Source organism: Salvelinus namaycush, chromosome 1 (assembly GCF_016432855.1).
Source record: "Salvelinus namaycush isolate Seneca chromosome 1, SaNama_1.0, whole genome shotgun sequence".
NCBI classification, from domain to species: Eukaryota; Metazoa; Chordata; class Actinopteri; order Salmoniformes; family Salmonidae; genus Salvelinus; species Salvelinus namaycush.
Genome location: NC_052307.1, coordinates 29,228,268 through 29,372,446, shown reverse-complemented (window position 1 = coordinate 29,372,446; position 144,179 = coordinate 29,228,268). Strand labels below are relative to the sequence as shown.

Here is a 144,179-nt window from a genome sequence, read left to right as displayed (position 1 = left end):
GTATAACGCGATCTGGGCATTTGAACAACCTCATAAATACACCTATTTGACTTTTGCATGTCAAAACCCGAATGACTGCTGCCGCACATGCTGCCACTGTTTTGAACAGATTAGATTCTACTATTTAGAATGAGCAGCCAGCTCACCAACAAACGAGTGCACAAAGGAAAACGGAACAAACATGCAGATACAATAATTGAAAACACATTATCTAACTGGGGATAGCTAGCTAACATAATGTCACAAATCATGATGACCTAGCCAGCTAACTTTCATTCTGAAATAACTTCATATGTCCAAGTTAGTCAGATATTAGTTTAGAAAGACTTGAAATTGGCATGTGAGCTAACTAGCTAGCAAGCTACCAGATAGCTATAGCTAGCTAGCTGCTTATCAAAGGTAGATAACTGGTTCTAAAATTTTGCAAACTATTTCTCAATGTTTCTCAAAATTACTGTAGCTGGCTAATTAATTGATCATGCTTTGTGATACACCCGGTTTTATGCTGTTTTAGTCCACACAATATGTTTCCCTGTCACCTACAGTAGAACCTGATAAACAACATGGGGGGACACAATATAATTGGCCAGCCACTGTCATGCTTTTCTGTCCTACCAGATCCACAATGAGAAGGTTCCAGCTATTGTATCCCTCTGTCTTTCGACTCTTGTTGGATGTAGCTGTCTGGTTTATCTAGATGTCTGGTTTATCAAGGCTAGCATGACTGTTATGATTATTCATTTACAAGTAAATTACAATTATCTTTTTGCTTTAGCGCCATCTGTACCTGATAGGGCAGATCTAGTCTCGCGTGCGGAAGGAAGTAAACCATCTGGCACGAGAGACTCATTTGGAGGGAGACTAGAGCAGACCCAAAAGTTCTGACTGAAAGCACATTTGAGCATCCCAGGATGGTCCATTTACTTTGTAGTGCTATAATTTATGCTATGAAATCCTGCGATTTCATTGGGGCAGTTCCCACTCAGAGCAAATAGCTGGCAAAACAATCCAAGTAATGTTCTCACGGCCTATGGGCCCCGGAGGCGGAGCTGCTGCAGCCAGTCACTGAAAAGCAGAATAGTAAGTAACTGAACAGCTTGTATTGAACAATATAGTTTTGAAAGAGGAAAAAGGGCACATTTACTGCACTTTTATGAGCATTTAAAACGTAATCCATCAATTATATAATATATTTTTTTTAAATATATTTGTACTTTTTTTTTACCAATCACAAGTGCGGCGCCACCCCTAAGGCCCTAATGGAGCAGGCCGCCACTGGTCTAGTGCTGTATATAGTCCATACAGTCTGCAGTATAGATCCATGTATGTGTTAAACAACCCTAATCCTGCAGGTTTAGAGGGTCAGAGGCTGTTCAAGTGGTGGACAGAGATCCATCCTAATTTCCCATCTGTTTGCAGCATGGAGCTCTGTGAGGAGGCACAGTGACCAGCCTGCATGTCTCCAGTGCGGCACTCCATGAGGAGGCCCAGTGACCAGCCTGCATGTCTCCAGTACGGCGCTCCATGAGGAGGCCCAGTGACCAGCCTGCATGTCTCCAGTGTGGCGCACAATGAGGAGGCCCAGTGACCAGCCTGCATGTCTCCAGTACGGCGCTCCATGAGGAGGCCCAGTGACCAGCCTGGATGTCTCCAGTGCGGTGCTTCATGAGGAGGCCCAGTGACCAGCCTGCATGTCTCCAGTGCGGCGCTTCATGAAGAGGCCCAGTGACCAGCCTGCATGTCTCCAGTACGGCGCTCCACGAGGAGACCCAGTGACCAGCCTGCGTGTCTCCAGTACGGCGCTCCAGGAGGAGGCCCAGTGACCAGCCTGCATGTCTCCAGTACAGCGCTCCACGAGGAGACCCAGTGACCAGCTTGCGTGTCTCCAGTACGGCGCTCCATGAGGAGGCCCAGTGACCAGCCTGCGTGTCTCCAGTACGGCGCTCCATGAGGAGGCCCAGTGACCAGCCTGCGTGTCTCCAGTACGGCGCTCCATGAGGAGGCCCAGTGACCAGCCTGCGTGTCTCCAGTACGGCGCTCCATGAGGAGGCCCAGTGACCAGCCTGCGTGTCTCCAGTACGGCGCTCCATGAGCAGGCCCAGTGACTAGCCTGCGTGTCTCCAGTACGGCGCTCCATGAGGAGGCCCAGTGACCAGGCTGCGTGTCTCCAGTACGGCGCTCCATGAGGAGGCCCAGTGACCAGGCTGCGTGTCTCCAGTACGGCGTTCCATGAGGAGGCCCAGTGACCAGCCTGCGTGTCTCCAGTACGGCGCTCCATGAGGAGGCCCAGTGACCAGCCTGCGTGTCTCCAGTACGGCGCTCCATGAGGAGACCCAGTGACCAGCCTGCGTGTCTCCAGTACGGCGCTCCACGAGGAGGCCCAGTGACCAGCCTGCGTGTCTCCAGTACGGCGCTCCACGAGGAGGCCCAGTGACCAGCCTGCGTGTCTCCAGTACGGCGCTCCACGAGGAGACCCAGTGACCAGCTTGCGTGTCTCCAGTACGGCGCTCCATGAGGAGGCCCAGTGACCAGCCTGCGTGTCTCCAGTACGGCGCTCCATGAGGAGGCCCAGTGACCAGCCTGCGTGTCTCCAGTACGGCGCTCCATGAGGAGGCCCAGTGACCAGCCTGCGTGTCTCCAGTACGGCGCTCCATGAGGAGGCCCAGTGACCAGCCTGCGTGTCTCCAGTACGGCGCTCCATGAGCAGGCCCAGTGACTAGCCTGCGTGTCTCCAGTACGGCGCTCCATGAGGAGGCCCAGTGACCAGGCTGCGTGTCTCCAGTACGGCGCTCCATGAGGAGGCCCAGTGACCAGGCTGCGTGTCTCCAGTACGGCGCTCCATGAGGAGGCCCAGTGACCAGGCTGCGTGTCTCCAGTACGGCGCTCCATGAGGAGGCCCCCTGCTGCACAAAAAGACAAACCACCTCTAATAGAGTCATGCTCTGTTCACCAGCCCAGAAACTCAAACAAACTACTATTAGACCCTAGAAACGTCCCTCTCATAAACACATGAATAGGCACAGACAGACAGACAGACAGACAGACAGACAGACAGACAGACAGACAGACAGACAGACAGACAGACAGACAGACAGACAGACAGACAGACAGACAGACAGACAGACAGACAGACAGACAGACAGACAGACAGACAGACAGACAGACAGACAGACAGACAGACAGACACACACACACACACACACACACACACACACACACACACACACACACACACACACACACATATATATATATGAAAGCGAGGAAAGGGGAGTGGAGACGCACCCCCCAGTGAGTAGTTGGAGGGTTGGGGGTCGACGTGGAGCCAGTGTCCAGTCTCATTACAGACAGGGGAGTTGAGAGGCATGCTAATCCACCCATCCCCCTCCACCCATACACCCATGCACACACATACACACAACCGTCTTTCACCATCTAGAAAATCAGCAAGTGCGACTTCAAATTTTTTGTATTTAATTATATTATTTTTATATTATAACGTCTCATGTCAATCAACTTTAAAAGTCTAAAAGCAACTGCAGATGAGACTGTAACGTCCAGGCCTCAGGGCCTACTTCAGCAGCCAGGCAGCACATGCAGCCAGCAGGCTCCTTCCCCAGCATTCCCCCAGTGTTCCCTGGAGGTTTGTTGTTACCCATGTTTCATGATGTTGGCAAACAGCCCAACAAGACCCCTGTAGAGACACTAACACACAACAAAAACATCAATAAACAAACAAACGCATAAACACACCCCTACACACATCCCCCAATGCACACACACACCTTTCCTATTTACCATCCCATTGTTGGCTATATTTTCCCCTACTCCCCCCTCCCCTCCCCAAACATACACACATATACACTCCATGCGTCCCTCAAATATGGTTTCTCATCACTAATCGATGAGCCCGAAGAGCATCATTACCATAAACACAGACTTCCTCTCAGGGACATACACGCTTTGTTTGGGCTGTCCTGTTGACCTTTAATAATGGATATCCAAATGTTTATCACCTCTGCTCAGTGGGGGAGAGAGAAGGAGAGAGGGAAGCATCTTTTAGGAAGATCCACTTTGGTTTTTTAACATTTGTTTTGGGGCTTTTTTTGTTAGTTACTGCAGATTTAGGCTTTGTGTTCGTGCATCCATCAAAGTAGCTGGAGTTGAGATGTGTGATGAGGTGGAGAGGGACAAGCTTTGATTGGGAAAAAGGGAAGGAAGGATTTATCTAATTGAATTTATTTTTGAGACCTTCAAACCTTCTTAAAATGAATAAGAGTTCTGGCCAAATTAAGAGAGGAGGTAAAGTCATTATTATTCCTTATTTGCCATTATAGTTAAGATCCAATGATGGTTATTGGCAAGAGTGGAGATGGGCTCAATCTGAAGGATCAGGACGGGGGAGCTAGGAGGGCATCAAGAACTTCCCTGAAGTATGTGTGGTGCCTCCACTCATCTCACTTCGGTCTCTTGGTGGACCCACTCTCCACAAGTAGAGCCCCACCAGCCACTATACTTTAATTTAATTCACAAGGTATTACAAACTGACCACAGTATTTAAGTGGCAGCCTTTCTCCAATGTATTTACAATGACATCATCCACAGACTTTGGTATATTAGGGAAGGAGTGGGAGCTTAAAAGCCCTAAAAGGGCATTGCGCCCTAAAGTACAAAGAAGTACTTGTATTTTGTTTTATGTGTGTTCTCTGTTAAATGTTTGCTTAGCCTACATGTTCACACGTTTTATAAATGTAATGTATACAATAACTATGTATTCATACTTTAACTCTTTAACTCCGCCCTCATATGACATGTCTGATAAAATGTTTTATCTGGTTTTTCAATGACAGACGAAACAGACAAGGTTTGATTCTAGACCTTGATTCTTTACAAGTAAAGGCCAACAAAATCCAACTTATTATATGGAATGTGCACAGATGTGGTTTTCCTGCAAGAGCTACACTTCAAACAATGAGAAATGTAATACTTAAAGAGGAGCTTGGTTGGAGGGGCCTTTGCAGCCACCTACTGTAGTAACAGAAGATGTTTAGGCATCCTGATAAATAAGAATACACCCTTTTCCCTTATATCCCAGCACATGGACCAAGGCCATTTTCAAATTTTGAATTGTACCTTACAAGGGGGAAAAAATGCAATTGATTTAATGGTATATCCCCCATGGGCAAATCTGGTGTTTTTAGATAGAATTGAAGCTATATTAGATCAGACCCACACTGGAACCATTAGTTTAGCAGGTGACCTAAATCAAGCATTCAGCAAGTTAGACAGAGCAATAAAAAAGGGAAATTCAAGAAGCCTCCAAAGAGGCTGACCAATTTCATCAATATACAATATTTTACAGGACACCTGGAGATTATTATTCCCAACTACAAAAGGCTACTCCTTTTTTTTCAAAGTAAGAAAAGCTATTCAAGCACGAACCACCGCATTTAACCATGGAAAGAGGTCTGGAAATATGGCTGAATATGAACAGTGTAGTTACTCCCTCCGCAAGGCAATCATACAAGTAAAATGCCGGTACAGGGACAAAGTGGAGTCGCAATTCAACGGCTCAAACACGAGACGTATGTGGCAGGGTCTACACGAAATCACGGATTACAAAAAGAAAACCAGGCACGTCACGGACACCGACGTCACGTTTCCAGACAAACTAAACACCTTCTTTGCCCGCTTTGAGGATAATACAGTGCCACTGTCAAGGCCCACTAACAAGGACTGCACCCCCCCTCCTTCTCTGTGGCCGAAGTGAGTAAAACATTTAAACGTGTTAACCCTTGCAAGGCTGCTGGCCCAGACGGCATCCCTAGCCGCGTCCACAGCACATGCGCAGACCAGCTTGCTGTTGTATTTGCGGACATATTCAACCGCTCCCTATCCCATTCTGCTGTCCCCACATGCTTCAAGATGGCCACCATTGTTCCTGTACCTAAGAAGGCAAAGATAACTGAACTAAATGACTACCGCCGCGTAGCCAGTGATGCCAACTTAGCAATTTTGCTAGATTTAGCAACTTTTCAGACTACCCTGGCAACTTTTTTTTCAAACAGCACCCAGCAACAAATGTAGTTACTTTTAGAAATGTATTTGGAACTTTTAGCAACTTTTGAAAAGTGACTCAAACGCTAAAATGCACGCATTTTCCCTCTAAATTACACAAACCGATTTTCTCTGTCACACACTCAGTCACAACACACGTGCCTGGCTGCAAAAGTGCATTGTGAGTGACGTCAGCAGCAGGCGCTCAGCTCGTGCACAGGCAGCAGCAGGCCAGAAGCAATTTCAGCAAATTGCAAATCATTGTTGGCTGAGCTGCCTGTGCACGAGCTAAGCGTCTGCTGCTGACATCACTCACAATGCATTTTTGCAGCCATTCACGATAACTAACTACCAATACACTGCTTAAAACTATAATTGTTCAGAATGTGTAGGTTTACTAGATAAAAAGAAAATAAATAAAATGTAATTGTTCAATAATGGGTAATGTGTAATTGTTCAATAATGAAATGTGTTGTGTTTAAAAATAAAAATACCTGATCATATAAAATGCGTTGTGTTTATATTAATTTTACAAATAAAAATGTGATAAACAAACAAATCTAAACTAACAAATATCAAATCATAATTTTTGCCGAGATAGCCAGTCAATTTGAGTAACGTTATTGTGTATTCTACGTAATGATGCAGTTTTATGTTATTACGCAATGATATCACAACGTCATTTAGCAACTTTTAGCACCAAATCGACCTGCCTCTAGCAAATCCCCCCTGAAAATTAGTTGGCAACACTGCGCGTAGCACTCAATTCTGTCATCATGAAGTGCTTTGAGAGATTAGTCAAGGATCATATCACCTCCATCTTACCGGCCACCCTAGACCCACTTCAGTTTGCATACCACCCCAACAGGTCCACAGACGATGCAATCGCCATCACACTGCACACTGCCCTATCCCATCTGAACAAGAGGAATATCTATGTAAGAATGCTGTTCATTGACTACAGCTCAGCATTCAACACCACAGTACCCTCCAAGCTCATCATCACGCTGGAGGCCCTGGGTCTCAACCCCGCCCTGTGCAATTGGGTCCTGTACTTTCTGACGGGCAGTCCCCAGGTGTTGAAGGTAGGAAACAACATCCCCACTTCGCTGACCCTCAACCACAAGGGTGCGTGCTCAGCCCCCTCCTGTACTCCCTGTTCACCCACGACTGCGTGGCCATCAAATGAAATCATATCAAGTGTATTTATAAAGCCCTTCTTACATCAGCTGATGTCACAAAGTGCTGTACAGAAACCCAGCCTAAAACCCCAAACAGCAAGCAATACAGGTGTAGAAGCACGGTGGCTCGGAAAAACTCCCTAGAAAGGCCAGAACCTAGGAAGAACCTAGAGAGGAACAAGGCTATGAGGGGTGGTCAGTCCTCTTCTGGCTGTGCCGGGTGGAGATTATAACAGAACATGGCCAAGATGTTCAAATGTTCATAGATGACCAGCAGGGTCAAATAATAATAATCACAGTGGTTGTCGAGGGTGCAACAAGTCAGCACCTCAGGAGTAAATGTCAGTTGGCTTTTCATAGCCGATCATTCAGAGCATCTCTACTGCTCCTGCTGTCTCTAGAGAGTTGAAAACAGCAGGTCTGGGACAGGTAGAATGCCTGTGAATGCCTCAAACTCAATCATCAAGTTTACAGACGACACAACAGTAGTGGGCTTGATTACCAACAACGGCGAGACAGCCTACAGGGAGGAGGTGAGGGCCCTCGGAGTGTGGTGTCAGGAAAACAACCTCTCATTCAACGTCAACAAAACAAAGGAGATGATTGTGGACTTCAAGCAACAGCAGAGGGAGCACCCCCCTATCCACATCGAAGGGACAGCAGTGGAGAAGGTGGAAAGTTTAAAGTTCCTCACCGTACACATCACAGACAAACTGAAATGGTCCACCCACACAGGCAGTGTGGTGAAGAAGCCGCAACAGCGCCTCTTCAACCTCAGGCGGCTTAAGAAATTTGGCTTGTCACCCAAAACCATGACAAACTTCTACAGATGCATAATCGAGAGCATCCTGTCGGGCTGTATCACAGCCTGGTACGGCAACTACACCACCTTCAACCGCATGGCTCTCCAGAGGGTTGTGTGGTCTGCACAACGCATCACCGGGGGCAAACTACCTGCCCTCCATGACACCTAGAGTGCCTGATGTCACAGGAATGCCAAAAAGATCATCAAGGACAACAACCACCCGAGCCCCTGCCTGTTCACACCGCTACCATCTAGAAGGAAAGGTCAGTACAGGTGCATCAAAGCTGGGACCGAGAGACTGAAAAACAGCTTCTCTCTCAAGGCCATCAGACTGTTAAACAGCCATCACTAACTCAGAGAGTCTGCTGCCTACATTGAGACCCAATCACTGGCCACTTTATTAAATTGATCACTAGTCACTTTCAACAATGCCACTTCAAATAATGCCAGTTTAATAGTGTTTACATATCTTGCATTACTCATATCATATGTATATACTGTATTTTATACCATCTATTGCCCCTTGCCTATGGCGCTCGAACATCGCTCATCCATATATTTATATGTACATATTCTCATTAGGTGGCTTTTACTTGCAAAATATATTGAAATGCACTAAAGACGAACAAAGGGTACAAATTGAAGATTTGCATGTTCATCCCCAGAATCTTTTCACTTGTCTGTTTTCAAAAGATGGAGCTAAGGACATGAACAACTTCATAGTACAGAACACTATAACAACATGGAAGGAAATGAACCGCATTCTACAATAACCAATATCACTCCCTAAAAACACACCGCTATGGAACAATCCTTGGATAGCTTTACAGAAATCACAGATAAATTGGCCCACATGGTAAACTAAAGGCATAGAAACCGTAAACTACATGGTAATAGGAAATACTATATATATATATATATAAATAAATATTTCCATGACACAATTAAAAAGCACTTTTGGACTGACCAATGTAGACATTTTCAAATATATTGTAACGGCGTTCCTCCTCCTCTTCATCCGAAGAGGAGGAGCAGGGATTGAACCAAACTGCAGCGTTGTGAAATGACATGATATTTATTCAAACAAGACGAAAAACGAACTATACTTGATAATAAACAAAATAACAAAACGAATGTAGACAAACCTGAACATACGAACTTACAAAAACACGAAGAACGCACAACAGGGAAAATGACTACATAAACCGATGAACGAACGAAACAGTCCCGTATGGTGCAACAAACACTGACACAGGAAACAACCACCCACAACAAACAGTGTGAAAACACCTACCTTAATATGACTCTCAATCAGAGGAAATGAAAACCACCTGCCTCTAATTGAGAGCCATATCAGGTCACCCTTTAAACCAACATAGAAACAGAAAACATAGACTGCCCACCCAAACTCACGTCCTGACCAACTAACACATACAAAACTAACAGAAAACAGGTCAGGAACGTGACATATATGCAATTTAAAACTTTTATATCACAAAATTTCTACCTGAAAACTTTTGGACATCAGAGCGATGTTGGAATCCTATTTGAGTCAGAAAAAGATAGTCATATGATAGGTAAAATATACAAAACCTTGCAGAGAGCCTATCCAACTGACAATCTCTTGAAAAAAATATTATATATTGGAACAAAGACTTAAAAATAACTGAAATTACAGTTAACAAAAATATACCCTTAATCTAGTATAAACGAATGTATAGAATTTATTATACAATAGACAAAATTCACAAATTCTACAGCACAGCTTCAGAGTCACATCACGTGTAGAACTAACAATGAGTCAATAATTCCTGCTTTCTGGGAGTGCTATAAAGTCCAAAAGTTATGGGCAGTTAGAAAGCTGGCTGTCAGAAGTTGGATAATGTAAATCTACTTTTAATCCGTCTATCTGCATATTTCAAGACATGTCATATGGGGGTACAGTGAGATACCCAATGAGTCGGACAATATTATTTTTGTCACTTGTATTGAAGAAGCTATTACTTAAATACTGGAAGTCAAACAATACTCCAATGTTAAGTGAATGGAAGAATCACATTCTTTATTATTTCAATATAATATGTAAAAAATCTGGCTACAGACAGAAACAACATAAAACAATTTGAAGTCATATTGGCCACAGTCTTACAAGCATTAGAAACAACATTGGTTGTGGCTACTGTGGGAACATGTGGGTCTGAGCAAGTGTGATGTCTTTAATGTTTGTGGAAATGTATGTATGTAAATGTTAAGTTGTCTATTGTTTTTGACCATGTATTGTTAAAAAAATTATAATAAGTTAAATAAAAAAAAAAAAAATTTAAAGGGATGTGTGATGTGTGTCTCTGAAGTGTGTGTATATTCATGGCTGGAGGTTGATGTGTGTGTGCTGGTGTCTGCCCCTCCTCTCCTCTCCCAAGGGACAGCAGAGTGACAGAGGGAGACCCAGGGATGGATGGAGCAGAAAACGACAAACAATCACAGATGATCAGCCTGAGAGTCAGGAGGATGCCTTCAAATATTAATCAGCTGTTAAAAGGTCTGGTGGCGTTTACATGGGTGTGAGGTCCCCATCTCCTCAACCTCACACTGTCATCCCCGACAACACACTTTTATTTTAATAGCATCGCTACATTAGCATTAACAACTTTGTATGTATCATGTGTGTGTGTCCCCGTATGAGTGTGTGTGGCATCTCCATGCATGAGTGGCCTGTGTGTGTGTATTTCATCAAAAATACATACAGCTGCGTCTCCCTACTCCCTCCATCGCTATATTGTTATTTTTTCCCTCCAATGGCTCTAGGTCACGGCAGTGTGTGTGTGTGTGTGTGTGTGTGTGTGTGTGTGTGTGTGTGTGTGTGTGTGTGTGTGTGTGTGTGTGTGTGTGTGTGTGTGTGTGTGTGTGTGTGTGTGTGTGTCACGTTTGCATTTGTAGATGCATTTTCCTGGTCCTGCTGCTCTCCTCTCGTCTGTCTCACCATCTTCAACACAATATGATCAGTAGAGTTACAGTCAACTGGTAGGCATAACATCATACTGTATTTCCATTAGCTACATTAGATGATTGTTAATAACAGTCCCATCTGTCTCCTGTTATGTTGTAATGTAGTCTAACAAAGGTGACGACTGAGCTGTTTACTGTCTGCAGTCTGAAGATGACAATGCTCTCTGGATCACAGGTAGCAACTAGTCAGTGAAGATCAGTTATAGTCACTAAAAAAGACTGGATGTATTAGCGGTGGCACAGTCCACAGCGAAATGTGTGATATCAGGTGTGAGACAGCTTGAAATCACGAGATTACACTTCTCTCGCTTTGTCAGCAGCCGTTGGTCAGATGGGGAAAATGCACACGCACACACACGCACACACACGCACGTCTGTGGCTATCTGAAAAGATTCTGTGTAGTGAGAAATAAACTCAGCAAAAAAGAAACGTCCCTTTTTCAGGACCCTGTCTTTCAAAGATAATTCGTAAAAATCCAAATAACTTCACAGATCTTCATTATAAAGGGTTTAAACACTGTTTCCCATGCTTGTTCAATGAACCATAAACAATTAATGTACATGGACCTGTGGCACGGTCATTAAGACACTAACAGCTTACAGACGGTAGGCAATTAAGGTCACAGTTATGAAAACTTAGGACACTAAAGAGGCCTTTCTACTGACTCTGAAAAACACCAAAAGAAAGATGCCCAGGGTCCCTGCTCATCTGCGTGAACGTGCCTTAGGCATGCTGCAAGGACGCATGAGGACTGCAGATGTGGCCAGGGCAATAAATTGCAATGTCCGTACTGTGAGACGGCTAAGACAGTGCTACAGGGAGACAGGACGGACAGCTGATCGTCCTCGCAGTGGCAGACCACGTGTAACAACACCTGCACAGGATCAGTACATCCGAACATCACACATGCGGGACAGGTACAGGATGGCAACAACAACTGCCCGAATTACACCAGGAACGCACAATCCCTCCATCAGTGCTCAGACTGTCCGCAATAGGCTGAGAGAGGCTGGACTGAGGGCTTGTAGGCCTATTGTAAGGCAGGTCCTCACCAGACATCACCGGCAACAACGTCGCCTATGGGCACAAACCCACCATTGCTGGTCCAGACAGGACTAGCAAAAAGTACTCTTCACTGACAAGTGGCGGTTTTGTATCACCAGGGGTAATGGTCGAATTTGCGTTTATCGTCAAAGGAATGAGCGTTACAGCGAAGCCTGTACTCTGGAGCGGGATCGATTTGGAAGTGGAGGGTCCATCATGGTCTGGGGCGGTGTGTCACAGCATCATCGAACTGAGCTTGTTGTCATTGTCATCCTGACATAACCCTCCAGCATGACAATGCCACCAGCCATACTGCTCGTTCTGTGCATAATTTCCTGCAAGACAGGAATGTCAGTGTTCTGCCATGGCCAGCGAAGAGCCCGGATCTCAATCTCATTGAGCACGTCTGGGACCTGTTGGATCCGAGGGTGAGGGCTAGGGCCATTCCCCCCAGAAATGTCCGGGAACTTGCAGGTGCCTTGGTGGAAGAGTGGGGTAACATCTCACAGCCAGAACTGACAAATCTGGTGCAGTCCATGAGGAGGAGATGCACTGCAGTACTTTATGCAGCTGGTGGCCACACCAGATACTGACTGTTACTTTTGATTTTGACCCCCCTTTGTTCAGGGACACATTATCCCATTTCTGTTAGTCACATGTCTGTATAACTTGTTCAGTGTATGTCTCAGTTGTTGAATCTTGTCATGTTCATACAAGTATTTACACATATTAAGTTTGCTGAAAATAAACGCAGTTGACAGTGAGAGGACGTTTCATTTTCTGCTGAGTTTATATAGGCTAAATATAGACCTTATAGATATGCAGGTAGGCTATAAATAGAAGTAGAGAGAGAGACAGAGATACAGAATGGAAAAGAGACCACATGCCTTATCAGACACACACACACACACACACACACACACACACACACACACACACACACACACACACACACACACACACACACACACACACACACACACACACACACACACACACACACACACACACACACACACAGACACTGTAGTGGAGCTTCTATGTCAGTAGTTTGCCATTGGGGGCAACAGAGGCTTTGTCCATGTATTGCCATAGAGACAGGATAGTACAGCAGGGTAGAGGGCAGTCCGAAGGGAACGTTTCTCAAGTTTCTAACTGCTGATCAGAAACTCCCTGGAGACAGCAGATAAAATTGCCTTGGATCAAGAAAATTGCCTGTGTGGGACAAAGATCTGATGAGTGGAGCCACACAGATGATTGAGAAACAGACATAGATCGGAGAGGTGGATCAACAGCTCCAGATAATAATCATAGCAATCATAAAAACAAAGTGACAAAAATGTGACTATCGGAGTTAACATACTGTATGTACCTGGGATAGTGTGTTTCACAGGAGTTTAAGATGGAGAGTTTGCGAAGGCGGAGAGATAAGGAGGAGAAACTGAAGGAGTCTCTGCTCAAATTTGACAAATTCCTCATATTGGGTGGCTAACACACACACAGACACTGGAAAAACCATCATAGTCACATGTGCCATCTTGCAGGAGAACGAGGCAAAGCGAGGCCATGTTGAGAAGAAGTCGGAACGAGAGAGGGATGCTGTGTGTCAGAAAGAGGGAGGGAGAGACAAGAGTGCGCTCCTGGAGGCTTGCAAACTGAGGCTGCAGTGCATGGTGGAGAAGATTGCCCTCTACTGGACCTTCCTGGAACAGGTCCTCAGACTGATCAAGGTACCCAAAACTGGCACTCACTACGGCTTGTTCATAAGTGCCAATTTGAAGTTTGAAGTTTCTGGGAAAGTTACAGAAAATGACCTGAAAAGTTATAATGGCTAAACCTCTACAATTCACCCCTCCTGAGAAATGTGTTTATCTATTAAACTTTTTGGTCTCTGGATATGCCGCTAACATTCTTAACTTAAAAAAAACGTCCATATTTCTTGTGGGATCAGCGCACTTGCATTCTCTTGGAAATGTGGGCTGATTAATCTAACAGCTCATGTTTGTTGCAAATGGAATTTCCACATCCTGGTTCAACCCAAATCCCAGCTTCAACCACAACCCTAACCCTAACTTCATGTCCACATCCCGGTTCAAACCTAATCCTCAACCATAACCCTAAACCTAGCTTCATGTTCAAATGTATAATGTGTGCATGTGTACAGTTGAAGGCGGAAGTTTACGTACATCTTAGCCAAATACATTTAAACTCAGTTTTTCACAATTCCTGACATTTAATCCTAGTAAAAAGTCCCTGTCTTAGTTCAGTTAGGATCACCACTTTATTTTAAGAATGTGAAATGTCAAAATAATAGTAGAGAGAATTATTTATTTCAGCTTTGATTTCTTTCATCACATTCCCAGTGGATCAGAAGTTTACATACACTCAATTAGTATTTGGTAGCATTGCCTTTAAATTGTTTAACTTGGGTCAAACATTTCGGGTAGCCTTCCACAAGCTTCCCACAGTAAGTTGGGTGAATTTTGGACCATTCCTCCTGACAAAGCTGATGTAACTGAGTGAGGTTTGGAGGCCTCCTTGCTCGCACATGCTTTTTCAGTTCTGCCTACAAATTTTCTATGGGATTGAGGTCAGGGCTTTGTGATGGCCACACCTTGACTTTGTTGTCCTTAAGCCATTTTGCCACAACTTTGGAAGTCTGCTTGGGGTCATTGTCCGTTTGGAAGACCCATTTGTGACCAAGCTTTAACTTCCAGACTGATGTCTTGAGATGTTGCTTCAATACACCCACATAATTTTCTTTCCTCATGATACCCATCTATTCTGTGAAGTGCACCAGTCCCTCCTGCAGCAAAGCACCCCCACAAAATGATGCTGCCACCCCCGTGCTTCACGGTTGGGATGGTGTTCTTCGGCTTGCAAGCATAACGATGGTCATTATGGCCAAACAGTTCTAGTTTTGTTTCATCAGACCAGAAGACATTTCTCCAAAAAGTACGATCTATGTTCCCATGTGCAGTTGCCAACTGCAGTCTGGCTTTTTTATGGCTGTTTTGGAGCAGTGGCTTCTTCCAGGTTATGTCGATATAGGACACGTTTTACTGTGGATAGAAATACTTTGGTACCTGTTTCCTCCAGCATCTTCACAAGGTCCTTTGCTGTTGTTCTGGGATTGATTTACACTTTTCGCACCAAAGTACGTTCATCTCTAGGAGACAGAACACGTCTCCTTCCTGAGCGGTATGATGACTGCGTGGTCCCATGGTGTTTATACTTGCGTACTATTGTTTGTACAGATGAACATGGTACCTTCAGGCATTTGGAAATTGCTCCCAAGGATGAACCAGACTTGTGGAGGTCTACAATTTTATTTCTGAGGTCTTAGCTGATTTCTTTTGATTTTCCCATGATGTCAAGCAAAGAGGCACTGAGTTTGAAGGTAGGCCTTGAAATACATCCACAGGTACACCTCCAATTGACTCAAATGATGTCAATTAGCCTATCAGAAGCTTCTAAAGCCATGACATAATTTTCTGGAATTTTCCAAGCTGTTTAAAGGCACAGTCAACTTATTGTATGTAAACTTCAGACCCACTGGAATTGGGATACAGTGAATGATAAGTGAAATGATCTGTCTGTAAAAAAATGACTTGTAGATGTCCTAACCGACTTGCCAAAACGATAGTTTGTTTAACTTCTTTGGTATAGGGGGCAGCATTTTCACTTTTGGATGAATTTCGTGCCCATAGTGAACTGCCTCCTACTCTGTCCCACATGCTAATATATGCATATTAATATTACTATTGGATGGAAAACACTCTGAAGTTTCTAAAACTGTTTGAATGATGTCTGTGAGTATAACAGAACTCATATGGCAGGCAAAAACCTGAGAAAAAATCCAAACAGGAAGTGAAAATTCTGAGAGTGGTCGTTGTTAAAGTCATCGCCTATTCAATTCCCTGTAATATATGGATCTGTTTGCACTTCATACGCCTTCCACTAGATGTCAACAGTCAGTAGAACGTGGAATGAAGCTTATGCTTTGTTGTGGGACCGGATGGGAGGGGAATGAGTCAGTGGTCTGGCAGATTGCCAGTCACGCGCTTTCCTCATTATATCGTCCTGCGTTCCATTACTTATAGAGACTGAAAAGAATTCTCCGGTTGGAACCTTATTGGATATAAATGATAACAACATCCTGAAGATTGAATCTCTACTAAGTTTGACCAGTTTATTCGACCTGGAATATAACTTTTTGAAGTTTTCGTCCAACGTTTGCCTGCATCTGAGCGAGCGTTTGGACACGTGCACTACACATGCTAGCAAAATTAGCTAATTGGACATAAGTAATGGACATTATCGAACAAAACAACGATTTATTGTGGAACTAGGATTCCTGGCACTGCATTCTGATGAAGATAATCAAAGGTAAGGGAATATTTCTGATGTAATTTCGTATTTCTGTTGACTCCAACATGGCGGAGAAATGTTGTTACTATCTGAGCGCCGTCTCAGATTATTGCATGGTGTGCTTTTTACGTAAAGTATTTTTTTTAAATCTGACACAGCGGTTGCATTAGGAACAAGTGTATCTTTAATTATATGTAAAACATGTATCTTTCATCAAAGTTTATGATGAGTATTTCTGTTATTTGACGTGGCTCTCTGTAATTACTCCGGATATTTTGGAGGCATTTCTGAACATGGCGCCAATGTAAACCGAGATTTGTGGATATCAATATGCACATTATCGAACAAAACATAAATTTATTGTGTAACATGATGTCATATGAGTGTCATCTGATGAAGATGTTCAAAGGTTAGTGATTAATTTTATCTCTATTTCTGGTTTTTGTTACTACTATCTTTTGCTGGGAAAATGGCTGTGTTTTTCTGTGGCTATGTACTGAGCTAACATAATTGTTTGGTGTGCTTTCCCCGTAAATCCTTTTTGAAATCAGACATGTTGGCTGGATTAACAACATGTGTAGCTTTAATTTGGTGTCTTTGATGTGTGATGTCATGAAAGATTGATTTTTATAGTAATACATTTGGATTTGGCGCGCTACATTTTTTCTGGATTTTGGCCAAGTGGGACGCTACTGTCCCACTTATCCTAGAGAGGTCCACAAGACATTTGTGGAGTGGTTGAAAAATAAGTTTTAATGACTCCAACCTAAGTGTATGTAAACTTCCGACTTCAACTGTATATTTAGTATGAAGAGATATGGCTGCTGCTGGGGAGGTTTGCCACCCTGCTATCTACCAGAGAGCAATTGCAGCAGAGGGAAAGAAGCGAGGTGCAGGGTCAGGCTGACGGCCAACCGGGGCACAACAGAGATACACAGACCAGCAGAGCTGCGGTATTCTGCAGAAGAATAACCTGTTGTCTCAGCTACAGACAGAGCTGGACCAGATGCGCGTCAACACTCTCAGATGGGTACCAGACCTGATCACACACTCACACACCTTTAGATGGGTCCCAGATTTACCATATAGTACAGTCCATGTGTCTATTTCCAGACTATAAACCGTTTTTGGGGGGGGCGGGGGGGTTCAGGTGAACACATGGTACCACATCCAAACCAAAGCAACGAAGGAGACACTTCTATTGGGCCAAACCAAAGTGGTAACCTTTAATCTTTACCACATGATGGGTGGGACCGCAGGGTAGGAAGAGGGAGTAGCCATCGATGACACAGTGACACAGCTGGAGAAAATTTGTGATGTCACAGCTGGAGAAGCTCAGTGATGTCATAGCTGGAGAAGGTCAGTGATGTCACAGTGATGTTACAGATAGAGAAGGTTAGTGATGACAGCTGAAGGTCAGCTATTGCCGTGTTAACTTGCTAGTCTGAACTAGGAAACTCTGGCATTTCCGACTTGCTAACTGGTTGCAGTGCCGCTGTCAACGAATCAGCAAGTCGGAAATTTTTGAGTTTCCTAGCATATGAACATGGCATATGTCACGGTGATGTCAGAGCTGGAGAAGGTTAGTGATGTCACGTTGATGTTACAGTTAGAGAAGGTTAGTGATGTCACGTTGATGTTACAGTTAGAGAAGGTTAGTGATGTCACAGTGTTGTAGAGTAGAGGGCAAAATAATTTGCTTACAGTAAAATCCGAATGTATTTTGCTCTCCAGACCCAGCTCTTCATTCAGGATCAGTCTGCCATAGTTAACAACCTCAAACAGAGCCCTTCTCAGCTTCCTACTAAAGCCAGTTTACCATGTGTAGGATGATCAAGTGGACAGACAGAGGATACTGCAGGGATTATTGTTGGGGGTTGGCATTCCATATCTTGTGCTGTTTCCACACAGATACTAATGTGATGATCATCACTGTGCAGCAAACATGCCATGATGACAATAATACTTCTGCAATTAGTCCACATTTGAGATTTTTGGTTCCAACCGCTGTGTCTTTGTGAGACGGATGATCTCCGTATTTGTGGTTCCACTAAGCATGGAGGAGGAGGTATCATGGTGTGGGGGTGCTTTGCTGGTGACACTGTCTGTGATTTATTTAGAATTCAAGGCACACTTAACCAGCATTGCTACCACAGCATTCTGCACCGATACACCATCCCATCTGGTTTGTGCTTAATGGGACTATCATTTGTTTTTCAACAGGACAAGGACCCAACACACCTCCAGGCTGTGTAAGGGCTATTTGACCAAGAAGGAGAGTAATGGTATGCTGCATCAGATGACCTTGCCTCCACAATCACCCGACCTCAACCCAATTGAGATGGTTTGGGATGAGACTGTTGGTTTGGGATGAGACTTCAAGACTGTTGGAAAAGCATTCCAGGTGAAGCTGGTTGAGAGAATGCCAAGAGTGTGCAAAGACAAGGGTGGCTACTTTGAAGAATCTAAAATCTAAAATATATTTTGATTTGTTAAATATTTTTTGCTTACTACATGATTGCATATGTGCTATTTCATAGTGTTGATGTCTTCACTATTATTCTACAATGTAGAAAATAGTAAATATAAAGACAAAATCCTTGAATGAGTAGGTGTGTCCACACTTTTGACCGGTACTGTATATACGGTGCATTCTGAAAGTATTCAGAACCCTTGACTTTTTCCACATTTTGTTACGTTACAGCCTTATTCTAAAATTGATCAAAATAAAATAAAATAGCATTCCTATTACAGCCATTAAACTCTGTAAGTGGTGAAATCCCTGGGCGGTTTCTTTCCTCTCCGGCAACTGAGTTAGGAAGGACGCCTGTATCTTTGTAGTGACTGGGGGTATTGATACACTATCCAAAGTGTAATTAATAACTTCACTTCACAATACCTGCTTTTTTTTGTTTTTTAACATCTACCAATAGGTGCTCTTTGCAAGGCATTGGAAAACCTCCCTGGTCTTTGTAGTTGAATCTGTGTTTGAAATTCCCTGCTCGACTGAGGGACCTTACAGATAATTGTATGTGTGGGGTACAGAGATGAGGCAGTCATTCAAAAATCATGTTAAACACTATTATTGCACCCAGAGTGAGTCCATGCAACGTATTATGTTGTTAAGTACATTTTTACTTCTGAACGTATTTAGGCTTGCCATGACAAATGGGTTGAGTACTCATTGACTCAAGACATTTCAACTTTTCATTTTAAATGTATGTAAAAATTCAGAAAAACGAATTCCATTTTCACATTATGGGGTATTGTTTGTAGGCCAGTGACAAAACATCTCAATTTAATCCATTTTAAATGCAGGCTGTAACACGACAAAATGTGGAAAAAGTCAAGAGGAAGTTAATACTGTACATATGAAGTGGGTAAAACAGTATGCAAACATAATTAAAGTGACCAGTGTTCAATGACTATGTACATATAGGGCAGCAGTCTCTAAGATGCAGGGTAGAGTACCAGGTGGTAGCCGGCTAGTAACAGTGACTAAGTTCAGGGCAGGGTACTGGGCGGAGGCTGGCTAGTGGTGACTATTTAACAGTCTGTTGGCTGTTAAATATTCTGCCCTGTCTGTCGGGTGAGTATTATTGGTTGGTACTGTATGTGCCATTAGGTTCCACTCTGTGTTTAGGCTATTGTAACAGCATGTGTGGTAGTCTTTCATATGTGTAGTAGTTTGTTGCGTCGTATTGCTTAGTTTATCATTTGTGTCGACTTTGAATTCAATCTAAGCCACAGATTGTTAACTTCCTCCATGTTGTACTTGACCTTTATAGACGCGGACCTGAAGACATTCAAGCAGCACTCTGAGAGCAAGCATCCCAAGTCTCCAATGATCCCAGTACTGGTTGATGTGCAGGCCTAAGTGACCACACACACTCAAATTGACCTACAGCTTGGTTAATATTCTTTCATTATTCACACACAGTAGACATATTGTAAACCACCATGTTGTCAACAAAATGCTGTCCTCAATGCTTAAATTGTATTGTGTATGGCTCAATTTGTGAAAATGCTGTGATCAAATCAAATCAAAATCAAATCAAATTTATTTATATAGCCGTTCGTACATCAGCTGATATCTCAAAGTGCTGTACAGAAACCCAGCCTAAAACCCCAAACAGCAAGCAATGCAGGTGTAGAAGCACGGTGGCTAGGAAAAACTCCCTAGAAAGGCCAGAACCTAGGAAGAAACCTAGAGAGGAACCAGGCTATGAGGGGTGGCCAGTCCTCTTCTGGCTGTGCCGGGTGGAGATTATAACAGAACATGGCCAAGATGTTCAAATGTTCATAAATGACCAGCATGGTCAAATAATAATAATCACAGTAGTTGTCGAGGGTGCAGCACCCCAGGAGTAAATGTCAGTTGGCTTTTCATAGCCGATCATTAAGAGTATCTCTACCGCTCCTGCGGTCTCTAGAGAGTTGAAAACAGCAGGTCTGGGACAGGTAGCACGTCCGGTGAACAGGTCCGGGTTCCATAGCCGCAGGCAGAACAGTTGAAACTGGAGCAGCAGCACGGCCAGGTGGACTGGGGACAGCAAGGAGTCATCATGTCAGGTCGTCCTGAGGCATGGTCCTAGGGCACAGGTCCTCCGAGAGAGAGAAAGAAAGAGAGAAAGAGAGAATTAGATAGAGCATTCTTAAATTCACACAGGACACCGGATAAGACAGAAGTACTCCAGATATAACAGACTGACCCTAGCCCCCCGACACATAAACTAATGCAGCATAAATACTGGAGGCTGAGACAGGAGGGGTCAGGAGACACTGTGGCCCCATCCGATGATACCCCCGGACAGGGCCAAACAGGAAGGATATAACCCCACCCACTTTGCCAAGGCACAGCCCCCACACCACTAGAGGGATATCTTCAACCACCAACTTACCATCCTGCGACAAGGCCGAGTATAGCCCACAAAGATCTCCGCCACGGCACAACCCAAGGGGGGGCGCCAACCCAGACAGGAAGATCACGTCAGTGACTCAACCCACTCAAGTGACGCACCCCTCCTAGGGACGGCATGAAAGAGCACCAGTAAGCCAGTGACTCAGCCCCTGTAATTGGGTTAGAGGCAGATAATCCCAGTGGAGAGAGGGGAACCGGCCAGGCAGAGACAGCAAGGGCGGTTCGTTGCTCCAGAGCCTTTCCGTTCACCTTCACACTCCTGGGCCAGACTACACTCAATCATAGGACCTACTGAAGAGATGAGTCTTCAATAAAGACTTAAAGGTTGAGACCGAGTCTGCGTCTCTCACATGGGTAGGCAGACCATTCCATACAATTCACGATGAGTGAATAAAATCACTCATCGTCTTTAAGGTTGTGATTCACAAACACACGATGACCACGATTTGAATCCTGCAACTGAGACGGAATGACGTCGAGGGACACACACTGAGACCCCGAGTATGACTGGACATGGGCCGGATATTTTGGACAACGACCTAAAAGGGGTGTAGAAGCACGGTTTTGACCGTTTCTGCCTGCCCTGACCCTGAGGCTGCCTGCCGTCCTGAACCTTTGCCCCACCTATCTGAATTACTGACCTCTGCCTACCCTGACCCTGACTGCCGTCCTGTACCTTTGCCCCAACTATCTGGATTACTGACCCCTGCCTGCCCTTGACCTGTCTTTTGCCTGCCACTGTTGGATTAATAAACTGTGGTTAATTCGATGTTATGAGTACCTGGTCATGCCGTTTGGACTCACCAACGCTCCCGCTGTCTTCCAGGCCCTGGTCAACGATCTTGCCCGGGACATGTTGAATCGTTTTGTTTTTGTCTATCTTGATGACATCCTGATTTTCTCCCGTTCTGCCCAAGAACATGTTCTCCATGTTCGACAAGTCCTTCAGCGCCTCCTGGAGAATCAGTTGTTTGTAAAAGCGGAGAAGTGCAAGTTCCACCGCTCCACTGTCTATTTTCTGGTAAACATCATCACTGAAGGGAATGTTCAGATGGATCCGGAAAAAGTGAGAGCGTTGGTGGATTGGCTCCAACCCATGTCTAGGGTGCAGCTACAACGGTTTCTGGGGTTTGCTCATTTTTACCGCAGTTTCATTCGGGGCTACAGCAACCTGGCGGCTCCCCTCTCTGCGCTCACCTCTCCCAAGGTACTGTTCACATGGTCCCCAGCAGCGGACAAGGCTTTTGTGGATCTGGAGCAACGATTCACTACTGCCCCCATCCTCATCCATCCGGATCCAACCCATCAGTTTCTGGTGGAGGTTGACGCTTCCGACATGGGAGTAGGGGCCATCATTCATCCTTGTGCCTTCATGTCCCACAACACCCTACCCCTTATTCCACACTATGCCTTTTATGCCCCATGGTACCTCACCCTCGGCAGTGATGGAAAAAGTACTCAATTGTCATACTTGAGTAAAAGTTAAGATACCTTAATAGAAAAGTAAAAGTGAAAGTCACCCAGTAAAAAAATACCTGAGTAAAAGTCTAAAAGTATTTGGTTTTAAATATATTTAAATATCAAAAGTAAATGGAATTGTTAAAATGTACTTAAGTATCAAAAGTATAAACCATTTCAAATTACTTATATTAAGCAAACCAGACGGCACAATTTTTTGGGGACGGATAGCCAGGGGCACACTCCAACACTCCAACGCATAATTTACAAACGAAGCATTTGTGTTTCGTGAGTCCGACAGGTCAGAGGCAGTAGGGATGACCAGGGATGTTCTCTTGATAAGTGTGTGAATTGGATGATTTTCCTGTCAAAATGTAATAAACTTTTGGGTGTCAGGGAAAATGTATGGAGTAAAACGTACATTATTTTGTATTTAGGAATGTAGTGAAGTAAAAGTAAAAGTTGGCAAAAATATAATTTGTAAAGTAAAGTACAGATACCCCAAAACACTACTTAAGTAGTATTTTAAAGTATTTTTACTTAAGTACTCTACACCACTGAACCTCGGACACTTTGGAACTCTCCATCTTATCTCTATCACCCATTTTCCCTATGCTACTTCCTTCACTTGTTCTTCTCCCAATTTGATCAAATGTGGACTCAGTAACACATTTAAAGTGTTGTGGTGTCCTGTTTTAAAAAAAAGAATTAACCTGTGTAATGCTGACCTGCTTATTCTGGTAATTAGTCTGAATGCAGTGTTAAATGTCCTTCTCACAATTGACAGCAGCAACATGGATGTACATGTATCTGTGTTTAGGCATGGCTTCCTTGTTTTGAGTCCTATGTGTGTTTAGTGTGTTGACCTAGTATTTTATATTAAACCTACTTTACACATCCAGTTGTTTCTCCATTTGTAACTCACATATCAAAAATCTAAATATGCTGTTTTACATTGTGTTATTTGTGCTGGTCTAATTCCTAAAATGGAAAAGCAGAAGTTCTCTATTTCTGTTTCCACTTTGTTCTGTTTCAGCCAGAAGGCGAGGAGAACAACAACATTGACTAAAGTTACATTTTCACAGTGCAGGATCTACTGCATGCATAGAGAACACCTACAAAACGTTTTAGATAAGGGGCAGGGGCTAGGTGTCTCCCACCTTGCGGAGCACAGTCTCTCGCTGGCGGTTCTCAGCAATCAGGGCCTGGTTTCCCAAAAGCATCTTAAGGCTAAATTCATCCTTAGAACCTTCATAGGAGCAACGTTATATCTCCAAGCTGTTTCCCAAAACCATTGTTATTAACCTTGCACTTGAAAACGCTTGTAATCTAGTGGCTTCCTCAGACAACTCGTAGAACAGCTTATAGACGACTAAACATAGAATTACATGATTTATCCGTCTCTCTGTGACCGCCCATAACATCAGAATGAAGTTGACTACAAATCCAAAGTTGCCAATGTCTTTGCAATTGATACAAACAAGTGACATATAAAAAGTCGCTTTGAATGAAAACCAAGATGACTGCATTAAAATATAAACAGTAAGCTATAGGCCTATGTCAAACATTAAAATACATTTCATGCTCAATCAATGGACTTCTACTTTGCTACTTCTAGGCTACTGTTTGTAATTTTGTAAGGAGCCTAAAACTCACTCACTCTAAGCATGCCCCAGCATCATCACATACAGCAACTCATTTGCATAATATTGTGTGACAGGCTGAGAGACATTCGAATGTGTAAACACATTACATTATCCCCTTCTTAGACTGAAACACACCCTGTGTTTAATAACATGGATACATTTGTTTTTACAATTACTCATGGAATCTGTACAGTAACCATATACATTCAGAATGCATTGACAATACATTCATTACAGAATTCACAACACATTAAGTGTGTGCCCTCAGGCCCATACTCCACTACCACATATCTACAACACAAAATCCATGTGTTAGTGTGTGTATAGTGCGTATGTTATCATGAGTGTATATGCATGTGTCTGTGCCTATGTTTGTGTTGCTTCACAGTCCCCGCTGTTCCATAAGGTGTACCAAAGACTGTGGGCTCTCCTTCAACGTGACCGACGTGAGTAACATTTTTTTACGTGTTAACCGTCGCAAAGCTGCTGGCCCAGACGGCATCCCTAGCCGCGTCCTCAGAGCATACGCAGACCAGCTGGCTGGTGGGTTTACGGACATATTCAATCAATCCCGATCCCAGTCTGCTGTCTCCACATGCTTCAAGATGGCCACCATTGATCCTGTTCCCGAAAGCTAAGGTAACTGAACTAAATGACTATCGCCCCGTAGCACTCACTACTGTCATCATGAAGTGCTTTGAGAGACTAGTCAAGGATCATATCACCTCCACCTGACACCCTAGACCCACTTCAATTTGCTTACCACCCCAATAGGTCCTGAGACGATGCAATCGCCACCACACTGCACACTGCCCTATCCCATCTGGACAAGAGGAATACCTATGTAAGAATGCTGTTCATTGACTACAGCTCAGCATTCAACACCACAGTACCCTCCAAACTCATCATTAAGCTTGAGATCCTGGGTCTTGATGCCGCCCTGTGCAACTGGGTCCTGGACTTTCTGACGGGCCACAGACAAACTGAAATGGTCCACCCACACAGACAGCGTGGTGAAGAAGGCGCAACAGCGCCTCTTCAACCTCAGGAGGCTGAAGAAACTTGGCTTGTCACCTAAAACAATCACAAACTTCTACAGTTGCACAACCGAGAGCATCCTGTCGGGCTGTATCACCGTCAGGTATGGCAACTGCACCGCCCACAACCGCAAGGCTCTCCAGAGGGTGGTGCGGTCTGCACAGCACATCACCGGGGGCAAACTACCTGCTCTCCAGGACACCTACAGCACCCGATGTCACAGGAAAGCCAAAAAGATCATCAAGGACAACAACTACCCGAGCCACTGCCTGTTCACCCCGCTATCATCCAGAAGGCAGGAGGTCAGTACAGGTGCATCAAAACTGGGACCGAGAGACTGAAAAACAGCTTCTATCTCAAGGCTATCAGACTGTTAAACAGCCATCACTAACATAGACAGGCTGCTGCCAACATACAGACTCAAATCACTGGCCACTTTAATTAATGGATTTAATAATGGTATCACTAGCCACTTTAAATAATGCTACTTTAATAATGTTTACTTATCCTACGTTACTCATCTCATATGTGTATAGTGTATTTTATACCATTTATTGCATCTTGCCTATGCCACACAGCCATCGCACATCTGGACATATTCTTATTCCATCCCCTTACATTGTGTGTATAAGGTAGTCGTTGTTAATTTGTTAGATTACTTGTTAGATATTACTGCACTGTCGGAACTAGAAGCACAAGCATTTCGCTACACTCACATTAACATCTGCTAACCATGTGTATGTGACAAATAAAATTTGATTTGATTTGTATTTTTATCTGTTTTTTAAATCTGATTCTACTGCTTGCATCAGATACCTGATGTGGAATAGAGTTCCATGTAGTCATGGCTCTATGTAGTACTGTGCACCTCCCATAGTCTGTTCTGGACTTAGGGTTTGTGAAGAGACCTCTGGTAGCATGTCTTGTGGGGTATGCATGGGTGTCTGAGCTGTGTGCTAGTTGTTTAAACAGACAGCTCGGTGCTTTCAACATGTCAATACCTCTCATAAATACAAGTAGTGATCAAGTCAATATTTCCTCTACTTTGAGACAGGAGAGATATTATTAATGTTTGCTCTCTGTGTACATCCAAGGGCCAGTCGTGCTGCACTGTTCTGAGTCAGTTCTGAGTCAACACGACTGGACAGTAGTCCAGGTGCGACAAAACTAGAGCCTGTAGGACCTGCCTTGTTGATAGTGCTGTTCAGAAGGTAGAGCATCACTTTTTTGGGGACAGACTTCTCCCCATCTTAGCTACAGTTGTATCAATGTTTTGACCATGACAGTTTACAATTCAGGGTTACTTCCAAGCAGTTTGTCATCTCAACTTGCTCAATTTCCACATTATTTATTACAAGATTTAGTTGAGGTTAAGGGTTTAATGAATGATTTGTCTCAAATACAATGCTTTTAGTTTTTGAGATATTTAGGACTAACTTATTCATTGCCACCCATTCTGAAACTAATTGCACACTTTGTAGTGTGTAGTGTCTTTGCTTTCCTGTAATTCTAGCTGCCTTATCTGATCAAGCTCTGTAGCAATGCTAATTGCCTCTTCCAACGTTTTTGGCACTGCCTTGCACAGGTGCATATGAAGATCACTGTACCCAATGTATGTAATTAAAGGGTCTCATGCAGCGAAACACGTGTGCTCTCGTTGTCAGCCTTTGAAGCTAGCCTGCTTAAGTAAAATCATGTTCAAAGTCACGAATACACTCACGCACATTACGTTTTCTGTCATGAGAAAATGCATGATTCCAGTCAGAATGCTCCAGTGGCTTAAAATGCTGCTGCAAAGCCACTACACGCTGTTGTAATCGTTCTTGGTATCCTGAAGTACTGCAAAATCGCTGCACGTTTCCCCTCAGCAAAATCATAAGAAAGATGCAGAGAGCCAGCCATTCACTTGCACTGCTAACTCAAAGTGTTCAAACCAAGCAGTCAATTCGCCTTCTTTCCCCTCAAAAGATTCTGGCATGAACCCTAGCTGTCAGTCGGTGGTTGTTGATTGCTGTTCTCGGGTTGTTCGACTTCTCCCTCCATTTTCTCACGCAGCTAGCCAGCCAATGTTAGCCAAGCTAGCGAGTTGTTGTTAGCTATATACAGTAGTTGACATGCCACCAATTTGTAACCAGCCTGTAAGGCCATCAAAACTCACACATAGTTTGTTAACTAGCGTAAACAGTCGAGGACGATGATTTCTAATGAAATAATCAAGTTGTTGTTTATTTGGATGAACACAGTGCACCTCAGCACGAACCCGACGCACACAGGTGCCTCTCAAAACTTACTAACTCTCAACATGCCCCAGCATCATCACGTACAGCAACTCATTTGCATAACATTATGTGCTGAGAGACATTCAAATGTGTACACACATTACAATATTTCATGATGTGTAGCCTAACATGCATTTTTATTTGGGCAAGCATTTGAATAAGCCGCCTCAATATTTGAAGCCGTATGTGGTAATATCTCTCTAGGAGCTGATCCCATCATCAGTATTTGGAAATAATTTGTATGTTGAAGAAAGATTTGAATGGAGAAAGTTGATCAGGACACGCAGGTTGAAATATCAAAATGAAATCTGAACCAACTATATTAATTTGGGGAAAAATGAAAAATTCATGGCCATTTAGCTAGCTAGCTTGCTGTTGCTAGCTAATATAAACATTCGGTTGCTATTTTCCCTGAAATGCACAAGGTCTTTTTTTCTTGATCTTTTAAGAATTTTGACCTATTTTTTGTCACACAAAATCGTGTGTTCTCTACTCTGACAATTAATCCACAGATAAAAGGGGAAACCTAGTCAGTTTCTAGTAATCTCTTCTCCTTCAGTCTTCTTCTTCTTCTTCTTCTTCTTCGTCTTCTTCTGTGGACTTAATATGGCGGTTCGCAACCAACTTTAAGGTGCATTACCACCACCAACTGGCCTGGAGTGTGGATCTCAGTTTATCTTTCAATCACCCACGTGGGTATATGCTCCTAAAAACCAAGGAGGAGATGGGAGAGACAGGACTTGCAGCTCAAGTGTCAAAAATAGAACCAAGCACTATTTTACTGCCTGGCTATGCAGACGCTTGTTGAGCAGTTTGAATGAAATGATTGAATAACATGTATGTGTACATTTATTTTGCAACACTCGCGCATGTATCGCGATTGGTGTGGTCAGTATGTAAGTTCCATCTCTATCAGGAAACCGGGCCCAGGTTGTTAAACTGAACTCTCAGCTTATTGGCTTCCTGCTGCATGCGGGCCCGCCCCCGCTCTGAGGTCTTGGCGTCTTATCCGCCCTGCTTGTCGGCATTGGTGCCATGTTCACGATTTTCCTGCCAAATTGGGTTACTTGAAAACGATGTCGCAGGTGAAAATGTATTGGTCGCGGGTTTTGGGGCTATTTCTAAGTTGTACCGCGGCCGCAATGGCATTTCTCTTAAATATGTATTTCACTGCCTGACTGTGGCTGAGTGAGTGAGTAGTGGGGAAGGCTGGAGGTGTGTGTGTGTGTGTGTGTGTGTGTGTGTGTGTGTGTGTGTGTGTGTGTGTGTGTGTGTGTGTGTGTGTGTGTGTGTGTGTGTGTGTGTGTGTGTGTGTGTGTGTGTGTGTGTGTGTGTGTGTGTGTGTTGAGAGAGTGCTACAGTTATTGGCTGAGTCAGGTGAGTGTGAGGAGAGCGAACAGTACAGCGAACAGAACGTGCACACGTTGTGACAACTTTTTACCAGTTGTAGGTAGGCTATTTAGATTGTCATTATGGAGACACCTATTTCCAAACCATTTTCCATAAAAACATATTATTAATACTCTAGAAGTGATGCACATCAAGAAATAATGGAGACAAAGCACTGGAAAATAACTTGGGGCGCAGTAGAGCGCAATACCCTTCTAACGTGACTAGCCCCGATCCTCCTCGTCCCTCTTTTTCCCCTGCACCGCTACAAAGTTTCTCCCTGCAGGCTGTCACTGAGTCCGAGGTGCTAAAGAAGCTCCTTAAACTTGACCCCCAAAAAACAGCTCAGTCAGATGCTTTAGAGAAGAGCCTTTCTTCTTTAAGGTTGCGGCCCCTATCACCGCAAAGCCTATCTCTGACCTTTTAAACCTGTCTCTCCTCTCTGGGGGAGGTTCCCATTGCTTGGAAGGCAGCAACGGTGCATCCTTTATTTAAAGGGGGAGATCAAGCTGATCCTAACTGTTATAGACCAATTTCTATTTTGCCCTGTTTATCAAAAGTGTTTTGAAAAACTTGTCAATAATCAACTGACTTGCTTTCTTGATGTCTATAGTATTCTCTCTGGTATGCAATCTGGTTTCCGGCTCAGGTTATGGATGTGTCACTGCAACCTTAAAGGTCCTAAATATGTCACCATTGCTCTTGATTCTAAGCAATGTTGTGCTGCTATTTCTTTTGACTTGGCCAAAGCTTTTGATACGGTAGTGTCACGATGTTCGTCTGAGGAAGAAGGAGTAGACCAAAGCACAGCGTGGTACGTGTTCAGGATGTTTATTAATAACCTGAACACTGAAACATAAAACAAAAGTGGAACAAAACGCAACAGTTCTGTCAGGTACTCACACAAAACAGAAAACAACTACCCACAAAACCAACATGGATAATGGCAACCTAAATAGGCTCCCCAATCAGAGAAAACGAGAAACAGCTGTCTCTGATTGGGAACCAATTCAGGCCACCACAAATCTACATACCCCTAGACCATACAAAATCCCCATAGATAAACAAAAACCCTAGACAAGACAAAAACTCCTAGACAATATAAAAACTAAACAAACCACCCTTGTCACACCCTGACCTAACCAAAAAATAAAGAAAACAAATATAACTAAAGTCAGGGCGTGACAGGTAGACAATTCCATTCTTGTGGGCAGTCTAAGGAGTCTTTGAGGGGTCTTTGACCTGGTTTGCTTACTACCTCTCAAAGAGTAAAATGTATATAGTCAGAACATCTGCTGTCTCAGCCACTGCCTGTTACCAAGGGAGTACCCCAAGGCTCAATCCTAGGCCCCACACTCTTCTCAATTTACATCAACAACATAGCTCAAGCAGTAGGAAGCTCTCTCATGCATTTACATGCAGATGATACAGTCTTATACTTAGCTGACCCTTCCCCGGATTTTGTGTTAAACACTCTAAAACAAAGCTTTCTTAGTGTCCAACAAGCTTTCTCTGCCCTTAACCTTGTACTGAACACCTCCAAAACAAAGGTCATGTGGTTTGGTAAGAAGAATGCCCCTCTCCCCTATGGTGTGATGCCCCTCTTCCCCACCGGTGTGATTACTACCTCTGAGAGTTTAGAGCTTGATGAAGTCACCTCATACAAGTACTTGGGAGTATGGCTAGACAGTACACTGTCCTTCTCTCAGCATATATCAAAGCTGCAGGTTAAAGTTAAATCTAGACTTGGTTTCCTCTATTATAATAGCTCCTCTTTCACCACAGCTACAAAACTAACCCTGATTTAGATGACCATCCTACCCATGGTAGATTACGAATACGTAATTTATAGATCGGCAGGTAAGGTTGCTCTCGAGCGTCTAGATGTTACTTACCATTCGGCCATCAGATTTGCCACCAATGCTCCTTATAGGACACATCACTGCACTCTATACTGTAAACTGGGGATCTCTGTATACCCATCGCAAGACCCACTGGTTGATGCTTATTTATAAAACCCTCTTAGGCCTCACTCCCCCCTATCTGAGATATTTACTGCAGCCCTCATCCTCCACATACAACACCCGCTCGGCCAGTCACATTCTGTTAAAGGTCCCCACAGAACACCCATTCCTTGGTCGCTCGTCTTTTCAGTTCGCTGCAGCTAACGACTGGAACGAGCTGCAAAAAACACTCAAACTGGACAGTTTTATCTCAATCTCTTCATTCAAAGACTCATGGACACTCTTACTGACAGTTGTGGCTGCTTTGCGTGATATATTGTTGTCTCTACCTTTTTGCCCTTTGTGCTGTTGTCTGTGCCCAATAATGTTTTACCATATTTTGTGCTGCTACCGTGTTGTGCTGCTGCCATGTTGTGTTGCTACCATGTTGTTGTCATGTTGTATTGCTACCATGCTGTGTTGTCATGTGTTGCTGCCATGCTATGTTGTTGTCTTATGTCTCTCTTTATGTAGTGTTGTGGTGTCTCTCTTGTCGTGATATGTGTTTTGTTCAATATTTTATTTTATTTTTAATCCCAGCCCCCGACCCTTTTGCCTTTTGGTTGGCGGTCATTGTAAATAAGAATTTGTCCTTAACTGACTTAGTTAAGTAAATAAAAAATTACATAAATCCGCTTGGAGGTGGTTTAAACTGCATTCTAATGTTGATTGCTAAAAGAAAACGGTATCAAGCAAAGTGCTTTACGCATGCTCATTTCTTGGGTCTCGGGGGCTGCCCAAGTGGAAATTTGAAATGGACATTATGGAACTCCCTCGTGTGGTAGTTTTTATGGGGAAAAGTCCTCAATGAAACTGACATTAGGCTAAATGTGCAAAATTATACATTTGCCTCTGTTGGCCATCAATTAGCCTATTAATGTATATGCCATTGTAGGCCAACATTTGATACAATAAATATGTTGAAATTACGATATCAGTGGAGTCATTGCAAATCAATTTGTGCCACTTGTGTAGCCTATCTGGAGATAGGCAAACCAATTTAATAAATAGCATATAACTTCAGTTTATTGTTGTCGTTACCTTGTGTTATTGTGAACGCATTAGATTGACCGTAACAGTAGTCAGATTAGGCTACAGGTAAAACAAATGCAATAAAATAAACACTGGCTGTTGTTGACAAGCATATTCAGTTGTTACACATAGGATTCATATTTAATTTAGTGATTGAAATTATGACCCCATCCTCTGTAGCTTATTCCAGCAGGCTTTTGGGGAAACAAGCACTTCTTATTGCGAAATCGCCTCGCTATTCATGTTGAATAAATTACTATGTTAATTTTAACTAAGCAAACTGCTAAACCTTGCCTACATCTTGTCTAGGCTACTGTAGACGATCTGAAATTAGATGTAGGCCTACCAGGGTCTTTAGGCTACCTCCCTTTATCTAAGAAATCTATGGCAAAATGTAACTCTAATCATAAACCCTGTAGCCTATGCCTATAGAAATGACAAGTTAATCTCGCAAATGGGCCATTTATACCGGTTTGTAGTCTTAACATCTGGCATGTAACAGGACGATTGCTAGAAAATAGGATAACATTTGTTTTTATGTTCATCCAATTGTTTCTTGCTCAGAGATTTCGAGATCCTCTGTCCAACTTCACTCAAACTCTTCTGTCGGATATATCTTTAGTTATGCACATGCGCAAAGGGGATTTATTTACAATTATAAACCTGGTTCGAGCCCTGAATGCTGATTGGCTGAAAGCCGTGGTATATCAGACCATATATGTTACGTACGCCTCTAGGAAGAGGGAACGCAACACCCTGCTACAACTCAACTCCCCGTGGAGTGAAAGAGGTATGGGACTGTAGGTACGATTAAGGATAGTAGTGGGTAGGTAGTTAAGGTAGGAGAGGGGGCTTTGACATTTATTGTCTTTGCTTTGGTTCTGTTCAGCCCCTTTTCCCCAAATTTACCGTGTGACGGAATAAATTCCTAGTAAACGGTAAATTCTCTGCCTTTTGTCATCCTTACTCGCACCTACAGTCCCATACCTCTTTCACTCCATGGGGAGTTGAGTTGTAGCAGGGTGTTGCGTTCCCTCTTCCTAGAGGCGTACGTAACATAATGGGGGCTCATCCGGGATTCCATTAAACCCACCGGACCCTGCTGCTCTGAGCTCTCTGTGGTTAGTGATTGAGGTGTGATGGTAGGTTGTAAGTTTGGGTGACTTGTTTAGTTTGTGTGTTCAGTAGACTGCAGTGTACAAAATGGCTGCCACAGCCAAATTTATTGAAGCGCCCTCTGTTGATCGGTTGGTGAGGTTGCGGAAAGTAGACCTTTTAGCTATAGCTGACAATTATGGTCTCTTCGTCCCTGAGAAAGCCCTTAAGGCTGAGCTTTTGGTGCAAGTCAGGGAGGGTTTACTGAGGAAACAAATTCTCTCGTTGAAAGATGACGAGAAGGAGGCTTCAGGAGAGGAGACGGGTAGACTTTCCGATGCCAAGTAGGAGGACAGGGCGGAGGAAGGGTTTGCTCGTACCCCATTTACATTGCCCCGATTTGACCTTTCATCTTCTGCTTCGGGTTCAGACAGGACCGCTAGGCTAAAGGTGAGGCTGGCCCGTTTAGAAATGAAGCAAAAAGATAAAGAGAGACAGATGAAGTTTGATCTTGAAATTAGGAAAATGGAAATCGACAAGGAGGTTAGGATCCGACAACTGGAGCTAGACGCTGGCTCCAATGCGACTCCACAACCTGCTCATCATCAAGCCCACTTCGATGCGAGTAAAAATATAGCTTTAGTCCCTCCATTCCGGGAGTCGGAAGTTGATTCCTATTTCTCTGCGTTTGAGCGGGTGGCCGCTGCGCTGCATTGGCCACTCGAGGTTTGGCCGCTCCTGTTACAATGTAAATTGTCTGGGAAAGCCCAGGAAGTAGTAGCTGCTCTCTCCCTGGAAGACAGTTGACACCATGATACAGTTAAAACTACCGTGTTGCGGGCTTATGAGTTGGTGCCTGAAGCTTATAGGCAGTGCTTCAGGAACCACAAAAAACCCTCTCACCTTACATTTGTTGAGTTTGCTAGGGACAAAGAGTCTCTGTTTAATCGCTGGTGTTCAGCCAGCGAAGCTACCACCTTTGCTGATATTCGGGAGTTGATGCTGTTGGAGGATTTTAAAAGCAACCTCCCTGATAGAATTGTAGTTCATTTAAATGAATAGAAAGTGGCGACATTGGCCCAGGCAGCAGTGTTGGCAGATGAGTACGCTTTGACACACAAGACTGTCTTTAGTGCGCCTCGTTTTGAAGGCCGAACGATTAAGTCATCAGTGCCTCGTTCAGGTCGCTTTTCCTCTGACAACCCTAAGCCTTTTCATGAAATCCGTGAATGTTTTTACTGTCATCAAAAGAGTCACGTGATTGCGGACTGCCCGGTTTTGAAAAATAAACCAAAACAGTCCCTGTCACCGTCCCCTAAAATGAAAAGTGTGGGTTTAGTCAAGTCTTTGGTTCCGTTTGGACCGAGTTATTGATTCAGCATTTGAGAAACCGGATCCTGTCTATGCTCCGTTTATCTCTGCCAGTTGTGTTTCCTTAACTGGAGAATAAGCGGATCAAAAGCCCATTCAAATCTTACGAGACAGCGGGAAGGCGCAGTCAGTAATTGTTACTGATGCTTTACCCTGGTCTCCTGAAATGTATTGTGGCTCGCATGTCATATTACAGGGGATAGAGACAAAACAGTACCTGTACCATTACACTGGGTTCACTTAGTGTCAGACTTGGTATCAGGACGTTTCCGTGTTGGTGTAGTGTCTACACTGCCAGTAAAAGGAGTCACATTGCTACTAGGGAATGATATCGCTGGTGGTAACGTCACTCCTGTGTTAGAGGTAGTAGACAACCCAGAAATCAAAACTACAGATGAGAAATTGGTTCAAGCATTTCCCCATGTTTTTCCTGCTTGTGTGTTAACGAGGGCACAATCTCGCAAGCTTGGAGATGTGGTGGATTTGTCTAGTTCCATTTTTGAGAATGTTGAGGTAGAAGACAATGCACCGAGTATTCCTTCTGCAAGGCTGACAGTTTTTACCCCTGTAAAAACTAAGGCAGGGGAAAGCGAAATTGCGACCCAATTACATGACATTCTTTTGTCTGTCACCCCCGAGAAGGTGATTGAATGTCAAAAAAGGAGACACCAGTCTTCGCAAGTGTTTCGCTTCGGTAATTTCCATTGAGGAAGCTAAAACTAGAGAGACCGCCTACTTTATGGAAGCAGGAGTTTTGATGCGTAAATGGGCAGCTCATGACACCGTTAGTGACTGGAGTGAAGTGTGTCAAGTGGTTGTTCCTACACCATTCCGACAGCAGGTGCTGTCACTCGTCCATGACCAGGCGTGGTCCAGACATTTGGGGATCACAAAGACTTATAACTGAGTCCTTCAACAATTTTTCTGGCCAGGTCTGAAGTCGGACGTGGTCCAATTTTGTAAAACATGTCATGTATGTTAACTCACTGGGAAAGTGAATCAAACAGTTCCTCGAGCACCGCTCTGCCCGATTCCTGTGGTGGGGGAACCGTTTGAAAGAGTGATAATCGATTGTGTAGGTTCGTTGCCGAAAACCAGGTCAGGTAACCAGTTCTTACTTACAATAATGTGCAGTGCTACTTGATACCCAGAGGCTATTCCTCTCCGTACTATAACGGCTAAGACTGTGGTGAAGGCACTAGTGAAGTCTTCTCTACGTTTGGACTCCCTAAAGTAATCCAAACTGATCAGGGATCCAACTTTATGTCAACTGTTCTCAAATGTGTTAAAGACGCTGTGTATTTCCCATCAGGTCTCCAGTCCGTATCATCCAGAGAGTCAAGGGGCTCTCGAACGCTGGTATCAGACGCTGAAGGTGATGCTACGCAAATATTGCATGGATACCAGTACCGATTGGGATGAGGGGGTGCCCTTTGTTCTATTTGCTATTAGGGAAACAATACAAGAGTCCTTAGGGTTCAGCCCTGCTGACCTTGTGTTTGGACACACCCCACGGGGTCCGCTAAAAGTTTTGAAGGAGCATATCTTATCTCCTACACCCAGTAGCGCCCCTAAAAATGTGTTGGATTATGGCAGTAAGATGCGGGAGAGACTGCACGCCGCATGTGTGTTAGCCCAAAAGTCTCTCTCCTCGTCTCAAAAACGCATGAAGTTTCATTATGACAAAAAGGCTGTTGGCTGTTCCTTTGCACCAGGGGATCAAGTTTTAGTTTTGTTGACAATCCCTGGCTCATCTCTGTCGGCACGTTTTTCTAGTCCATATCTTGTGGAAAAGAAACTCAGTGACACCAATTATGTGATAAAGACCCCAGATTGAAGGCGTTCTTCCCGTGTGTGTCATGTTAACATGCTAAAAGCATATTATGTGCGTGATTCTCCCAACAGTTCCTCAGGTAAGCCGGGCCAGCCCGCCGTCTCCAGTGTGGCTGCGGTGGTGCTAAAGCCTGGCTGGGACCTAGAGGAGGATAAGGAGGACGGGTTGGAGGTACGCCATACGTTACAGCAGTGTGAACGCTTATGTAATTCAGAGATGCTGAAAAAGTTATCCTCTCAAATGGAACATTTGGACTAATGATCTTATCCTATTGATAAATACTTTTCTCAATGTGTTTCAGGACGTTCCAAGTCGCACGTCCATCTTGGAACATGACGTGGATGTGGGGAACGCTGCTCCTATACGTCAGCATCCGTACCGGGTTAATGCAAAGAAAAGGGAGGTAATGAAAAGTGAGGTAGCTTATCTATTACAGAATGACATGGCAAAACCCAGTAACAGCTCCTGGAGTTCTCCGTGTATTCTTGTTTCTAAGCCTGATGGTAAGTCCCGCTTATTTACAGACTATCGTCGCGTAAATGCCGTTACAAAGTCTGATTCTTTTCCTCTACGTCGCTTAGATGACTGCATTGATAGAATTGGCTCTGCTGCTTACGTTAGTAAGTTAGATTTGCTAAAAGGTTATTGGCAGGTGCCTCTGACCTCTCGAGCTTCGGACATCTCGGCTTTCGTTATGCCAGATAACTTCGTACAATACACTGTGATGCTCTTTGGAATGTGTAATGCACCTGCTACTTTTCAGCGTCTATTTAACATTAACATAACATTAATTTGTCTACTTGGTCTGATCATCCTGCCACCTTGAAAAGTGTGTTTCAGCGGTTGGAGAATGCTTCTTTAACCCTCAATTTGGCCAAGTGTGAGTTTGGGAAGGCTACTGTGACTTACTTAGGGAAACAAGTGGGATGAGGTCAAGTGCGCCCAGTAACTGGTAAAGTGGAAGCAATTGTTGCTTTTCCTGCTCCCACGACTCACCACCAGTTGCGCAGATTCCTGGGGATGGTAGGGTACTATCGTACATTCTGTAAGAATTTCTCGACGGTAGTAGCTCCCCTTACATCTCTACTTAGTCTCAAGGTATCATTTAAGTGGTCCCATGACTGTAACTATGCTTTTGAGTCTGCTAAAACGCTACTTTGTAGTGCCCCAGTGCTTGCCGCCCCCAACTTTGACAAACCTTATAAGTTGGAGGTAGACGCTAGTATAGTAGGGGTGGGTGCAGTTCTCTTGCAGGAAGATGAAGAGGGAGTGGATCGGCTCGTCAGTTTCTTCTCCCGTAAGTTCAACTCGTGTCAGTCAAGGTACTCCACTATTGAACAAGAGACGCTGGCTTTATTGCTAGCCTTACAGTTCTTTGAAGTATATGTGGGCTCCAGTGCCTTGTCTATACTGGTCTTCACGGACCATAATCCTTTAGTGTTTTTGAAGCAAAAGTACAATCAGAACCGCTGCCTTATGCGGTGGGCTCTGATTGTACAAGGATACAATGTACAGATAAAGTATGTGAAGGGTCGGGGCCTCCCGGGTGGCGCAGTGGTCTAGGGCACTGCATCGCAGCGCTAGCTGCGCCACCAGAGACTCTGGGTTCGTGCCCAGGCTCTGTCGCAGCCGGCCGCGACCGGGCTTACATGTGTTATATATATATATACTGTATGTTACAGGAGAAGGTCAATTTGGGAAATATATACGTTCCCCGTAACACATTTGAAACAGGAAAGGAGCCGGCATATATTACAAGTTAAATCAGTTGACAGACAGTGAGCTGGTATGGGCCGACGCACAATTGGCCTAGCGTCGTCCGGGTTAGGGAGGGTTTGGCCGGTAGGGATATCCTTGTCTCATCTCGCACCAGCGACTCCTGTGGCGGGCCGGGCGCAGTGCGCGCTAACCAAGGGAGCCAGGTGCACGGTGTTTCCTCCGACACATTGGTGCGGCTGGCTTCCGGGTTGGAGGCGCGCTGTGTTAAGAAGCAGTGCGGCTTGGTTGGGTTGTGTTTCCGAGGACGCATGGCTTTCGACCTTCGTCTCTCCCGAGCCCGTACGGGAGTTGTAGCGATGAGACAAGATAGTAATTACTAGCAATTGGATACCACGAAAATTGGGGAGAAAAGGGGGTAAAATTAAAAAAATAAAAATGTTTTAAAAGTATGTGAAGGGTTCGGCGAATGTGGTTGCCAACGCTCTATCACGGGCTTAGTAACTGGGGATGCGTTAGGTTTTGTTATTGCAAACTGTATGTTTACATGTTTTGTGGTGGGCGTGTTACGTTCCCCAGTTTTTGTGTTGTGGTTTGTTTGTATGTGTGTGTTTAAGGATGGCTTCCCGGATTCCTCTAAGCAGCTGATTGGTCGGCCCCATTGATGATTGGAGCTGACCCCGCCCTCTCGTCAGGAACAGCTGTCTTCAATTACCAACTCCTTCTGAAGCTATATAAGCCAGTGTTCTGTTGATCAGGAGAGAGATGATGAGTGTGTCCTGTGTTGATTGTTGCTAGGGAGCTGATTGGTGTGTCCTGTGTGGGTTGTTTCTCAGATAGAGCTAAGGGTTATATCCTGGGTTGGTTGTTTCTCAGATAAAGCTCAGGGTTATATCCTAGGTTGGTTGTTTCTCAGACAGAGCTGAGGGTTATATCCTGGGTTGGTTGTTTCTCAGATAGAGCTGAGGGTTATATCCTGGGTTGGTTGTTTCTCAGATAGAGCTGATGGTTATGTCCTGTATTTTGGTTAGTGTTGCTGAGAGGGAGCTGATGGTGATGTCCTGTGTTGGTTGTTGCTCAGACAGGTTTTTGTTAGGTATTTATGTAACTGCTGATCTGAGGAGTGTGTGTGCCAATACGATGCAGTGTCTTTGATTCTTGAAATTGATTACTTACGTTTTGTATTCTGTTTCATTTGTTCCCAGGGGGGAAGGGGAAGGCACCTTGGGAGTGCTTAGGCAAGAGGCCTGCAGGCAAATATATACCTGTAGTATATACTCTGTCTATGCACACTAGGTAAGACCTGGGCGGACCATCCCCTGTATTTTGGTTAGTACGCCAGGTGGTGCAAGTTAGGTAAGTAGTGGGTAGGTAGTTAAGGTAGGAGAGGGGGCTTTGACATTTACTTTCTTTGCTTTGGTTCCGTTCAGCCCATTTTCCCCAAATTTACCGTGTGACGGAATAAATTCCTAGTAAACGGTAACTTCTCTGCCTTTTGTCATTCTTACTCGCACCTACAGTCCCATACCTCTTTCACTCCACGGGGAGTTGAGTTGTAGCAGGGTGTTGCGTTCCCTCTTCCTAGAGGCGTACGTAACAATATACCATGGATATGACAAAACATTACTTTTTACTGTTTTAATTACGTTGGTAACCAGTTTATAATAGCAATAAGGCACCCTGGGGGTTTGTGGTATATGGCCACTATACCACGGCTAAAGGCTGTATCCAGGCACTCCGCTTTGCGTCGTTCTTAACAGCCCTTAGCCGTGGTATATTGGCCATATACCATACCCCCTTGTGCCTTATTACTTAATCATAGCAGTCAAGCAGGTTAAATCGACATCCATCGATGGAAAATGACCTGGCGAGTTTATAAGGGCAAATGATCTTTTCGCTTGAAACATTCAAATTCCTTTATTACGTCATGTCATAGCTTACAATAATTATTTTGAGGAAAACCGAATTTTGCTTTAACGGTCGTTACACGTTACTATGATATTCATTTAAGTCATTTAGCAGATATTCCTTAATTGGCTCGATAACCTTATGGAAAAGGGGTTTATTGTATAGATATGGCAACTCCTCTCTTGCTGTGAAAAGAAGTGGGCTAGTTTTTAGGCTTTTTGGGCGGTTTTGAGTGGTCATTGGGCTTGAAATTTTAGCTTAACCTGGCACCCCTGCTTGCCGGTTTCCTGCTGTGTTTGCAAACACAAAGTCCTCAGATCTTCTCCATCTGGTGCAGAGTATCAGGTATGAAGGGAAGACCCAGATGCAGACCACGTCGAATAAACAATAGTTTAATATTCCTTCCAACAGGGGCAGTCAATACAGGTCAAGGCAGGCAGGGGTCTGTAAACCAGAGGTGGGGCAACGGTACAGGGCAGCAGGCAGGCTCAAGGTAAGGCAGAGGTCGGTAATCCAGAGGGGGGCAAAGGTACAGGTCAGCAGGCAGGCTCAGGGTCAGGCAGACGGGCTCGGAGTCAGGACAGGCAAGGGTCAAAACCAGGAGGGCGAGAAAAGAGACTGGAAAAAGCAGGCGCTGAGACACAAACCACTGGTTGACTTGAACAAACTGGCAACAGAACACAGGTATAAATACACAGGGGATAATGGGTGACACCTGGAGGGGGGTGGGGACAATCAAAGACAGGAGATACAGATCAGGGTGTGACAGAGCTCTTCAACTTCCTGATCACCTCATTTTTCTTAGATCTGAGAGAGCAGAGGGTAGGGGCGTGGGGAGAGAGTAGAAGGGTGAGAGAGAGCAGAGAAAAAAAAGGTGAAGTTTTGGATAACTGATCTAGAATTATCATGGGTTAAACATTTCAAGGACTAAACTATGGTGTAATAACAACAGTAGTATAATGATAACTGTAACGATTCTCGTCTGGTGAAGGAGAAGAGGACCAAAATGCAGCGTGGTAAGTGTTCGTCATATTTTAATTTAAAACTGAACACTACACAAAATAACAACGATGAGAAAACGAAACAGTTCTGCAAGGTGAACAGACACTACACAGAAAATAAACACCCACACCCAAAATGGGGAAAACAGGCTACCTAAGTATGATTCTCAATCAGAGACAATGATCGACAGCTGCCTCTGATTGAGAACCATACCAGGCCAAACACAGAAATACAATAACATAGAAAAAAGAACATAGACTGCCCACCCCAACTCACGCCCTGACCAAACTAACACAAAGACATAAAAAAGGAACTAAGGTCAGAACGTGACAATAACTGTATATATCGGCACCTTTGCATCTCTGTCTTCGATGGCGGCAACGACTTCCGTCTCCAGTGTTGCAACCAGCTACATGTTGGTGTCATGGCGAGGCGACACCTGCATGTAGCGTGTTCTTTCACTTTTCTCAGCCGGGCTGGTGATCAGTTTCTCTAACAATACCCCCTGCAACTCCAGCAGCCTCAATGCCAGCCCCTCACTAATCCTTTTTGGATTCAGGCTGTAAAACTACAACATTTGGAATAAGTCAAATGGTATGAATACTTACTGAAGGGACAAGGTTTTACAACACAGTTACTAAGAGGTGTGTGTGTGTGGGTGGTAAATAAGGGTCATGATCATGTTATTTAGGCTCATTAGATAGTTGTATTACATGACAAATTAAAAGGAAAATGCCACACACTGCTGCTCATGCTCCCAGGTGATTTTATTATAACAACATTTCAACCCTTAGGTTTTCATCAGGCATCCATACCCCAGGTGGGGGTGAAAGGTTCTATAAATGGGGGGTACTCAGTGACATCACTTCCTGAAACAGGAGATAAAAAAATAAAACAGGTTCACAATATCATCATTAAATGTGTGTATATATATATATATATATACAGTTGAAGTCGGAAGTTTAAATACACTTACATGCTGACCAGACCGGACACGTCGCGTGCACGAGCGTCGCAAAATAAATTTAGAAAACCATGTTATTCAATTATTGCACCCACACTGCTCGCGCGCGTCTACGACGCTAAAATAGAACTCATTCCTATTTCTGACGCAGATCGCGCTGCAAGTCCTGCCTCTCCCATCTCCTCATTGGTTTATAGAAGCAGGTACCCACGTGCCATCTCCTCATTGGTTTATAGAAGCAGGTACCCACGTGCCATCTCCTCATTGGTTATACCCACGTGGGTGATAGAATAACGAACTGTTTTGCCGGTAGTCGTGGTAATACAATGAAAGTTTACATGCGATCACCATATAATTTAAACGATGAAAAAGCCTGGAAGGAGGAGAGATGACTAGAAACGATTCGGTTGGCCGTTTTATGTGTGGATTAATTGTCGGAGTAGAGATCCTTGTGCATTTCAGGTAAAATAACAACTCAATGTTTATATCCCAGGACAAATTAGCTAGCAACAGCAAGATAGCTAAATAGGACAAATTAACGTTAGCTAGCAAGTGCAAGCTAACTAGCTAAATTACCATACATGTTTAATGCTTTTTGACCTGTCCCCAAATGAATGTCATTGGTTCAGAGTTTGTTTTGATATTTTAACCTGCGTGTCATGATCGCGTTTGGTGTGGGGGGGCAAAATACATTTATGCACGATGGCGCACGCGCGCAGCCGGTTTGGGCAAGGTGTTAGGTTAGAAACATTAAAACTAGTTTTTCAACCACTCCACAAATTTCTTGTTAACAAACTATCGTTTTGGCAAGTCGGTTAGGACATCTACTTTGTGCATGACACAAGTCATTTTTCCAACAACTGTTTACAGACAGATTATTTCACTTATAATTCAATGTATCACAATTCCAGTGGGCCAGAAGTTTACATACACAAAGATGACTGTGCCTTTAAACAGCTTGGAAAATTCCAGAAAATGATGTCATGGCTTTAGAAGCTTCCGATTGACTCAAATGATGTCAATTAGCCTATTGGAGGTGTACCTGTGGATGTATTTCAAGGCCTACCTTCAAACTCAGTGCCTCTTTGCTTGACATCATGGGAAAATCAAAAAAAAATCAGCCAAGACCTCAGAAAAAAATTGTAGACCTCCACAAGTCTGGTTCATCCTTGGGAGCAATTTACAAACGCCTGAAGGTACCATGTTCATCTGTACAAACAATAGTATGCAAGTATAAACACCATGGGACCAAGCAGCCGTCATACCGCTCAGGAAGGAGACGCATTCTGTCTCCTAGAGATGAACGTACCTTGGTGCGAAAGTGCAAATCAATCCCAGAACAACAGCAAAGGACCTTGTGAAGATGCTGGAGGAAACATGTACAAAAGTATCTATATCCACAGTAAAACGAGTCCTATTTCGACATAACCTGAAAGGCTGCTCAGCAAGGAAGAAGCCACTGCTCCAAAACAGCCATAAAAAAAACAGACTACGGTTTGCAACTGCACATGGGGACAAAGATTGTACTTTTTGGAGAATTGTCCTCTGGTCTGATGAAACAAAAATAGAACTGTTTGGCCATAATGACCATCGTTATGTTTGGAAGAAAAAGGGGGAGCCCTGCAAGCCGAAGAACACCACAAAGCCCTGACCTCAATCTTATAGAAAATTTGTGGTCAGAACTGAAAAGCATGTGCAATCAAGGAGGCCTACAAACCTGACTCAGTTACACCAGCTCTGTCAGGAGGAATGGGCCAAAATTTACCCAACTTATTGTGGGAAGCTTGTGGAAGGCTACCTGAAACGTTTGACCCAAGTTAAACAATTTAAAGGCAATGCTACCAAATACTAATTGAGTGTAAACTTCAATTAGGAAGTTTACATACACCTTAGCCAAATACATTTAAACTCAGTTTTTCACAATTCCTGACATTTAATCCTAGTAAAAATGCCCTGTCTTAGGTCAGTTAGGATCACCACTTTATTTTAAGAATGTGAAATGTCAGAATAATAGTAGAGAACGATTTATTTCAGCTTTTATTTCTTTCATCACATTCCCAGTGGGTCAGAAGTTTACATACACTCAATTAGTATTTGGTGGCTCTGCCTTTCAGGTTATGTCGATATAGGACTCGTTTTACTGTGGATATAGATACTTTTGTACCTGTTATCTCTAGCATCTCCACAAGGTCCTTTGCTGTTGTTCTGGGATTGATTTGCACTTTCGCACCAAGGTACGTTCATCTCTAGGAGACAGAACACGTCTCCTTCCTGAGCGGTATGGCGGCTGCGTGGTCCCATGGTGTTTATACTTGCGTGTTTGTACAGATGAACGCGGTACCTTCAGGCGTTTGAACCAGACTTGTGGAGGTCTACAATCTTGGCTGATTTCTTTAGATTTTCTCATGATGTCAATTAAAGAGGCACTGAGTTTGACGATAGGCCTTGAAATACATCCACAGGTACACCTCCAATTGACTCAAATTATGTCAATTAGCCTATAAAAAGCTTCTAAAGCCATGACATCATTTTCTGGAATTTTCCAAGCTGTTTAAAGGCACAGTCAACTTAGTGTATTTAAACTTCTGACCCACTGGAATTGTGATACAGTGAATTATAAGTGAAATAATCTGTTTGTAAACAGTTGTTGGAAAAATTACTTGTGTCATGCACAAAGTAAATGTCCTAACCGACTTGCCAAAATGATAGTTTGTTAACAAGAAATTTGTGGTGATTGAAAAACGTTTTAATGACTCCAACCTAACTGTATGTAAACTTCCGACTTCAACTGTATATATATATACACTGCTCAAAAAAATAAAGGGAACACTTAAACAACACAAAGTCAATCACACTTCTGTGAAATCAAACTGTCCACTTAGGAAGCAACACTGTTTGACAATAAATTTCACATGCTGTTGTGCAAATGGAATAGACAAAAGGTGGAAATTATAGGCAATTAGCAAGACACCCCCAATAAAGGAGTGGTTCTGCAGGCGGTGACCACAGACCACTTCTCAGTTCCTATGCTTCCTGGCTGATGTTTTGGTCACTTTTGGCTGGCGGTGCTTTCACTCTAGTGGTAGCATGAGACGGAGTCTACATCCCACACAAGTGGCTCAGGTAGTGCAGCTCATCCAGGATGGCACATCAATGCGAGCTGTGGCAAGAAGGTTTGCTGTGTCTGTCAGCGTAGTGTCCAGAGCATGGAGGCGCTACCAGGAGACAGGCCAGTACATCAGGAGATGTGGAGGAGGCCGTAGGAGGGCAACAACCCAGCAGCAGGACCGCTACCTCCGCCTTTGTGCAAGGAGGAGCACTGCCAGAGCCCTGCAAAATGACCTCCAGCAGGCCACAAATGTGCATGTGTCAGCATATGGTCTCACAAGGGGTCTGAGGATCTCATATCGGTACCTAATCGCAGTCAGGCTACCTCTGGCGAGCACATGGGGGGCTGTGCGGCCCCCAAAGAAATGCCACCCCACACCATGACTGACCCACCGCCAAATCGGTCATGCTGGAGGATGTTGCAGGCAGCAGAACGTTCTCCACGGCGTCTCCAGACTCTGTCATGTCTGTCACGTGCTCAGTGTGAACCTGCTTTCATCTGTGAAGAGCACAGGGCACCAGTGGCGAATTTGCCAATCTTGGTGTTCTCTGGCAAATGCCAAACGTCCTGCACGGTGTTGGGCTGTAAGCACAACCCCCACCTGTGGACGTCGGGCCCTCATACCACCCTCATGGAGTCTGTTTCTGACTGTTTGAGCAGACACATGCACATTTGTGGCCTGCTGGAGGTCATTTTGCAGGGCTCTGGCAGTGCGCCTCCTTGCACAAAGGCGGAGGTAGCGGTCCTGCTGCTGGGTTGTTGCCCTCCTACGGCCTCCTCCACGTCTCCTGATGTACTGGCCTGTCTCCTGGTAGCGCCTCCATGCTCTGGACACTACGCTGACAGACACAGCAAACCTTCTTGCCACAGCTCGCATTGATGTGCCATCCTGGATGAGCTGCACTACCTGAGCCACTTGTGTGGGTTGTAGACTCCGTCTCATGCTACCACTAGAGTGAAAGCACCGCCAGCATTCAAAAGTGACCAAAACATCAGCCAGGAAGCATAGGAACTGAGAAGTGGTCTGTGGTCACCACCTGCAGAACCACTCCTTTATTGGGGGTGTCTTGCTAATTGCCTATAATTTCCACCTTTTGTCTATTCCATTTGCACAACAGCATGTGAAATTTATTGTCAATCAGTGTTGCTTCCTAAGTGGACAGTTTGATTTCACAGAAGTGTGATTTACTTGGAGTTACATTGTGTTGTTTAAGTGTTCCCTTTATTTTTTTGAGCAGTGTATATATATTCAATTAGGGTTTAAAAAAACATTATTATTAAAGTCAGGCTTATGGCAGCCAGTCTGATGGATAAACTTTAGAATTTCAAGCCACAACTCTTATTTTGAAAAACAAGGACTGCTGGTCGTCAGTGGCGTTGTAGTAAAATGTAAAGTGAATCGTACAGCCTACTGTGCAAGCTAGAGTACCACAGTATGAGTCATAATACCCATAAAACATAGCGGTCAAACACGGAAATGGTTCCAATCATTTTTCCTTACATTTTCCCATAGAGGATTTTAGAAACACTTCAAATAAGGGCTGTGTTTCATGTAGGTTTACCCTGGCATGATGTTTTGATAACTGTGTAAATCTCTCAAGGACAAGGTGAATTTTATCAATATAATTGCCTGTATTTACCCCCAAAAAATGAAATTTGGTAAATGTATTTAAATTGACAATTCTTTGAAATGACTTTTGCAAGTTTTAAATTGACACAATACCTGTTAGCAAAGTTGTAACTATAGATGACATGCAGGAGCTTGCAGGGATTTGTAGTCTTACATGATGTCTACTTTGACGCTAATTAGCATTTTCGAATAGGAGAGCTGAATATATTGATAAAAGTCACCTTGTTCGAGAGAGATTTACATGGTAATCAAAACGTCCCGCCAGGGTAAGCCTTCACGAAACACAGCCCTTATTTTAAGGGTTTCTAAAACGATTGGAACCATTTCCCCGTTTGACCGCTAGGTTTTATGGGTATTATGACACTTTTACCGTGGGGCTCTATTTGGATGGAGATACCGTTATTTGAAAATATCTCATATTTATTTCGACTTTGGAAACAAACCTTAGTTGATGGTGGTAGCAACAAAATGCTTATGAGTCATGGTTTACAAAACTCTTCACTTTACTCCTCTCAGTCTTTCCGCTAGCAAATATTTTTGTAGGCAGTTGATGCTGATGAACTGGACATCGATTAGTTAGAATAGCATAGTTTACTGGTCAATGACAGATGTCAACTCGGGATAAATCAAGCAGCAGTATCTAGCCATTTGACTAATAGACGACTGTTAATGAAGATAAGCTCGTGTATCGGGTGCTTTTCGAGCACTCTTAGTTTAGTGGAGTCACCTGGAAAGTTAGCTAGTTATCCAGGTAGCAAGAGGTAGCTAACGTTATCTAGCTAGCAAGATGCGTCGTTATGCTAGCTGGAGATGATAGCTAGCTATGTCGTGTATGTTTTGACCATAGCATTAGCCAGTAGCTAAGGGCTATACTAGCTAGCAGGAATTATCAGCTAATAACGCTAGCTAGATAGTTGGGGGGGTACTGCGTTGCTTTTTCCTGTGGATTTCATCTTGCCAGTCCGGGAGAATGGAGGGTACCGATGACGACGTGCCCCTCATCCTGACCTGGGATGATGCTACCAGCGGTCTGTTGAGCGAGGAGACAGAGAGGGGGGACGAGAGTAAGTTTTTGTTGACATCCACATTTTACTGCGTAGCTAGCTGACCCAGCTAGCAAACGTTAGATATCAAAGGTGGCTGCAGCCCGTGACAAATCTAATTGCATTTAGAACAGCATATTCATAATGGCTATCGTCATTTTTAGGATTTGTCTTTTGTAATCTGTTAGAACTTTTCTTGTCTCATAATAATGATCATTAGCTTACTTGCTAGGCGCTCAGCTTCAGTCTTCTAATTCTATTATATTATTTATAATGTTCAGCATAGATTGGGCAGCAGAGTTTTGGATTAGTAACTGAAAGGTTGCTAGATCGAATCCCCGAGCTGACAAGGTTACAATCTGTCGTTCTGCCTCTGTCAAGGCAGTTAACCCACTGTTCCTAGGCCGTCATTGTAAATAAGAATTTGTTCTTAACTGACTTGCCTAGTTAAATATTTTTTTTAAATCAGATTATACGGAACAACTATGAACTGTTCAGACCCTTATTGTTTTGGTGACCTGTCCTGTTTGGGGGTTGTTGGTTGATGATCAAATCAAATTTGTATTAGTCACATGCGCCGAATACAACAGGTGTAGTAGACCTTACAGTGAAATGCTTATTTACGAGCCCCTAACCAACAATGCCGTTTTTAAAAAACGGACAAGAAATAAAAGTAACAAGTACATAAAGAACAGCAGTAAAATAACAATAGCGAGACTATATACAGGGGGGTACCAGTACAGAGTAATGTAGGTAGAGTTATTATAGTGACTATGCATAGATGATGACAACAGAGAGTAGCAGCTGTGTAAAAGAGGGGGGCAATGCAAATAGTCTGGGTAGCCATTTGATTAGATGTTCAGGAGTCTTATGGCTTGGGGGTAGAAGCTGTTTAGAAGCCTCTTGGACTTAGACTTGGCGCTCCGGTACTGCTTGCCGTGCGGTAGCAGAGAGAACAGTCTATGATTAGGGTGGCTGGAGTCTTCGACAATTTTTAGGGCCTTCCTCTGACACCGCCTGGTATAGAGGTCCTGGATGGCAGGAAGCTTGGCCCCAGTGATGTACTGGGCCGTTCGCACTACCCTCTGTAGTGCCTTGTGGTTGGAGGCCGAGCAGTTGCCCTACCAGGCAGTGATGCAACCAGTCAGGATGTCTTTATCACGGAATAAGATAAATGGTTGAGTTTGATGTAATTTGAAATCTTACAAACAAGGTTGTCAAACTAATAATATATTTTCTTATTTTTATTTTTTTTTACCTTTAACGTCTTTTATCTAAATGGGTAAACTCAGATTTTTTTCGTGTTCATATATGTTGGACTATAGATCCTATTTTACATAATCAAAGCTGTTTGTGTTGTGCCAACAATCGGTGAGACACGGCATGCTATTGAACACAGGGTGGGTGTCTTGTTTTTGCTGATGAATGTACTAAAGTTTTAACGTTCAAATGGTACCATAAAGATGGTTAGAGGTCCATGCATCAGAGAATGTTGGGAATATCCATTGTTTTAAATTGAATAGTGAATCTTCCATCGGAAACCTATTGAAATCATAGTGTGTTCTGAGTTCACAAGTACTACAGTTGCCATGGCACCCTAGTAGCAGCCTAAGCAGAGACCCCCTGTAAATATGAACCTATTTAATTATTTGTAAGTCTTTTTAATAGTGTGTTTTTTTTATCAGCTGTTTTGTTTTTGACTGGCAGGTCAACTCTTTTTGGCTTGGCTTATTATAATTTTTTCTAATGATGCATCTGGAGACCAGCTTTTTTTTGTTTCACCTGGTTGCTGGTTCCTGATCTTTTGAAAACATCAATTGAAGAGTCAAATGAAGCTTGAGAGGAATGGGAGATGCAGTTCTGAAGCAAAGGGGTTGTAGTGAGGATGACTAGCTTGTACTCTGAACTGTGTGTGGTGAGCTTTCTGCCTCCCTTAGCTGCTGATTATTCACTCAAGTGGGTGCCATGCATTGTAAAGGAAGAGAAGTCCAGTAGCTACACAACTCAGGCTGGTTCCCAGAGTAGCCCTCTACAAGATCAACACCAGACTCCATCTTCATCAACCATCTACCTGAGCTAGGCTACTCACGATGATGTATTGGTTGACCTAACTATACAGTAGCTACACTACTCATGATTATGTATTGGTTGACCTAACAATTTTTTTACCTTTATTTAACTAGGCAAGTCAGTTAAGAACAAATTCTTATTTACAATGATGGCCTAGGAACAGTGGGTTAACTGCCTTGTTCAGGGGCAGAACAACAGATTTTTACCTTGTCAGCTCGGGGATTTGATCTAGCAACCTTTGGTTTCTAGTCCAATGCTCTAACCACTAGGCTACCTGTCGCTACTATACAGTAGCTAGGCTACTCATGATGATGCTTGTTTTTTTTGTGCTTTTGAATCGCTTTGAGATTGTTATGAAAAGCACGATAGAAATGTCATATATTTTTATTATAGAAATGCAGTGCATTCGGAAAGTATTCAGACCCCTTCCCTTTTTCCAAATTAAGTTACGTTATAGCATTATTCTAAAATGGATTAAATAAAAATAAAAATGTCCTCATCAATCGACACACAATACCCCATAATGACAAAGCGAAAACAGGTTTTTAGAAATGTTTGCAAATGTATTAAAAATAAAAAACAGAAACCTTATTTACGTAAGTATTTATATCCTTTGCTATGAGACTCGAAATTTAGCTCAGCTGCATTCTGTTTCCATTGATTATCCTTGAGATGTTTCTACAACTTGATTGGTGTCCACCTGTGGTAAATTCAATTGATTGGACCTGATTTGGAAAGGCACACACCTGTCTATATAAGGTCCCACAGTTGACAGTGCATGTCAGAGAAGGAATTGTCCATAGAGTGCCGAGACAGGGTTGTGTCAAGGCATAGATCTGGGGAAGGGTACCAAAACATTTCTGAAGCATTGAAAGTCCCCAAGAACACAGTGTCCTCCATCATTTATAAATGGTAGTAGTTTGGAACCGCCAAGATGGGAGAACCTTGCAGAAGGACAACCATCTTTGCAACACTCCACCAATCAGGCCTTTATGGTAGAGGGGCCAGATGGAAGCCACTCCTCAGTAAAAGGCACATGACAGCCCACTTGGAGTTTGCCAAAAGGCACCTTAAGGACTCTCAGACCATGACAAACAAGATTTTCTGGTCTGATAAAACTAAGATTGAACTCTTTGGCCTGAATGCCAAGCGTCACATCTGTAGGAAACCTGGCACCATCCATCCCTACGGTGAAGCGTGGTGGCAGCATCATGCTGTGGGGCTGTTTTTCAGTGGCAGGGACTGAGAGACTAGTCAGGATTGAGGAAAAGATTAACGGACCAGTGTACAGAGAGATCCTTGATGAAAACCTGCTCCAGAGCACTCAGAACCTCAGACTGGGGTGAAGGTTCACCTTCCAACAGTACAATGACCCTAAGCACACTGCCAAGACAATGCAGGAGTTGCTTCGGGACAAGTCTCCGAATGTCCTCGAGTGGCCCAGCCAGAGCCCGGACTTGAACCCGATCGAACATCTCTGGAGAGACCTGAAAAATAGCTGTGCAGCAACGCTCCCCATCCAACCTGACCGATCCAACAAAATGTGGAAAAAGTCAAGGGGTCTGAATACTTTCCGAATGCACTGTATAGGTAATAGAATAGGCATTCCCATTCAAGTTGTCATTCGACGGTGGGTGGACCGATCGGCCATCTTTCTAGTAGTAAATGGAAGTTAAAATTTCAATTCATTTTCAATGGTGTACCAGCTAAATTGCAGTGGTCTGAAGGGATGGCAGGTAGCCCAGCAGTTAAAAGCATTGGGCCAGTAACCGAAAGGTCGCTGGTTTGAATCCCCAAGCCGACTATGTGAAAAATCTGTCTGTGCCCTTGAGCAAGGCACTTAACCCTAATTGCTCCTGTAAGTTGCTCTGGATCAGAGTGTCTGCTAAATTACTCAAATGTAAATGGAATAGGTCCATTTTAGGAATTCTGTTTCTATGATTGAATTGACACCCACCCTGTATTTAAGAATATGCTGTGTCTCAACCGATAAGGGCACAACACAAACACCTCAGATGATCTAACGTGAAAATAAGAACAATCTGAGTTTACGTGTTTTTAGGGAATTGGCATTAAAATGGCTATAAAATAAAAACATTTTGAAGAAATTATCAAATTGTTTGACAACCCTGTTTGTAAGCTTTCAAATGATATCAAACTCAACCGTTTATCTTTTTCAGTGATGAAGACATGGATGTCTCATGTTAGGGTGGGGTATGCAAAATGGGTGTACTTTGAGCAAAATCTCTTTCTGACCACTATTACCATGGTCCTAACATGTATGAAAGGATTAATTCATATATAAAGGTGTGCAGTCAGAAAGTGATTGAAATCATATGGAACGACCATGAACCAAAGAGTACAGAAGCAAATGCATCTACTTGAACAGCGACTGTAAATTATTTGAAGATAAAATAACATAACCCCTTCTAGGACACTCACCAGAGAGGCAGCTCCTCTGCAAGCTGAGGTTAGGTTTTGGCTGACGGCGGTACAGTTTGAGGGTACGGTAGTTTGGGAGGTTCTGCTGATTGTCATCAGAGCAGATAAACGCAGCGCTGGCTTGCTCCTCTGTCGCTTTAAATTAGAAGAGAGAGGTGTCCCCCTGACCCAGAGATCGTGTTTGTGTGTGTCTCCACTTCAGTAATCCTGTAGCCTTTGTACCTCACACACACACACACACACACACTGCAGACTGCCTCTCACATACACACTGGAAATGGCAGCATCAGCAGAGGCAGATACCTCTGTGTGTGCCCCCCCCGCCCCGCGCTGCCCCCCCACCCGCAGCGCACGCAGGGCAGTGTGTGTGTGTGTGTCTCTCTCTCTAGGGCCCCCCGGGCCTCTCTGGTTCTGTGTGTGTGTGTGTGTGTGTGTGTGTGTGTGTGTGTGTGTGTGTGTGTGTGTGTGTGTGTGTGTGTGTGTGTGTGTGTGTGTGTGTGTGTGTGTGTGTGTGTGTGTGTGTGTGTGAGCTCCTCTGGAAGTGGACAGGAAAAGGACTGGTGTTTTTCCAGGATATCTGGAGCGGGAGGAGGGCTGACTACCCTGGGGCCTGGGAGGAGAAGATTGTTCCACATGCAGTAGAGAGCAGGACACAGCAAAAGGAGGCCTGCTCTAAAACACACAGCCTTGAGCAGACCGTCACTCAGGCTCCGGCTCACGACAGGACATGATCCAGCTGCTGGCTTTGTTCTTGTGATTTAGCATAGTTGGAGAAGCCACTGTGGAGGAAAGAGAGGATTTCTGTAGTATTTTCCTCTTAGCCCAGAGGACTCACCAGGACTGCCCTGTGTGTGTTTGTATGGGCCTGTGGAACCACAGGCAGGCACGGGGCCTGACCTCAGTGCGTTGTTGACGGGAGCTCTGAATGTTTTATTGTTCTGAAAAACAAACGAGTGGCTGGGACTTTACCCACAGACACAGTGCTATTAGGACAACAGCAGATACTAGGCCACTTCATTATCACCACGTAGCCAGAGGCCTGAGAGAACAGGAGCCTCACCAGGATTATTATCACTCAACTGGAGTTTGATCCCTACACAGCAGCAGACTGAGCTCAGAACACGCTACTGTCACAGTACCTGAATAGGCTTCGGTGTGCAGGATCCGACTGGCTGACAGCTGGCTGGCATAATATCGATGACTCCTGCCTACTTGGCACTCAGATCCAGTGATCACAGATGTCTCCTCCTCTATTTAGGAATTACAGACAGACATCTACTACACATCAACTAAGGATTTTACTGCTTGGTTTTATGAGGATTTTTTTTTAAATACGTTTTTAGATCTGTCTTTTTTTAGAGTCAATGGTTAGCTGGTTGTATATTATCTTTAGTAAGCATGACTTAAAGTTGGATTCAAATATGGGTTGGGTTGATTTGAAGGATTATTTATATCGTTGTTTCAGAGACTGAAGTCATATTGTAAGTACTTAGGGTAAGTTTAAGACGGTAGTTTAGATTTTCCTCAGCCTGCTAAGGCTCCAGACAGCCAAACCAGACATCGCACGGATCTAATCAGGACCTTCATCATTCTCTCACCATCAGGAGGAGACACCACTTCCTGTCTATAACTTGAAGGACACTCCTCAGTCGAACATCAGTGAAGAGCGGCGTTGTCGGTTATAAAAACTGAGCCATGTGCACAGAGAGCAGAACTGAGTTCAAAGGTGAAACTGCGCTGAGCGGAGAGAGGGAGGAGCCCAGAGAGGGAGAGAGGAAGGGAAAACGAGGTTAAGAGAAGCGAAAGAGGGTAAGAGAAGTTGTAACTCCAGAGAGTGTGACTGTGCATTCTGGACTCCCCAGTCTCCCAGGCTGAGGTAGGTTGCTGACAGAGGCTGTGGGATCCTACCCTAGCCCTTTGACTGAAGAGAGACACTCTGGATGGTTCATCTGTCCACCAGCTGTCATCGGACGCTCCAGCAACATTTGTTTTTCATTTAATGTTTTGTTTGTTCCTGGGACAGAGGACATACCTGTCTCTAAGAACACAGGGTGAACCACCTGCTCTGCGTGTGTCTGGAACTCTGAGCTGTGGTGAACCTCTGTCTGTGGATCCCTGTGGGGGATCTGTTTTTACATTGTCTCTCTGACGTGTGTCCATGTGCAGTGGAATGTTAGCCCGTGCGTGTCCCTGGAGGCGCGAGGACGCTGGACCTGTGAACTGTGAATGACACACACACTGCTTTAGTGGACCACGTCCCCACACCCAAACACACACTCAAACTCCTGGACCACTGGTAGCTAGCAGAGCCATGGAGTGTTCGGCTGTGCAGACGGAGACTCCTGGTATCCATGACAACAGTGTAGAGTTGACCCTGGAGGAGAGTCCGGTCCTCATCTCCTCATTCTGCACCGAGCTACAGCTAGATAGCGTGGGTATGTGTGGGTATGTGTGGGTGTGTTGTGTGTGTGTGTGTGCTTGCATGTAGGATATGTTGTGAACATGCAGGATACAGTGCTGTTGAAGCCGTCCCACCAGTTTGTCTACTCTAGTGTGTATTAGCTCCGTAATAGTATAGGACACGACTAAATATATCTGTCAGGTTTTGGAGGCTCTTTAATTATTTTGTATTAACGAATGAATAATGTTGTGGTTGTTTCTTCTGTGTAGATGGAGGAGGGGGGTATGACATAGTGAATAACCAGGTGATACCAACACCGGGGCCACCACCAAACTACAGATCACACAATGCCTCACTTCAACAAAGCTGGGAGATTAACTACCAGGAAGCAGCCATCTATCTACAGGTACACACACACACACACACACACAGCCATTTTGGCATGTTGGCTAGCTAGACTATATTACTGTCTGCTTGGTATTTACTTTGGAAGTTAGATGGTAATGATTAGCTACATTGTAATGTTATGAGTAGTAAGCTGACTGTAAGAAAGTCTAGCTATGGTGGGACACATCAGCATCTTGTGACAGGTAGCTCATGTGAGTTTGTGTGCTAAACCTTTTGTGTACTGTTGTGTCTATGACTACCATTAAATGTGAAGACTGTTATTTTATTAAATCAATTCTCTGTGTAATTATTATTATGTGATTAAACTAATCAGGTCAACTTTAATTAACTAGGAAGTCGGGGCACCATGGGAAAATGTTTATAGAGTCTCTATTTCCCAAATCCACTCTTCAGATATTTTCATATCTTATCAAAACAGTCGCTTATTAATGAATTATTATTACCTCATCAGTTCTCATTACTGAACGTCGCAAACCCTTGGATATCTGCACGAACCCTAGCCTAAATGATGAATCAGTGATATACAAATTGGCTTAATTATTTATTTACTAACTAACTAAACAATTACAGAAATATATAACAAACAAACAGTAGATATTTGGGTTACTACATGATACAAAGAAAAAGTCCCTAGCGGACGAAGCCAATATGACAGCTTGGTAGACAAAGGGGTGAGGACTGAGAAAGAGCGGGAAAGACAAAATGGATTCACTCCACACAGTTGATAATTATATTAATTGAAATGCTAATCCTTTGCACATGAACGGCCGCTCATTCGAGAATAATTGCAATGTATATATTTACACCCATATGTTGTTGTTGTTGTCTTCTCTGTTGGAATCGCCGGTCCGTCTGCTGGAGAGTCAGTTCATCAGAGAGTCTGGTTAACTTCCCCAGAAGTCACAATGTCCTTTGTGGTTGTAGCTTTCTCTGCGGCTCTGGATAGTTTCTGTTGTAATGGATACGTCAGGCCTACAGATGGTCGTTGCATAGTAAAGATGCTTCCGCGGTTGTCGGTATTCTCGTACTAGACTTACGTAATTTCCAGCTGCAGACTAGTAATTATACGTCTAGGATTTGCTCTTATTCTGTAGTGATTGATAGTCTCGGAGCTTAACCATTTCCAGCCGTGTAGCCAAAACTACAGCTGTATGGTCTCCGTGGCCTATAGCCTTGTAGTTCTTAACCATTTCAACATGTAGCGTCAGCTCCATATTTTCTGGTCATATGTACATTTCGTCAGGAGTGGGTTTTATAAACTTCTGAGAAAGAGGCAGTCCATGACGCTGACGTAATGTCTATGCTCACGTGGGCGTGGCCATTGATTTAGTTAACTTTATATGAAAACCCATGTTTTCTCATTTAGAAGGTTAACATCACATTACATCTCTTCACAAATAGTTTCATGTTTAATCACATACGTTTCACAATATTTAGATGTAAACCTGATAGCTGGGAAATGTACACTAAGAGATACAGTTATGTGTGTTTCCTGTCTTCATGAGATCACCAAATGAAACACACTTGTCATGACTCTCTTTTAAGTGTCCACGGACCACTCCCACATTCTCTCAAATATAAATATTGTTTAATTATTCAAACTTTCGATGTCCAAGTGTCTTTCTGTGTTCCACAGTTTACATATCAATCTCGAACACTACAGAGCATAGGGGCAGCGTATTTTATGACCGACCATAAAACAGCCAACTTCCCGCTCTCCCCCTCTACGAGAGAGTGCACGCTGTAGAGCGGACCCACTGTAACCTGATTCTTCAGATGGTCACAGGAGAGTTATGACAGTACATTTTATTTGTAGCTATAGGTATAGCTCAGGTGAATGGTAGAGAGCTGTAGAACAAATGTATCATTTTCACACTTGTATTATTAAACAAAATTCAGATGCAAGTGTGTGTGTGTGTGTGTGGTCGGTCCATAGGAAGGAGAGAACAATGATAAGTTCTTCACACATCCTCGGAATCCAAAGGCGCTGGCAGCATACTTGTTTGCTCACAACCACCTGTTCTACATGATGGAGCTGCTAACAGGACTCCTACTGATGGTGCTCTCTCTCTCTGAGGCTCCCGCTGTACCATCACTACGCCTGGATGTTTATGTACGTACACACTGCCACTGCCACACACACTGCCACACACACTGCTACTGGTCCACACCACTCTGGAATTGCTGGGTTAGGGTTAGAGGTCAGAGGTTAGGGGTGAAAGGCTAAAGGATGTGTTCTGTCTCTGTAGGTCCATGCCACTCTGGAGTTATTGGCTCTGGTTATGGTGGCGTTTGAACTCTGCATGAAGCTGCGCTGGCTCGGCTTCCACACATTTATCAGACACAAGAGGACCATGGTGAAGGTACATACTAGAGGTTGACCGATTAATCGGAATGGCCGATTAATTAGGGCCCATTTCAAGTTTTCATAACAATCAGTAATCTGTATTTTTGGACACCTTTATTTAACTAGGCAAGTCAGTTAAGAACACATTCTTATTTTCAATGACGGCCTAGGAACGGTGGGTTAACTGCCTTGTTCAGGGGCAGAATGACAGATTTTTACCTTGTCAGCTCGGGGATTCGTTTTTGTAACCTTCCGTTTACTAGCCCAACGCTCTAACCACCTGCCTTACATTACACTCCACGAGGAGCCTGCATGGCAGGCTGACTACCTGTTACACGAGGGCAGCAAGAAGCCAAGTTAAGTTGCTAGCTAGCAATAAACTTATCTTATAAAAAACAATCAATCTTAACATAATCACTAGTTAACTACACATGGTTGATGATATTACTAGTTTATCTAGCGTGTCCTGCGTTGCATATAATCGATGCGGTGCCTGTTAATTTCTCATCGAATCACAGCCTACTTCGTCAAATGGGTGATGATTTAACAAGCGCATTCGCGAAAAAAGCACTGTCATTGCACCAACGTGTACCTAACCATAAACATCAATGCCTTTCTTTAAAATCAATACACAAGTATATATTTTTAAACCTGCATATTTAGTTAATATTGCCTGCTAACATGAATTTCTTATAACTAGGGAAATTGTGTCACTTCTCCTGCGTTCCAGAATTTTACATAATTATGACATAACATAGAAGGTTGTACAATGTAACAGCAATATTTAGACTTAAAGATGCCATCCGTTAGATAAAATACGGAACGGTTCCGTATTTCACTGAAAGAATAAACGTTTTGTTTTCGAAATGATAGTTTCCGGATTTGACCATATTAATAACCTAAGGCTCGTATTTCTGTGTGTTATTATGTTATAATTAAGTCTATGATTTGATATTTGATAGAGCAGTCTGACTGAGCGATGGTAGGCAGCAGCAGGCTCGTAAGCATTCATTCAAACAGCACTTTTGTGCGTTTGCCAGCAGCTCTTCGCTGTGCTTCAAGCATTGAGCTGTTTATGACTTCAAGCCTATCAACTCCCGAGATTAGGCTGGTGTAACCGATGTGAAATGGCTAGCTAGTTAGCAGGGTGCGCGCTAATAGCGTTTCAAACGTCACTCGCTCTAAGACTTGGAGTAGTTGTTCCCCTTGCTTTGGTGGAGCGATGGGTAACGATGCTTCGAGGGTGGCTGTTGTTGATGTGTTCCTGGTTCGAGCCCAGGTAGGGGCGAGGAGAGGGACGGAAGCTATACTGTTACACTGGCAATACGAAAGTGCCTATAAGAACATCCAATAGTCAAAGGTATATGAAATACAAATGGTATAGAGAGAAATAGTCCTATAATTCCTATAATAACCACAACCTAAAACTTCTTACCTGGGAATATTGAAGACTCATGTTAAAAGGAACCACCAGCTTTCATATGTTCTCATGTTCTGAGCAAGGAACTTAAACGTTAGCTTTTTTACATGGCACATATTGCACTTTTACTTTCTTCTCCAACACTTTGCTTTTGCATTATTTAAACCAAATTGAACATGTTTCATTATTTATTTGAGGCTAAATTGATTTTGTTGATGTATTATATTAAGTTAAAATAAGTGTTCATTCAGTATTGTTGTAATTGTCATTATTACAAATACATTTAAAAAATCGGCCGATTAATCTGTATCGGCTTTTTTGGTCCTCCAATAATCAGTATCGGTATCGGCGTTGAAAAATCATAATCGGTCGACCTCTAGTACATACACACAACTGTATAGGAGCATCCCAAGCAGTGCATATAGATTGCAAACAAGAGTGGACCCTATATACTCACGAGAGTGACACAGTATTGCCTGTCAGATGGTTTACAAACAGTTATAGTTTCACCATTTCATCTGACTGACAGCTGGTCTCTCCTGTGTGTAGACGTGTGTGTTGCTGCTCCAGTTTGTGGAGGCCATAGTGGTTCTGATCCGGCAGACGTCACACTTGCGTGTGACCAGAGCTCTCAGACCCATTTTCCTGGTGGACTGCAGATACTGTGGTGCCGTGCGCAGGTACACACACACACACACACACACACACACACACACACACACACACACACACACACACACACACACCGCAGATACATCACATACACACCTTTACCTGTATTACCTCGCACTGCTTTGTTGTTTCCAAAGTGTGAATAACTGTTGTTGTCACCCTCTTGTCCAATCAGAAACCTGCGTCAAATCTTCCAGTCCCTTCCCCCTTTTATAGATATCCTGCTGCTGCTGCTCTTCTTCATGGTCATCTTCGCCATCCTGGGTGAGACACACAAACACACACATCTTGGCTGTTCATCGAAGTTGATAATGACATTGATCCTAAATGACAATCCTCGAAGAGCCTCCAAAAACAGTGAAAATTCTATGATCTTACAAACAACTGTACCTTGAAATCTAAAACAAAATCTAAATTAAATTATGTTCTATTATGCCTGTCTGAGTATGGATCTGTTCTCTCTCTACAGGCTTCTGTCTGTTCTCGCCTAACACTTCTGATCCAGTAAGTGAAACAGTTTGACTGACATTTTCAGTATGTTGTGCCTCTGTAGACTGCTAGTTGTGGTGCTAACTGGAGGGGACTGTCTCATACTGTTTTGTCTGGCTTTTCTCTTCTCAGTACTTCAACACTCTGGAGAACAGCATCGTTAGTCTGTTTGTGCTACTGACCACCGCAAAGTAAGACTTGCTCATCTACCACACACCGTAACTCCTACTTTATACACCTGTGTCTCTAATAGTCTGAAATGTTTCATGCTCTGTCACTGTTGTGATTGTAATGCTCTCTCAAGACAGCATAGTGACTGTTGTGATTGTAATGCTCTCTCAAGACAGCATAGTGACTGTTGTGATTGTAATACTCTCTCAAGGAAGCATCGTGACTGTTGTGATTGTAATACTCTCTCAAGGAAGCATCGTGACTGTTGTGATTGTAATACTCTCTCAAGGAAGCATAGTGACTGTTGTGATTGTAATACTCTCTGTAATACTCTCTCAAGGAAGCATAGTGACTGTTGTGATTGTAATACTCTCTCAAGACAGCATCAGTGGTGGAAAAAGTACCCAGGTGTCATATTTGAGTAAATGTTAAGATACCTTAAAAGAAAATGAGTCACCCAGTAAAATACTACTTGAGTAAAAGTCTAAAAGTATTTGGTTTGAAATAAACTTCATATATAGTATCAAAAATAAGAGTATAAATACATTTTCAAATTCCTTATTCCTCTTATTTTTTTAAGGGTTGGCCAGGGGCACACTCCAACACTCAGACATAATTTACAAACGAAGCATGTGTGCTTGTCTTTTTCTTGTTGTCAAATCCCTGCCAAAAGTCAGGTGACCTAAGCGCTTCCAAATATGGAGTTGCCGGTTTGCCATATCTGTCATGTTTGCGCATATCTCTCCTATGTGCAAATCTTTATGGCAGTCATTTTACTTAAGGCCCTTGGAAAATACCTGCATATCTGTAGTTATAAAAAATGTTTAATGCAATATATCGATTTACAAATACAAATCAAAAGGTGTTTGTTTGTGGATAGTGAATTGCATTTGTGGATTGGTGATTTACATTTGTGGATTGGTGATTTGTGAATACATTTGGCATGATATTGATCCCATAAAGGAGCTCTCTCCTTCAGAGTGAATGGGAGTCTATTGGGCGCTAGCTCAAAAACCCAACATTAGCATGAATTTCGTCAACAAAAAGTAAAACATTGCAAATATTTTCCGAGATGTGAGATAATTAATTTTCTATCTGTAGTATCTTATAGCTTTGGAATCGTGACATTACGTACTTTTTAGGAAAATAGCCACGTTTCTCAACATATAAACTAACTTTGAGAAGGGATTGCGTGACGATGAGCTTAGCAACCGCGTGGCACAGCATGACAACGTGAGTGCGATTGGTCGACAGTCTGCTGGTTGGGGCGTTAAACGTTCCTTTAGCCATTAGATTCCTATCTTCTTTCTATAATATCTCTGGCAACGGCATCATGCAATGCACCCTGGACTAATGAGGCAGACAATTAGGAAAAATGTGCTAGACCCTCCATTAAATTACACATTTCTCGAGGTAGGAATATCACAAAAATATGATCAATGGCTCATTCGAGAAAAGACATCCGAGTTATGACATCAGTCAGTATTGAAATCTGACATGTATGATAGACGTTTTTACAATCTAAAAGTCGTATTCCTATTAACTTCCAGTGTCGTGGGAGCGACTTTATCACAGTGCTACGACATACCAGCCAGATTTCTGCCTGCTTGAACGCCAATAGCTCAGATACTCATGAAAACGTGAAATGACCCAGGGAATCGATAGAACATCACTCAAAATGGGTGAACCTTTCCTTTAAGTACTGTAAAGGGTTGCGTCAATTCAAATCTGGTATCAGGATAAAATGTGATTCAGAGTCACCGAATATACGAATATATAGTATTTTTATTAAACTCAAGCGATAAATGGTAAATGCAATTTTCGTATATACGGGTTCACTGTAACACCTCGCAGGGTAGAACAGAGAACTAACAGGATGTAAGTAAACAGCTGTTCTTATACTGTGATAGACGTAGTTCCAACCCGTCTGTTGGCCTATCACAGTAGAGGCTGAGCGTGGTTTAAACTTGCTCAGCCTATCGCAGGCGCTCAGGCTGGTCCCAGCCCCCTAGCGCTCCAGATGTCCGAGTCTGTTGCTGTGTAGATTACGCTCCCACACCTTAGAGACTGAGGTCAGACAGTTCTGTAACATTGTTTGAGCTATTTGCACCTGCATAGAAAGCATACTGTTCCCGCTCAAGGTTAACCACAGCTTCTCAGCACACTATCTGGGGCAAAATGATACTTCCAGCACACACACACAGGCACACATGCACAAAGCAGATACAGCATACAATATTCAATCACAAATGATGTGGTGGCGGGCTATAGTGCATAAAACACAGATCCTCACAGTACTTTACACCACTGAACAGCATAGTGCTTGTTGAGATTGTATTACTCTCAAGACAGTATAGTACCTAATGAGATTGCTGGTGTCCTGTTTCCTCTAGCTTCCCAGACGTGATGATGCCAGCATACTCTAGGAACCGCTGGTCCTGTGTCTTCTTCATCGTCTACCTTTCCATTGAACTCTATTTCATCATGAACCTGGTACACATACACACACACACATGCTGTTGTTTCCTCCCTGTGTACCCTGTGGCCATGGTTTGATAGTGTGTTTGTGTTGCAGCTTCTGGCAGTGGTGTTCGATACGTTTAACGGTGTTGAGAAGATGAAGTTTAAATCTCTGATGCTCCACAAACGCTCGGCTATCGACCATGCCTTCCAACTGCTGGTCAGCAGACAGGTACACATACACACACCCAGGTAGTGTCGGTAAGCTGTTGTAACTTATGTGTAACTGTTGCATTTCGTGCGTGTGTGTTTGCTCCTTAGAGGCCAATGGGTGTGTCTCTGAAGCAGTTTGATGGTCTAATGCGTTTCTACAGACCCCGTATGTCTGCCAGAGACCGCTTCCTCACATACAAGGCCCTAAACACTGCAGGAGCACCCATGCTCAGGTAACACACACACATACTGTATGAGCACACACATACTATAAGTGTTTTTTTTTTTAAAGAGGTGTGTGTGATGTTCTGTTGCAGCCTAGATGACTTCTATAAATTCTATGAAGTAATTGGCCTCAAATGGAAGGTAAGCCTAACACACACACACAAATACACAGTTCGCATATGTCTCTGTGTGGATTTGCCTAAATCTATTCTCCCCTATTTATTTGGACAGTGAAGCAAACCTTTTTACATTTGGCTTTATACTCCAGCATTTTGGATTTGAGATCAAATGTTTCATATGAATTTCTCCTTTTATTCTGGGGTATTTTCATACATACACTACATGACCAAAGGTACGTGGACACCTGCTCGTCGAACATCTCATTCCAAAATCATTGGCATTAATATGGAGTTGGTCCCCCCTTTTCTGCTATAACAGCCTCCACTCTTCTGGGAAGGCTTTCCACTAGATGTTGGAACATTGCTGCGGGGACTTTCGTCCATTCAGACACAAGGGCATTAGTGAGGTCGGGCACTGATTTTGGGTGATTTTGCATGGCTCGCAGTCGGTGTTCCAATTCATCCTAAAGGTGTTCGATGGGGTTGAGGTCAGGGCTCTGTGCAGGCCAGTCAAGTTCTTCCACATCGATCTCGACAAACCATTTCTGTATGGAGCTCGCTTTGTGCATGGGGGCATTGTTATGCTGAAACAGGAAAGGGCCTTCCCCAAACTGTTGCCACAAAGATGGAAGCATAGAATCGTTTAGAATGTCATTGTATGGTGCACCGTTAAGATTTCCCTTCACTGGAATTAACGGGCCTAGCCCGAACCATGAAAAACAGCCCCAGACCATTATTCCTCCACCAAACTTTATAGTTGGCACTATACATTGGTGCAGGTAGCGTTCTCCTGGCATCTGCCAAAAACCCAGATTTGTCAGTTTGACTGCCAGATGGTGAAGCGTGATTCATCACTCCAGAGAGCGCGTTTCCACTGCTCCAGAGCTTTACATTGCGCATGGTGACGCTTTGCATTGCGCATGGTGATCTTAGGCTTGTGCGCGGCTACTCGGCCATGGAAACCCATTTCATGAAGCTCCAGACGAACAGTTCTTGTGCTGAGATTGCTTCCAGAGGCAGTTCCAGAGGCAGTTGCAACCAACGACAGATGATTTTTACGCCCTTCAGCACTCGGTGGTCCCGTTCTGTGAGCTTGTGTGGCCTACCACTTCGCTGCTGAGCCGTTGTTGCTCCTAAACGATTCCACTTCACAATACCAGCACTTACCATTTACCGGGGCAGCACTAGGAGGGCCGAAATTTGATGAACTGACTTGTTGGAAAGGTGGCATCCTATGACGGTGCCACATTGAAAGTCACTGAGCTCTTCAGTAAGGACATTCTAATGCCAATGTTTGTCTATGGAGATTGCATGGCTGTGTGCTTAATTTTATACACCTGTCAGCAATGGGTATGGCTAAAATAGCCGAATCCACTAATTTGAAAGGGTGTACTTTTGTTTATATAGTGTATCTGTTTTACCGTTTAGAAATGAAAGCACTTTATGTACCTAGTCCCCCCATTTGAAAACATATTGTTTTCGTAAGTATTTGGTTATGTTGTGCCCAATTAAGATTAAAGGGATACTTTGGGATTTTGGCAATGAGGCCCTTTCTACTTCCCCAGAGTCAGCTGAACTCATTGTTACCATTTTTATGTCTTGTGTCCAGTTAGAAGGAAGTTAGAGGTAGTTTCACAAGCCAATGCTAACCAGTGTTCGCACAATGACTTGAAGTCTATGGGTATCTGATATCGTGCTAGCAGATACCCATAAACTTCCAGTCATTGCGCTAAAGTTAGCAATTGGATTAGCGCTAGTTACAAATTTCCTTCAAACTGCATGCAGAGACATAAAAATGGTATCAACGAGTTCATCTGACTCTGGGGAAGTAGATAAAGGGCCTCATTGACAAAATCCTGAAGTATCACTTTAATCTTAATTGGGCACAACATAATCCGAAACACAACAAAACAAAATCCAAAATGCAACCAACAAGTTTGTAGAGACACAAGCTTGATATAATCATTGTGTGCTAGGAATGTGGGACCAAATACAAAAATTTTGACTACTTTAATACACATATAAGTGAATTTCTCCAAATACTTATAGCACTATCAAATGGGGGAACTAGATACATAAAGTGCTTTCATTTCTAAACGGTAAAACAGATACAGTTGAAGTCGGAAGTTTACATACACTTAGGTTGGAGTCATTAAAACTAGTTTTTCCAACAACTCCACAAATTTCTTGTTAACAAACTATAGTTTTGTCAGGTCGGTTAGCACATCTACTTTGTGCATGACACAAGTAATTTTTCCAACAATTGTTTAGAGACAGATTATTTCACTTATAATTCACTGTATCACAATTCCAGTGGGTCAGAAGTTTACACACACTAAGTTGACTGTGCCTTTAAACATCTTGGAAAATTCCAGAAAATGATGTCATGGCTTTAGAAGTTTCTGATAGGATAATTGACAACATTTGAGTCAATTGGAGGTGTACCTGTGGATGTATTTCAAGGCCTACCTTCAAACTCAGTGCCGCTTTGCTTGACATCATAGGAAAATGATAAGAAATCAGCCAAGACCTCAGAAAAAAATTGTAGACCTCCACAAGTCTGGTTCATCCTTGGGAGCAATTTCCAAACACCTGAAGGTACCACGTTCATCTGTACAAACAATAGTACACAAGTCTAAACACCATGGGACCATGCAGCCGTCATACCGCTCAGATGAACGTCCTTTGGTGCGAAAAGTGCAAATCAATCCCAGAACAACAGCAAAGGACCTTGTGAAGATGCTGGAGGAAACGGGTACAAAGTATCTATATCCACACTAAAACCGAGTCCTATATCGACATAACCTGAAAGGCCACTCAGCAAGGAAGAAGCCACTGCTCCAAATCCGCCATAAAAAGCCAGACTACGGTTTGCAACTGCACATGGGGACAAAGATCGTACTTTTTGGAGAAATGTCCTCTGGTCTGATGAAACAAAAATAGAACTGTTTGGCCATAATGACCATCGTTATGTTTGGAAGAAAAAGGGGGAGCCCTGCAAGCCGAAGAACACCATCCCAACCGTGAAGCACGGTGGTGGCAGCATCATTTTGTGGGGGTGCTTTGCTGCAGGAGGGACTGGTGCACTTCACAAAATAGATGGCATCATGAGGAAAGAAAATGATGTGGATATATTGAAGCAACATCTCAAGACATCAGTCAGGAAGTTAAAGCTTGGTCGCAAATGGGTCTTCCAAATGGACAATGACCACAAGCATACTTCCAAAGTTGTGGCAAAATGGCTTAAGGACAACAAAGTCAAGGTATTGGAGTGGCCATCACAAAGCCCTGACCTCAATCCCATAGAAAATTTGTGGGCAGAACTGAAAAGCATGTGCGAGCAAGGAGGCCTCCAAACCTGACTCAGTTACACCAGCTCTGTCAGGAGGAATGGACCAAAATTCACTCAACTTATTGTGGGAAGCTTGTCGAAGGCCACCTGAAACGTTTGACCCAAGTTAAACAATTTTAAAGGCAATGCTACCAATACTAATTGAGTGTATGTAAACTTCTGACCCACTGGGAATGTGATGAAAGAAATAAAAGCTGAAATAAATCATTCTCTCTACTATTATTCTGACATTTCACATTCTTAAAATAAAGTGGTGATCCTAACTGACCGAAGACAGGGAATTTTTACCAGGATTTAAATGTCAGGAATTGTGAAAAACTGAGTTTAAATGTATTTGGCTAAGGTGTATGTAAACTTCCACCTTCAACTGTATGTATGACATTACGAAACATTTGGTCTCCAATTCAAAATGCTGGAATATAGACCCAAATGAAAAGTTTTAGTTCCATTGTCCAAATAAATATGTAGGGGAGTGTATATATATATATATACACCTCACTGATGTGTGCCTGCGTGCGTGTGATTGTACTCTGTAGGCACGGCGGAGCGGGGAACACTGGTTTGATGATCTTCCACACACTACTTTTCTTATCTTCAAAGGTGACTTGTATTTTTCCCTTTTTTCCATCGCATCCACTGCTGTGTTCCTCTCCTCTTATCTGAGGTGACTGACTGACATCCTTCTGTTAATGTTTCTACCAGGCATCAACCTGCTGGTCAAGTCTAAAGCCTTCCAGTACACCATGTGTAAGTGGACATCCACTATTAGTAGTATTAGCTATAGTACTATCATCTGTGTTGTAAACCTAGGACCAAACTTAACTCTCAGACAGGACTAACCCTAGGACACATTTAACTCTCCTCTCTCTCCTCTGTAGATGTGGTGGTGGCCGTCAACGGAGTGTGGATCCTCGTAGAAACCTACATGTTGAATAGTAACTAAACCTATTCCCAGACTATTAAGTACTTTTAATGCAGATTCCCTATTTTGCATGATTTTTAATTCAGGACTAGCCTTAATCTGGGTTCAGGAAATCATCCCTAAGTGTCAAGTAGGTACCGACAAGTTGAACAGTAAGGTTGTTTCTGATCTCTGTCCTCTCTCTCTGCAGGTGGATTCTCCTCGTCCAGAATAGTCCCCTGGAGCTACATTGTCTTCCTCACCAGTAAGATCACGCACATACAGACACACCGAGAGCCACATCCTTTTCGTCACTAGTGAGAACACACATTTTTACTCCGCTCGCTCTCTTTTTCTCCGTCTCGCTCTTTTTCAATCTCTAGTCTATGGGGTGGAGGTGTTGTTGAAGGTAACGGGCATGGGACCGTTGGCCTACTTCAGCTCCGGCTGGAACCTGTGAGTAGACCATTAAACCCTTAAAGCCTTACCCCTAACCCTCAACCCTTAGCTTGTCCAATGTGTTTATTCAGTAGCATAACAGCCATCAATGTCTCTGTGTTCGCCTCACCAGGTTTGACTTCTCTGTGACGGTGTTTGCCTTTCTGGGCTTGATTGCCCTAGCCTTCGACATGGAGCCCTTCTACTTCATTGTGGTGCTCAGACCACTGCAGCTACTCAGGTGGGTTACCACGACAACACGCACGTATGTTGTCAGGGGGGCAATTAGTTTGTGTGGGTATTTTGTTTAGGTGCATATATGTGTGTTACCGGTATGTAGATTCATAAATATTGTGTTGATCATCATGTCTTAAGTATGTGCACTCTATTAGGTTGTGAGTGTGTATGTGTACTCTCTCTTAGGTTGTTTAAGATAAAGCAGAGGTATCGTAACGTGTTGGACACCATGTTTGAACTCTTCCCGAGGATGGCAAGGTAACAACTTTGCCCCCTGAACCATAACCCACCATATTACATACAACGCATGTACAGTTGAAGTCGGAAGTTTACATACACTTAGGTTGGAGTCATTAAAACTTGTTTTTCAACCACTCCATAAATTTCTTGTTAACAAACTATAGTTTTGGCAAGCCGGTTAGGACATCTACTTTGTGCATGACACAAGTCATTTTCCCAACAATTGTTTACAGACACATTATTATACTTATAATTCACTGTATCACAATTCCAGTGGGTCAGACGTTTACATACACTAGGTTGACTGTGCCTTTAAACAGCTTGGAAAATTCCAGAAAATGATGTCATGGCTTTAGAAGCTTCTGATAGGCTAATTGACAACATTTGAGTCAATTGGAGGTGTACCTGTGGATGTATTTCAAGGTCTACCTTCAAACTCAGTGCCTCTTTGATTGACATCATGGGAAAATCAAAAGAAATCAGCCAAGACCTCAGAAAAAAATTGTAGACCTCCACAAGTTTGGTTCATCCTTGGGAGCAATTTCCAAACGCCTGAAAGTACATTCATCTCTACAAACAATAGTATGCAAGTCTAAACACCATGGGGCCACGCAGCCGTCATACCGCTCAGGAAGAAGGTTCCAAAGTTGTGGCAAAATGGCTTAAGGACAACAAAGTCAAGGTATTGGAGTGGCCATCACAAAGCCCTGACCTCAATCCTATAGAAAATTTGTGGGCAGAACTGAAAAGGCGTGTGCGAGCAAGGATGCCTAGAAACCTGACTCAGTTACACCAGCTCTGTTAGGAGGAATGGGCCAAAATTCACCCAACTTATTGTGGGAAGCTTGTGGAAGGCTACCCAAAACGTTTGACCCAAGTTAAACAATTTAAAGGCAATGCTTCCAAATACTAATTGAGTATGTAAACTTCTGACCCACTGGGAATGTGATGAAAGAAATAAAAGCTGAAATCGTACTCTCTACTATTATTCTGACATTTCACATTCTTAAAATAAAGTGGTGATCCTAAAACAGGGAATTTTTACTAGGATTAAATGTCAGGAATTGTGAAAAACTGAGTTTAAATGTATTTGGCTAAAGTGTATGTGAACTTCCGATTCAACTGTATGAACTTTGTGTAAAAACCTACTTAATAAGAACATGTATGTGTTCTCAGCTTGGGGCTGACATTGATCATCTTCTACTACTCCTTTGCCATTGTGGGGATGGAGTTCTTCGCTGATGTAGTTTACCCTAACTGCTGCAAGTGAGTCACGCATACACTCTTACACCCAGTTCACTCACACACACTAACCTGTCAGTCTAACCTGACACTTTGTTCGAAGCAGAGCCTACCACAGACTAAGAATACTAGAAAAGATATTGGTGCTCCAGTAATATGACGGCCATCTTGGTCAGGGTGGTTCACCGGTGTTTCAGTTTGTCTCTCTTTTCTCTCTTCTATCTCTCGTTCTCACAGTACCAGTACAGTAGCAGATTCATACAGGCAGATCAATGTAACCATAGGCAACAGGACGGTGCTGGATGAGGGCTACTACTATCTCAACAACTTTGATAACATTCTCAGCAGCTTTGGTAAACACACACACTGTAGTCAATACTAGGCAGTTCCCTATATACTATTTTGTTATATAATAAACGGATAGATTTTGATGTGGGATTCAGCAGCTCTCTCTCTCTACAGTGACTCTGTTTGAGCTGACTGTGGTAAACAACTGGTACATCACCATGGTAAGACTCTTCCTTCTCACGCTGTATGCTGCCTGTCACCTGTCTGATTAAACCTCTGCTGCTGCCTGACTGTCAAGCTTGTCCAACTTACTGAGGTTGATTGACAGCTGCTGTCCCCTACCCAACAGGAAGGAGTGACCTCCATGACAACTCACTGGAGCCGCCTCTACTTCATGACCTTCTACATTGTCACCATGGTGAGAGTTGTGTGTGTGTGTGTGTGTCTGTGCATGTGTGTGTGTGTGTGTGTGTGTGTGTGTAATTTTCTCTGTCCTCTCTAGGTGGTGATGACCATCATCGTTGCCTTCATCCTGGATGCGTTTGTGTTCCGTATGAACTACAGCCGGAAGAACAAAGAACCACTGTTAGATCCTGAGGGTAAGTGTGTGCATGCATGCAATGAAAAATGTTAGTAAGATGAGAACGGTGTAGTGTTTGAGATGTGTGTAACGATGGTGTGTTTGTGTGTTGCAGACGAGAACGGTGTAGTGTTTGAGATGTGTGTAACGATGGTGTGTTTGTGTGTTGTAGACGAGAACGGTATAGTGTTTGAGATGTGTGTAACGATGGTGTGTTTGTGTGTTGCAGACGAGAACGGTATTGTGTTTGAGATGTGTGTAACGATGGTGTGTTTGTGTGTTGTAGATGAGAACGGTATTGTGTTTGAGATGTGTGTAACGATGGTGTGTGTGTGTTGTAGATGAGAACGGTATAGTGTTTGAGATGTGTGTAACGATGGTGTGTTTGTGTGTTGTAGACGAGAACGGTATAGTGTTTGAGATGTGTGTAACGATGGTGTGTTTGTGTGTTGTAGACGAGAACGGTATAGTGTTTGAGATGTGTGTAACGATGGTGTGTTTGTGTGTTGTAGACGAGAACGGTATAGTGTTTGAGATGTGTGTAACGATGGTGTGTTGTAGATGAGAACGGTATAGTGTTTGAGATGTGTGTAACGATGGTGTGTTTGTGTGTTGCAGACGAGAACGGTGTAGTGTTTGAGATGTGTGTAACGATGGTGTGTTTGTGTGTTGCAGACGAGAACGGTGTAGTGTTTGAGATGTGTGTAACGATGGTGTGTTTGTGTGTTGCAGACGAGAACGGTATTGTGTTTGAGATGTGTGTAACGATGGTGTGTTTGTGTGTTGTAGACGAGAACGGTATAGTGTTTGAGGCAGAGGTGAGTCGTGACGAGGCGTTGGCTACTCTGGAGCTTTATAAGCAGACGTGCCCTGGACTCTCCTCACTCAACTCTCTACAGGGAGTACTGGTGGCCATGGACCGCAGCGGGGTGAGAACACACACACAGACCTACACTCACAAATAGACAGACACATACACTCGCTCACACAGCTTCACAAACCTGCCCCGTCCTACACTCTCAAAAATATAGACAGATGTGTGTGTGTAGAGCTCGTCTCTGGTGTACCTGGGTCGGCGGTCGCGGACCAAGAGTGACCTCAGCATGAAGATGTATGAGGAAGAGATCCAGGTGAGCCTCACGCTGCCATGACAACCAGAATCCTGCTGACTGCTCCATGCTAGATTTGTCACTTTAAATAAGACTTTAGCTAACATGACCTAGCTACAAAGGTGATGTTGATCTTGCCTTTTCTATCAGAGGAGGCTGGTGGAAGGATCACTAGGAGGACAGGCTCAGTGTGAAGACTGGAATGGAATGAATGGACCAGTATCAAACATATACTTTGTTCCATTACAATGAGCAGCTCCACCTATAGCTCCTCCTACCAGCCTCTTCTGCTGTCTAGAGAATTGGATTACAAATTAGTATGATGTTTCTGACGTCAGCTGTGACAAGAAAAAAAAATGGTATGATTAATGTGTTATTGGTGTGTGTGTATGCAGGAGTGGTATGCTGAGTACTCCAGAGAGAACCTACCCCAGTCAGACCGAAGCCTCGTAGAAAGAGAGCTGGAAATCCCTCCTCCCTGCCCTGACCCTGAACCCCAACCCCAGCTCAACTCACAAGGACCACTTAGTATTAACTAACACTCACTCACTGTTTCGCTCTCGCTCTCTCTCACACACACACACACACACAAACCTCTTTAACTTCAGTCATCATGTCACAAAGCACTCTGAACTTGATGGTGATTGTCTTCCACAATGACAAGACAGAGAACCCCTCAAGTCTCTAAGTCTGTCTCCTTCCCTTCTTCCCCCTCCTCCCATCCTGAGGAAGTGTACTCTTGCATCTTGGTCAGACAGTTGTGATGTGGACAGATGTGATGGTGTCACTGAACTAGAGCCTGGATCCTGGACCTGTTGAGATGCAGCAGGGATTTCTGTTGATATGAATCATGTTCTCGATCTGACTGGATCTGTGTTCAAACAGCTTTATCTAACCCCAACCCTGACAGGACCTTAGTCTGCTGATGCATTGACAGTCGAAGCAGAGCATAGATTTAGGTGTTAAAGGGCAGGGTTTTTAAGGGTCAGAGTTAGGCCCTCTAGCTGTGAGACAGAGAGCTAATGTTCAAGGCCACTATCGGAGTACGAGGAGCCACTAGGATGGACTTGGAATTTCACACTGCTCTTCTTCACTGCTCTGACCACAGAGAGGACACACGTCTGGACAGTGAAAGGACACATACCTGTAGGTGAATACCAGGCTGCCTGTAGATACATACAAACTCACAAGATCCCGCCCCATCTGACAGCACTAAGCAAAGCCCCCTCAACAGCCACTATACCCACACCCCACAAACCCCCCCACCCAACACACACCTCAAACCCCTGCACATGTCTAGTAACCTACAGCTATATCTCCTAGCCAGCGTTTGAACAAACCTAAGAGAATACTTTACTTTTATAACTTGTTATTCTGTAAGTGTATTATAATGTATTTGGTGTATTAAATGAGGAATCATTTAAATACATTGTTCACTTTGCCAAGTGTATTTGTGTAGCTACCTTCGCTTTAAAGTGGCAGGGCTCAGACTAACCCTGAGACATGGCTATAGACACCTATGGTATTTTAACCATCTTCTCTGTGTGGATGTTACAGGAAGGATTTTGGATGTTTTTATTTCTATCTTAAACGGGTACAGTACACAATAATCATAATCTCAGAACCTAGACATACGTCTATGCTTTTTACCCTGATATCACCTTTAACGCACCAAAGGTGCTTTTTATATGCAACAATTTCACCTGCAAATATCTATCAGGGACGATAATGTACTACCTCTATAGGTATGGTACATCTGTAGTAGTAAAATAATACAATTCCTTGATAAAAATGTATAACATTGTTTGATGCAACTGCATAAAGTAGCTTGTTTAGGGCCAGCTTCAAATTATTTAAATAGCTGCGCCTTGCTTTCACGATTGGTTCCCTTACTCAGAATTTGGAACTATATAGGTGTTTCTAAGCCATATTTCAAATTCATTAGGAAATCGAAATGATCAATAATGTGTTGCAAAGATCATTTTATAAAAAAAAAAAAATGTATATTTTCCCAATTGGTAGTTAGTCTTGTCTCATCGCTGCAACTCCCGTACGGACTCGGTAGAGGCGAAGGTCGAGAACAGTGCGTCCTCCGAAACACAACCCAACCAAACTGCAGTTTCTTGACACAATGCCCACTTAACCCGGAAGCCAGACACACCAATGTGTCAGAGGAAACACTGTACACCTGGCAACCGTGTCAGCGTGCACTGCGCCCGGCCCGCCACAGGAGTCACTGGTGCGCGATGGGACAAGGACATCCCTGCCAATTGTGCGCCACCCCATGGGTCTCCCGGGTTGTGGCCGACCGCGAAAGAACCTGGACTCGAACCCAGAATCTCTAGTGGCACAGGTAGCACTGCGATGCAGTGCCTTAGACCACTGTGTCACTCGGGAGTCCCGCAAGAGAGCACATTTTATACAATTGACTCACATCAACCATTCCAGACAGTGTTTCTCACTAAGGAGACACTACATTCACATTGATTTAAAGGAGAAAATTCCCTTAAAGTGCTACTGCATCTTTTTTTAGTTTTTTTTACTCCTTGTCAGTACATGGGTTACTTTAAAACTGTGTGTTACTGTCATTTCTGTATATGTGTGTAATTGTTTTGTGTGGACCCCAGTAAGAGTAGCTGGTCCTCATGTAACAGCTAATGGCGATCTAAATATAAAAATATAGTCAGTGCAAACAGACAAAAGTTAAATCACAGTCTGATTGGTTCCAACTCCGTTAAGACACAGTGTGATTGGCTGTGACTCCATCTCTCCCAGGAAGAGGAAAGTCTCTCAGGTCTCGAACCATCTGGTCAGTATTCACAGGTGGCTCTACCAGACTGGTCCAAACCATCTCGTACAGGCTTCAGGTGTGGATAAAGCCGAACTCTGTGAGCAGCGCAACCAGGAGGAAGACTGCATAGAAGAGCAGGAGGAAGATTCCATAGGCCCGGCCCAGGTGGAAACAACGCAGAGGAACTAGGATGAAGGAGAAGACCAGAGAGAGACCCAGAGAACCTGCTAGAACCCAGGTCAACAAACCCTCTGGTTCCAACTGGATGGTGTAGAGGGGTGGGGGTTAGAGCGAGAGGGGGGTGGAGAAAATAAATTAGAAACTAACCTTCTTTGGCACATTTTAACACACAAATAAAATCAAGAGGAGAGTACCAGTCCAATTCTATGCACTTCAGACAGACATTTCTCTGGTCACAACCTCTCTACAAAAATGCTTATTTCAGACAGTTACAAACAGCTTATATACAGTACCAGTCAAAAGTTTGGACACACCTACTCATTCAAGGGTTTTTCTTTATTTGTATTATTTTCTACATTGTAGAATAATAGAGAAGACATCAAAACTATGAAATAACACATGGAATCGTGTAGTAACCAAAAAAAGTGTAAAACAAATCACAATATATTTTATATTTGAGATTCTTTAAAGTAGACACACTTTGCCTTGATGACAGCTTTGCACACTCTTGGCATTCTGTCAACCAGCTTTTCAATTAACAGGTAGTGCCTTCTTAAAAGTTAGTGGAATTTCTTACTTTCCTTAAGGCATTTGAGCCAAACAGTTGTGTTGTGACAAGGTAGAGGTGGTATACAGAAGATAGCCCTATTTGGTAACACATTATGGCAAGAAAAAAATCAAATAAGCAAAGAGAAACGACAGTCCATCATTACTTTAAGACATGAAGGTCAGACAATCTGGAAAATTTCGAGAACTTTGAACGTTTCTTCAAGTGCAGTCGCAAAAACCATCAAGTGCTATGATGAAACTGGCTCTCATGAGGACAGCCACAGGAAAGGAAGATCCAGTTACCTCTGCTGCAGAGGACAAGTTCATTAGTTACCAGCCTCAGAAATTGCAGCCCAAATAAATGCTTCAGAGTTCAAGTAACAGACATATCTCAACATCAACTGTTCAGAGGAGACTGTAGACAGGTAGAAATCTGTCATTTGGTCTGATGAGTCCATATTTTCGATTTTAGGTTCGAAAGACTGTGTCTTTGAGAGACGCAGTAGGTGAACGGATGATCTACGAATGTGTGGTTCCCACCGTGAAGCATGGAGGAGGTGTGATGGTGCTTTGCTGGTGACACTGTCAGTGATTAATTTAGAATTCAAGGCACATTTAACCAGCATGGCTACCACAGCATTCTGCAGCGATACGCCATCCCATCTGGTTTGACCTTAGTGGGACTATCATTTGTTTTTTAACAGGACAATGACCCAACACACCTACAGGCTGTGTAAGGGTTATTTGACCAAGGAGAGTGATGGAGTGCTGCATCAGATGACCTGGCCTCCACAATCACCCGACCTCAACCCAATTGAAATGGTTTGGGATGAGTTGGACCGAAGAGTGAATGAAAAGCAGCCAACAACTGCTCAGCATATGTGGAAAATCCTTCTAGACTGTTGGAAAAGCATTCCAGGTGAAGCTGGTTGAGAGAATTCCAAGAGTGCAAAACTGTCATCAAGGCAAAGGGTGGATACTTTGAAGAATCTAAAATATATTTTGATTAGTTTAACACTTCTTTGGTTACTACATGATTCCATATGTGTTATTTCATAGTTTTGATGTCTTCTCTATTATTCTACAATGTAGAAAATAGTCAAATGAATGAAAAACCCTTACATGTGTAGGTGTGTCCAAACGTTTGACTGGTACTGTGTATATATACACTGAACAAGAATTTAACAAAAATAAATGCAACATGCCACAGATATTTCAAGTTTTGAGGGAGCGTGCAATTGGCATGCTGACTGCAGGAATGTCCACCAGAGCTGTTGCCAGAGACTTTAATGTTAATTTCTCTACCATAAGCCGCCTCTGTCGTTTTAGAGAATTTGGCCAACCGGCCTCAACCGCAGACCACGTGTATGGCGGTTTGCTGATGTCAACATTGTGAACAGAGTCCCCCATGGTGGGGTTATGGTATGGGCAGACAATGAACACAATTGCATTTTATTGATGGTCATTTGAATGCACAGAGATACTGTTACGAGATCCTGAGGCCCATTGTCATGCCATCACCTCATGTTCACAGGAGGTTCGTGTTACCTTAATAAATTGGGGAATGGGCTCGTGGTAATGACTGGTGCGGAATCAGTGGAATGGTATCCATTTGCTCTCTTCTGGCCATGTGCCGTTCTCCCCTCAGCAGCCTCCACTGCTCATGTTTCAGCATGATAATGCACGGCTCCATGTCCCAAGGATCTGTACACAATTCCTGGAAGCTGAAAATGTCCCAGTTCTTCCATGGCCTGCATACTCATCAGACATGTCAGCCATTGAGCATGTTTGGGATGCTCTGGATCGGTGTGTACGACAGCGTGTTCCAGTTCCTGCCAATATCCAGCAACTTCGCACAGCCATTGAATAGGAGTGGGATAACATTCCACAATCAACAGCCTGATCAACTCTATACGAAGGAGATGTGTCGTGCTGCATGAGGCGAATGGTGATCACACCAGATACTGACTGTTTTTTTTAAGGTATCTGTGACCAACAGATGCATATCTGTATTCCCAGTCATTTGAAATCCATAGATTAGGGCCTAATGAATATATTTCAATTGACTGATTTCCTCATATGAACTGTATGAACTCAAGTCAAATATTAGAAATTGTTGCATGTTGCGTTTATATGTTTGTTCATATATGAGGTGAATGGTACTGAAGCTAAGAGCAGACGTACCGTCACCACTGGCTCGTTGTTAAACATCTGTATCAGACAGCCAATGCCCACTCCAATCAGCATGTCTGAAAGGAACATGGTCAAGGGCAGAAACATGATGCACAAATGACTGCATAGACCTACACGTAGCAGACACACACACACACTCGCTTTTAACTTGCACAAACACATCCAGCAGACACACACACACTCGCTTTTAACTTGCACAAACACATCCAGCAGACACACACACACTCGCTTTTAACTTGCACAAACACATCCAGCAGGCACACACACACTCGCTTTTAACTTGCACAAACACACATCCAGCAGACACACAAAGGATACTAAAGATGATTCCCCCAAAGCAGGCTGATAATGCCATCCGTGGGTAGCCCTGGCGAGCGATGGTGATGTCAGAAAAACAATCTAGGAACCGAAACAAACAGATTCAACACTACAATAAGTAAGCAGTCTGTCTGTCTTTTGTATATTTAGTAGGTGAGTGCCCCAGTAACCGCAGTGTGTGTGTGTCTCACCCCCAATGCTATTTCCCCAGGCCAGCAGTGTGAGACCCAGTAAATTGTTGGACAGACTAAGGACCACACCGAGCATGTGCAGGATACTGACCACCTCCGAGGCCGCAGCACTGATCCACATCGCACTCACCAAAAAGCCCAGCAGAGAGAACACCTATTGAAAAAAAACACACATTATGCAAACACCACAACACCTAGCAGAAACAAAAACAGAGACAGAGTGAACGAATGAGTCCGTGTGTCTTACTAAGTGGTATGCCGGGGGCTGGTCGTTAGAAGTGGTGAGGAAGACTATGGCGGAGAGGAAGAGGCCAAAGAGCAACGTCAACGCCCAGACAGGAAACTGACCCTCGATCAGATACAAACCGTCTATAGAGAGAGAGAGAGAGAACACCAATCCAGTCAGTTAACACACTTCCTCTGGAGAGGAATAGAAATGAAGGTTCTTTGACCATACACAGGCATGCAGACTCACACTCTCCGGAGCTGAAGGTGAGCACACAAACCAGCGGCGCAGTGATAAGGTGGAGGCAGTTTAATGGTCTTCTCCAGTTCCTGTCTTCTTTGTCAGGATCCACCACTGGAACAGTCAGCAGCAGCAGCACCTCCAGTGGCATCTATGGGGGGAACTTCAGCTCAGCAACCACTCGCACTCAAACACACTGATGCTCCTGTCAAGCTCTAGCTCCGTTTCCAACCCTTGTCCATTCCCCTTAACCCTAATTCCTACAGATCTGCAAATGAAAAGTGCAAAGACACACATTCAGATCTGCAAACAGCAAATCGCACACATACATTCATGCACACACACCTTCAGTATTTTCACAGTCCTCCAGCGCCAGGTCTTCCTCCTCCAGGTCCTGCTGTCCACCGGGTTTAGAGAATTCAGCAGGATGGAACTGGTCGACTCACAGTAGGGGAGCAGGGGACGGTACTCACTGTCTATACACGCACACACACACACACTCGACTGGATTGGTTCTCGTAGCACACCCCAGAGGTATAACTTAGTGGAATGTGCACAGTGACTGTGGTTGTTACCATAGCCCTGCTGGATGCTGCCATTAGATAAAAGAGGAGCCTGGTCTGACTCAGACGTCTGTAGCTCTGCAGAGAGATACAACTGTCAGACACAGGGTGTAGGTGTGTGTATGGGTGTGTTAGTTCTGCTATACTTGTGGGGACCTAAAAATCCCCCAAAGTCCCCACAAGGTTAGTAAAACAAGGAAAATTCTCCCTCGTGGGAACATTTCCCACATCCCCATGAGGACAAAGGCTATTTTAAGCTTAGGGGTTAGGTTAGGGTTTAGGGCTACAGGTTAGGGCTACATTTAGGGTAATAATTTGGGTTTGGGCTACAGTTATGGTAAGGGTTAGGCTTAAGGGTTAGACTAAATAGGACTTTGAATGGATAATACAGTTTAGGTCCCCACGTGGATAGAAGAACATAATATGTGTGTGTGTGTGTGTGTGTGTGTGTGTGTGTGTCACCTGGTGCGTGTGTTGAGCTCTGGACGGAACTTCTAGTTGCTGAGTGTTTCTGATGACTGTAGATGTAGGCACTCACAATGACTGTTACCACATACACCACATACAGCCCCATGTACCCTACAGAGAGAAACACAGACAAACACTTATTCCACCCCAACCATCAGCGTGACTAGTCCTCCTACCTTCTGAAGTACACAAAACACAGTGTCTATGTCCGTAATATTTTGCCTGGATTCAAACTTGACAGAAACAGAGGCATGACTGATGAATGAACCAGCAATCGAGAAACGTCTGGTGTTGTTTAGCTCCCAGGGTAATGTTGAATGTGGATACCGCAACCCTCACGCAACTCTTATTCAACTCTAACCAAACTGTCTGTGTGTGTGTGTGTACCTAGTGTCTCTCCCAGTGATATAGTTCCTCTGTAGAGGATGATGAAGGTCCAGAAGACTGCAGCCATGTAGAAGATGACATCCCGCAGGAAGGGGCGGGACGCTACAGTGAAGGGTTTGACCAATGACACAGACCCGGCGACCACCGTGGTTACAAAGATACCCGCTCCTATGAACGAAGGGAGCGAGGGATTAAACTCTTGTATGTGTTTACCGAACAGTGCACCTATAGCCAGGCAGTGTGTGTGTGGATGTGTGTGTGTGCATGTACCAAACAGTGCTCCTATAGCCAGGCCAGCGGTGTGTGGACGGGAGAAGGCCACAGTGGCACTGAAGACATCTGGAGCTCCGTTACCTAGCGCCAGGAACGTCACACCCTGACAGACACATTTAGGGAAAACACTTCTGGTACTGGAGTAGAGTTTGTCCGTGAGTATGTGTGTCTGTGTGTAACAATGGTGATTATTTAAGCACATTTAAAGCAAACTGCATGAAAATGTTGTGTGTGTGTGTGTGTGTGTGTGTGTGTGTGTGTGTGTGTGTGTGTGTGTGTGTGTGTGTGTGTGTGTGTGTGTGTGTGTGTGAGAGAGAGAGAGAGGGAGAGGCCTATAGAAGGATACAGCCACGTTGTGTGTGAGTCGAAGGCTGGAGGAGATGGCTGAGAGGTTGGGACAGAAGCTGCAGAGAGAATAAACACAAAGATACACCTTCAACCAATCAATAGCTAACATAGAACACGCCCTCACAGAGTCCAAACACTGTCCAAATATTTCTGTGCTGTTTACTTTCAATCAAACAGTGCTCTGTTCATTGGTTGATACCACTGCTTCTGCTTTCACTGTTCAAACACAAAGAACATCTGCTTTGTCTGTGAAACATGTGATCAATCACATGACCAGATCACAAACGTTAAGAGGTGAACAGAAACACTGCAACTCTTATCTCCCTGAGAGGATAACAAAAGACACACACACACCTTAACCATGACACACTTATCTCCAGTGGTCAAGTGACTAGGCCCATGTGATCACGTCAACTTGAACTGCTGGAGAGAACACTGTTGTAGCTGCAGTCAGCGGAACACAATTACAAACAATACCCATCTCTTTACAGCCAGTGTACAGGTAGCGAGAGAGTGTTACAAAACTCATGTTCAGTAAAGATATGTTCGAAACAGAACATGTGAGAGAAACTTACAACTTTGACGCAGTCAGTCCGAGAACTATGAACAAGATTAACAACCAGATAATCTGTAGAGAGGTGGGGAAAGAGATTAGTTAGATTAGTTTTCTGACATGGCTGAAATATCAGTGTTTATAAAATAACTTTCATATCGACAAGCAGATATTGAGTTTCTTTCTCCCCCAAACATCACTAGTATATACTACTAGGTTTATGGGGTAAACACTATGTAAAGTGTGCAGTGTTGAGCCTATGAGGTGAATACAGTGTGGGCCTATGGGGAGTAAGTAACCCAGACTAACTCATTACTGTGAGAAGAAATCCTCAATTAAACCCTGATTCATGAGTTTTACTGCATGGCTCAGTTTGAGGAAGCTCTACTCAGAACAAGGGGAAGTGGCAGCTTCTGGTTCTATTCATGTTCATGAAACTAGCCCCGATTGAGTTTGCTTCAGATTCCTTATTTGAATGCATGTAGGTAATTCTGATTAAGAACACTTTGCTAATGACAAATGTGTATAATGCCTGTAATAACGCATGTAATAATGGTCTGTGCGCGCGCACACACACACACACACAGTGTGCTTACGCAGAGTGTGATAGTGAGGGGTGTTAGGTTGGGTGGTAGTAGACAGAAGGCCATCTTGAGGTAGTTGATGAAGCTGTCTTCCATACTACAGTCTGGAGTGGCCTTCACAAACGCACAGCGATCAGCAGCACTCAGGTTCATCACAATGTCACACTGAAAGACACACACACACAAATACTTAATTACTACATCACACTGGAAGAGAGGGGTAAGCTTTCAAATAAATACATCGTCATCAATGATCTACTGCACTGAGCAGAACACACTTGTACGGAGAAGAAAATAAAAAGTATGAAATGAATGCACTCACTACTGTAAATCGCTCTGGGTAAGCGCGTCTGCTAAATGACTAAAATATAAAATGTTAACGTAAAATATAACAATATGGTGGATGTCATTTGTTATTTCACTGCAGTGTAGATGAAGGAAATGAGAGAAGGAGTTAAAACACTCGAAAAAATAATATCAAATTGAACTTAAAGCAAAAAGGTTGCCCTCACAAACAAAGGTCACGAGTCCAGATACAACATGCGCATGCCTACTTGAATAGTTAGTCAGTTGTGCAGCTATTGCTCAACACTACTAAACGTGGCAAATCCGATCAACAAGATTTTTTTCTGAAGAAAAAATAGCAATTTCATGATGCGCCTGTCAGGAAAATTGAGTTACAAATATTGAGATTCATGGTTGAAATCTAATTAACTACCAGACTAACCTCGTCTGTGTTTCCCTGACGTAACATCGCGGAGTGTGTGTCCACCATGGTTCCCACAGAGAGCAGGTCAGCACCGTCGGCGGATCGGTCTGGAGACGGAACTATCCCGGTACCAGAATCACCGGAGCCCAAGACATGGCGACAGTGACACCACAACAGCAGCAACGCGGATATAAAAACAACCCGAGATGTCATATTTTACTCCGTCCAGGAAATGCATCCATTCCGATTCCTTGCCACATCAGACTGGTGGGAGGTGGGTTTGGTGGTTCGGATTAGACCTGAGAATAGAATACTGGAGAATTGAAAGTGTTCCTTGTTGCTGTAAACTAAATGCTGCAGTGACAGATTGAAGGCACCCTGATCAGCAATAATTCATAACCGAGCTTGCTTGATCAACCCTTTGTGACAGCCAACTCTTTATGTTGTAGGCTACTCGCTACAAATAAGCGCGGAAAGCTCGTTTTCTTCTAGTTGTTGACATTATGCCAGTTCCAGTTTTCAGAACCGTCCGTGAACAATATGTACCAAAACGTCTGACTCGCGGACGCTCCTCCAAGGCTACGTCATCAGGCTAAACTCTGAATTTAAACCCATCCCACTATTTTAATGAGGAGCCATCCAGACAGACTCCTTCGGGTGCGTGTGTGTGTGAAGGGGCGGACTTAGTGATTTGGAGGCCCCAGGTAGAGGCCAGTGAGACACCCACCCATTTAAAGCAATCATGGCTACTGAATGAAGAGCTGTTCAGAGCCAGGTCTTTTTTTTGGTGAACAAAGCAGAATGAAAATGCTAACTGAAATGACCGCACTTGTAAAGGTCTTTGCATCACCACATAGAACAGGGGTGGGTCTCGTATGGCTCAATTGGGGTGAGTCCCCTGTGGATCAGTTGGTAGAGCATGGCACTTGTAATGTCAGGGTTGTGGGTTTAGTTCCCACAGGGGACCAGTATGGGAGAAAGTACAAAAAGGCATTCACTCACTACTGAAAATTGCCCTAGATAAGTGCATCTGCTAAAGTGTAAAAAAAAAGAATATATGTAATTTCGTCTTGAGGGCCACATTGGCATTTTAAAACTAAATGAAGGGCTGCACAGATTTCTTATTCATAAGTCATTTGCGAGCCAGAAAAAGCTCAGTTGTTTTAAAATATATAGCCTTGTCCTAGGTTCATTATAATTTCTAGCTTGCATCTTTTCTATCCGTTTTTACACTTTCAAGTTAGGAATTCTGGGCCAATACAGGCCTATATCTGATATTGTCTTTGAAATATCGACCAATACTGATATATTATTTCATTTTATGAACTTTTCAACCATTCTAGCACAGATACAAACTGCAACCAAGTTTCTATGTTCATAAGGCTAATAAGATATTTCAAATGACTTGAATATGGGAAAGGTGTAATTCTTTATATTTGCATCAGAAAGGTATTGGAAAGTTTGGGAAAACATCAGGGAGATCATTAGGTGATCATTGTGTGTAGAAAAAAAGTTCTGCATTGTTTTCAATTGCGGTTTTGTCATAGCTTTCAGGCATGGGGTAATAACAAATAGACCCAACTGTTCAAAAACTAGAGACAAATTAGATCGGTTTGTTATAATAGCGCACATCGGTGATGACTCACGAGCGGAGGAGGGCCTTAAGCAGAGGAGGAAGATAACAAAAATAATTAATTATTAAACAAAATGATGCCCAGTTCACGAGGCCCCCTTGTGTTATGAGGCCCCAGGCAATTGCATTAGTTGCCTAATGGTAGTGTAAGTCCGACACCGTGTGTGGTCCCTGGTTCGAATCCAGGCTGTATCACATCTGGCCGTGATTGGGAGTCCCATCGGGTGGCGCACAATTGGCCCAGCGTTGTCCAGGTTTGGCCGGGGTAGGCCGTCATTGTAAATAAGAATTTGTTCTTAACTGACTTGCCTAGTTAAAAAAGGTTTAATAAATAAAAAAATACATGAAATTGTCATTGTTATTCTCCATCAAATATACAACAACCTCCCCCTTCCTACATAAATGGCATCTCCTTGAGAACGGCAACATTGCCTGCCCTCAGCCTGCCAACACCCCCTCAGTCTCTGGTTGACTTTTCGTAGACCGGCTCAGTGTCCAGGGGCAAAGTCTCAGTGTTGTAGCATCCTATGGCCGCCTTACTGACCACAAGTCCTGCTCACACCCCCTGCAGCACACGCACACACAGTCACAGATACACACACGCACAGATTACAAATATGAAGTAACTGTAATCAGCCCAGATTGTAATTAGATTAAAGTTACATTCTTAAACAGTTGATTACATTTGGGATGACTTAATCTAATATAAAGAGGAAGAACTGATATATCTTTGTCAGCATTCCTGTCATTTAGCTCACTCTCAAATCTTCTCACATGCTCTCTAAGATGCTATTGTTCTGCTGATAGCCCATTAAGTATGGATGGCTTCTTTTGTATTCAAACTGGTTGAATGAAAAGGTAAGGCTTCCAAAACATTTACCCCTGGCCTTCTGGTATTCCACAGAGTTCCTGCTTGCTGCTTTGTAGCAGTACACTTTCACTCTCTTCTTTGTGTGCTCCATAGTAAAAAAAAAAAAAAAAAAAGAAGAAATGCTTTCTGATTGCACAATAAAAAAAACTAAATGCAATCAGGGGAAAACCACAGTCACATTATGTTAAACATTCCCAAAGCACACACATCCCTGGGTTGCTCGTATTTTCAGTTTGCTGCAACTAGCTACTGGAATGAGCTGCAACAAACACTCAAACTGAACAGTTTTATCTGAATCTCTTCATTGAAAGACTCAATCATGGACACTTTCTGACAGTTGTGGCTGCTTTGCGTGATGTATTGTTGTCTCTACCATCCTGCCCTTTGTGCTGTTGTCTGTGCCCAATAATGTTTGTACCATGTTTTGTGCTTCTACCATGTTGTGCTGCTGCCATGTTGTGTTGCTACCCTGTTATTGTCATGTTGCTACCATGCTGTGTTGTCATGTGTTGCTGCCTTGCTATGTTGATGTCATAGGTCTCTCTTTATGTAGTGTTGTGTTGTCTCTATTGTCATGATGTGTGTTTTGTCCTATATTTTTTAATTTGATTTATTTTTTAAATCCCAGCCCCCGTCCCCGCAGGAGGCCTTTTGCCTTTTGGTAGGCCGTCATTGTAAATAAGAATTTGTTCTTAACTGACTTGCCTAGTTAAATAAAGGTTCAATAAAAAATAAAAAACACTGTCTTGAAACCACTATTTTACTGTAGAAGAGAAGAGGGTCTTTCTGTAGGTCTGAATTTTATTTATCAACAAATATTGAACAAAAGGCACTCAAATCAGGATTTCAATTCAAGGTGGGTGCATAGGACTTTAAATGTACTGATATTAATTACACGGCAAACTATCAGTAGCCTAAATATTAGAAATGAAAGTAATCCAATAGTAGATCCAATATCAGATTACGTTACTCATTTTGAGTAAATTATTACTTTACAGATTATTTTTCATGTAACTACAATAATCGGTAACGGATTACATTTTTCAAGTAATCTGCCAAACACTGCACACACGCAGTTACTGCTAGAACTATTAGCCTACAAGAAGTAAGGACGAGGGACTAGTGAGGACAGGTAGTGGGGAATTATGTGTATTTACATTTGAGTAATTTAGCAGATGCTTATATCCAGAGTGACTTACGGTTAGTGCATTCATCTTAAGATAGCTAGATGGAACAACCACATATCACGGTCCCAGTAAGTACACTTTTCCTCAATTTAGTAGCTATCAGCAAAGTCAGAGCTAGAAGGTGGGGGGGCAGGGGGGTCAAGTGCAAGTGCTGGTTCAGGAAAGTTTTTGTTTTGTTTACCGGAGAGCAGCATAGATGTCAGAGTGAGAAGCTCCCTCCCATGAGGCATGGTCAATGAGCAGAGGACCTGAAACACACACAGCAGGAGTCACAATACATCCTCAGGGCAAGCTAACTGTGACAATGGTTAAGCCAGGTGATGGGCTATAAGTGCTACTCCTGTCATGCCAATGCACAGAAATGATCATGAAATGATCTCTGCTGTGTGTATAGTACCCATATAGATGCGTGCCAGGCTGTGTGGCCAGCTCCAGGTAGCCAGGTGGTTTGAGAGCTGAGGCCTGCAGGAACTCTCTCAGACCAGAGAAGGTGTGGTCTACTGATCTCACAGACAGGGAGGCTGCTGCCAGTAAGATCTGGGGGGGTAGTTAGATGGAAAATGTCAGAATTTGTTTAGCAATTATATCAACAGAGGTTGTAATGGCCTTTATAATTGTATTAATAGTAATAGTCTTTCCTGGCTACCATTCATTGTTGGTTCAAGGAAGACGATATAAGACAAAGGCTGCGGAAACTAACTTAGTTATCCAAAATCTGATCTCAACGGTCATAGTCAGTTAACAACTAATCTCAGTAAAAAATGTATTTTAGATGGCTCTGAATGACTCTCTATCCCTTTAAGGGTCCCTAACCTGGATGTATGTGACATAGGCCTGCAGTACGAGGCCTGAGCTCCGAGAGACGCAGCGGAGAACATCCAGAGACAGAATATTAGTGGTCCCCTCCCAGATACTCAACACCTAGAGAGAGCGAGAGAGAAGGTACTGTTACACTAAAATTAACTATTGCCATTCAATTGTTGTTGTTGAGTAACAAAGAGTGAGAGTAGGAAACTACTTCATCCATTAACAGCAACATATTTACTCCATAACGTAAAACAGTAAGTCTGCCTTCAGACAGACAGATGTGTGTCATGTGACCACCTACCTGAGCATCTCTGAGCATTGCAGGTAGTCCTGTGTCCTCGATGTAGCCCTGCCCCCCCGAAACTCTCCAGCCCCTCGGAAATCACGCAACCGCCTGAGACACACAGGGGTGGTACACACACACACCATCTGTCAGTCTATATTTTATTGAGTGTAGGATGGGGCAATCACTCCATCACCTCACACACATCCCTACTGCCTTTATTCAATGACTAAATACACACACCCCAGTCTTCAACTGCCATCTGCCAGTGTAATCCTATGTCTATGTAACGTTCTCTGGTGTAATGTTATTGGTTACCTGTTTGTCGAGTGTGTGCGTATGTGTGTACCTGTTTGCCAGTGTAGAGTGTGGCTATAGGTGTGAGCCGGCAAAGGAGGTGAGTCTCCAGCTGGAAGGCATGGCATGTCTCCTCTCGGCCAATCAGACGACAGACCTCCATCACCAGCAGGTATGCTCCTCGAGTCTCCTCCTATAGGAGGAAGGAATTAAAGGGAGGGATTGAGCGGGGATAAAGAGAAAAAGAGAGGTGTGTGAAGACAAGGTGAAGACAAATGTGTAGGTTTCAGGGGTTATAGTAGGATTTTCTAAGATGGTAGAAATGTATTGTCAACTGACCTCCATCCTAGTGAGAGTCTGCATAGGGAGGGGGTGGTCTCACAGGAGCTTTCCAAAGGCAGAGCTTTCCAAAGGCCATCTTGTGTGGCGTAGTCACAAGCCAGCTGGAGTACCCTGCACACACACACACCTGATCATCAGTACCGCAGTTGGCAGTAGTGATTAGATGTCATACCTCCTCATACCTGCCACAGCAGACACGCTTTTATGGATACGAGTCACAGTCAGCATGTTGGCTATAGACGCCACACCTCACCCTTCTTCTGACAGCTGAGAAAGAGAGGGAAGAATGTTAGCCTGTGTGTGTGTGTGTGTGTGTGTGTGTGTGTGTGCGTGCGTGCGTGCGTGCGTGCGTGCGTGCGTGCGTGCGTGCGTGCGTGCGTGCGTGCGTGCGTGCGTGCGAGTGAATCCGACCCTGTGTGCAGGCAGTCCATCCAGCAGCACCTCAGCGGTGGGCATCGGTCTGGTTCCAAGTTTGTCCTTCAGTCTCTGGACCTCGATGCCCTGAACCATCCCCTCCTCATCATGCACTGCAGCACAGAACAGAGATAGACCTCTACAGCCCTGAGACACTCACCAGTTAGGAGAAGAAAGATAGACATGTGAGGGGGAGAGGATTTGAGGTGTCGGGATGAGAAGGTGAAGGGTTCTTATGTAGCATGCTGTTTTGTGTAGGTGGAAGGAATAACGGGGCATTATCTTTGACGATGATTGTTAAATTGTAAAAAATGTGGTACGGTGTGGTCTGTCCGTCTCTGTCTGTAACTCTGGCCAGTGTTAGTCATGTCTGCATCTGTAGCCGAGGTGCACCACTTGAAACGTGACACTGTATGTACCATCACTCTGGGGCAAGACTACAGTCTCTGTACCACAGCCTACACACACACACACACACACATCATTATCATCAGTAGGCAGGTAACCCATCATAATCTACTAGAGTGTATGTAACTACAAAGAATACAGACACACTGACCCACGTCAGATCCTCCCCTGCATTCAGTCATCCATGGTCCAGACGTCCAGACGTTCTCAGTGTCACAAGAGGTCAGATGGCTGAAGGCCTCAGCTACTGGCCAGGAAACACCAAGAGACTACATGCACAAGCGTGCGCGCACACACAAGCTTATGAATCACAATATCACAACCAAATCAATCGCATCACCTATTCCAACATGAGTGTAACGGAAGGTTGAAAGGGGGGTGAGTGTAACGGATGTGAAATGGCTAGCTAGTTAGCGGGTACGCGCTAGTAGCATTTCAATCAGTTACGTCACTTGCTCTGAGACTTAAGTAGTGTTGCCCCTTGCTCTGCAAGGGCCGCGGCTTTTGTGGAGCGATGGGTAACGACGCTTCGTGGGTGTCAGTTGTTGATGTGTGCAGAGGGTCCCTGGTTCGCGCCCGTGTCGGGGCGAGGGGACGGTTTAAAGTTATACTGTTACATGAGCAGTAATAATCAGTTCCATTAAAGTAAATTCAGACAGACAGACAAAAAGATAGACAGACACACACACTTGTATAACCTTGGCAGCTCCATCAGTCATAGCCAGAGGACAGGCGTAGAGACCAGAGGAGGGAGAGTACAGGTACAGCTTACACATCTGGTATACACGACTGGAACAACATCATCATTAGTGTATGAATATGTAACTCTCTATGCATGAAATTTTCATAATGCCATGCCACAAAATTCCAATGAGTAGCTTCTGAAATTACTGTCACTGTTACTGTTTTTATATTCTCTGTGTTGGTGACCATCAAGTGAATTTATGCACAGGGCAGAATTTCTTAATCCTTGTCCTGAGGACCCAAAGGGGTACACATGTTTGTTTTTGTCCTAGGATTGCACACCTGATTCCATAAAGGTTTGATGATGAGTTGATAAGTGGAATCAGGTGTGTAGTGCTAGGACAAAAACCTAAATGTTGCCCTCTTGGGGTCCCCAGGACAGGTTTGGGAAAAGCTGGGTTAATAGGTGTGGTTTCAGTGTGTGTAAGGGTCAGGTGTCTCCCACCGCCACTCCACATAGGTCCTCTCGTATCTGATGGCGACCAGCCCCTCCTGTGCTGATAGGTTCTTCATGTGTAGCCAGGCGGGGGAGGTGACGATGCGTTCGACATGGCAACCCCAGGGATCATTGGTCACCAACCAACCTCTCACTCACGACCCCACCCATCTACCTCACGCACCAACTGCTCCCCAAACACACACAGGTCTGAATACACCGTCTGGGAACACACCACCATCACATTAGTGACTAACAGATAAAGCATCATCATAATTTTTTATCCATTCTTAAACATTAGTATGGGATACACACACACACCTCACTGGGAAGGTGTCTCCTCAGGTATCCCTGTAGCAGAGCGTCCTCCAGGAAGGGGTTCTTCAGCACTGGTCTCTCCTGGAAGAACCCTCCTATCTAGGCCCGGGAGAACTCTGGCTGCCCCTCTGCTCCGGTGACATCTTGGGGTGACCAAGCCAGGCCCCGCTGAACCACGCTTGCAGAACTGCTGCTTGACAGCGGTGAAACATTCTAATACACAGCCGGTAAAAGCAACTGGTGACCTGTCGGTGCAGCACTGGGATCGAAGCCATGGTCCAGGAGCTCAGACGTCACTGGCCTGAATATGATAAGTAAACGGATTTTTTCAAAACCAGCAGCTGCATTTCTTTAGTTAAATTTAAAGGCATACTCCTTGATTTGAAAAATAACAAAACGGTAGCCCTTGCACTTGGTTTGCTATAAAGCTAGTTAGAGAAACGACACTCAAGTTTATGGATCTATGCAAGAATGATCGACATTTATAAGAATCAATGAATATTACATATATGATTATTTAAATTATCAAAAACGGCTGTAAATATCACAGTGGGACGTTAATAAGAAATCTTATGGATGTGCAGTAGTAGGAAACCTTAATGATTTGCAGTAGGAAATCTTAATGCAAAAAAATGAATTTATGTAACAGTCAACGCCTTTCATATGGTCAAACAACTTCAACATTGAGTTTAGTAATGGGCCTAATATGCAAAGAAAAAAACCAACATAAAACATTATGCAATGCCAACATTTGTGAATCAAAAGTGTCAAAGTTCAGGCACTGTAGCGACAGAGCAATCTCTATGCTTCACGTTAGTCTGGCACTGGTTGTCAAAGAGTAACGTTTACAAATATCTGGTTTGGAAAGCTTAAATGAAAACGCATGTGCTTTAATCAACAATAACTTCTAGAATGTTGTTTTGTTTACTCACCTAGTTCCGACTTCCAAATCCCCAGACTTCGTCTTCAAAATAAAAGTCAAGAGTAAACTCTGGCGTTAACATAAAAATCTATATCGACCTTCAAAGTAAACGACTGGAACATCTGACTAGACACCAGCTTTGTCCTGACTACTTTTGGTCATAAAATACACATAGCTTATACAATTAAATAACAGTGACGGTCTACCCTAGTAAAGAGCTAGATCTCTCAGATGAAAATCAACATGTGACACAGGATACCTATGACTTCTAGACGTTGTGTGGCTTGATGAATAACCATGCAGGTGGTGCACAGGCCCGGTGTAATGCAGGGGCTTACCGGGGCTGGAGCCCCTGGGTGACCCAAGACGCAGCAACAAAAAAACATATTCAGTACCAGTCAAAAGCATTGGTGGAAAAAGTAATCAATTGTCATACTTGAGTAAAAGTAAAGACATCTTAATAGAAAATGACAAGTAAAAGTAAAAGTCACCCAGTAAAATACTACTTGAGTAAAAGTCTAAACGTATTTGGTATAAAATATACTTAAGTATCTAAAGTAAATGGAATTGCTCAAATGTACTTAAGTATCAAAAGTAAAAGTACAAGTATAAACCATTTAAAATTCCTTATATTAAGCAAACCAGACATCACGATTTAATTTTTTCAATTTATTGGCAGATAGCCAGGGGCACACTCCAGCATGCAGACATAATTTACAAACTAAGCATTTGTGTTTAGTGAGTCCGCCAGATCAGGGATGTTCTCTTGATAAGTGTGTGAATTGGACCATTTTCCTGTCAAAATGTAACGAAATTGGAAAATGTATGGAGTAAAAATAACATTATTTTCTTTAAGAATGTAGTGAAGTAAAAGTAAAAGTTAGCAAAAATCTAAATAGGAAAGTAAAGTACAGATACCCCAAAAAACAACTTAAGTAGTACTTTAAAGTATTTTTACTTAAGTACTTTACACCACTGATCAAAAGTTTGGACACCTACTAATTCAATGATTTTTCTTTATTTTTGCTGTTTTCTACATTGTAGAATAATAGTGAAGACATCAAAACTATGAAATAACACATATGGAATCATGTATTAACCAAAAAAGTGTTAAAAAAATGTGAATATTTGTTTATATTTGGGATTCTTCAAAGTAACCACCCTTTGCCTTGATGACAGCTTTGCACACTCTTGGCATTCTCTCAACCAGCTACACCTGGAATGCTTTTCCAACAGTCTTGAAGGAGTTCCCACATATGCTGAGCACTTGTAGACATTGTTAATGTTGTAAATGACTATTGTAGCTGGAAACGGCTGATTGGTAACGGAATATCTACATAGGCGTACAGAGGCCCATTATCAGCAACCATCACTCCTGTGTTCCAATGGCACATTGTGTTAGCTCATCCAAGTTTATAATTTTAAAAGGTATGTTGGAAAAATTGCAAGATTATGTTATACTTTTATTGCATCAAATGGTTGTTTTATGCAACAGAATAGAGTATTCCTAACTATTGTGTGTGTGTTCTACTGAGGATAGGCCTCTGGGAGATAACAGGAGATTTACGATGTCTTTTGGGTGATAAAACCTAAAGAGCATTACAGAGCATGAGTTAATGTTTCTGTTCTATACCGTACCAGGGAGAGATGGTTCCAGTTTGGAGTCAGAGGGCCAGACACTGGTCTCTATACAATGAAAACTGTTGACACAGCAGATACTGTCTGCTATGTATTATAGGTATCTTTCATACAATTCTTAACCTTGTGACCCATTCTATATATCTGTTGTTCGTCATGTTGGTTGAAAGGGGTGTATCTTAGCTATAAAAGACCTTTGTACTTTTGTCTCTGGGCTCTCAACAAATCATCTGAGCGTGATTCGTCGACCAGCCATCATTATCGTAGAGCACTCAATCGATTCACTTTATATGTGTGCGTTGTATTGACCTGCTCCCTTATTAATAAGTGATTAAAGATTTTGTTTAAGTATAACTCTGACTTGTGTGATAAGTTTGTCTCTCCTCATTTGATAGTAAAGAAATTAACCACCACAAAGGCTAATTGATCATAAGTCCCTTTAGCAAGTATGTTAGCACAGCTGAAAACTGTTGTTCTGATTAAAGAAGCAATAAAAATGGACTTCTTTAGACTAGTTGAGTATCTGGAGCATCAGCATTTGTGGGTTCGATTACAGGCTCAAAATGGCCAGAAACAAATAACTTCCTTCTGAAACTCATGTCTATTCAAGTTCTGAGACATTAAGGCTATTCCATGTGAGAAATTACCAAGAAACTGAAGATCACGTACAACTCCGTGTACTACTCCCTTCACAGAACAGCGCAAACTGGCTCTAACCAGAATAGAAAGAGTGGGAGGCCCCGGTGCACAACTGAGCAAGAGGACAAGTACATTAGAGTGTCTAGTTTGAGAAGCAGACGCCTCACAAGTCCTCAACTGGCAGTTTCATTAAATAGTCATTATGAGATTCGAAATTGAGCTCAGGTGCATCTTGTTTCCATTCATCATCCTTGAGATGTTTCTACAACTTGATTGGATTCCACCTGTGGTAAATTCAATTGATCGGACATGATTTGGAAAGGCACACCTGTGTACATCATATAAAGGTCCCACAGCTGACAGTGCATGTCAGAGCATAAACCAAGCCATGAAGTCGAAGGAATTGTCTGCAGAGCTCCGAAACAGGATTGTGACGAGACACAGATCTGGGTAAGTGTACCACTTTTTTTTTTTAAGCATTGAAGGTCCCCAAGAACACAGTGGTCTCCATCATTCTTAAATGGAAGAAGTGTGTAACCACAAAGACTCTTCCTAGAGCTGGCCGTCTGGACAAACTGAGCAATCAAGGGAGAAGGGCCTTGGTCAGGGAGGTGACAAAGAACCCAATGGTCACTCTGACAGAGCTCCAGAGTTCCTCTGTGGAGATGGGACAACCATCTCTGGAACACTCCACCAATCAGACCTTTATGGTAGAGTCTAGACGGAAGCCACTTCTCAGTAAAAGGCACATAACAGGCCGCTTGGAATTGCCATACAGCACCTAAAGGACTCTGGTCTGATGAAACCAAGATTGAACTCGTTGGCCTGAATGCCAACCTTCACGTCTGGAGGAAACCTTGCACAGTGAAGCATGGTGGTGGTAGCATCATGCTGTGGGGATGTTTTTCAGCAGCAGGGACTAGTCAGGATCAAGGGAAAGATGAACAGAGCAAAGTACAGAGATCCTTCATGAAAACCTACTCCAGTGCGCTCAGGATAGCTGTGCAGCGACGCTCCCCATCCAACCTGACAGAGCTTGAGAGGATCTGCAGAGGATTGGAGAAACTCCCCAAATACAGGTGTGCCAAGCTTGTAGCATCATACCAAAAAAACCTTGAGGCTGTAATCGCCACCAAAGGTCCTTCAAAGTACTGCGTAAAGGGTCTGAATACTTGCCGCCGGCGTAGCCTAGTGGTTAGAGCATTGGACTAGTAACCGAAAGGTTGCAAGATCTAATCCCCGAGCTGACAAGGTACAAAATCTGTCGTTCTGCCCCTGAACAAGGCAGTTAACCCACTGTTCCTAGGCCGTCATTGAAAATAAGAATTTGTTCTTAACTGATTTGCCTAGTTAAATAAAGGGCAAATAAAAATATATATAAATGTTATTTTTTATACATATACAAACATATCTAAAATCCGGTTTTTGATGTGTTATCATGGAGTATTGTGTGTAGATTGATTAGGGAAAAAAACGATTTAATCCATTTTAGAATTAGGCTGTAACGTAACAAAATGTGGAAAAAGTCAAAGGGTCTGAATACCTTCCGAATAAACTGTTTACTTTGTATCCCTTGTTTCCTTTATTTTGTCAGTTACCGGTATGCCTAGAGTCAGGAAGGCCGCCGTTTGGGCAGTATGCCTGCCAAATATAGCCTACAGCTTGTTGCATCATGGCCAGGAAAAAGGCACAGTTTGGAAAGCAAATGCCTACTGCTGGAAAAAGAAGACTAATATGCTTGTAGAACCAATAGAAAAAAATCAAAAGCCCCAGGGCCTATGATTTCTTAATCCAGCGGTGCAGTTGTCTGGGAACCCAATTTATTGTTTCTCCATAGACAGACAAATAAAAAAAGAGTACACACACCAGACAAAATAACATACACCTATTTAATAAAATGTTTTCTTGACATGTTAAAAATACCCATTAGAAGAAACATGACCACTGAATAATATGAACAGAGAACTTTAGATAACTATAAACTCAATCACCTTTGAGACCAAAATGAAAACAGTGAACTGTCATGTCACAATGGCAAGAGGAAACAATAGGGACATAGTTGTATTGAGACGTAACAGATAATCGTACTGATAAAACCCAGTAAGTACTTCAGTCTCCAGGGCGTTGGGATGACCAAACACCCTCAATAGTCTGGCTGGTAAACCCGATGGCTACACTGTCAGAACAGGATGCATGTTGACGTTTAGTGTCATGAAACTTGCCCTTGAGGCATAACTGAAAGATTTCTGCTAGATGGGCCAGCTGGAAAGTCAAAATGGTCTAGATTGTAAAAATTCATGAAAACAAAAATTTGCCTTTTGGTTTTAATTTAAGGTTAGGAGTAAAATCAGATTTTATGACTTGGTGGCTGTGCCAGCTAGTGACCACTCTACAGAGCTGCCCTCCAGAACAAGATTCATGGTCAAACACGCTAACAAGATAGGGTGTGAGAGAGAGGAGGCTAGGGTGGGAGAGAGAGGCTAGGGGGGAGAGGTGGTTGAAAGCAGCTAGGCAACACTGATTTGTTTTTTCAACACTGGGTTAAACATAACGCTTTAACACAGGGTAGAAATGGCTTGACCATCTGATGGCAACTTACATTAAATCTGGCACTCAACAGGACTGGATTTGTATCGGACTGTGACTGGTGGTAAAGGGGTTATGGGTCAGGACGCTATTATGGGTTTATGATTCATGTAATTTCTCTCCACCTGATCACAGATCAATATGGAGAATACATATGAATCTTAACTGCTCCATAGATTAGGTTACCATCAGACCCTCTTCTGAAATCACAGAATCGCCTGTCATCTACATCACAGGAACTTTGATCGGCGACGCTTGGTGCCGTACTCGGACTGGCGTGCGTATGTATGCGTGTACGCGGCACAAGATCAGAACACAGCAACAGAGCAGAATCTGATCCCCACCTACAGATTGAGAAGAGTTCAGTTCTGCAGTCAATCAGGACTGGTTGGTGTAACATACAGTAGCTTAACAGAGTTTGTATATAACATAATAGATTGTTGATATAAAAGGACTAAAGAGAGACGTCCGTTACGTGCTAATCTCAGAATGGACCATCCAAAACCAAAGCATGCTAATGTTAAATAAACAAGAACAGACAGAGAAACAGAAAACCATACTGCAGTTTTATAAAAACAAACTTGGGGACCAAATGGCAACAGCAGCAGGTCAGGCAGCAGCTGCCTCTCCTCTCCATCTGCAGAGCGGGGCGGGCAGGCCTCGTGGAGGGTTATGGGTAAAGAGCATCTGTAGAGGATCTACAGAGCTACAGTACTTTGGGAAGTACAGGCGGACCAAGGTTCTGAGAGCAAGACAGGGTTCCGAGAGCATGTCTGTCTCCTCACTAGTCCCCCTTGGTCAGCAGGTCTTCTATGTAGGCATCCAGTTCGTCATCTGTGTTTATGTCAATGTCCTGCAGGAGGGAAGGAGCGACATTCCATTTCAGTTTGTCCGTGTGTGTGAGTGCGTGCATGCGGGTTCTCATCTTCTCTGTAGCTAAGCTTCGATTTTGGTGTATGTCTTACCTCCTGTACTTTCTGCAGCAGTTGTACGATGTTGGTTCGTAGTTTCTGTAGCTTCTCGTCTGCCTCCCTGAGTTTGGTCTCAGCGCTGGTACTCTTCTCCTCCACAGCTTTGGCTCTGGCGTCAGCTCTGCTCTGGTACGAGTTACACAGAGACTGGAGACCCAGCTCATACTGCTGGAAATACTCCTTCTGCAGACGCATGCATACACACGGTCAGATAGATATATACACTACCGTTCAAAAGTTTGGGGTCACTTAGAAATGTCCTCGTTCATTTCTCGTTCAGTTCATTCCTCGGCCTTATTTTCTCAGAACAAGAATAGACTGACGAGTTTCAGAAGAAAGTTCTTAGTTTCTGGCCATTTTGAGCCTGTAATCGAACCCACAAATTCAGATGCTCCAGATACTCAACTAGTCTAAAGAAGGACAGTTTTATTGCTTCGTTAATCAGCACGACAGCTTTCAGCTGTGCTAACATACTTGCAAAAGGGTTTTCTAATGATCAATTAGCCTTTTAAAATGATAAACTTGGATTAGTTAACACAACATGCCATTGGAACAAAGGTGTGATGGTTGCTGATAATGGACCTCTGTACACCTATGTAGATATTCCATTAAAAATCAGCCGTTTCCAGCTACAATAGTCATTTACAACAGTAACAATGTCTACAATGCATTTCTGATCAATTTGATGTTATTTTAATGGACATTTTTTGTGTTGCATTTCTTTTAAAAAAGAAGACATTTCTAAGTGACCCCAAACTTTTGAACGGTAGTGTATATATACACACACATACGATTTTGCTTTGGTATGAATTACAATGATATGACTGTCTACTATGACTGCAGCAGACTCCAGGCAGGTTCTAGAAGACATGAGTTAAAGGTCAGTCTCACCATAGGGAAGGCCACTAGCTCTTCTGCGGCCATGCTGTTGACATCGTCCTTCGGGATCCGGAAATCAGGAGGGAAGAAATAACGCAGCAGCGTCCTGAAGAGAACACACACAAAATTTGATTTGTGACATCCCCGTTCCATTCTCCCTCTGAAAAAAAGGCAATTGGAGGCCAAAATCCAACAGGTAGGACTCAATGACAGAGTATCAGGTAGTCATGGTTACCTCATCATGTTGACCAGGTTGTCAGTCACCTCTCGACTGGTTCCTGGTTGGGTGGTGTCGGGTTCCATGGGGGCGGGCCCTTTTTCAGTCCCCTCCCCTTGCTGTGTGTCAGGGGTCTGGGAGAGGGGAGAGGGGGGTCGCATCAACCTCACCTCCTCACTGCCTTTGAAAACCCTAATAACAACAACCATAAATTATACCAACAACCTCACCTCCTCACTGCCCTTAACCACTAATAACAGCACCCCAAAACTCCTGAGCACAGTAACTTATCAAAACATTTGGAAATGAAATAGAAACTGGCACATCATTGGCCACTGGTACAGCATAGTGGTGGGGGAAAAAAATCTATAGTTACATATGCAATTTTATTTTTGGACATTATATTGATATTTTACTCCAAGTACCGATTTAAATAAATAGAATAGCTATAGCTTGTTCTCCATCTTTTTAAATAGTGAGCCAACATATTTTCAGCACTTATTTGCCTGACTGATCAAAACTTGTTTTCTCATGCCCCTTCTTGGTCTCTCTGCAGCAGACATAGTTCGCAATATAATAAAATAGCAGTATCGAATCGCAATACATATTGTATCGGCACCTAATTATTGTGATAATATCGTATTGTGAGGTCCCTAGCAATTCCCAGCCCTAGTACAACACACACATACGAGACAACAAAGCACAAACACGGTGAGTTGGTGAGCCTACCATCGGTCCTTGGGGGTGGATCTGGGGACGTAGTCAAACTTCACCTTCCAGCGAATGCTCTGCTTACTGATTTCCACAGCAACCACTTTGCCTGTGAACCATTCCTTATTCACCCGTACCTCCACCAACATACCCTTATCTACAGGAGACAACAAAGGAATTGTGAAGCTTTGTCCTATGGCATTGCTAATAGGAAATCTTCTCAGCAAATCAACTATCATCAAGAAAGTAATAAAAATCACCTTTCTGAGCATTCTTCGGTTCATTCTCTGGGTGCTCGTCCTCTGCACTGCCTGTCACCTAAAAACATTACACACAGAAAACACACTGATCAAACTGTCTAGTAGTAAGTGTGTGTGAAGAAATACATGAGTGGTGTGTTATTGAGAAAAGAGTGCAGGAGAAAAAGAAGAAGCAGGAGAGCAGAATATAAGCAAATATATATAGAATAGTTAAGAGACAGATAGGACCCAACACAAAGGTTCCCAGGTTTGCTGGTCATTATTCCCGTACCTCACACTAGACTACTGCAACACAGTTTCCCCTGCCATAAACCCTCACATTGGTGCCACAACAGAGGCGTGCAGATTGGTTGAGAAAACATGCCATTTTTGGATATTGATTAGAGATTGTCAAGGATGCACACAAACTCCAAAATATTAGTTGAGATTATTTGGCTTCCAATATGTGATCTATAGGCTGAGAGCTTCATAAGCGGTTTATTCAATTCTGGAATTTGAGTAGTGTGACAATATTTGTTGAGAATCACAACTTGGGGTGCAAAATCAATTCTAGCTCAATTACAGCATTATTTCATCTGCAGTTATTCTTCTGCCATTTATTCTGTTACCAATAATACGTCAATGTTAATAATATCTTCAGATTACAATGATGTCTCTTAACTAAATGCAATCTATTAGCTTCCAAAATTTACATAGGTATATCTAGCTGTAATATAACACATTCTGATGGAATGGCTTGTCCCACAGTGCATTGAGTGAATGCTGGAAAAATATGTTGGTTCCTTTCTAATCATACCAATGTGAATGCAAAGAGGAAAAATAAGTGGAGTGGCAAAAGAGTCGAGTCCTCATTCAAAGGCAAGATAAGTTTTTTTTGTTTTTCTTAACCCCAAAGTTCACTTTAAAGAAGACTGAGATCAGTTATTTTAAAGAGGACTATATACGAAAACCCCCTTAAGAGTAGTTAGGAGACAGACCATTTAGAGTAGAATTATGAGAGAAGGGGAGGATCTATTCTATTATGATTAGAGTTAGGAGAGAGGGATAGGACAGATAACATTATGAGTTGAGAAGGTGTAGCCTCTTGCGCCGTGGCTGGTGGGTACCTTGGCTTTAACCCCAGCCGAGGGCTTAGGCGGGGTGGGGATGGGTTTGGCTGGCGGTGGTGTTGGTATGGTAGCACTCCTCTTCTCAGGCGGCGGGGGTTTGGTGCTGAGTGGGGGGGTGGGGACCTGTGGGGTCGATGACATCACATGACCTCTGAACTATGGGTAAACTGGTGTGCTCCATGTGTCAGACTCTTGTTCTTCCTCCAAAAGAGCTTTCCCCCTTCTCCGTACCTAACATCACCTCTCCGTCCTCACTCGTCTTCAGGAAACATCTATCTGTCCTCTTCTTCCAAACATCCCTTCCCCTTTATCTTTCCGTTCCCTCTCCTCTTACACATGCAGTGCTTTCCTGTGTCTGTCTGATACATTGTATACAGATATTCTATAGATTGACAGTTTGATAGTCTGAGCAGTGAAAATGTGTGTGTGTGAGAGTGTACCTCTGTCACTTTTCCCCGTTTGAGTGGAGCTTTCTCAACAGCTTTCCCACGATTCCCCATTGCAGCTGCCATCTTGGATTTCTTGGGCTGAGGCTCCTTCTCCTCCTCGCTGTCCTCCTCTTCTTCTTCTTCCTCCTCCTCCTCTTCTTCCTCCTCTTCCTCTTCCTCACTCTCCTCCTGCTCCATCACTCTCTTGCGCTGGCTGGTAGTAGGTGTGGTTGCTTTGGCAGGAGACGATTTGGCTTGAATCTGTAGAAACACAATAGATATTACTGATACTGCTAAAGGACCATAAAGGTATTTTAAAGGTATTTTGACAATTATTTTGGTATTTGGCAATTAACTCATGGATACCATTTTTATGTCTCTGCACCCAGTATGAAGGAAGTTAGAGGTAGTTTTGCGAGCAAATGCTAACATTCGCAAACATTTCTAAAAACCTGTTTTCAATAGTGCAATGACGAAGTCTACCTCATCCGACTCTGGGTAAGTAGATAAATTGCCAAAGTCTCGCACTATTTTAACATAACCGTAATAGATTTGTTAAAGGACAACACACAAACATACTCACCCGTGAGCTGCGGCTTAGAGGGGTGGGTTTGGCGGGGATTTTGGCTGGGGCTTTGGGGGCGGGCTTTGCTGGAGGGGGTGATGGCTTCGCTGCAGCTCTGGCTCTAGATTGGTCGACTCTGGAGGCTGGGGCAGCAGGCCGGGTGGTCGGTCGAGGGGAATTGGTGAGTTTGCGGTTGAGGGCTGGCGGCTGGCTGGGGGCGTTCTTGAGGAGGGCGGGGAGAGGGGGGGAGCGAGGGCGTGAAACACGCTCTGAAGACCTGGTTGCCTAGGAGACAGAGAGAACACGAAACATTATATTCAGATATCAGGAGACAGTATGTGTTATTGTGTGAAACCAGTAGAGGTTAAGTATGTCTGTATACATGTAGTGTGTGTTTACCTGTAGATGGGGAGTATTTGTGACTGTGTGTGTGTGTGTACCTGGGAAGAACTGTCATTCATGGGTCTCATGCTGACGTCCAGAGGCAACTTCTTCACATCTGCAGCTGATTTGATGGTGCTGGTTTTCTGCAGAGCCTCTAGTTTCTCCTGCTGCTGTCTGATCTTCTCTGTCAGCTCTTTCTGTTTGTCCTCCGCTGTCTGTCTGTCCTTCTTCAGAACTGCACATGGAAGGTTCTGTTTCTGCTCCGCTGCATCACACCTACAACACACACACACACACACAACAATTGAGATATACTGTATGTGGTGTTCCTGCAGGTGTGTGTGTGTGTGTGTGTGTGTGTGTGTGTTTACCTGTCCTGAGTGCTGTCAGGGTTCATCAGACACACCCAGCTGTCCGGGTAACGTTTATCCACCGCATCCATCTGGAATGGCAGAGTCCTCCACTTCAGACATTTATCTACAGAGAGAGAGGAAGACAAACCTCAGAGCTTGTCTATTTATTTATGTGTGTGTGTGTGTGTGTGTGTGTGTGTGTGTGTGTGTGTGTGTGTGAGAGACTTGACACACTTTAAAGTGTGTATGTCTACAACTCACCACACTGTATGGTGAGGGGTATCTCCATGGCGCGGCGTCTCTTGTATCTCTGCTCAGCCGAGGGGAGTGAGGACCAGCTGGCCGACAGGTACCCAAACTCATCCCAGAACTTCACTATGCCCTTCTGAGCTAGAAAAGTGGGAAAAGCAGAAACATGCTAGACATATGGACTAAGGCTGTTGCAGTAACTATACAACCACGCGTAACTATGCTCATTAACAGTAGTGTGTCTAACTAGAGCTATACACAGATTTAATAGTTACATTATTTTGCTACCCTTGATATGTATATTTAGCCTACTAAACATCCTGCCTGCATTCATTGTTGTCCCCCTCATGTTGCACCCTAGACAGGGCGCGCAAGGGGGAGGGGTATGGTAGACAGAGAGCGAGGGGTATGGTAGACAGAGAGCGAGGGGTATGGTAGACAGAGAGCGAGGGGTATGGTAGACAGAGAGCGAGGGGTATGGTAGACAGAGAGCGAGGGGTATGGTAGACAGAGAGCGAGGGGTATGGTAGACAGAGAGCGAGGGGTATGGTAGACAGAGAGCGAGGGGTATGGTAGACAGAGAGCGAGGGGTATGGTAGACAGAGAGCGAGGGGTATGGTAGACAGAGAGTGAGGGGTATGGTAGCCTACACTTGGGTAGGGGATTAACTGTATTACTTTAAGAAGTTTTTGATATTCTTTCAATGCTTTAGCTTACAATGTTAGTTGTATACTGTAAAAAAGTGGAGAATGTCAACTTTCTAAAGCTAGAATTACTAATTTAATGTAACCCTGAAGCTATATATATTTTTTCTTTTATTTAACTAGGTAAGTCAGTTAAGAACAAAATCTTATTTACAATGACTGCCTACCAAAAGGCCTCCTGCAGGGGACAATTAAAAAAAAAAATATATATATATATATATATATATATAGGACAAAACACACATCACGACAAGAGACACCACAACACGACAAAGAGAGACCTAAGACAACAACAACAGCATGGGAGCAAAACATGGCGGCAGCAGCAGCATAAAACATGATACAAACATTATTGAGCACAGACAACAGCACAAAGGACAATATGGTAGAGACAACAATACATCACGTGAAGCAGCCACAACTGTCAGTAAGAGTGTCCATGATTGAGTCTTTGAACGAAGAGATGGAGATAAAACGGTCCAGTTTGAGTGTTTGTTGCAGCTCGTTCCAGTCGCTAGCTACAGCGAACTGAAACGAGGAGCGACCTAGGGATGTGTGTGCTTTGGGGACCTTTAACAGAATGTGACTGGCAGAACAGGTGTTGTATGTGGAGGATGAGGGGGAGTGAGGCCTAAGCGGGTTTTATAAATAAGCGACGTGTATACAGAGATGATCAGTTTACAGAGTGGTATAGAGTGCAGTGATGTGTGCTATAAGGAGCATTGGTGGCAAAACTGATGGCCGAATGGTAAAGAACATCTAGCCGCTCGAGAGCACCCTTACCTGCCGATCTATAAATTATGTCTACATAATCTAGCATGGGTAGGATGGTCATCTGAATCAGGGTTAGGTTGGCAGCTGGGGTGAAAGACGAGCAATTACGATAGAGGAAACCAAGCCTAGATGCAACCTTAGCCTGCAGCTTTGATATGTGCTGAGAGAAGGGCAGTGTACCGTCTAGTCATACACCCAAGTACTTGTATGAGGTGAATACCTCTAGCTCTAAACCCTCAGAGGTAGTAATCACACCAGTGGGGAGAGGGGCATTCTTCTTACCAATCCACATAACCTTGTTCTGAACACCTCCAAAACAAAGGTAAAAGGCAGAGAAAGCTTGTTGGACATTAAGAAAGCTTTGTTTTAGAGTGTTTAAATCAAAATCCGGGGACGGGCCAGCTGAGTATAAGAGTGTATCATCTGCATATAAATGGATGAGAGAGCTTCCTACTGCTTGAGCTATGTTGTTGATGTAAATTGAGAAGAGTGTGGGGCCTAGGATCGAGCCTTGGGGTACTCCCTTGGTGACAGGCAGTGGCTGAGACAGCAGATGTTCTGACTTTATACACTGTACTCTTTGAGAGGTAGTTAACTTCTTGACACTAGGGGGGCGCCATTTCGACTTTGTAAAAATTCGTTCCCAAATTAAACTGCCTCGTACTCAATTCTTGCTCGTACAATATGCATATTATTATTACTATTGGATAGAAAACACTCTAGTTTCTAAAACCGTTTGAATTATTTCTCTGAGTGAAACAGAACTCATTCTGCAGCACATTTCCTGTCAGGGAGTGAGATTTCAGAAATCGAGGTCCCTGTTCTGAGGTCAGTTTATAAGTCCCCATGTAAGCCATCGGGCTACATGCACTGCATACGCCTTCCTCTAGATGTCAGTAAGCGGTGAGAATTTGAATGGAGTGGATTGCGCAATCTGGGGCCCTATATAAGACCGTGGAACGGAAGTACCGTTCTTTTCAACGGTGCACCTGGCGCATCAGGGACATCACAATGGCCTCCTGCAAAGCTTTCGTTTTAGCAGTTCTGTATCTCCAGTCATGTTTTTATTCGTTATAGTTGTTAAAGACATCATAAGGTAGTTAATTTAAACCGACTTAAAGCAGTTTATATCAGTTTATTGCGATTTTCTTGGATTTCTTTGTGATGCGCTTTCACGAGTTGGACACCTCTCCAGTGGGTGGCTATTGTTAGCTGCTTTTTCCACATGAGAAGAGGACATCTTTCAACCAAAAGACGATTGTTCTGGAGAAAGGACACCGTGCCCAAGATTCTGATGGAAGCTCGGCAAATAGTAAGCAATCTTTATGTTGTTAATTCGTATTTATGTTGACAAATGTCAAATAATAATTCCGCCATGAATTTCGGTGCGGTCTCGCTTTAGCACACGCTGTATGCTTGAAGTAACGTTAATTTTAAAAATGTAACACAGCGATTGCATTAAGAACTAATTTGTCTTTCATTTGCTGTCCAACTTGTATTTTTTAGTCAAGTTTATGAATAGTTTTCGATTAGAATAGGTGCCTCTCCAAGATGGCGCCGGACAGATTGCTTGAAGTTTTGGCCACTAATCACATTGTATAACCACGATTTGTGCCGCTAAATATGCACATTTTCGAACAAACTCTATGTGCATTGTGTAATATGATGTTATAGGACTGTCATCTGAAGAATTCTGAGAAGGTTAGTGAAAAAATTTATATATTTTGGTGGTTTATACGTTATCGCTATTTTTGCCTTGAATCAATGCTGTTGTGATGTTTGCTATTGTGGTAAGCTAATATAACGCTATATTGTGTTTTCGCTGTAAAACACTTAGAAAATCTGAAATATTGGCTGGATTCACAAGATCTGTGTCTTTCATCTGCTGTACGCTGTGTATTTTTAAGAAATGTTTTATGATGAGTAATTAGGTAATACACGATGGTCTCTGTAGTTATTCTAGTCGCTTTGGTGAGAGTTGTGATGGTGGCTGCAATGGTAAACTATGATTTATACCTGAAATATGCACATTTTTCTAACAAAACATATGCTATACAATAAATATGTTATCAGACTGTCATCTGATGAAGTTGTTTCTTGGTTAGTGGCTATTTATATCTTTATTTGGTCGAATTTGTGATAGCTACTGATGGAGTAAAAAAATGGTGGAGTAAAAAAGTGGTGTCTTTTGCTAACGTGGTTAGCTAATAGATTTACATATTGTGTCTTCCCTGTAAAACATTTTAAAAATCAGAAATGATGGCTGGATTCACAAGATGTGTATCTTTCATTTGGTGTCTTGGACTTGTGATTTCATGAACATTTTATTATATGATATCCCTGTGGCTTTAGGCTAGGCTATGCTAGTCAGCTTTTTTGATGGGGGGGATCCCGGATCCGGGTTTGTGAGGCGTTAGAGGTTAACAAACCAGGCCAAAGACCCCCCAGAGACAACAATACTCCTTAGCTGGCCCACAAGAATGGAATGGTCTACCGTATCAAAAGCTTTAGCCAAGTCAACAGAAATAGCAGCACAACATTGCTTAGAATCAAGGGAAATGGTGACATTATTTTGGACCTTTAAGGTTGCAGTGACACATCCATAACCTGAGCAGAAACCAGATTGCATACCCGAGAGAATACTGTAGACATCAACAAAGCCAGTCAGTTGATTATTGACAAGTTTTTCCAACACTTTTGATAAACAGGGTAAAATAGAAATTGGCCTATAACAGTTAGGATCACCTTGATCTCCACCTTTAAATAAAGGACACACCGTGGCTACCTTCCAAGCAATGGGAACCTCCCACAGAGGAGATACAGGGTAAAAAGGTCAGAGATGGGCTTGGCAAAGATAGGGGCAGCAACCTAAAAGAAGGGTCTACTCTAAACCATCTGACCCAGCTGTTTTTTAGGGGTCAAGTTTAAGGAGCTCCTTTAGCACCTCGGACTCAGTGACCGCCTGAAGGGAGAAACTTTGTAGCGGGCATGGGAAAAAGAGGGAGGAGCATCGGGGATAGTCGCATTAGAAGGGATGGGAGATGAGGAAATCTTGAACGGGTAAGGAGGCATGTTAGAGTCAAATAGGAATCCTGACTTAATGAAGTGGCGATTAAAGAGCTCAGCCATGTGCTTCTTGTCAGTAACAACCACATCATCAACATTAAGGGACATGGGCAGCTGTGAGGAGGAGGATTTATTCTCCAGGTCTTTAACCGTTTTCCAGACCTTCTTGGGGTTAGACCCACAGAGAGAGAACTGCTCCTTAAAGTAACTAACTTTGGCCTTCCGGATAGCCTGAGTGCACTTATTTCTAATTTGCCTGAATGAGAGCCAGTCAGCATGAGTATGCGTGTGCCGAGCTATTTGCCAAATGAAATTCTTGAGCTGGAGTAACTCTGCCACATCACGGTCGAATCAGGGGCCGAACCTGTTTTAAATCCTTATTTTCTTTATGGGTACGTATTTGTTAACGATACCACTGAAAATATCAAAAAAGGAAGGTACAAGAGTCTTCGTCAGAGGGGATTAAGCTGATTCTATACCAATTTACAGAGGACAGGTCATGAAGGAAATCTTGCTCATTGCAGTTTTTTAGCAAGCGTCTATGACAAATCAGGTCAGGTTGTTTCACTGAGCAGCCATTATGAACACAGGCTGTACAACAGTGATCACTAAGGTCATTACAGAAAACACCAGACTGATAACCATCAGGATTATTTGTAAGGATAACATCGAGGAGAGTAGCCTTTTCTGGGTGTTTGGAGTCATATCTTGTGGGATTGGTAATAATCTGAGAAAGATTTAGGGAGTCCCATTACTTTAGGAGATGGGAGGGTGGTTTAAGCATGTCCCAGTTTATGTCACCTAGCAGGACAAATTCAGACTAAGTGTAAGGGGCCAGGAGAGGGTACAGGCCGGTGCTGATGGTGGCTGATAACACCCAGCAACAGTCAGAGCTATTTGAAAGTTTACTGCTTAATACCAGCAAATCAAACTGTTTGGGGACAGACTTGGTGGAGATAACCGAGCACTGAAGGTGTTCCTTGGTAAATATTGCCACTCCCCCACCTTTGGAAGATCTGTCTTGCCGAAAAAGGTTATAACCAAGGCTAACATCAGTGTTCAAAACACTCTTTCTTAACCACGTCTCAGTAATGAGCTTTCAATTTATACATTTTTGGTAACAAGCTTCTAGTATTAACGTGCAGAAAACCCAGGCTTTTACGAGAGCAGAAATCAGTGAAGCAGATATCAGAGCACAAATCAGAATTGGGGCTAGCAACAGTAGATGGGCCAGGGTGTACATGCACATTTCCAGATATAATCAACAGTAATACAATCAGGGCACGGCAGAGGACAGGGAGAGCTCTGCAGTGTTGATTTATAACATTTGAATGTGCATTCGATGGCAATAAGATCATATTGTAATGCAATTCCATCAGGTAACATGAATACAAAGCTGGCGAAAGGTGGTTAGCATAGGATGGAAGGTCAAGAGTCCGTGTAACCAAGAGAGTCAGAGTCTGAGTGTGGGAACAAACAGTCTGTCCCACAGTTGGGTAAACAAGCAAGTCCTAGTCAACAAAGCACGCAGGAGTCATGAGGCAAATAGCATAAAGCACAAGAGAAAAATATAACAACTTGGGGCTAGCCATTGTAAGTTCATAGTCACTTGCCCCAACAGTGTGTGTGTGCTGGAGGCGAACAAAAGCTCGGGAGAGAGGCAGGGGTATCTGTACCAGACAGGGGGAGACAGGCCAGGGTGGACAGTGAACAGATCACCAGGTGGAATCCAAGCAGCAGTGCAGCAGGCAACGGGAGTAGGTGTCACACCTACTTGGGAGAAGCTTTTTTCGGGAGATAGATTCCTTGTAGAAAACCTAGCAAGTCTCTTTCCACCATCTTTTCCACGTGGAAAAGGAGGTTGTTAGCTGGCTATATCTTTTCAGTTTCGGCAAATGATCCTTTACGACGTCCAAACAAAGTTGTCCTGTGGCTGTTGTATTATGAGGATTATGAGGATATCTTCTGATGTGATCAAATCAACAATATTGTTTCTTATTGAGGTAATTTACAATTGAAGTGTCCTGGCTGCATATCAGTTAAAAATAGAGATGAATCCAAGGGGTTCTGTATTTTAGTTACCTCTGCACAGATCGAAGGGGCTTCAAAGGCCTCTGCATTTGGGTGGGGAGGGGGGCTGTGAAACTCTCCTGCCATTGTTAGGCTCAAGAGTTTTCACACCTCACTTCACACTTCAGTGCTAATTTTAGTCAGTTTCTTTCCTAGCAGCTTGGTAGCTTAGTAGCCTTATTTGTTTAAGCAATAAAGCCCGAAGGGGTGTGGTATCTGACCAATATACCACGGCTCAGGCCTGTTCTTAAGCATGACGCAGTGGTGTGGAGTGCCTGGACACAGCCCTTAGCCGTGGTATATTGGCCATATACCACAAATCCCTAAGGTGCCTTATTGCTATTATAAACTGGTTACCAACGTAATTAGAGCAGGAAAAACAAGTTATTTGTCATACCTGTGGTATATGGTCTGTCAGCCAATCAGCATTCAGGGTTGCTGATTCAAGCAATAAGGCACGGGGGGGTGGTGGTATATGGCTAATATACCACGGCTAAGGGCTGTTCTTAGGCACCACCCATTGCAGGGTGCCTGGACACAGCCCTTAGCCGTGGTATATTGGCCATATACCACAAACCCGAGGTGCCTTATTGCTATTATAAACTGGTTACAGCAGGAAAAATAAATGTGTCGTACCCGTGGTATACAGTTTGATATACCACAGCAGTCAGCCAATCAGCATTCAGGGCTGGAGCCACCCAGTTTATAATAAGCTTTAAACAAAATTACCTAGAGATGATAGTCTTTTCATTTTTGGCTTCAGAAGTAGGTTCAGATTGAACATTACTCACTCAGTTTTGTGTTGGATGGTATTTCCAGGTTCCGCTGTGTTTCTTCTGCAGGTTTTGGTTTGTTAGAAGTTTTTTCTTGATAATCCTTGGTAGCAATAGTCCATTCAGGTAAATTTGTCCAAAATCAAGGTTTTAGGTATGGAATTGTGATTTGGAATGAAGGTTTTGATGTTGAGGTTAGTGTCGTGTATAAATCCTTGCGAGAAAATTCAAGTTAATCTACATATCCAACTGTAATTCTATATTTTTGCAGAACTCAGGAACCAATGCTCCCTGTGTCTGTTCGCTCGTTAGCTACCCTCTCCTCCCCCCTGTAACTATTCTCTAGGTCGTTGCTGTAAATGAGAATGTGTTCTCAGTCAACTGACCTGGTAAAATAAGGGTTAAATTACAACCTTCCACTATCATGGTTATATAGACGTTGTGTGTGTTACCTATGTTGCTGTCCTTCCAGTACTGGGCTAGGTGTTCTCCCATGGCTCTCAGAAGGTGTCTGTATTCTTTAGCGTCCGCAAAGTCCTGCTTGTTGTGAGTGGGCTCCAGAACCAGGTATGGAACATCTACTACCCCCACAACACCTCCACACGCCCTGCACACACACACACACTTCATTAGAAAGCATTTCTGGTCGTCTCACTGGTCACCGACTAGCCAATAAGAGGACAATCGAAAGGAGTGTATATGTGTGTGTTACTCACATTCCTCCCTCCAGCTGAGGTCCAGTCTTTTCATACATCTTGATGAGGCGAGAGCAGTTATACACAAACATCCCATCCAGGTCTCTCTGCTCAATGTTCACCCCGAAGATAAAACTCAGTTCCTTAGGCTCCTTCAATGCTCTGGGGGAAGGAGAGCAGTGTTAACGTTTTATTGTTTGGTTTGACTTTCGTTTGTTTGTAAAGTTAACATTTTTATTTTGACTGACTTCTGTTTGGACTCCTGAATCATCTTTTTCACTTCGGCCTCCCGTCGAAGCATCATGGCCCCCTCCTGAGCCTTACGCAACATGACCTGGAGCAGAGAGAGGATTTGAATAAGGGAGGAGAGGAGTCAGACCATTGGGTCAAGATATTGCTAATCTTGCCGTGTGTGTTGGTTCTTACCCGTGACTCTTTGGACAGGTCGTCTCCCAGTTTGGCCTCCAGAGACAGACTTTTGCTCTCCGCCTCACGAGCCTTCTCCTCCGCTGGAACACACACACGCAGAGAGGGGAGTGGGTTCTAAAGGCAGAACTGGTTCTGTGTGTGTGTGTGTGTGTCTTACCCATCTTGGCCAGGTGATGTGTGTGTGTGTGTGTGTGTGTGGGCAACTCACCTATTTTAGCGAGGTGATCAGCCTTTTTTACTTCCTGCTCAGCACGGGTTTTGAATCGAGTCGATGTGTATTTATATACCCTGAGAGACAGACACAGACTTAGCTGAATGGACACAAACAGGACTTAGGATTTTAGTCTTAGTGATGTCTCTAGACAGGAGAGTCTCTGGATGCGGTAGTGTTTGTGTGTATATATATATATTTAAACCTGGGTTTGTAGAGGCAGCAAGACAGTCTCTTGGTCCTGACTTTGTGTCCCTGTATGAAGATCCTCATCCTGGGGTCGATGTAGAGGACAGCTGCATATGCTCGGAACGACCGACGTTCTGGCTTCCTGTATGAGGGGAAGTGATATCATCAACATAAACACACAGTCCTAGGTAGTCTTCAAGTCACGACACAGATTATTATACATTTTCTTTTTCTTTACCCACACACGCAGACACACACAGACCCCATACTTACACTCCCTCTGAGGGGGTCCCAGCCATCAGGATATCCTGGTGGTCTGTCTCTACATCCAGCTCTGGTTCTCTGGTGTCCATCAACTTCAGGTTATAGATGATCACCAGAGTACCTACACACACACAGTTCAGATTATAGAGTATCACCTACAGACAGACATGCTGACACACACACACTAGAGGCCGACTGATTAATCGGAATGGCCGATTAATTAGGGCCGATTTCAAGTTTTCAGAACAATAGGAAATCGGTATTTTTGGACACCGATTTGGCCGATTAAAAAAAATATATATATATATTTTTTTTTACACCTTTATTTAACAAACAAGTCAGTTAAGAACACATTCTTAGGTGAAATTGTGTCACTTCTCTTGCGTTTATTGCACGCAGAGTCAAGGTATATGCAACAGTTTGGGCCGCCTGACTCGTTGCGAACTAATTTGCCAGAATTTTACGTAATTATGACATAACATTGAAGGTTGTGCAAAGTAACAGGAATATTTAGACTTATGGATGCCACCGTTAGATAAAATACGGAACGGTTTCGTATTTCACTGAAAGAATAAACGTTTTGTTTTCGAAATGATAGTTTCCGGATTCGACCATATTAATGACCTAAGGCTCGTATTTCTGTGTGTTATTATGTTATAATTAAGTCTATGATTTGATAGAGCAGTCTGACTGAGCGATGGTAGGCACCAGCAGGCTCGTAAGCATTCATTCAAACAGCAATTTTGTGCATTTTGTGCATTGTGCATTTTGCCAGCAGCTGTTTAGGACTTCAAGCCTATCAACTCCCGAGATTAGGCTGGTGTAACCAATGTGAAATGGCTAGCTAGTTAGTGGGGTGCGCGCTAATAGCGTTTCAAACGTCACTCGCTCTGAGACTTGGAGTACTTGTTCCCTTTGCTCTGCATGGGTAACACTGCTTCGAGGGTGGCTGTTGTCGATGTGTTCCTGGTTTGAGCGAGGAGATGGACGGAAGCTATACTGTTACACTGGCAATACTAAAGTGCCTATAAGAACATCCAATAGTCAAAGGTATACAAAATACAAATCGTATAGAGAGAAATAGTCCTATAATTCCTATAATAACTACAACTTCTTACCTGGGAATATTGAAGGCTCATCTTAAAAGGAACCACCAGCTTTCATATGTTCTCATGTTCTGAGCAAGGAACTTAAAAACATTAGCTTTCTTACATGGCACATATTGCACTTTTACTTTCTTCTCCAACACTTTGTTTTTGCATTATTCAAACCAAATTGAACATGTTTCATTATTTATTTGAGGCTAAATTTATTTTATTGATGTATTATATTAAGTTAAAATAAGTGTTCATTCAGTATTGTTGTAATTGTCATTATTGAAAAATATATATTTTTATTTTATTTATTATTATCATTATATTTATTTTTATTATTATTATTATTATTTTAAATCGGCCGATTAATCGGTATCGGCTTTTTGGTCCTACAATAATCGGTATCGGTGTTGAAAAATCATAATCGGTCGACCTCTAACACACACACACACACACACACACACACACACACACACGTCTCACCGCTGCTGCCCTCTATCTTGTTAAATTGTTCCATCAGCTGCTGTTCGTTTTTAAAAGGAGAGTATTTGTAGATGAGCTCCGTCTCTATGGCGAACTTCTCAGGGTCGCCTGTGATTGGCTGTCTGGTCAGTAGGTCCCAGGTGGGCAGGGGTACGATCACCTGACAAGAGGAGACAAACGGACAACCTTAAGATACATACTGACACACTTCTCAAGAGGTGAATGTTATGTGTTGTTTCAAATAGGTGGACAGTCAATAAAGGCTCTTTCAGTAAATCAGAGTATAACACGACAGCCACAAAATAAAACACTATGTTTTAAGCCACTGGACATATCATCAGTGTGTCTGCTGGATGGGAGAGCGCCTGCTGCAGCTGACCCCTGACCTCGTCAAGCCCCTCCTCCTCGTGGAACGTTCTAGATAGGAACAGGCAGGACAGAGTGTTGTCCTTCTTGGTGAACAGAACAAAGTCTTTCCCAATACGCATGGAGCCCCTAGAGAGAAACACACACACAAACAATGTGACTCACTTGGTGAGAGCGTGGCGCTAGCAACCCCAAGGTTGCATGTTCGATTACGGCGAGGACCACCACATACAATCACTATAAATGTATGAACTAAATGTATGTATGAAAGTGTCTGCAAAGGGGTATATATATTATGTGTGAGAGGCTTACGATTTGAGACCATTTCCATACTGGCCGATGTGAGTAGAATCTGATGTACGCTTAGTGGACTTCCCAAATTGGATCACATGGGTCGCCTCGTCTGAGAGATAGGAGGGAAATATAACCATCATATATGGTATTTCTTATAGCATATGTGGATCAACTTAATTACTGTCCACTTTAGTCATTTCATTTGAATGGAACTCACTGGGGTCCATTCCTGTGCCGTCGTCTAAGAAACATAGCATGTAGCCTCCACGCAAATCTTGTCTCTTCTCTGTTGGCCACGAGGGGAAGAGAGGTTAGACACAAGTTACAACAGGAGGTGGATGAGATAGAAAGCCACACACAGGTTAGACACAAGAGGGGAAAGGAGAAAGCATAACACACATAACTACTACTGAAATAGATGGCTTTTTCAATAGCTGAAACTAAGCTTTCTAAAAACAGAACTAGTCAAATACTGGGTGTAGCTTATAATTAAAATTCAATAGTCCGGTAACCATTGGCACTGTAGGTATTCTAGATTGTTGATAGGCAGCGTGATCTGTATAGTAGTGTCAGAGGGGTGAGGTGAGCAATGTAAATGTTTCCACATAGACACAAATCTATGTACCGGTGTATGTGAAGCAATATGTATGTGTGTATACCTGTGTAGATGTCAATCCGGGTGGCATTTGCATCCCTGTAGGAGATGATTGGCAGGTGGCAGACCAATCAGAAGGCAGATAAACCAGTGTGGTTAGATGCGGTTCCAATTAGAATGCTTTTACCTTTTATTTCAGAGTACAGAGAATACTAACAAATACATTTCCCACCAGTTTAATCCTGAATCAGTTCAGTATTGTTTTGCTGCAATTGTGATTTACCAACACTTATGCATGATGTCCCGCATACAAACATTTTGGATGGGTAGAGATAGAAGAACAAAGAATTGTGATTAAGAACAGAGAAGTGCATTGTTGGTACCTGGAGTTGTCCACCAGCTCAGCCAGAGCGCCAAACAGGAACTCATGTGTCGTTCTGGAAACAAACATCCAACCAATCAACCTACAGTTCTGGTCTTTAAAAAATTACATTTCCATAACACTTTGCTGAGGTAAGGAGAGTGTGCCAGCAAGCACAATTTCAAGTCAGTGTAAACATCAGTGCGTTCAATGTGGGTGGGGCCCTGTGCTATCATCAGGCCAAGGTTGGGTAACATAATGGAAGTTGTGGGGTGTGGCTGACTCATTGGTGAAAGTTGACAGCTGGGGTAATGGGGCAGAATGGAACCTGGTGTAGATTTTAGGTGGGACACTATGTGATACTGGAGTCAACCAGCCCTAGCTAGTTGAATACATGCAGGTTTGAAGGACCTGAATCAGGCAGAATATTTTTTATCAAACTTTATTTAACTAGGCAAGTCAAGTTAAGAACAAATTTTTATTTTACAGTGACGGCCAACCCCGGCCAAACCCTCCCCAAACCCGGACGACGCTGGGCCAATTGCGCGCCTTGGGACAAATTCTCATCTGGCCTGACAGTCGATACTACTAAGTAATGGACCTTTTTCATAGCAGCACCCAAGTGTCTCCAGTGATTATGTTAAAGTGATTAATTGTTATTTTTTAGAAAGTGCGTTTCCGTCACCCAGGGTGGCATTGAAGGCATGCAGTGAATTCAGAAAGTATTCAGACCCCTTGACCTTTTCCACATTTTGGAATGTGTTACAGCCTTATTCTAAAATTGATTAAATATATGTTTCCTCAATCTACACACAATACCCCTTAACGACAAAGCGAAAACAGGTTTTTAGAAATGTTTGCTAATTTATCAACAAAAATACCTTATTTACATAACTATTCAGACACTTTGCTATGAGACTGGAAATTGAGCTCAGGTGCATCCTGTTTCCATTGATCGTCCTTTAGATGTTTCTACAACTTGATTGGAGTCCACCTGCGGTATTTTAAATATAAGGTCCCACAGTTGACAGTGCATGTAAGAGCAAAAACCAAGCAATGAGGTTGAAGGAATTGTCCGTAGAGCTCCGAGACAGGATTGTGTCGAGGCACAGATCTTGGGAAGGCTACCAAAACATTTCTGTAGCATTGAAGGTACGCAAGAACACAGTGGCCTCCATCATTCTTAAAATGGAAGAAGTTTGGAACCGGTCTGATGAAACCATGACTCAACTCTTTGGCCTGAATACCAAGCATCACGTCTGGAGGAAACCTGGCATTGAGGAGTATACAACCTCGGTCATCAGCTTCATCAATAAGTATATCGACAACGTCATCCCCACAGTGACCATACGTACATATCCCAACCAGAAGCCATGGATTACTGGCAACATCCACATTGAGCTAAAGGCTAGAGCTGCCGCTTTCAAAGAGCGGGACACTAATCAGGACGCTTAAAAGAAATTCAGCTACGCCCTCAGACGAACCATCAAACAGGCAAAGCGTCAATACAGGATTAAAATTGAATCCTACTACACTGGCTCTGATGCTCGTCGGATGTGGCAGTGTTTGAAAACTATTATGGACTAGAGGGAAACCCAGCTGTGAGCTGCCCAGTGATGAGAGCTACCAGACGAGCTAAATGCCTTTTATGCTCGCTTCAAGGCAAGCAACACTGAAAGCATGCATGAGAGCACCAGCTGTTCCAGGCGACTGTGTGATCATGCGCTCCGCAGCCGATGTGTGCAAGACCTTTAAACAGGTCAACATTCACAAAGCCGCGGGGCCAGGCGGATTACCAGGACGTGTACTCAAAGCATGCACGGACCAACTGGCAAGTGTCTTCACTGACATTTTCAGTCTGTAAAAGCTACATGTTTCAAGAAGACCACTATAGTCCCTGTGCCCAGGGAAGCGAAGGTAACATGCCTAAATGATTACCGCCCCATAGCACTCATGTCGGTAGCCATGAAGTGCTTTGAAAGGATGGTCATGGCTCACATCAACTGCATCCTCCCGGATACCCTAGACCCACTCCAATTCGCATACCATTCCAACAGAAGACGCAATCTCAATCGCACTCCACACTGCCCTTCCACACCTGGACAAAAGGAACACCTATGTGAGAATACTGTTCATTGACTACAGCTCAGCGTTAAACACCATAGTGCCCTCAAAGCGCATCAATAAGCTAAGGACCCTGGGACTAAACACCTCGCTCTGCAACTGGATCCTGGACTTACTGACGGGCCACCCCCAGGTGGTAAAGGTAGGCAACAACATGTCTGCCACGCTGATCCTCAACACTGGGGCCCCTCAGGGGTGCGTGCTTAGTCCTCTCCTGTACTCTCTCTTCACCCACGACTGCGTGGCCAAACACATCTCCAACACAATCATTAAGTTTGCTGATGACACAACAGTGGTAGGCCTGATTACCGACAACGATGTGAGACAGCCTACAGGGAGGTCAGAGACCTGGCAGTGTGGTGCCAGGACAACAACAACCTCTCCCTCAATGTGAGCAAGACAAAGAAGCTGATCGTGGACTACAGAAAAAGGCTTGCCTGAACAGGCCCCCATTAACATTGATGGTGCTGTAGTCGAGCAGGTTGAGCATTTCAAGTTTCTTGGTGTCCACATCACCAACGACACTATCAAGGTCCAAACACACCAAGACAGTCGTGAAGAGTGCACGACAAAACCTTTTCCCCCTCAGGAGACTGAAAATATTTGGCATGGGTCCCCAGATCCTCAAAAAGTTCTACAGCTGCACCATCGAGAGCATCCTTACCAGTTGCATCACCGCCTGGTATGGCAACTGCTCGGCATCTGACCGTAAGGCACTACAGAGGGTAGTGCATACGGCCCAGTACATCACTGGGGCCAAGCTTCCTGCCATCCAGGACCTATATACTAGGTGGTGTCAGAGGAAAGCCCCAAAAATTGTCAGACTCCAGTGACCCAAGTCAGACTAGGTGTGGGAAATTCCAGTCCTCGAGGGCCTGATTGGTGTCACAGTTTTTCCCCATCACCAGCTAACACACCTGACTCCAATAATCACCTAATCATGATCTTCAGTTTAGAATACAATTTTGATTAATCAGCTGTGTTTTCTAGGGATGGAGAAAAAAAGTGTGACACCAATCAAACCCTCGAGGACTGGAGTTGCCCACCCCTGTCATAGACTGTTCCCTCTGCTACCGCACGGCAAGCGGCAAACCATAAGACTGATTAATAATTGATTAAATAAATTACTAAATTGCCACCTGGCCTATTTACATTGACACCCACCCAATTGTTTTTACACTGCTGCTACTCGCTGTTAATCTATGCATAGTCACTTTACCCCTGCCTACATGTAGAAATTACCTCGACTAACTTGTACTCCCGCACATTGACTCGGGACCGGTACCCCCTGTATATAGCCTTGTTATTGTTATTTTGTTGTTACATTTTACTTTTATTTATTTGGTAACTCTTTCTTGGACTTCATTGTTGGTTAAGTAATTAAGCATTTCATGTTAAGGTCTACCAACACCTGTTGTTTTCGGCACATGTGACAAATAAAATTTGATGGTGAAGCATGGTGGTGGCAGCATCATGCTGCGGGGATGTTTTTCAGTGGCAGGGACTGGGAGACTAGTCAGGATCGAGGGAAGGATGAACAGATGAAAACCTTCTCCAGAGCGCTCAGGACCTCAGACTGGGGCGAAGGTTCACCTTCCAACAGGACCACGACCCCAAGTACACAGCCAAGACAACGCAGGAGTGGCTTCGGGACAAGTCTCAATGTCCTTGAGAGGCCCAGACAGAGCCCGGACTTGAACCCAATCAAACATATCTGGAGAAACCTGAAAATAGCTGTGGAAGTTGTACACTCCCCATCCAACCTGACAGCGCTTGAGAAGATATGCAGAGAAGAATGGATAGAAATTCCGCAAATACAGGTGCGTCATACCAAAGAAGACTCGAGGCTGTAATCGCTGCCAAAGGTGCTTCAACAACGTACTGAGTAAAGGGTCTGAATAGTTGTGTAAATGTGAGCTTTTTTAAACTATCAACTTCTAAAAACCTGTTTTTGTTTGTGATTATGGGGTAGTGTGTACATTTTGAATAAGGCTAAAACATAACAAAAGCTGGAAAACGTCAAGGTGTCTGAATACTTTCTGAATGTACTGTATGGATAGCAAATTCAACAAACTGCATAATCAAAACAGTTGCTTTTTGAGGTGTTCTAAGGGATTCTCCTGAACTTTTGTATACTTTTTAGCCAATAGTTCTTAACATAGCCCCCCATGAGCCAAAAGTAGTCCACGAAAATAGCGTGCTATATCATATACGCGCAGATAAACTCAACAAAAAAAGGAAAAAAATAAACATCCTCTCACTGTCGACTGCGTTTATTTTCAGCTAACTTAACATGTGTAAATATTTGTATGAACATAAGATTCAACAACGGGAACATAATCTGAACAAGTTCCACAGACATGTAACTAACAGAAATGGAATGTGTCCCTGAACAAGGGGGGGGGGGGGGTCCAAAATCCAAAGTAACAGTCAGTATCTGGTGTGGCCACCAGCTGCATTAAGTACTGCAGTGCATCTCCTCCTCATGGACTGCACCAGATTTGCCAATTCTTGCTGTGAGATGTTACCCCACTCTTCCACCAAGGAACCTGCAAGTTCCCGGACATTTCTGGGGGTAATGAAATCCAATCCAACAGGTCCCAGACGTGCTCAATGGGATTGAGATCCGGGCTCTTCGCTGGCCATGGCAGAACACAGACATTCCTGTCTTGCAGGAAATCACGCACAGAACGAGCAGTATGGCTGTATACCATATGAGGGAGGAGGATGTCTTCCCTGTAATGCACAGCGTTGAGATTGTCTGCAATGACAACAAGCCCAGCCCGATGATGCTGTGACACACCACCCCAGACCATGATGGACCCTCCACCTCCAAATCGATCCCACTCCAGAGTACAGGCCTCGGTGTAACGCTCATTCCTTCGACGATAAACGCGAATCCAACCATCACCCCTGGTTAGACAAAACCGGCGATTCGTCAATTAAGAGCATTATTTGCCAGTCCAATCTGGTCCAGCGACGGTGGGTTTATGCCCATAGACAACGATGTTGCCAGTGATGTCTGGTGAGGACCTGCCTTACAACAGGCCTACAAGCCCTCAGTCCAGCCTCTCTCAGCCTATTGTGGAAAGTCTGAGCACTGATGGAGGGATTGTGCGTTCCTGGTGTAACTCGGCAGATGTTGCAATCCTGTACCTGTCCTGCAGGTGTGATGTTCGGATGTACCGATCCTGTGCAGGTGTTGTTACACGTGGTCTGCCACTGCGAGGACGATCAGCTGTCCATCCTGTCTCCCTGTAGTGCTGTCTTAGGCGTCTCAAAGTACAGACATTGCAATTTATTGCCCTGGCCACATCTGCAGTCCTCATGCCTCCTTGCAGCATGCCTAAGGCACGTTCACGCAGATGAGCGGGGACCCTGGGCATCTTTTGGTGTTTTTCAGAGTCAGTAGAAAGGCCTCTTTAGTGTCCTAAGTTTTAATTGCCTTCCGTCTGTAAGCTGTTAACGACCGTTCCACAAGTGCATGTTCATTAATTGTTTATGGTTCATTGAACAAGCATGGGAAACAGTGTTTAACCCTTTACAATGAAGATCTGTGAAGTTATTTGTATTTTTACGAATTATCTTTGAAAGACAGGGCCCTGAAAAAGGAAAGTACATTTTTTTGCTAAGTTATGTGCACCACGTCAATGCTTGCTCTCTCGCTCTGCTGTGTGTGTCTCTTGCTAGCTGTCACTCAAATGCCGAGGGGCTGAATCTCATTGGCTGGAACTGAAATTGCTAGAGGGCTGGCCCATGTGGGCGGGAAAGCAGAGGAGGCTGGTTGGAGGAGCTATAGGAGGAGGACAGGCTCATTGTAATGGCTAGAATGGAATAAATGGAATCAAACATATGGAAACCACGTTTGACTCTGTTCAAATAATTACATTACAGCCATTACAATAAGCCTGTCCTATACAGTGCCCTCAGAAAGTATGCACACCCCTCGACTTTCTACATTTTTTTGTTACAAAGTGGGGTTTAAATTAATTTCATACATTTTTTGGTCAACGATCTACAAACAAATACTCTAATCTCAAAGTGAAAGAAAAATGTACATAGTATTTTCCATTAATAAATTTTTTAAACATTTTAATTAAATAAGTATATAACCCCGAGTCAATACATTATAAAATCACATTTTGCAGCGATTACAGCTTTGAGTCTTTCTGGGTAAGAGCTTTGCAAACCTGGATTGTACAATATTTGCCCATTATTCTTTTAAAAAATTCTACACGCTGGTTATTGATCATTGCTAGACAGTCATTTTCAAGTCTTGCCATTGATTTTCAAGCCGATTTAAGTCAAAACTGTAACTAGGCTACTCTGGAACATTCAATACTGTCTTGGTAAGTAACTCTAGTGTATATTTGGCCTTCTGTCTTAGGTTATTGTCCTGCTGAAAGGTGGATTTGTTTCCCAGTGTCTGAAGTAGACTGAAACAAGTTCTTCTAGGACTTTGCCTGAACTGTGCTCTATTTCCTTTTCTCATAATAAAAAAAAAACACCCTAGTCCTTGCCGATGACAAGCATACCCACATAACATGATGCAGCCACCACCATGCTTGAAAATATGAAGAGTGGTACTCAGTGATGTGTTGTGTTTGCCCCAAACATAATGCGTTGTATTCAGGACAAAAAATATATATTTGCAGTATTACTTTAGTGCCTTACTGCAAACTGGATGCATGTTTTGGAATATTTTATTCTGTACAGGCTCCCTTCACCATACTTTTTCATTTCTAAAAACATAAGTCCACTTTAACATTATGGGGCATTGTGTGTAGATCAGTGACAAAATCTAAATGTGATCCATTTTAAATTCAGGCTGTAACAAAATGTGGAAAAAGTCAAGGGGTGTGAAAACTTTCTGAAGGCACTGTAGCTCCTCCCACCAGCCTCCACTGGGGGAAATGGCGCAACACAGCTTCCAGAAAACAGTCGCTTTCAAACTAGGGATTTCATGGCTAATTGAGGTAAGAAAGTAATTATGCATGTATGAACTACACATTGACACATCCAGCCCAAAGCGGGAGGTTTAAAAAAAAGACTAGTCTCAAAAGTACGGAAGCATGTCGGGGCGGCAGCGTAGCCTAGTGGTTAGACCGTTGGACTAGTAACCGAAAGGTTGCAAGATCGAATCCCCGAGCTGACAAGGTACAAATCTGTCGTTCTTAATTGACTTGCCTAGTTAAATAAAGGTAAAATAAATAAATAGATGTCCTTAACCCATATTCACAGTTAGCCATTGTGTAAAGGCTGGAAAAAAGTCCCCAGCGGCCTCACCTTGGCCCCAAGTAAGAGCAGGTCTGATGAGGCCATGGCCCAGTGAGTTTGTGTTCCAGATTCTCTACTGGAGTATTTATGTAATTGCTTGGCTACCCCAACTCCTTGCTCTGGTCAAACACCACACCCACAGACATTAGCGCCTTCTCCACAATGAGTCTAGATCTGAGTACCTCTCAGACGATTTCTAGAATGTAAATATATTTTAACCGTTCTGATTGGTCCCAGAAACCGATGGGTTAGGCTAGAGGTAATGCGGCATTTTGAAAATGTGTCATTGGCTTTGATACTCTGACTGAAATGATCCAATCGCTGATGACTTTGTTTTGTACAACACCCCCCATTTTGAGATTACCACAAACTACTTCAACGACGGCAGTGTCAGACTGAAATATATAGCGAACATAGAGCAGCGGAAGAATTCAGTTTGAGTCGTCAGGCAATGTGTAGCAGAGGTGTTCTGGTGTAACCTTGCTTGAGACCTGAACACGCATACTAGCTCCCAGAAAGAATGCCAAGGCTTTGGCACTGTGGGCCAACATGGCCGATCCAGGTTTGAATGCAGTTTGTATCATTTTTCCTCTTCAGCTGTTCCATTCATTCATCCCAGTAAAGGCACACATTATCCTTTCCTTTTGTTGTTTGAAAGGAAATGCCACAGGAGAGGGTGGAGTGCATTAAGTATTAAACTCGGGCAGCAGGTATAAGAGGCTTTAGGAAGCTAATAGTTTTAACCTTATTTTTAGAATACCTTGTTATACCTGTTATGATCTCTATCCTCTCCAAATGTTAGAACATAAAAACGCCCCTGTGGGGATGGTATTCCTTGCTCTGGCAACCCATGAATGTGGCGTTATTTACATGTGGCCAGAGTTCAACAGCACTCTGCATAAAGAAGTACAGTATGTGTGTGTGTGCGGGGGTGTTAAAATTCTCACCATGGCTGCATCATCAAGCATCATGTACAGTTGGTCTCGGGTGATTTCATGAGTCCTACATAGTCGGGCTGTGCTTAGACTCATATACAATTTTATTAATTAATGCCCATTTTATGTAAACAGGGCTTTATATGTTGAAGATATTTCACCGGGTGGGCTTCACATCTTAATTAAGGGGAGAGCGTTGATCTACAAGTTGCATCAGCTATTTATGGTGTGCTGTTTGATGGTGTTAGTCTCTCTCATCTTGGCCTTAGTCCAAAGTGCATTGCACATGTCCATAAATTACTTATACCACTGGCCTTCTCTGAGCCATTAGTGGTCAAACAGTAGTTGTTTGTATAGTGTTTTCAGGGAGATAGCAAAAGTTCAGACACCCTGGACAGTTGTCATTTATCAGCTGGATCCATCAATGACTTGGTTATGCAGGCATCAGTAGCAGCCATTTTCAACTTTTTACTACTCCGCATTTTGCTCAGGAAGGTCTTTCAACCGTACGATGCAGCAATATTTTGCAGTAAAAAGGCTTTTTAGCATAACCGTTCCTTTTTATGTAGTCTATTCAACCATCTTGTGAGATTTTAAAAAAGGCACAATTTTAGTCCCTCGTGTTGTTGACTGTCAGCATCCAAGGAATGCAATGTCCTGCTCCATAGTGTGGCCAGTCTGTAAATCACTCTCACTTGACATCCACAATGACATTCCTCTCCTCTTTACAATGTCCACATTGGAAAAACATGAGAGTAATACTTTCATGTGTCTTTTGTAATTTGTGACCTCCATGTGATGTGTGTAGTATTAATGATAGTGTGGTGTGTGTAGCTATGAGATATATATATATATTAACGGTACTTACGAGTTGGTGTGCAGATACTCGAAGGTGAGCTGAGCCCTGTTCAGGGTGCTGTAGTTAGAATAGGCCATCGCCACTCGTTAAAAGCTACTTCCTGGTTTTCTTTCTGACTTCCTCGCAGTCCAGTGTGGCTTTTCAAGAGCCTCATGCACCTACAGAATAACAGCAGCAGTCAGCTCCACTGGTCAAACGTATGCATGGTGTCAAGGATATTATGAATGTGTGAAATAACAAGAGCCTGGAATATAATGAGCTTACATAAAAATCAAAGGGCAATTTCACAGTAACGGAATTACACGGAGACTTTTTACACTTTAAAATGTATGCCAAACAAAAAACATTGATTTCAAAGAACCATACAACCCTATGCACAACGACTACTTTGAACACAGTAAAATAAAAAAAATACTTGTTAAGTTTGGTCAAATCTCCCTTAGTTTTAGTATCAGTTTTTGTTACTAAATGTATCTGCACACTTCTTCCTGTAAATTTGTTTTTATAAAATGTTCAGTGGAAATTGTTAAAAGTAGTCCTTTGAAATCAATGGTTTTTGTTTGGTATACTATACATCTTAAAGTGAATCTGAGTGTCAGCGTAATTCCATTACAATGGAATTTCTTAGAACAAATACCACTGGAGGAAAAGCCTCTAGATATCTGATACTTCATCTGAAGTACTGATACTTCATCATTAATCAAACAGCCACCAGACTATTACATTGAACCCCCCCCCCCCTCCATTTGTTTTGTACACTGCTGCTACTACTCGCTGTTTATAATCTATGCATAGTCACTTCACCCCTACCTACATGTACAAATTACCTCAACTAACCTGTACCCCCACACACTAACTTGGTACCGGTACCCCCTGTATATAGCCTCGTTATGTTACTTTAGTTATTTGGTAAATATTTTCTTAACTCTTCTTGAACTGCACTGTTGGTTAAGGGCTTGTAAGTAAGCATTTCACAATAAGGTCTACACTTGTACTCAGTGCATGTGACAAATAAAGTTTGATTTGATCAGCGGGAATAAGTCCTGTTGAAAAGTATGCCTATTCAAACTTGGAAATAAGTCCTGTGGTGGTTGGCAACCTCTGTCAATTCATGACTGGATTTGAGTGCTTTTTCTATAGGTAAAGACGTGTTATTACTTAGCACGATCACAGTCTCTATCACACAAAAAAAAAAAACACTCTCTCTGCTCCTGTCCTGTTTAGAGCTTGCCAGCTTGTAGTCCTAAAAAACAGAAACGAGTTCGTTCAGCCATTCCTATGGGGAAAATAAATGGGGAAAGAACCGGGTTTTGGGATAAACGCCCAAAATAATGTCTGTTACAGGCTTAGATCGTATACGTTTTGTTCTATGAGATAATATCAGTCAGTTAACATGACCTTTATGAATTATGAAACCTGTGTGCTTTTTCTGATTACAGAAGTGCTTCTAAAAAACGCACAAAAATGTTTACAAAAAAATGAATTGTTTAGTTGATTAAGATCTCATAGAATAAAACGTAAAATATCTCCTAAGCCTTCGTTTGCCACAGACCTTACTTTGGGCGTTTATCAAAAAAACGTACAAAAACTCCATTCATTTTCCCATAGGCTTTGTCCAACGAACCAAGGCGGAGCTATTGCCTAGAAAAAGATGCCATTACTAATTTCTCTCTATAGACCACGCGCCAGGTAACACTCCACTTTCAAACTGGCCCGCCGAGAAGAGAACACTCACGTGGGAGGCCTGTTAATGCTGTTTATCTGGATCATTCCATAAGACTCATCTAGGCTAAATCTTGACGTAATTTTTATTATCGAGTATGGATGAGTAAAGAGACGAGGTTATTGTCCAGTTATACTTTAACAAATGGTTAGTCTACTGACCAAGTTAACTAGCAACCTATATTGGCTCTCACACCCACAATTTCTGGTAGCTACCCTCCCTATGTAACGTTAGCTAGCTAGTTAGTTAGTAAACACCTGTAAAGAGCACATTAGCATGTACATTTATCCAATATGCAAACCGTTTAGAGCGCCAGCAGCTTCAAATTGACTTTAGGTCCGTGTAAAACATCCGTCGAAGCGATAACTACGTTACATTTCTGAAACCAACTCTACAGGCCGCGAAAACCTCATCCTTGCTCCCCTCCCTCACAGTACTGCGCACAGAGGAGAGGAAGGTCCGAAAGGTACGCCCGCCTCTACCGTTCATCTGAACACCAATAGAAACACGTCATTTATTTACATTACTGTAATTTGTCAATCTTCGTGCCACGTAAATTATCAGGAAGTAGAACGTCTCGATTCAAGAAATAAGCAAATATAATAACGATATTTAAAGACATTGACGTCATGTAACAAATATTTTAACGTGAGCATTTTGCCTGTTAAAGTTGTGTTTATTATTATTGTAATATGCGTAATAAAGCCCAGCACACGCTAGTGCTGAAAGCCCGTTAATACTAATTTCCCTAAGTATCTCTGTCTTCTCAAACTCAGCCTAGGCTAGCTCTAAAGTTTAACTCTGTTATTAGCCAAAACTAAACGATTATCTTTGTTTTGGACATGCAGTTCGACTTTGCTCTATGATCCCCATGGTAAGTTTGTTGAATTAGCAACGTTAGTCGCCTGCTAACTGCTAGTTAGTTGACGGTTTATACACCAGTAAAGAATACCCATTAGCTTTTGCTAATGGAACAGTTTTTTTTTTTTACCTTATTTCCAGAATATTCCGTTGTTTGAATCTTTTTGCTTGTTCATTTAGGACCTAGATTTAGCTGTGTGTTGTTGATTACTACTTGACAGCCATGTTGAATGTCAAATTCTGAAATGGCTGCCAGTGTCTCCTTGTTTTATGCAATAGTTAGTTGACCCATGCATGCTTGTACTTTATTTAGGTGAGTACTGCACCCATATCTGTGCACAACTGTCTATTTTAAGTAGGCTACTAGGATAGTTTAGCTACTGGAAAATGTAAATTGTCAACTCCCCAACACTTCATTCCAACCTTCCTTGATTGTAAGGGGAAATTCCGACCTGAGTCACTCGCACTAAAATGCACTTTTCTCCCTACTGTATACTGACATTGAACTTAAGCATGGGGAAACGCATGTGCCAGCCATGTATACGTTTGGGGTGGAGATGACAGAAATAGAGTTGTCAAAAGATATTCCTTATTCTGACCTTGACTTAAATCCCACACCAGAAAACCATGAATAAGTTCAAGCGAACCTGTCGGTTCCAAGTGGGAAAACATACTGGCCATGTCCAAATACCCATACTTGCGCCCTAAATAGTAGGCCGTTTGAGTATGCAAAAAAAGTTTAGTTTATTAAGGTGATCAATTAGATATGGGGATGCGCTACCGTAATCAACGAATAGCGGGAAACAACTCAATCACGCATGACGCATTCTCAGCATTCAGAACTAGAATGTTTAATATGCAAAAAGCATATCAACATGACAAGTATTTCCACCCCTTTCCCACAGTGAAGAATAAAATGCTGTGCCCTTGTGCATTTTTTTATTTATTGTATGGCCTTTTACCTTGCAGTGATTAAACTTGGAGACGTAACCAAATGGGTACTGCAGCCTAGAGCGAGTGATGACGATGTAAAGCATTGCACAATGACAGTCACACCAAATTTAACCTTTGGGCACTTTCAAATGTTTTAATTATATGCCCCGACTTTCTCTGTTTCCTACTATTTCTGTTATGTTAAATATTATCCACTAGTATTGACTGTCAATGTGTAAAGGCCCCCCAAACCCTATTTTCCATGAAGTAGCTCAGGTCTGATGAAAACTTCCCTAAACATACATTGTAAAATATCAGTGTTTTAAAATCTAAGCATGGGTTCTGAAAAGGAGATAAATATCCATACATTTGAATGGCTATCTTTCATTGATCTCCATTCTGAAAGCATTCTCCATAGGTTATTCTGTTGTGCTAATCAAATTGAAATTAAACAGGTACAAATTAAAGGGACTGCTTTAGATAAATTAACAGAATTATATATTTAACTGATCAAGTTGATTGGCCACCCAGTGGGTGTGTTTTCTGGGATTTAATTATATTTATTCAGTGCACGCAAGAGAGCTACAACCAAAAACCGTGCATGAGGTAAGTCTGAGTACCAAATACTGAAGTGCATAAATCAAAATGTGTAAAAGGCATTCCTTCCCTAAGTCTGAATCAGCCCCTATGTGACTACCCTTGAAGAGCTTTTTGATCTAGTCTGTCTGGAGTGGTTGAATCAACATTGTTTCCACGTCATTTCAATGAAATGATGTTGAACCAACATGGACTAGATGTTGAATTGACATCTGTGCCCAGTGCATCTATTCTATTGGTTCCATTTAATCGGGCAGTAAAGGCCACATACAGTATTTCAGTATTTGAAATGACAAAAATTATTTGAGCCCAGGTCTAAGCCTAACCCCGTCCAGTGTCAGGTCTGAAGCACTTGATGGAGGGGCCCTAATGTAAGGGGACTGGTGATGGTGGGGCCCTAATGTAAGGAGACTGGTGATGGAGGGGCCCTAATGTAAAGAGACTGGTGATGGAGGGGCCCTAATGTCAGGTGACAGGTGATGGAGGGGCCCTAATGTCAGGAGACAGGTGATGGAGGGGCCCTAATGTCAGGAGACTGGTGATGGAGGGGCCCTAATGTAAGGAGACAGGTGATGGAGGGGCCCTAATGTCAGGAGACTGGTGGAGGGGCTCTAATGTAAGGAGACAGGTGATGGAGGGGCCCTAATGTCAGGAGACAGGTGATGGAGGGACTCTAATGTAAGGAGACAGGTTATCCAGAGAGAGCCCTGTGTCTCCTAAGGAATAGGGTTCCATTTGGGAAGGATCCCCTGTCATGTCTGAGGCCTGGACAGTGATGAAGGTGAAAGTAATGGTTCACCTCTGCTGCTGGGATCCCATCCATGGATCAATAGCCACATGGTCAACAATATGATCAGGTTGGCAGGGTCTCAGTCCAGTACTACAGACCCATTAAGGTCATGGTGTCTCTATGATGGAATCCTACATCTTCTAGTCTTCCATTGACATAAACCAACCATTTTGTGATCTGCATCTACAGTGAGCTCCAAAAGTATTGGGACAGTGAATTATTTGTTTTGGCTCTGTACTCAAGCAGTTTGGAATTGAAATGATACAATGACTATGAGGTTAAAGTGCAGACTGTCAGCTTTAATTTGAGGGTATTCTCATCCATATCAGGTGAACCGTTTGGAAATTACAGCACTTTTTGTGCATAGTCCCATTTTAGGGGACCAAAAGTATTGGGTCAAATTCACTTAATGTATATGTGTATTAAAGTAGTCAAAAGTGTAGTATTTGGTCCCATATTCCTAGCACGCAATGATTATATCAAGCTTGTGACTCTAGAAACCTGTTGGATGCATTTGCGGTTTTTGTTGCGTTTCAGATTATTTTGCGCACAAAATATACCCCCAAGACATGCTAACCTCTCACCATTACAATAACAAGGGAGGTTAGCATTTTTTGTGGGGGGGTGTATGATATTCACGATTCATTCAAGACTATCCATAATCATGGTAGCATCCACATTAATGTAGAAATGTTTAGGAAAACGTATTCCATTCTTATTTACAATAAGTGACTCAAATGACAATACGTGATTTACCATTCTTTTCTATTGGACATGAAATAACAAGCTTGATGTAATCATTGCATGCTAGGAATTTGGGAACAAATACTAAACTTGACTATTTTAGTACACAAGTGAATTTGACTATTTTAGTACACAAGTCCCCTAAAATGGGGGGGGGACTATGTACAAAAAGTGCTGTAATTCATTAAACTAATAAACTGTGCAAGATTCAACACAAGTGAACTTTGTAGGAGAAGTGATAAGATGGGGAAGACAGTACTGGAATCAAGGTGCAGTATGAAGAGATGGTTTTTCAGCCTGCTGCAGAAGATGGGCAGTGACTCCAACTTTTCTTGACAGTGGTGGGGAGGACGCTCCAGAGAGAGGAGCTGGACTGGGATGAACAGCTGCAGGCGGCTCAGATGGATGAAAGTGCCAAGAGGCCTGAGCAGAATAAAACCACCTTAGGATGTGGCAACATGTTTAAATAAAATGTAAATATTTAATAACGTGCCCATTCACCCTGCAGTCATAACATGACAGAGTAGAACATCAAAAGTCTACCAGAGGACAATGTTTGTGGACAGAGCATGGGTTGAGATCAACAACAGCAGCTAAGCAGTTTGAAATGAGATGCTCCATCAAACTCTGATCCCAACAGCAGAAGCAGCAGACTCTCAGAAAGAGTCCTTTATTCGAACCATCCTCCTTCTTTCTTCCTTCTCTACTGGGTACTAGCTGCATGGTGTGGTGGAGACTGGTTCAGGAGTCAATCAGTGGCTCCTGTCACAGGGGGAAGCAGTGATAACGTCTTGAGTTAAATAACACTCACATAAACAACATGTCACTTAGATTGCAGAGCTGTAAATACTTCAACCCACTAACTGTATATTAGTTATATTATTATTATTATTAAATCAGAAAGATCAGAAACCTAACCCTTTGCAGTTCCAGGCCGTTGCTGTGGTAACGCCGTACGTGTGAGTGTGTGAGACTGGCGGAGAAGCAGAGCAGCACACACACCCCCAGCAGACACACACTCACCTGGATCAGATGCCTACTCGCCAGACCCAGCTCCTTCTGCAGAGTTACACACAAGTTTAGAGGCACTGACCTAGGGCAGTGTGTGTGTGTGTACCTTTGACAGCATGTGTTTGTATCTCAGGGAGTATTGAAAGACGGAACCATCAACTTTTTTTTCACAAATATTTTTCTTAATATTAACATTTGAAATATACATTTTTATACAACAAAGTATCAGCTATCACACCATGTAAAGGAACAACCCAATTACATTTGTTTTTCTTCCATAAAATGCACCTAACTGGATTTATCAACTCCATCAGCCACCATAAAAGGCAATTTGTTATTTAATTGTGAAACACGTGTTTTAAAGTCGTTGATTGTTTCATTCTAACAGATTATTCAAATATACACCGAACACTTGTTGGTTTTCATCAATGATCTCTTTGTACTTTCCCTCGATCCTGACTAGTCTTCCAGTCCCTGCCGCTGAAAAACACTGCCACAGCGCGATGCTGTTACCACCATGCTTCACCGTAGGGATGGTACCAGGTTTCCTACAGACGTGACTCTTGGCATTCAGGCCATAGAGTTCAATCTTGGTTTCATCAGGCCAGAGAATGTTGTTTTTCATGGTGTGAGAGTCCTTTAGGTGTCTTTTGGCAAACTCCAAGCGGGCTGTCATGTCTTTAACTGAGGAGTGGCTTCCGTCAGGCCACTCCACCATAAAGGCCTGATTGGTAGAGTGCTGCAGAGATGGTTGTCCTTCTGGACGGTTCTCCCATCTCCACAGAGGAATTCTGGAGCTCTGTCGGAGTGACCATTGGGTTCTCGGTCACCTCCCTGACCAAGGCCCATCTTCCCCGATTGCTCAGTTTGGCCGGGCGGCCAGCTCTAGGAAGAGTCTTAATGATTCCTAACTTCTTCCATGTAAGAATGATGGAGGCCACTGTGTTCTTGGGGACCTTCAATGCTGCAGACATTTTGTTGACAATTCCTTCGACCTCATGGGTTAGTTTTTTCTCTGACATGCACTGTCAACTGTGGGACCTTATATAGACAGGTGTATGCCTTTCCAAATCATGTCCAATCAATTGAATTTACCACAGGTGGACTCCAATCAAGTTGTAGAAACATCAAGGATAATCATTGGAAACAGGATGCACCTGAGCTCAATTTCAGCTCTGAATACTTCTGTAAATAAGGTAGTTTTTTTATTTTTATACATTTGCAAACATTTCTAAAAACCTGTTTTTTGGTTTGTCATTATGGGGTATTGTGTGTGTATATCGAGGGGGAAAAAACTATTAAATACATTTTACAATAAGGCTGTAACGTGACAAAATGTGGAAAAAGTCCAGGGGTCTGAATACTTTCCGAATGCACCATATGCCCTCCCAGGCCCATTGCTGCACCCCTACCCAGTCATGTGAAATCCATAAATTAGGGCCTAATTTATTTATTTCAATTGACTGATTTTCTTATACAGTGGCAAGAAAAAGTATGTGAACCCTTGGGAATTACCTGGACTTCTGCATAAATTGGTCATCACATTTGATCTGATCTTCATCTAAGTCAACAAAAGACAAACAGTGTGTTTAAACTAATTATTGTATTTTTCTTGTCTATATTGAATACATTATTTAAACATTCACAGTGTAGGTTGGAAAAAGTATGTGAACCCCTAGGCCAGGCATTCTCAAACTGGGGTACGTGCAATGCCGTCGGGGGTACGCCAAATAAAAATGTGATTTACATTTATTTTCTCTTCCCCATATATTTTCCAACTGGGCAATACATTTGGGTGAGGTTTTTTTCCTCGCCTGAGTAGCCTTGTTTCACTGCCAATAATAAAATTAAACCATCTAGTGTTCAGCGAAATAACAACAATGTCAAATACAGGTAGCCTAGTCAAATAATTAACGTCCAATCACATTAACCGTTACTCTATAGCGGGAATTCCACTAACGGTCCGTATGTAGCCAAACGTAGCTGCTGCTCATGTTGGTATCTGTACTGATGGTGCAAAAGCCATGACAGGGAGACATAGTGGAGGTAATGCCCGTGCAAGCAATTGCTCCCGACGGAGGCTCTTGGCTGCCAAAGGAATGCCTGACAGCTTGAAAGACATTTTGGACAGTGAAAATGGCTAGCTTTGTTAAAGCAAGGCCACTGAACTCTCGTGTATTTTCTGCACTATGCAATATGGGCAGCGACCATGTAACGCTTTTACGACAGAAGTGCGCCGGTTATCAAAGGGCAAAGTATTGACACTTTTTTTTCATTGAGAGACGAGCTTAAAGTTCTCTTTACTGACCATAATTTCCACTTGTCTGACCGATTGAATGATAACGAGTTTCTCACACAACTGGCCTATCTGGGTGATGTTTTTTCTCACCTGAATGATCTGAATCTAGGATTACAGGGACTCTCCGCAACTATATTCAATGTGCGGGACAAAATTGAGGCTATGATTAAGAAGTTGGAGCTCTTCTCTGTCTGCATTAACAAGGACAACACACAGGTCTTTCCATCATTATGATTTTTTGTATGCAAATGAACTCATGCTTACGGACAACGTCAAATGTGATACAGCGAAGCACCTGAGTGAGTTGGGTGCGCAATTACGCAGGTACTTTCCTGAAACGGATGACACAAACAACTGGATTTGTTATCCCTTTCATGCCCTGCCTCCAGTCTACTTACCGATATCTGAAGAAGAGAGCCTCATCGAAATTGCAACAAGCAGTTCTGTGAAAATTTTATTTAAATCAGAAGCCACTGCCAGATTTCTGGATTGGGCTGCGCTCAGAGTATCCTGCCTTGGCAAATCACGCTGTTAAGACATTGATGCCCTTTGCAACCACGTACCTATGTGAGAGTGGATTCTCGGCTCTCATTAGCATGAAAACTAAATACAGGCACAGACTGTGTGGAAAATTATTTAAGACAGACTCTCCAATACAACCCAACATTGCAGAGTTATGTGCATCCTATCAAGCACACCCTTCTCATTAACCTGTGGTGAGTTATTCACAATTTTCGATTAACAAATAAGGTTTAATATGTACGATGGTTAAATAAAGAGCAAAATTATTGTTTATTATTCTATTATTATTTGTGCCCTGGTCCTATAAGAGCTCTTTGTCACTTTCCACGAGCTGGGTTGTGACAAAAACTCACACTCATTCTTATGTTTAATAAATGTATCGTATAGTGTGTGTGGCAGGTTTACAATGATGGCAAAAAACAACATTTGAGAGTGCGCTGACCCTAGTGCTAGAGGGGGTACGCAGCTGATGTTAACCATTCCTCGAACAAAAGAGATATCAGAAGACCTAAGAATAAGAATTGTTTACTTGCATAAAGCTGGAAATTGTTGTAAAAGTATCTCTAAAAGCCTTGATGTTTATCCGTCTACGGTAAGACAAATTGTCTCTAAATGGAGAAAGTTCAGCACTGTTGCTACTCTCCCTAGGAGTGGCCGTCCTGCAAAGATGACTGCAAGAGCACAGCGCAGAATGCTCAATAAGGTTAAGAAGAATCCTAGAGTGTCAGTTTACAGAAATCTCTGGAACATGCTAACATCTCTGACGAGTCTACGATATGCAAGACACTAAACAAGAATGGTGTTCATGGGAGGACGCCACAGAAGAAGCTACTGCTGTCCAAAAAAACCATGGCTGCACATCTGAAGTTCGCAAAAGAGCACCTGGATGTTCCACAGTGCTACTGGCAAAATATTCTGTGGACAGCTGAAACTACAGTTGAGTTGTTTGGAAGGAACACACAACACTATGTGTGGAGAGAAAAAAAGGCCCAGCACACCAACATCAAAACCTCATCCCAACTGTAAAGTATGATGGAGGGAGCATCATGGTTTGGGGCTGCCTCAGGGCCTAGACAGCTTGCTATCGTCGACGGAAATATTCCCAAGTTTATTTAGACATTTTGCAGGAGAATGTTAGGCTATCTGTCTGCCAATTGAAGCTCAACAGAAGTTGGGTGATGCAACAGGATAACGACCCAAAACACAGAAGTAAATCAACAACAGAATGGCTTCAACAGAAGAAAATACGCCTTCTGGAGTGGCCCAGTCAGAGTCCTGACCTCAGCCCGATTGAGATGCTGTGGCATGACCTCAAGAGAGCAGTTCACACCAGACATCTCAAGAACATTGCTGAACTGAAACAGTTTTATAAAGAGGAATGGTAGAAAATTCCTCCTGACCGTTGTGCAGGTCTGATCCGCAACTACAGAAAACGTTTGGTTAAGGTTATTGCTGCCAAAGGAGGGTCAACCAGTTATTAAATCCAAGGGTTCACATACTTTTTCCACCCTGCACTGTGACTGTTTACACAGTGTGTTCAATAAAGACATGAAAAAGTATAATTGTTTGTGTTATTAGTTTAAGCAGACTGTGTTTGTCTATTGTTGTGACCTAGACGAAGATCAGATCAAATTTGATGACCAATTTATGCAGAAATCCAGGTATTTCCAAAGGGTTTACATACTTTTTCTTGCCACCGTATGAACTGTAACTCAGGAAAATCTTCCAAATTGTTGCATGTTGGGTTTATATTTTTGTTCAATATATAATACATATCTCCAAACGTTGTTTTGTTTTATATCATTGCATAATGCTCCAGGGCTAATTTCGTTAGCATTTTGGCATGTTTTTCTAGATTCAGAACATAAAACATGATGACTCCTTGCTGTCCCCAGTCCACCTGGCTGTGTTGCTGCTCCAGTTTCAACTGTTCTGCCTGCGGCTATGGAACCCTGACCTGTTCACCGGACGTGCTACCTGTCCCAGACCTGCTGTTTTCAACTCTCTAGAGACCGCAGGAGCGGTAGAGATACTCTTAATGATCGGCTATGAAAAGCCAACTGACATTTACTCCTGAGGTGCTGGCTTGCTGCACCCTGGACAACTATTGTGATTATTATTATTTGACCATGCTGGTCATTTATGAACATTTGAACATCTTGGCCATGTTCTGTTATAATCTCCACCCGGCACAGCCAGAAGAGGACTGGCCACCCCTCATAGCCTGGTTCCTCTCTAGGTTTCTTCCTAGGTTTTGGCCTTTCTAGGGAGTTTTTCCTAGCCACCGTGCTTCTACACCTGCAGTGCTTGCTGTTAGGGGTTTTAGGCTGGGTTTCTGTACAGCACTTTGAGATATCAGTTGATGTACGAAGGGCTATATAAATAAATTTGATTTGATAAAACAAGATTTATAAAGCAAACAATGTCAAGCACAGCAAGCACTTCAATAGTTTAAGCATATTGCAGGACAATGAAGAATATCTTAACCTCTTAAGGGGGTTAGCAATCAGTGACGGAGTTCACAAGCCACTGACAGAGTTGACAACAGAAACTCAATACAGATATTCTTGTCTTAAAGTTACCTACAAACATTAGTAAAATATGGAAAATTATTAAATTTGACAATTCCCAACAAAATATGACTATTCTATCAGGTCTTTCAGGCCCAGTTGACGTTAGATAAATCTGACAAAATTGCTTATTTAATTCATTATTCAAGTGATATTCAAAGTAGCAATTTAGTTTTTCCTAAGTTGCTTTGACTCTGAACCCTAATTCAAATAAAGTTCAGACTTATTCTAAAATGGATTAAATAAAACGTTTCCCTCAATCTACACACAATATCCCATAATGACGAAGCAAAAACAGTTTAGACATTTTAGCAAATGTATTAAAAATTCAAAACAGATACCTTATTTATATAAGTATTCAGACCCTTTGCTATGAGACTTGAAATTGAGCTCAGATGCATCCTGTTTCCATTGATCATCCTTTAGATGTTTCTACAACTTGATTGGAGTCCACCTGTGGTAAATTAAAGTGAATGGACATGATTTGGAAAGGCACACACCTGTCTATATAAGCTCCCACAGTTGACAGTGCATGTCAGAGCAAAAACCAAGCCATGAGGTTGAAGGAATAGTCCGTAGAGCTCCGAGACAGGATTGTGTCGAGGCACAGATCTGGGGAAGGGTACCAAAAAATGTCTGCAGTATTGAAGGTCACCAAGAACACAGTGCCTCCATCATTCTTAAATGGAAGAAGTTTGGGAACCACCGAGGCTCTTCCTAGAGCTGGCCGCCCGGCCAAACTGAGCAATCGGAGGAGAAGGGCCTTGGTCAGGGAGGTAACCAAGAACCCGATGGTCACTCTAACGGAGCTCTAGAGTTCCTCTGTGGAGATGGGAGAAACTTCCATCTCTGTAGCACTCCACTAATCAGGCCTTTATGGTAGAGTGGCCAGACAGAAGCCACTTCTCAGTAAAATGCACAACAGCCCGCTTGGAGTTTGCCAAAAGGCACCTAAAGACTCACAGGCCATGAGAAGCAAGATTCCCAAGTGTCACGTCTGGAGGAAACCTGGCACCATCCCTATGGTGATGCATGGTGGTGGCAGCATCATGTTGTGGGGATGTTTTTCAGCGGCAGGACCTGAGAAACTAGTCAGGATCGAGAGAAAGATGAACAGAGCAAAGTACAGAGAGATCCATGATCAAAATCTGCTCCAGAGCGCTCAGGACCTCAGACTGGGGCAAAGGTTCACCTTCCAACAGGACAACGACCCTAAGCACACAGCCAAGACAACGCAGGAGTGGCTTTTGGACAAGTCTCAATGTCCTTGAGTGGCCCAGGCAGAGCCCGGATTTAAACCCGATCAAACATCTCTGGAGAGACCTGAAAATAGCTGTGCAAATCTATCAAAAGTACAGAACTTTTCAGCCCATGGGTGGTCTTGTTGCACTACAGTTAATCAGGAGATGAAAGGGCCTCCCGAGTGGTGCAGTGATCTAAGGCACTGCCTCGCAGTGCTAGCTGTGCCACTGGAGATCCTGGTTCGAGTCCAGGCTATGTCGCAGCCGGCCGCGGCCGGGAAACCCATGGGGCGGCGCACAATTGGTCCAGCGTCATCCGGGTTAGGGGAGGGTTTGGCCGGCAGGGATGTCCTTGTCCCATCGCGATCTAGCGACTCCTGTGGCGGGCCGTTTGCATTGCACGCTAACACGTTCACCAGGTGTACAGTGTTTTCTCCGAGACATTGGTGCGGCTGGCTTCCGGGTTAAGCGGGTATTGTGTCAAGAAGCAGTGCAGCTTGGCTGAGTTGTGTTTTGGAGGACGCACGGTTCTCGACCTTTGCCTCTCCTGAGTCCGTACGGGAGTTGCAGCGATGGGACAAGACTAACTACCAATTGGATACCACAAAATTGGGGAGAAAAAGGTGGAAAAAAAGAATAAAAAATAAATGATAATAACATCCGGAGATGAATTGGTTCTCATGGTATAGCTGACCCTGCTCATTTTGGATTCATTTATGATTTTAGATAAATCTGATGGAGTTGACCATAACTCCTGACAAATTTGATAGGAATCACAGTTTTGAGAGAAATATTTCTTCAAGTCAGAGGTGGCTATTGCAAGAAACTACATGTGATCATTTCTCTGTTAAAATATGTGGAAAATTACAAAAACGAATCTTTCCATGATAAAAAAATACATTTAGGGGAATTTTAAGATCAAATGAGATACATTTTTTCAACTATTAAAATGAAATTTCCCTGTCGGACAAAGATGTCCCGACTTTCAAGAATCCCTGACCTGTTAGCATGGCGGTGTGTAGGTTGTAGGTTGTGACTCAACTGAAATTTTAGAGCATGGCTGTGAGTGTGGGGTCGTGTGTATGTGTACCTGCGTTAGCATGGCTGTGAGTGTGGGGTCGTGTGTATGTGTACCTGCGTTAGCATGGCGGTGAGTGTAGGATCAGGTGTGTACTGTAGACTGTAGCAAGACTGTGACGCTGAGGGCTTCTGGCTGCTTATCTCCATTGCAATCGCTCTGACAGGAGAGGATGTCCCTTCATTGGCAGGGCACACAGGTGGCAGCCTGGACATACATACACACACACGTTACAGAAGACACTAGACTTTACGCAGAGACACTCCAGAGGAGATAAGGCAGAAGTGCCATCTAGGCACTCTGTACAGAGCTGTATGCAACAGGTGAATGAACCAGTATATGGAAGACTAGGTATGTGTGTGTGACTCACAGGGCCGGAGGTAGGATGTGTGTAGGTGCGCTGACGATAAGGCAGGTGTGCGAGTTGCCCCCCACAGTTGGAGAGGAGAACATCAGTGTCACGTTTACAGCCTCGTTACCTGAGGAGACAGAGACAATTTCAACTGCTGCTACTGTATAGTTATTTCACCATGGCACATAATTCTCATTTATGTATTATTAAGCATGGTTTCATCATATCAAACCAATTAAGCATAACATGAAATGTGCACCATTTGCCTATCGAGGACAAAAACTGACCTGTGAGTCCCAGCTGACTGGCCAATAACGTTCCATGGAGGCAGAGGTCGCTCAGGGATTGGATGTCTGAGCTGTCCATCACAGCCAGTGGCACCCAAAGGGACAACTGTGTGATGGATGGTGGGCTCTGGGTGGAGTTCAGCAATACTGTTCCACATACCTCCTCTTTCGCAAATGGAGGAGAGGAAACTGTCTCCATTGCTGTACCATTGGCTCTCGCACACAACTGGAGGTTGGCCAACGACGACAGGAAGTGGTTCCAGTCCTTTGAAAGAAAATATGTATTTCCATTTCTCTGTACATCTAGTGGTCTGCACTCATCTAGCCCTGAAGGGATTTTTTTGGCCTGCATGCCCAAGATGCATTGAGCAGAGCCAAAATCCAAAAGCTGTGCTCTGCAACACCTAGCAGTGTCACACTTTTGCCCCAGCTAACACCCAGATTACTACAATAATCAACTAATCATGATCTTCAGTTTAGAATGCAATTCCTTTAAATCAGCTGTGTTTGCTAGGGATGGGGGAAAATAGTGACACCTATCAGGCCCCCGAGGACTGGAATTGCCCAGGCCTGCTCTACTGTATGGACTAAAGTATAGGAACAACAAGGTAAAGGGGCAGTTCCCCAACCTCCGGCATAATGGTATAAGTTACCATGAATTTTGTTCTTCGCCTATTGGTGTGTGTGTTGTATCTGTGGTTTGTCAAGGTTGGGCAAGCGGTGAGTGTGGCATAACTGTAGTGTTAAGAGTTGGGCACTTGGGCAGGCATTGTGTGTAATGTGTAGGGCTGGGCAGTATACCATAGTATTTTACTATAGACCGGTATTGATGCATGGACCAGTTTGGGTTTTTACTTTACCTTTTAAAACAGCATTTCAATGTTTAGTTTGTTAAATGTGATACGCAACTCTGGCGCGTGTAATGTGTGTTTTTATAGTTTACTCCGTTTGCTACTTGCAAGTTGTCTCTCTCGCTTCCCACACCAAGCCCTGCCCACTGTCACTCAAGGAGAGCAGTTGTTGCTCGACCATGGAGTCACGAGCACTTCACTTGCCGTTCACTTTGCAGTCTGCATGGTCAGACGCAACAAGATGTTGGGTGACAATGATGCTGCTTTCTATAATTACACTATTTGTTTGTGTATCTTAATGTCTACAAACAGCTTTCTTTTCTTAGCAAGTTGTGGCTAAGACAAATCATGTTAGCCACTAATGTTAATCGCTAGCTAAATGCAAAGAGAGAGGACTCATCATTGTATCTGTGACAGTGCCATTGAAGAAATCTCCATTTTGAAGTAGTCAATTTTCTTCTTCACGATTGGCTGATCCCTCCTGACGACCCGGTTGGACATGAAGTCGGAGGTCCCACCCAGTTGACTACATTAAAATGGTGGAAGCCCTCAATGGTGCAGCCCATGCTAATATGGCCTTTTCGCCACTAGAGGCCTCTATCATTTTCTATGGCTAAATGTAATCAGTCAGAGCAAACATAGCTTGCTAATATACAGCCTGATACCAGTGCTGGGGTAGGCCTAGATCAATATGTTGTTTGTGCAACGGTATCTTCTAAATCAGCGAGGAATAGGCAAAGCATGAATATATTAGCTAACTACATGAAGTGAATACCATAGAGATAGATACAGATGAGTCCTTTATATCTGTACCATTAGTCTGTGACAGCATGGGCAGCACCATTGAGGCTACAACCCATAGGAATTCCCATCCAGTTGACTACTTTAAAATGGTGGAAGCCCTCAACGGCGCTGCCCATGCTAAAATAGCCTGTTGGCCACTAGATGCCTCTATCATTCTCTATGGAGAATACACATGTACTATAACATCGTATATGGTCCCCTAGAAAACACTGACAATCAATTTGGTTCCGACCCTGTCAAAATAATAACTCCCCGGCTTATTCCTTTGTTGTCATTTCAAACAGCAATGTATTCAAAATGCTGCCCACTATATTCTAATTGTTGAACTACAATAATAATTTCAACAGTTCACCAATAAACTGCTCTAGGCCTAGATGTTTGACCCATATCTATCATACAGCGCTTATTAGCACTACTTGACAGTGTGGAAATGATAACAAAAGTGCAGGAAATGTATAAATCAAACAGAATGGTGAATGCCCCATTGAAAACACTTATAATTAATGTATTACCACTCTAGGGTCGTGAATATTTATCACTTTTATTATTCAAAAACATAAAATACCGTCAAATGTGAAAAATATAATAATATGATATTTTGGCCATATCACCAAGCCCAAACTGTGTGTGTAATGTATGTTGTACCTGCGTGTCTGGATTGGGCAGGCGGTGTGTGTGCGTGTATGACCCGAGGCTTAGGAAGGTGAGGGCAAGGGTCAGCACACAGAGGAAGAAGGTGACCCCAGGAGGATGCTGGGAAACATAGTCCCTTAGATTAGCAACTGGCTGCCAGGAACCCATCACACACCTGTAACACACACAACAGATTCCTGATATAAAAAAAACTGACGACAATACAGGATTCAGGCAAACATTCCATAAACGCATTGCATTCGCCACAAAACGATTTAGCAACAACATACGTTACCTGGCTTGTGGGATCATCATACAGACAGATCCACAGGAGTGACGTTGGTTTAGTCCAACGTCGAGCCGTTCTCTGCAATGCTACCTCGCGTTGCTTGCCATGTCAAGACAACGGAATTTACCAGTCAAAGTACAACTTTTGTAGCTGTCGTTGCTTTTCTTAATAGCAAAAGCCAAGCGCCTAGCTAGCCATACAGTTCCGTACAATCTACAACTCGCTAACGTTACTATAGTTAAACCGGATCGGTAGAAAGTTAATCAGCTAGCAAGCAGCTTTTGTTTAATGCAAACTAAATCATGATTTTTCTAAGCTAGCTACATCTAAAGTATGCAGTTCACATGAGAAGACTAGCTAGTACAAACAAAGCAAGTTAGTTCGTTACATTTCTAACCTATGTCTGAGAATTTGGACCATATTGTTTTGAAAGACAAACTAGTATTCTGCCAGCAGCACAAACAATGACGTCAATTTGTATGGTAATGAAGAATCCTTCAAAATAAAAACCCGCACATTTTATTCTTCACATGTTTCGTAAACAAACAGGTTAAGATTAACAGTGAAATGTGTATTTACGGGCACTTCCCAACAATGCAGAGAGGGGGGGGGGGAGAAATAGAAAAGCACAACACATAAAAGCAATAACAATGACTTGGCTATATACACGGGGTACCAGTACCAAGTCGACGTGCAGGGGTAAGAGGTAATTCAGATAGATATATACACTGTACAAAAATATAAACGCAACTTGCAACAATTTCAAAGATTTTACTGAATTCTAGTTCATGTAAGGAAATCAGTCAATTGAAATACATTCATTAGGCCCTAATCTATGGATTTCAGATGACTGGGAATACAGATATGCATCTATTGGTCACGGATACTTTAAACAAAGGTAGGTGCGTGGATCAGAAAACCAGTCAGTATCTGGTGTGACCACCATTTGCCTCATGCAGCGTGACACATCTCCTTCGCATCGAGTTGATCAGGCTGTTGGATTGTGGCCTGTGGTATGTTGTTCCACTCCTCTTCAATGGCTGTGCGAAATTTACTGGATATTGTCGGGAACTGGAACACGCTGTCATACAAGTCGATCCAGAGCATCCCAAACTTGCTCAATGGGTGACATGTCTGGTGAGTATGCAGGCCATGGAAGAACTGGGACATTTTCAGCTTCCAGGAATTGTGTACAGATCCTTGCAACATGGGGCCGTGCGTTATCATGCTTGAACATGAAGCAATGGCGGGGGATGAATGGCACGACAATGGGCCTTAGGACCTCATCACGGTATCTCTGTGCATTCAAATTGCAAACGATAAAATGCAATTGTGTTCATTGTTCACTATGTTCACAACGTTGGTATCAGCAAACCACTTGCCCACACGACGCCATTCATGCTGTCTGCCATCTGCCCGGTACAGTTGAAACCGCGATTCATCCGTGAGGAGTGAGGAGCACACTTCTCCAGCGTGCCAGTGGTCATCGAAGGTGAGCATTTGCCCACTGAAGTCGGTTATGTGCCAAACTGCGGTCAGGTCAAGGCCCTGGTGAGGATGACTAGCACGCAGATGAGCTTCCTTGAGACGGTTTCTGACAGTTAGTGCAGCAATCCTTCAGTTGTGCAAACCCACAGTTTCATCAGCTGTCCAGGTGGCTGGTCTCAGACGATCCCACAGGTGAAGCCAGATGTGGAGGTCCTGGGCTAAAGTGGTTACACGTGGTCTACGGTTGCGAGGCCGGTTGGACGTACTGCCAAATTCTCTAAAACAACATTGGAGGCAGCTTATGATAGAGAAATGAACATTCAATTATCTGGCAATAACTCTGGTGGACATTCCTGCCGTCTGCATGCCAATTGCACACTCCCTCAAAACGTAAAAAATCTGTGGCATTGTGTTGTGTACACAAAACTGCACATTTTAGAGTGGCTTTTTTATTCCAGGTGACTACCTCATGAAGCTGGTTGAGAGAATGCCAACAGTGTGCAAAGCTATCATCAAGGCAAAGGGTGGCTATTTGAAGAATCTCAAATATAAAATATATTTTGATTTGCTTAACACTTTTTTTTATTACTACATGATTCCATATGTGTTATTTCATAGTTTTGATGTCTTCACTATTATTCGACAATGTATAAAATAGTACAAATAAAGAAAAACCCTTGAATGAGTAGGTGTTCTAAAACTTTTGACTGGAAGTGTACATATAACTAGGAATAAAGTGACAGATAATAGCAGCAGCATATGTGATGCAATGTTGATAAATATTAAAAATATATTACATTTGAATCAATGTGAATTTTTATTGTGCTCTTAAGCAAATGAAGGACTTTATGTAAATAATTACAAATATGCTTCTATTTGTTTTTTAAGAGCACTATCAAAAAATACAATGTTTAGATTGGTATGTTCACAACATTAGGCTGTATAGAAAAAACGATTTTATGTGCCAAGGTAAAAGTGGAGTAGGCAATACTCAGTAGGGTCTCTAGAGAATCTATATATGGTGTTATTTCTTGGGGGACTGAGATCTAAATATCCAGCAGAACTTTCTACTCCAACCATTCCATTCACTGCAATGCAATACAGTGAATGGATATGTGCCAAAGTAAAGGTGGGGTTGGGAATACTCAATTGGGTGTGTAACACAGGAGGTTGGAGATTGGGGAGAACGGGCTCGTGTTAATGACCGGAGCGGAAAGGTGGAATGGTATCAAATACATGGTTTCCATGTGTTTGATGCCATTCCAGCCCTTATTATGAGCCATTCTCCCCTCAGCAGCCTCCTGTGGCCTGTAATCTATATATTGTGTTATTTCTTGGGGTCCTGAGGTGTAAATACCCAGCAGCACTTTCTACTCCACCTACTGCAATGCAACACACTACTACATGCCAAAAAATTTAATATTGGTTTATAGAGAAAAAATATTCTATGTGCTGAGGTAAAAGTGGGGTTGGTATTACTCATTAAGTACGGTCTGTAGAATCTTTATATGGTGTTATTTTATGGATAACTGTGGTCTAAATCCCCAGCAGCACTTTCATTCATTGCCCTTTATATACTACAATATTAAAGT

At 43.2% G+C, this 144,179-nt stretch overlaps 4 protein-coding genes, 1 long non-coding RNA gene and 1 pseudogene across 15 annotated transcripts; 1 reads left to right on the top strand and 5 right to left on the bottom strand.

Moving 5' to 3' along the window:
- The first annotated feature begins 47,224 nt into the window (after nucleotides 1-47,224).
- On the top strand, nucleotides 47,225-73,736 carry LOC120028252 (two pore calcium channel protein 1-like). Of its 5 annotated transcripts, none has more exons than XM_038973541.1 (27): nucleotides 47,225-47,924; nucleotides 55,086-55,222; nucleotides 57,161-57,337; nucleotides 57,474-57,587; nucleotides 59,541-59,671; nucleotides 59,839-59,927; nucleotides 60,133-60,167; nucleotides 60,285-60,343; nucleotides 62,717-62,816; nucleotides 62,899-63,015; nucleotides 63,105-63,229; nucleotides 63,314-63,362; nucleotides 67,229-67,292; nucleotides 67,395-67,439; nucleotides 67,571-67,627; nucleotides 67,805-67,858; nucleotides 67,977-68,049; nucleotides 68,165-68,272; nucleotides 68,455-68,526; nucleotides 69,685-69,774; nucleotides 69,988-70,103; nucleotides 70,213-70,259; nucleotides 70,388-70,456; nucleotides 70,541-70,637; nucleotides 71,408-71,547; nucleotides 71,668-71,748; nucleotides 72,123-73,736. In XM_038973541.1, the coding sequence occupies exons 1-27, from the start codon at nucleotides 47,831-47,833 to the stop codon at nucleotides 72,264-72,266; spliced, it is 2,484 nt and encodes an 827-aa protein (XP_038829469.1). In that variant the 5' UTR covers nucleotides 47,225-47,830; the 3' UTR covers nucleotides 72,267-73,736. The 5 variants fall into 5 exon arrangements, 4 of the variants coding, with proteins under 4 accessions (XP_038829469.1, XP_038829541.1, XP_038829389.1 ...); XR_005473452.1 differs by lacking the exon at nucleotides 47,225-47,924 and adding an exon at nucleotides 53,016-54,850 and having other exon boundaries at nucleotides 71,650-71,748; nucleotides 72,123-72,166; XM_038973613.1 differs by lacking the exon at nucleotides 47,225-47,924 and adding an exon at nucleotides 53,016-54,850 and having other exon boundaries at nucleotides 71,654-71,748; nucleotides 72,123-72,239.
- A 474-nt stretch (nucleotides 73,737-74,210) lies between these two features.
- LOC120027976 (mitochondrial sodium/calcium exchanger protein-like) lies at nucleotides 74,211-82,886 on the bottom strand. 4 transcript variants are annotated; one of them, XM_038973196.1, is made up of 15 exons: nucleotides 82,319-82,882; nucleotides 81,604-81,756; nucleotides 81,030-81,082; nucleotides 80,453-80,510; nucleotides 80,104-80,209; nucleotides 79,834-80,001; nucleotides 79,441-79,557; nucleotides 78,991-79,056; nucleotides 78,761-78,891; nucleotides 78,425-78,566; nucleotides 78,197-78,318; nucleotides 77,950-78,103; nucleotides 77,759-77,839; nucleotides 77,432-77,496; nucleotides 74,211-74,779 (listed from the first exon to the last, which is right to left on the bottom strand). In XM_038973196.1, exons 1-15 carry the CDS (start codon nucleotides 82,511-82,513, stop codon nucleotides 74,591-74,593), a joined length of 1,800 nt encoding a protein of 599 aa, XP_038829124.1. In that variant the 5' UTR covers nucleotides 82,514-82,882; the 3' UTR covers nucleotides 74,211-74,590. The 4 variants fall into 4 exon arrangements, 3 of the variants coding, with proteins under 3 accessions (XP_038829124.1, XP_038829041.1, XP_038829200.1); XM_038973113.1 differs by having other exon boundaries at nucleotides 78,761-79,056; nucleotides 82,319-82,883; XM_038973272.1 differs by lacking the exon at nucleotides 78,991-79,056 and having other exon boundaries at nucleotides 82,319-82,883.
- A 746-nt stretch (nucleotides 82,887-83,632) lies between these two features.
- Nucleotides 83,633-88,230, bottom strand: LOC120051332 (annotated as a pseudogene).
- An 835-nt stretch (nucleotides 88,231-89,065) lies between these two features.
- On the bottom strand, nucleotides 89,066-91,244 carry LOC120028178. The gene is made up of 3 exons (XR_005473410.1): nucleotides 90,973-91,244; nucleotides 90,044-90,341; nucleotides 89,066-89,945 (listed from the first exon to the last, which is right to left on the bottom strand). It is a non-coding gene; the product is annotated as an uncharacterized LOC120028178 (long non-coding RNA).
- Nucleotides 91,245-95,045: 3,801 nt separating this feature from the next.
- LOC120027782 (ATPase MORC2-like) lies at nucleotides 95,046-126,315 on the bottom strand. Of its 3 annotated transcripts, none has more exons than XM_038973001.1 (27): nucleotides 126,229-126,315; nucleotides 123,524-123,672; nucleotides 114,342-114,395; nucleotides 114,023-114,057; nucleotides 113,581-113,649; nucleotides 113,382-113,472; nucleotides 113,090-113,198; nucleotides 112,704-112,863; nucleotides 111,136-111,247; nucleotides 110,879-111,004; nucleotides 110,671-110,750; nucleotides 110,460-110,542; nucleotides 110,282-110,367; nucleotides 110,055-110,195; nucleotides 109,791-109,945; nucleotides 101,964-102,092; nucleotides 101,721-101,826; nucleotides 101,406-101,625; nucleotides 100,984-101,250; nucleotides 100,413-100,661; nucleotides 99,970-100,095; nucleotides 98,864-98,921; nucleotides 98,622-98,760; nucleotides 97,911-98,084; nucleotides 97,688-97,781; nucleotides 96,791-96,979; nucleotides 95,046-96,678 (listed from the first exon to the last, which is right to left on the bottom strand). In XM_038973001.1, the coding sequence occupies exons 2-27, from the start codon at nucleotides 123,589-123,591 to the stop codon at nucleotides 96,610-96,612; spliced, it is 3,189 nt and encodes a 1,062-aa protein (XP_038828929.1). In that variant the 5' UTR covers nucleotides 123,592-123,672; nucleotides 126,229-126,315; the 3' UTR covers nucleotides 95,046-96,609. The 3 variants fall into 3 exon arrangements, with proteins under 3 accessions (XP_038828929.1, XP_038828854.1, XP_038828775.1); XM_038972926.1 differs by lacking the exon at nucleotides 126,229-126,315 and adding an exon at nucleotides 125,520-125,686; XM_038972847.1 differs by lacking the exon at nucleotides 126,229-126,315 and adding an exon at nucleotides 125,539-125,686.
- A 2,730-nt stretch (nucleotides 126,316-129,045) lies between these two features.
- On the bottom strand, nucleotides 129,046-141,560 carry zgc:158398 (uncharacterized protein LOC568894 homolog). 2 transcript variants are annotated; one of them, XM_038972661.1, is made up of 7 exons: nucleotides 141,106-141,560; nucleotides 140,823-140,985; nucleotides 138,523-138,787; nucleotides 138,254-138,362; nucleotides 137,940-138,090; nucleotides 130,081-130,221; nucleotides 129,046-129,924 (listed from the first exon to the last, which is right to left on the bottom strand). In XM_038972661.1, exons 1-7 carry the CDS (start codon nucleotides 141,123-141,125, stop codon nucleotides 129,904-129,906), a joined length of 870 nt encoding a protein of 289 aa, XP_038828589.1. In that variant the 5' UTR covers nucleotides 141,126-141,560; the 3' UTR covers nucleotides 129,046-129,903. The 2 variants fall into 2 exon arrangements, with proteins under 2 accessions (XP_038828589.1, XP_038828658.1); XM_038972730.1 differs by having other exon boundaries at nucleotides 130,186-130,221.
- Nucleotides 141,561-144,179: the final 2,619 nt, after the last annotated feature.

Coding starts and splice junctions, on each gene's coding strand:
- LOC120028252 (XM_038973461.1), top strand. CDS start 54,727: ATGGAGTGTTCGGCTGTGCAGACGGAGACTCCTGGTATCCATGACAAC. Junction 67,293..67,394: donor TACTTTTCTTATCTTCAAAG/GTGACTTGTATT, acceptor TGTTTCTACCAG/GCATCAACCTGCTGGTCAAG. Junction 70,638..71,407: donor ACCACTGTTAGATCCTGAGG/GTAAGTGTGTGC, acceptor TGTGTGTTGTAG/ACGAGAACGGTATAGTGTTT.
- LOC120027976 (XM_038973113.1), bottom strand. CDS start 82,513: ATGACATCTCGGGTTGTTTTTATATCCGCGTTGCTGCTGTTGTGGTGT. Junction 78,567..78,760: donor GGACTGTGAAAATACTGAAG/GTGTGTGTGCAT, acceptor TTCCCCCCATAG/ATGCCACTGGAGGTGCTGCT. Junction 77,497..77,758: donor CTTTGGGGGAATCATCTTTA/GTATCCTTTGTG, acceptor TGTTCCTTTCAG/ACATGCTGATTGGAGTGGGC.
- LOC120027782 (XM_038973001.1), bottom strand. CDS start 123,591: ATGGCCTATTCTAACTACAGCACCCTGAACAGGGCTCAGCTCACCTTC. Junction 110,751..110,878: donor TGCTGCCTCTACAAACCCAG/GTTTAAATATAT, acceptor TCTGTCTCTCAG/GGTATATAAATACACATCGA. Junction 101,827..101,963: donor ACCCCTCACCATACAGTGTG/GTGAGTTGTAGA, acceptor CTCTCTCTGTAG/ATAAATGTCTGAAGTGGAGG.
- zgc:158398 (XM_038972661.1), bottom strand. CDS start 141,125: ATGATGATCCCACAAGCCAG. Junction 138,363..138,522: donor CAGTCAGCTGGGACTCACAG/GTCAGTTTTTGT, acceptor CTGTCTCCTCAG/GTAACGAGGCTGTAAACGTG. Junction 138,091..138,253: donor CACATCCTACCTCCGGCCCT/GTGAGTCACACA, acceptor ATGTATGTCCAG/GCTGCCACCTGTGTGCCCTG.